This window comes from Mesoplodon densirostris, chromosome 11 (genome assembly GCF_025265405.1).
Source record: "Mesoplodon densirostris isolate mMesDen1 chromosome 11, mMesDen1 primary haplotype, whole genome shotgun sequence".
Taxonomy (NCBI): domain Eukaryota; kingdom Metazoa; phylum Chordata; class Mammalia; order Artiodactyla; family Ziphiidae; genus Mesoplodon; species Mesoplodon densirostris.
This window is the reverse complement of record NC_082671.1, coordinates 71,809,388-71,932,170: the sequence shown is the minus strand read 5'-3', so window position 1 is coordinate 71,932,170 and position 122,783 is coordinate 71,809,388. Positions and strand designations below refer to the sequence as shown.

The window sequence follows — 122,783 nt, the reverse complement described above, 5'->3', positions numbered from 1 at the left end:
TCCTTCTGAGAACTGTTTTGCTGTGTCCTTAGGTTTTGGATCATCGTGTTTTCACTTTCATTTGTCTCTAGGTATTTTTTGATTTCCTCTTTGATTTCCTCAATGATCCATTGGTTGTTTTATAGCATATTGTTTAGCTTCCAGATGTTTGTGTTTTTTGCAGTTTATTTCTTGTAGTTGATTTCTAATATCACAGCATTGTGATTGGAAAAGATGCTTGATATGGTTTCAGTTTTCTTAAATTTACCGAGGCTTGCTTTGTGACCCAGCATGTGATATCCTGGAGAAAGTTGCATGAACACCTGAAAAGAATGTGTATTCTGCTGCTTTCAGATGGAATGCTCTATAAATATCAGTTAAGTCCAACTGGTCTAATGTGTCATTTAAGGCCTGCGTTTCCTTATTAATTTTCTGTCAATGGATGATCTGTCCATTGGTGTAACTGGGGTGTCAAAGTCCCCCACTATTACTGTGTTACCGTCAATGTCTCCTTTTATGTCTGATAACATTTGCCTTACGTATTGAGGTGCTCCTTCTTGGGTGCATATAAATTTACCATTGTTATATCTTCTTCTTGCATTGATCCCTTGATCATATGTAATGTCCTTCTTTGTCTCTTGTAACAGTCTTTATTTTATTTTATTATTTTATTATTTTATTTTTTATTTTTTTGCTGTACGTGGGCCTCTCACTGCTGTGGTCTCTCCCGTTGCGGAGTACAGGCTCCAGACGCACAGGCCCAGTGGCCATGGCTCACGGGCCCAGCCGCTCCATGGCATGTGGGATCTTCCCGGACCGGGGCACGAATCTGCGTCCCCTGCATCGGCAGGCGGACTCTCAACCACTGCGCCACCAGGGAAGCCCTAACAGTCTTTATTTTAAAGTCTATTTTGGGACTTCCCTGGTGGTCCGGTGGTTAAGTATCTGCCTTCCAATGCAGGGGACGTGGGTTCGATCCCTGGTTGAGAAACTAAGATCCCACATGCCGCTGTGCAACTAAGCCCACATGCCACAACTAGAGAGAAGCCTGTGTGCCACAACGAAGAGCCCATGCACCACAATGAAAGATCCCACATGCCGCAATGAAGATCCCGTGTGCCACAACTAAAACCCGACACAGCCAATAAACAAAATTTAAAAAAATAAAATAAAGTCTATTTTGTCTGATATAAGTATTGCTACTCCAGCTTTCTTTTGATTTCCATTTGCATGGAATACCTTTTTCATCCCCTCACTTTCAGTCTGTATGTCTCTAGATCTGAAGTGGGTCTCTTGTAGACAGCATATATATGGGTCTTGTTTTTGTATCCATTTAGCCAGTCTATGTCTATTGGTTGGAGCAATTAATCTGTTTACATTTAAGGTAATTATCAATATGTATGTTCTTATTGCCATTTTGTTAATTGTTTTGGATTTGTTTTTATAGGTCTTTCTTTTCCTCTTTCCTCTTTTGTTCTCTTATGATTTGATAACTATCTTTTGTGTTGTGTTTGGATTCCTTTTTTGTGTGTATATCTATTATAGATTTTTGGTTTGTTGTTACCGTGAGGTTTTGGTATAGCATAAAATCATTTTAAGTTGCTGATCTCTTAATTTCAAATGCATTTTAAATATCCTGCATTTGTACTCTCCTCCTATCACGATTACTGGCTTTGATATCATATTTGTATGTGAATGATTTCCTACCTTTAATATATGTTTGCCTTTACTGGTGAGCTTTTCCATTCATAATTTTCTTGTTTCTAGCTGTGGCCTTTTCTCTTCTGTTAGAAAAGTTCCTTTAGTATTTGTTGTAAAGATGGATTGTTGGTGCTGAATTCTTTTAGCTTTTTCTTGTCTGTAAAGCTTTTTAGTTCTCCATCAAATCCAAACGAGAGTCTTGGAGTATTCTTGGTTGTAGGTTTTCCCCTTTCATCACTTTAAATATATTGTGCCACTCCCATCTGGCCTGCAGAGTTTCTGCTGAAAAATCAGCTGATAGTCTTATGAGGATTCCCTTGTATATTATTTGTTGCTTTTCCCTTGTTGCTTTTAATATTTTCTCTTTGTCATTTTTGTCAGTTTGATTACTACATGTCTCAGCGTGTTCCTCCTTGGCTTAATCCTGTATGGGACTCTATGCACTTCCTGAACTTGGGTGACTCTTTTCTTTCCCGTTAGGGAAGTTTTCAGCTATTATCTCGTCAAATATTTTCTGAGGCCCTTTCTCCCTCTTCTCCTTCTGGGACCCCTCTAATGCAAATGTTGGTGCATCTGACATTGTCCCAGAGGTCTCTTAAACTGTCCTCATTTCTTTTCATTCTTTTTTCTTTATTCTGTTCCACAGCAGTGATTTCTACCACTCTGTCTTCCAGATTACCAATTCATTCCTTTGCCTCATTTATTCTGCTATTGATTCCTTCTAGTATATTTTTCATTTCAGTTATTGTATTCTTCAACTGTTTGGTTTTTCTTTATCTTCCCTAAAAATTTCTTGTAACTTCTCACTCTGTTCATTCATTCTTTTCCCAAGTTCTTGGATCATCTTCACAATCATCACTCTGAACTCTTTCTCGGGTAGGTTGCCTATCTCCATGTCACTTAGTTCTTCTTCTGGGATTTTATCTTGTTCCTTCATGTGGAACATATTTCTTTGCTGTCTCATTTTGTTTAAATTTCTGTTTGTATTTTTATGTATGTAGTGGGTGAGTTACGCTTCTTGACCTTGGAGAAGTGGCCCTCTATAGGGGATGCCCTCTGTGTCCCAGCAGTATACTCCCCTCTCATCACCCAAGGGCCAGGAACCAGCTGGTCCTAGGGTAGGTTCCGAGTGTGTATGTGCACTCAGTTCCACAGGCTGCAGGATTGTAGTTTCTTGCTTCTGGTGTCTGCCCCCGGGTGGGTGAGGATGGTCTAGATCCTTGTGCAGGCTTCCTGGTGGGAGGGGTTGGTACCTGCCCACTGGTGAGTGGAGCTGGGTCTTGGCCCTCTGGTGAGCAGGGCTGTATCAAGGGGTGTGTCTAGAGATGGCTGTGGGCTCAGGAATTCCTTAGGTAGCCCGTCTAAAGACAAGGTGGCTCTGTATTCATGCTCTATTTGCTGTTTGGCCTAAGGCGTTCCAGCACTGGGGTAAGGCCAGGTCTCGGGGCCAAGGACCCAAGATGTCTGCCTCCAGCCACAGTTCAAGTACGTGAATACTCCCTGCTATGTCCGCCACCAGATTTTATGACCCCAGAGGGAACCACAGCTGCCCCCGCCTCCCCAGGAGACCCTCCAAGACCAGCAGGTAGGTCTGGTCCAGGCTCCTATGGAGTCACTGTCTTTGCCTTGAGTCCCAGTGCACGCTAGACCTTGTGGGCACCCTCCAAGAGTGGAGACTGTTTCCCTCAGTCCTGTGGAGCTCCTGCAATCAAGCCCCACTGGCCTTCAAAGCCAAACTATCTAGGGGCTCCTCCTCCCGATGACAGGTCCCTACGCTGGGGAGCCTGGCATGCGGCTCAGAGCTCTCGCTCCTGTGGGAGAACCTCTGCAATATAATTATTCTCCAGTTTGTGAGTCACGCACCCGGGTGAGATGGGATTTGATTATATCTCAAGTGCACCCCTTCTACTGTCTCATTGTGGTTTCTCCTTTATGTCTTTGGGTGTATAATATCTTTTTTTGGTAGATTCCAGTCTTTTTTATTGATAGTTGTTCAGTAGTTAGTTGTGATATTTGGTGTGCTCATGAGGGGAAGTGAGCTCAAGGTCGTTCTATTTCACCACCTTGTCTCCCTTCCATCGGTTCATCGATTTTTAATTATCCATATGCCCACCCTTTCATTTCCATTAGTAATCAAGATTTAACTGATAAACTAATTTTTAAAAACTGACTCTTCCGGGCTTCCCTGGTGGCGCAGTGGTTGAGAGTCCGCCTGCTGATGCGGGGGACACGGGTTCGTGCCCCGGTCCGGGAAGATCCAACATGCCGCGGAGCGCCTGGGCCCGTGAGCCATGGCCGCTGAGCCTGCACGTCTGGAGCCTGTGCTCCACAATGGGAGAGGCCACAACAGTGAGAGGCCTGCGTACTGCAAAAAAAAAACCCCAAAACAAAAAAAACCCTGACTCTTCCAATACCAAAAGTCACAGTGGTGTCACTGGCAAAGCCCACTCTGGTCCCCAGGAAAAATAAGATGGAATCTAGGTGATAAGTTCTACCCTCTTCTTTTGTGATTAGTCTAGTTTCACTTGCCTATAGATGGCCCTGTGCAGTGACCTGGCACTGACCACATTGGATTAACGTTCTCAGCACAGAACCACTGTGCCAGACACTTGCCGGCCATGTGCAGAAGCCAGCTTTTGTGTTCATAACCATAGTCTGGGTGGAAGATTTGGAATTGTTTGGAAAAATAAGCAACTGGTCAGAATTAGGGATGAGGAGGTCTCTAATGCTACCAGTCAAAGACCAGTGGGAAAGTCGACAACACAGTGGACGCAAGTGAAGAGGTGAGCACATGCTGGGACCAGGGTGAACGGTCCACCTCAGGGACCAGCAGTGTGGAGAGATGACCAAGAGTAATGAGAGAGAGGCTGGGAGGACGAGGGGCATTAGCAAGCTTTAGCCTCCACAGAGAGCACGTGAACAGCTGGACACAGAGCAAAGACCCCCTCCCTTCCACAGGGGACTTTGGAATCAGTAGCCCCTGGGCTCTCATGCTCATGCATGGTGGGTGGTCAGGCAACCCTGGTGACTGCACCCCCTTGGTGGGCAGAGGTTGGCACCTGGTCCAGTACTTCCCCTGCACAAGGTGAACAGTCAAGCCAGAGGACCTTAAGGGGGGGAGAACTGATATTTGTTGGGTCCTGTAGTGGGTTAAATGGATGCTCCCCCCCAAAAAACATGTATGTCCGTGACCTAATCTCTGCAACCTGTGAATGTGACCTTATGTGGGAAAGGGTGTTTGAAAATCCTTTAAGTTAAACATCTTGAGATGAACAATGATTACCTAAGTGGGCACTAAATCCAACAACTAGCATCCTTATAAGAGACACACAGAGAGACAACAGAGTAGGGGGAGAAGGCCACGAAAAGACGGAGGCAGAGATTGCAGTGATGCAGCCACAAGCCAAGGAAGGCTGAAGACACCCAAGCTGGGAGAGGCGAGGAAGAACCCCCGCCCAGAGCCTCTAAGGGAGTGGGGCCCTGCTGACAGGAAGCAGCACCCCAGGCTCCAGCGCTGGCGCCCACCCGCCTCTCCCAGCACCTCCTGCAGCTCCCTTCCCAGGGCCCGAAACTGCACCTGCTCGGAGGCTGGACGGGTCGGCTGCTGGAGGCCTGGTGGGTGCCCTGTCTAGGAGCCTGCAGCTCTCCTTAGCAATCCGGCCAGCCTCACAGTGGCCCCGAGGGCCCGCATGCAGACCTGCTGCCTGAGTCCACACCTTGAATCAAGTGGGCACCAAACCCCTTCTCTAAGGAGAGCCTTTTCCTGCCTCCCCTCCTGCCTGCAACTGCAGGGACATCTGTCTCCCCTGCCCCCGCACTCCCAGCGCCTGGCAAGGGGCCTGGACTATGCTCAGCCTTTGTTCAAAGAGTGAAGAAGGCAGGAACAAAGGCTGTGACAGTCCTGTGAAGAAGCCCTGCCCCAGCACCCACAGGCCTCGGCACCGGCTCCCTCGTTCCCCCTTCTATGGCACCTGGGTTGAATCTCCATAGGGTAGGCTTTGCATCGTCTGATGACTAAGAAAGCTTCTGGAAGTTAGCGCCTGGGCCTTGTATCTCTATCCCCCAGGCCAGCTCAGTGTCAATCACATAGTAGGTACTCAGTAATTGAAAGGAACCAAGATTTATGAGACACTCTTAGCATCCTTGGATCTGGCCAGCCTGCCTTTCTGCATGACTGTCACTGCCTACTGGAGCCTGTGCCCCAGTCGTGCTGCATTCCTGGAAGCTTCCAGAAATTGCACAAAGTAGGTGCCTACTGCAGAAGCAAAGCACAGTCCCTTCCAGGTGGCCCAAGTACAGTCCCTTCTAGGCCACCTGCTCCGGCGCAGAGACACCCCCAGACACATGGCTTATAGCACAAGGTTCTCTTTATTGTGATGCTCAGTGGAAAACATCTGTAAACCAGCTCACTGTAGTGGTGACGGCTGCAACCATGCTAAGGCACTTTCATTATATAAAAAAAGGGCAGGGGTGGGAGTTCTGTTCACTCCTTTGTGACAGCAACTGGGACCTGAATTCAGAGCTTTTTAGGCATATGTAGCTTTTATATATCTTCATGATTTCTCGAGAATTTGTTTCCTTAAAAAAAAAATGCCTTCTTTGCCATAAGTAAGTCTAGATGCAGCATATACAAAACAGTTAGGAATACAGGGAAATTCAGCCACCAGTGTAGACCAGTGTAGGACAAGCTACTCTCTTCTAGACGTGGTTCCAAAGGAAAGGCAGTGATAAAGACTTGGAATTTTATCATTTATTACAGTTAGAGGGAGAAAAGACAACTTTTTTTTTCTTTTAAAAATATCTGTGCAGATGGCAGAGTCTTGAATTATACTGAGTCAACGGTGCAGGTCACCTACCCTTGGGCCCCAGTCCTGGAGTAGGTTCAAGATCACCTGGCCCTTTCCACTGCTCTGGCTGTCAGGCTCGGGACAAGTCCCTTAACCATTAAATATATTTGGTCCCCAAGAGTGTTGGGAGAGGCCACTGCTGGCCTCTCCAGCTTGGCCCCTGGGCCCTGTCTTCTCAGCCCAGAAGCCCTGCTGCAGCAGGGGCGGGCTGCCCTCGGCAAAGGAGGGAAAGGGGTCATCATTGCACTTGAGACATTTCAGAATCAGGAAGGTGACAGTGGCGCCGCCCGACAGGGGTGGGGAGGAATGCCCCTCCCTCCCCGCGCCAGCTTCCCGTGCCCTGCACAGAAGTGGACCCCCTGGGCCTGCTCGTGCCAGACCACCCAGAGCCCACGGGAGTGGGGGGCCACTGGGGCAGAGGGTGTGAGGTCACCGCGTGTGATTGCCAACAGCAAAGAAGGGAGAGGGTGGCGGAGGCGGGGGAAGGTGACAACTCTTCTGGGGCGTCGGGCTAGCAAAACTCCTTAGTCTGAAGAAAAATAGATTCGTAAAAAACTCTCTTGCCCATCCCCGGAGGCCTGCCCTCCTCGCCTCACCATCTTGTGCTTTTCGGCAAGGAAAGGGGGTGGGGGGATACTGCTGGTCGCTCTGTTCCCGGGCCAGGGCCCGGGACCCTGACTCTTTGGTATTAGATTCCGGGGGGCGGAGGGGGGGGAAGGTGGGAGGGGAGCAGGCTGCAGCAGAGGAAGCCGGAAGCCCTTCAAGGAGGCCTGGGGGGATGGGCGGGGAGGTGAGGCCTGAGGTCCCCTGGCCTGTGGGGACAAGGTGGGGTCACGGTCACAGCAGTCCCAGGAGGGAGGAGGGGTGCTGCAGGGGCTGGGAAGGGGAAGCGGAGTCGGTGCTGTTGTCCGCCTCGGGCAGCAGGAGAAGAAGAGGCTGTTACTCGGCGGCTTTGGCCTCAGCCGCGTCGGCTTTGCCGTCCACCTCCTCATCCGAGCAGTCGCCGGCACCTTTCCGGGCCATTCGGCGGGGCACGACAAACGGCAGGTCCCCACGCCTGGGGGCAGAGGCAGCGGTCAGCGGGGCTGGCCAGGTGGCCGCAGTACAGCTCATGTGTTTCAAAGTGACCTTTAGAAGGACACTAGCTCCTGACATCCCACGGGGAGAAGCAACGGCTGGGGGGCCTCCGGGGACACAGCCTCCAGCGGGGACAGGAGGGCTGTCCCCTCCTGCCCCCCTCCAGCCTGAAGCTTCCCACTTCCACCCAAAACACTAGCAAAAACCCATCAGGTAATGGGGGCTGATTCAAAGGAGGGAGGCACAAGAGCAGATGAAGCTGCCTCTGCAAAATGCCACCCTCTGACCACACTGAGTACCAAAAGGGTGAAACCAAGAGACACACAGTGACTGTGTACAGCGCACAAAGACAGGCGTCTCCTTCCGGTCCCAGCTAAGGAAATCGATATCACACACCGACTAGACTGTCTGCTCTTGTTGCTTTTATGCTTTAAAAAAACGATCACTGGGGGCCTCCCTGGTGGCGCAGTGGTTGAGAGTCCGCCTGCCGATGCAGGGGATACGGGTTCGTGCCCCGGTCTGGGAGGATCCCATATGCCGCGGAGCGGCTGGGCCCGTGAGCCATGGCCGCTGGGCCTGCGCATCCGGAGCCTGCGCATCCGGAGCCTGTGCTCCGCAACGGCGGAGGCCACAACAGTGAGAGGCCCGCATACCACAAAAAAAAAAAAAAACAAAACGATCACTGGGAAAGGAGGTGAGCAGTGAGAATCTTGACCAAAAAGACCCCCTGCCTCGACCATTTCATGCTGCCTGAATGCGACACTCCTTGAGACTCGCCAAGCAGCCCTTTCCATTGGTTCAGAGTTAGAAGATGCCCGTATTCACCCAGCGCCTAAAGCTGTGCCAGGGACCGGCCGGGTTGCCTCCAGCAACTTCTGGTTGACAAAACCTGAAAACGTTCTCATCAGGTTTAGCGCTGCGACAGGAACAGACTCTTCAGGCAGGAGGGGAAGAAATCACCTGGAGAGTTTATTTAAAAGGCCGGGCTAGGACTTCCCTGGTGGCACAGTGGTTGAGAATCCACCTGCCAATGTAGGGGACACGGGTTCAATCCCTGGTCCGGGAAGATCCCACATGCCATGGAGCAACTAAGCCCGTGTGCCACAACTACTGAGCCCGTGTGCCACAACTATTGAGCCCATAAGCCTAGAGCTGTGCTCTACAACAAGAGAAGCCACCGCAATGAAAAGCCCACGCACCATAACTAGAGAAAGCCCGCGCGCAGCAACAAAGACCCGGCACAGCCATAAATAAATAAATAAATAAGTAAGTAAGTAAATTAAAAAAAAAAAAGAAGGCCGGGCTACAGTCCAGTAGGCAAGGAGAACGAGGAAGGGCTCTCTGAACAGCACTTTCTCGGCGTCATTAAGCACCTTGCTCACTGACATCTAGCTGAGAAAGGTGACCGAGTTTATAAGAGCCTCATTTTCCAAATTCTGCTCTTCAGGACAGACTAACTTTTTGAAGGAGAAAGGGTCCTGCGAAGGGGCGGGTGGGGCCGGCGGGGCTCACCTGAGCTTGTTCTTGAGGGAGCTGACCTCGCGGTTCATGGCATCCGCGGTCTCCGTGGCATCCTCCAGCTCGCGCTGCAGTTTCCGGCGGGAGGCGTTAGCCCGCTGGGCCTCTTCCTCGGCCTCCTCCAGCTGCCGCTTGAGCTGCTTCAGGCGGGTGGACGCCTTGTCCGCCTGCGGAGACGCGTGGCCAGGGGCCCCGGTCACAACCCCACATGCCTGTGGCCCACCCCGCCCTCAGCCGCCAAGGGGCAGGGCCCTGCTCCGCCGCCAACACACCTGGTCCTTATACTGCTCGGCGTTTCTCCGCTCATCATCCACCTGCAGCAACACATCCTTCAGCTTCTTCTCGGCCCGACGCACCTGCTTGCAAGCCGCCTGGCGCTCCCTGAAAGGCATGAACACAGAGGCTCGGGGGGCACCCTCTTTCGGAAGGTCTGGCCGACAAATCCACAGGCCGGGCCACCCATTCCTGGGCCTCACTGGTACTTCCCCTGATGCTAGGGTAGACCATCTTCACTGAACACTCTTATGAAGGCACTGGGATTAGCCCCATTTCACAGATAAGGAAACTGAGGTTAGGGGAAGGGAACTGACACATGTCAGAGAGCACATATAAAGCTACGAAAAAGAGGACTTCCCTGGCGATCCAGTGGTTAAAGACTCTGCGCTTCCAGTGCAGGGGGCGTGGGTTCAACCCCTGGTCAAGGGAACTAAGATCGCACATGCTGCTCAGTGCAGCCAAAGAAAAAGCTAGGAAAAAGGAAGATTGACCCCCATTACCCCCAAAGAAGTCTCAGTCTTGCTGAGCCCACAGATGGGCCCCACCTCTCTGATTCAGCCCTCAGAGAGTCATCAGGTTCCCCAACTTTAGAAGTGGGCTGTGGGTCCTATTCAAACTTCAAAAGCCCCAGCAAAAGGCCCTAAGGAAAGGGATGAGAGCCCTGTCAGGATGGGGGGAAACAGTCTCAGGGACGGGCACACAGAGGAGCCGGCAGACAGTGCCAGGCGACAGGCGAGGGGCACCCACTTGGTCTCGTTGTCCAGCTGCTCCTCCAGCTGTGCGATCTTGGCCTCGAGGGCGGTGATGGAGGCCTTGTACCTGGACTTGACAGTGCCCTCCATCTCCTGCAGCTTGACCTTGAGCTCCTTGTTCTGGCGCTCCAGCTGCTGCCGCGCGTTCTCGTTCTTCTGGGCATGACTGCGCTCCAGGTTCAGATCGGTGTTGATCTGGTCGATCTGTGGGAAGAAGGGCTGGTGACCTTGGGGAAGGCGGGGATCCCAGCTGGGGGCAGAGGAGGGGCAGCTGGACCCTGCAGGGGCCTCTGATCACTAGGCCTTCCCCCAAGAGGGAGCCGCCCAGCGTGAAGGATCCAGAAGCAGCTCAGCACCCGAGACAGAGGAACCAAGGAGCCAGTGCAGGCACCAGGACGTTATCCCCTAAGCGTCAGGGGGCGGCCGCCTCTGCCTCTGCCGCTGGGGAGGCCCACGCGCGTCACCGAGGGGCCCTGCCGCTCGCCTGCAGGTTGGCCTTCTTCAGCCTGTCGTTCACCAGCTCGGTGCTGCACTGCTCCTCCTCCAGCTCCTCCTCCAGCTGCGCGATGCGGGCCTCCAGGCGCCGCTTCTCCTCCAGCGCCAGGGCACTGGGGAGTGGGGAGGGGGGGAGGTGAGAGGGGCCGAACCAGAGCGGGGAACCCCGCACCCGCTCGCGCTCGCGCTCGCGCCGGCTCACCCTTTGCCGCTGCTGTTGGCCATCTCGTCGGCCAGCTCATCCCGCTCCTGCTGGGCCTGGCGCTTGGCGCGCTCGGCAGCTGCCAGCTCCTGCCGCGGGAACCGGAATGTGACCGGCCGGGGCCGCCCGCAGCCAACAGCCCTCCTCTGTTCCCGGCACTCTGAGCCCCTGGCCCCCTCTTCCCAAACCCCTTCCCAGGCCTGCCTCCTCCATGAAGCCCGTTCCCAGGAGCCCCTCTGAGGTCACAGCTTAGGCACCGTATGATTACACAGCCCCCATATCTAAGTGCTAAGAATTAAGCCAGGGCTTCCCTGGTGGCGCAGTGGTTAAGAATCCACCTGCCAGTGCAGGAGACATGGGTTTGAGCCCTGGTCCAGGAGGATCCCACATGCCGCAAAGCAGCTAAGCCCGTGCGCCACAGGTACTGAGCCTGCATTCAAGAGCCCGCGCACCGCAACTACTGAGCCCACGCGCCGCAACTACTGAGCCCGCGCGCCGCAACTACTGAAGCCCGCGCACCTAGAGCCCGTGCTCCGCAACGAGAAGCCACTGCAATGAGAAGCCCACGCACCACAACGAGGAGTAGCCCCGGCTCGCCGCAACTAGAGAAAAGCCTGCGCACAGCAACAAAGACCCAACACAGCCAAAAATAAATAAAAATAAATAAATAAATAAAATAAAAACTAAGCCAGGTGCCGGGGATGTTGCAATAAACAGGAAATCATCCTGGCCTGACAGGATGCTGGTCCCTCTACCTTCCAGGCAGACAGGAAGCAGGGGCGACAGGACAAAGACGTGAGTTAAGGCCACAGTGCGGGGCTCTGAAAGCCGGCGGGGGCAAGGGCTTCACCCTGAGGGTGAGGCGGCCTCACCAGAGACCCACGTGTGCACGAGGGTACAGCCACTCTGGTCAGGGTAGACAAGGAGAGCCTGGATGCCTGGCCCAGCTAGGAGCAACTGGGTAGCCAGCCTCCTCAAGGCAGAAGACTGCCTAGAGCCTGGGGAACGCTTTCACAACCTGCCTCATGTGAGGGACAAGGGCGCCGTAAGCCTCTGGGAGGGACCCCTCCTCCACAGGCAGCAAGTCACGGCATTCATGCGAGGGAGCCGACCCCAGGAGGTGACGATCACACACACGTTCTAATACACCAGGGAGCCTTGCTACTTCATGAAACCCCGAGGGGCACTTCTTTCAGAAAGCAAGAACCACACCGGCCCATTGCTGGAGCTTGGCCCGTTCTTCCAGGTCTGCCCGGGTGGCCCCGGCAGGTGGGTGGAGGCCCCGAGCGCCCTGCTTCGGCCCGGCCCACCTCCTGCAGCTGCATCATCTCGGCCTCCATGCTCTTCAGCTTCTTCTCGTTCTCCTTGGCCTGCGCCAGGATCTCCTCGCGGGAGGCGCGGGTGTCCTCCAGCTCCCGTACGCAGTCCTTCATCTGGGCCTGAGGGCAGGGAGGAGAGGCTTGGTGCCACCATCCCACCGCTCCCGTGTGCCCACACCCCCACACAGGGATGCCCCGCCAACGGGGACCGACGGCTGGGCCTCAGCCTGCAGCCACATTCAACCAAAAGAGTAAAGACAAAGCTTCCCTTTATTCTATACCATCTTTACACGCTTTTAACTGTTAGGATTTACAAAGCACACCTGCGGCAGCGTTAGTCCCTGGGTGGGTATTAGTCCAGCTATGTTTTTGTTTACTTTCTACCACCTCCTGTTGATTTGGATCCCGTGCTCTGGTGCCATCCCCACTGCTCCAGGTCAACGGCCACCTGCCAGGTTAGTCCCGGCAACATGGCGCGGTCATATGTCCTTTGTTCACTGGTGATTCATTTTAACTCTGAAGATCTTGGGAAATAGTTGTGTTTTTTTTCCTTTTGCAGATAAATCCCAAACTGGGATTCCCCAGGCCAAAGGATACAACCCTTGCTGGGCACGGCCAGGTGGCACCAGGTAGAGCGGCCACCGCAATGAGAGCACCTACGCCCTACGACCTCGCAAACACCAGCGTTTGCACTCGTTCTTATTGTTGCCGGTTTGCTGGATATGATGTGGCATCTCAGAGCTGGTTTTTTAAACTTATTATTCTTTCATTACTGATGAGGCCAAGTATGTGTTCTGTGCTCTGGGCTGCTTCTCTGAACCATCGGCTTGGAACCTTCCACCATTGTCCCTTAAGGCTGGGATGGGTCACGTCTGGTTTATTCAAGAAATCTGCCACTAAGTGACTCTAACGCCATTGCCTTTCTAGGTTTACACTTGCTTGTTTCTTTGTTTAAGGCACTCAAAGACAACAATCTTACTGCAGGTTTGCTTCTGGCTGGTTTGTTTCTGCTCAGCTTCTGGGTTTCCATCTGTGAGACGGAGCTAAAGGCGCCCAAGACCTCCCTCGGGGAGGGCGAGGTGGCACTTCCCAGCATCCATCGGCCACCCCGCTAGTGTCCCAGCCCCGTGCTGAGCCCAGCGCTGCCACGTGCAGCTGGATCTGGTTTGGTCCAGCCTGAGCTCACCTGCAGCTTCCTCAGCTGTTTGATGGCTTCGTCCCGGTTCTTGTTGGCCGAGTCGATGTGGGCCTCCAGGTCCTTCAGGTCCATCTCCAGCTTCTTCCGAGCAGCCACAGCCATTGAGCGCTGCTTCTTCTCGTCCTCCAGCTCAGCTTCCATCTCCCGCACCTGGGGAGATGCCGACGGCTCAGGAGGCCGGACGTACCCACAGACCCTGCCTCAGCTCACGGCCCAGGTGGGCTTGGTCCAGTCCCGTGGCGTCCATGGGGGCATCCAGGGACAGGGAGGATTTCTGACCATAAAACCCTAGTAGAGGGGGTCACTGACCCCCAGGCAGAGGACTGGAATGTGAGGACGTGGAGGGCATCATCAGGGGACTCCCACAGTCCCGGCGGAAGGAGAAAGGAGCCCCCAGAACCCGGGGCTCCCTGCACGCCTCTGCCCAGGGGAGCGGGAGGGCCGTCCGCACCTGTCTGACCAGCTGCTTCTTCTTCTCCTCGCTCTGCTCGTCACGGCCCTGCAGGTCCCGCTCGAACTGGGCCTTCATGGCCTGCAGGTTCACCTCCAGCCGCAGCTTGGCATCCTCGGTTGCCTGCAGCTCGTCCTCCAGCTCCTCGAGCTGGGTCTTCATCTCCTCCACCTGCTGCTCCAGGGCCCGCTTGGACTTCTCCAGCTCGTGGACCTGCCGCCGAGGGGATGCAGTCAGGAGCAGAGGGGCGCGAGGCCCCCAGGTCCCCAGCCTCAGTGTCCGTGAGCCCCTAATCCTTCGCGTCCTGAGGCCATCTCCCTCCCCCGCCACCCCCGCCCCAGTGCCGGCCGTGGGCTCGGGGACTTACGCTCTTGCCGACGTCGTCCTTGGAGCTCATGAGGTCCTCCATCTCCGCGCGGAACTGCTTGTTGAGCCGCTCCAGCTCTGCTTTCTGCTCCACAGCCTCCTCCAGAGCCCGGGCCAGAGACAGTGCCTTGGTCTCCTTCTCCCGGGCCTCGGCCTCCGCCCGGTCGCGCTCCTCCGCGTACTTGGCAGAGATGGTCTTCTCCTCGGCCAGGAGCTGCGAGACAGGCGGGCACCATGAGGCTCGAGCAACCGGCTCTCAGAAAGAGCTCAGGGCCTGCTGGCCTCTGGCAGGTAAAGCATCCGGGCCCGAACTCCCTGGGGAAGGAGGGTCCCAAGGGCCAGGTCTGGGGGGAGGGGGACCAAGGAGAGCAGCGAGCCGGCTGCTTCCGACTGTGACACGTGCTGTGCGGTGTGTCCTCATGAGCAGACGAAGGCAGAGATGGCCTCTGCCACAACCCATTAGAGTCTGTGTAACTTTTATCACTTAGTAACCAAGGTTCTTTACGACACTCAGTGTCCCTTCCAGGAAAGCCCACAGGAAGTAAATATTTCACCCCCAGGACCCGGAAAGCCCCTGGTTTTCCTGAATGACTGGTTGGCGTTTACCTTGAAAAGAATGTGAATCTGGCTGCTCGGAGGCGCGAATCCCTTGTGGCCCTCCTCCAAGGATGTGACGCATCTTTTCCCTGCGCTGGCCCACCCTGACCGTATCATCTTATTTTCCCCCCTTCCCCTTCCTTTTGCTTCAGCACCTCTTTATTCCATGGGCTTATTTCTTAAATGGGCCAGATGGGAAACGCTTTAGACTTTGCACGTGTGACTTCAGACTTTACGTAAACTGCTATGTTAGCACAAAAGCAGCTGTAGTGACAGCTGTGCTCAATACCTCTGTCCACAACAGGCAGTGGGTGCCCTTGGCCAGTTTGCCGACCCCTGCTTTATTCCATTTTTCTATCCCACCCCACTGTCTGCGTCTCGGTAAGCTGCCTCAGATCTCCTGGAGTAAACAAGAGTTATGAACGTATAAAGAAAAATTCTAATTAAAGAAGATTCTAAAAACAAAAAACCAAGAAAGGGGAGGGCTTCCCTGGTGGCGCAGTGGTTGAGAGTCTGCCTGCCGATGTAGGGGACGCAGGTTCGTGCCCCGGTCTGGGAAGATCCCACATGCCGCGGAGCGGCTGGGCCCGTGAGCCATGGCCGCTGAGCCTGCGCGTCCGGAGCCTGTGCTCCGCAATGGGAGAGGCCACAACGATGAGAGGCCCACGTACCACAAAAAAAGAAAGAAAAAAAGAAAGGGGAAAAGTTGCTCCCAAACCTATCGTGTGAAGACACCCAGTTCTGAGCGCTTTCTTTCCAGGCGCCTCAACGAGCTGGAATCCAGGAGGGCCCCCTGAGCGCCTGCCCCTCAGGGCCTCCTCTCGAGCTGGGTGACGGTGACCCCGGGCCGGGCTGACGGACAGAGGCCCCCGCCCTCTGCAGGGTGTCTGCGGAGGGGAGGACGTGAGGCGGTGGCAGCACCCACAACACCCACCTGGTCGAACTTCTTCTGCTTCTTCTCCAGGTTGGAGACGCTCTGCCGCTGGTGGTCCAGGTCCACGAGCAGGTCGTCCAGCTCCTGCTGCAGCCGCGTCTTGGTCTTCTCCAGCTTGTCATAAGCGGCCACCTTCTCCTCGTAGCGCTGGCTCAGCCCCTCCAGGTCCTTCTGGAGCTTCCTCTTGGCCTCCTCGGCCGTCTCCAGGCACCCCACACCATCCTCCATCTTCTTCCTCATGTCGGTGACCTGGGCGGGAGCAAGGGGTAAGGAGGCACCCAGCACGGCACCTGCTCGGGTAACATGGCCGCACCTGGGACAGCTGGGAGCTGGTCTGCCACCCGCCAGCGGAGGAATGGGGCGCCAACCCAGTTACGGAGACGGCTCCCCCAACCACTTCCCGCTCCCTCTGGGGCCAGGGAAATGGAGCTTCTGCAGAGGGCAGGTGCCTAGCGCATGGAGCCCAGGGGAGGCGGACACCACAGGTCAGCTTGGGAAGGCCTCTCAGTCGTGACCTGCACCAGCTGCTCGTACCAAGACGGAGGCCTACAGTGGGAAGCGTCCTGCCCTCCCCTCCCCTCCTCTCCTCTCTCCCAGGCAGCAGCCTGGTGCCCCCTGCCTGCAGGCATCCGTCTCGCAGTCCCCTCCTCGCATCTGGACACACAGCTGCCACCGTGCACACACTCCCTACCGCCACCCAGTTGTGGAACTGACCCTGCACCCTCCCCGACCTGGTGCAGATCTTCTGGCACGTTTAAGTCCTAAGACAGGATCCGGAAGAGGGGCCTTGGTCTATCTTTGGCCCCAGACCCTTTCAGAGTCTAGAGAAGACTATGACCTCCTTCTCATAATGAGGTTTTAACATGCATGAAGCAAAATAAGTAGGATTACCAAGAAACCAATATAGAAAAGTGCAGTTATTGGGTATTTTTTAAGACTGTGGTTCAGTAACCATCGTGCTGCTTTATCAGCACAGCAGATAGCAGGCTCCTGAGTAGCTAGGAGCACGATGACCTTCCCAAAGCCTGGCCTCAGTTCGGACACGATGACCAGTGGTTTCTACTGAACAGGCCACTGGCACTGCTAGGGCCACGGCTTGTTGCCTACATTCATAACAGAAGAAAATGCTGAAGGCCAGCTGGAGATGGGTGAAATGAAGATGTATGCCTCCTCCACCCAAGTTCATGGGTTCCTAAATTCTCCTTGGGGATCCCAGGCATGAGCCCTGGTCTGGGGAGGGCAGGAGCTCCCCCAAGGGAAGGTGTCCAGCTCGGGGAGGCCTGGGTGGACCCAGCGGCAGGGCTGTGCTCTGGAGTCCAGGTGGGCGCCCCGCCAGAAGCTCCCAGGCCTGCAGGTTCCAGCCCACAGTTCCCGGGGGTGTCTTGCAGGGAGCCAGCTCCGAACCTGGGCGTGGAGGGTGGCGATCTGCTTCTCGAGGTTCCGCTTGGCCTCCTCCTCCTCCTCCAGCTGCTCCTTTAAGGAGTTCTTCTCATCCTCCACCTGCTTCAGCTTGGTGCTCAGACTCAGCTTCTGCCGGTTCTCCTCCTGCAGGAGCTCCTACTCAGAGAACAAGGAGGGCAGGGGCTCAGGACCCGCAGCGTCAGGGCCTTGCGGTCCCCATACCCTTGGGGGAAGGCGGGAGCAGTCCCTCGGATTCAGGGGGCAGCCAGCAAAGACCTGGCAAGGAGCCGGGAGGATGCAGAGAGCCCATGGATGCAGGGGAGGATGCTCTGAAACAAAGACCCAGAAGCCTGGCAGCTAATGCCATGCGGGCACAGGGACCCGTCGCCGCCCTTACCTGCGTGTCCTGCAGCTGTGACTCCAGAGCGGAGAAGTCCTTGGTGAGCTTGCTGGACTTGCTGTCCGACTGGGTGAGAAGACCCGTCACATTGTCCAGCTCGACCTGCGCACGGACGGGAGACAAAGCCCTGTGAGATCGACCACGACTGCTTGGGCCCCACCTCGGCTCTCTCGGCCATGCTGGACCTGAGTCACAGGCTGAACCCCAGAGGCCTCGCAGATTGAGCCAGGTTGCGGAGACAGAGAGAGAGAGAGAGAGAGAGAGAGAGAGAGAGAGAGAGAAGAGCGGGAGCTCTGGCGATGTGGGCCAGGACCCAGGAGATCCGGCAGAGGCCTCACCTGCATCTTGGAGACCTTGTCGGCCAGCTCCGTGCGCACGCGCTCCCCCTCAGTGAACTTGACCTGCAGCTCCTGAAGCTGGGCCTCCACCTTCTTGCGCTTGTGCTCGGAGTCCCCCTTGCCCTGAAGCAGCACCTTCACCTCATTGGCCAGCTCCCCTCGCTCATTCTCCAGGGTCTGCTTGGCCTTCTCGAGGTTGGCTTTCACCTGGCAGCGGGGAGAAAAGCGAAGACGTGAAAGGGGGCACCTGTGACGTGAGGCTGGTCTTTCTAACATCGTCGAAGATCTGGCGGATCCAGAACCAGAATCGGCTGCCTTTGCAGCAAAAACGACACTGGGCAAGTCCAGGGGATGACGAGCTGGCAAGGGCCCCAGACTCGGAAGGCTCGGGCCTGATGTGAACTCAGCACCCAGCTGGGGCCGGACACCCGGCGCGTGGGCTCCCCCAGCTCTCAAACCATCCCTGCCCGGCCTCCTGCACGGGCTTCAGGGAGCATCCAAGGGCAAGATGTCATCACTGCTGATGTTAAGATTTTAGCTATTATTATAGGATGAAGGAAATTGTAATTGTTCGTAGTTAAGACTTCCAGGAAAGCCTCTTGAAAATTTGATGTTCAAAGTAGCACAGTAATGTTCTTCCAAACAACATAAAAGCCGAGTTTACAGAATAAACACAACAATCCCAATCTAGTCCGTACCGAGCCGGCCACGGCATCACGGGCAAGTTCAAGGGTAAACTGGACCCAGCGTGAACGCAAGGTCACTTTGGGTGAAAACAGCTAAAGGACCAGGCAAGGCTTCAACCTGCCCAGAACCAGGTGGAAATTGAAGGTAGACAGGTAGACAAGGCAGGTTTCTGAAAATATTGTACAGGTTGCCATGTGGAAGAGCCTCTGCCTTCTCAGGCTGCCACCAAGGGTGGCCGTGAGCTGGAAGCCACGGGATGCAGGACTGGTCTTGTTCAGGAACTGCCCGGCCACAGCTGCCTGGCCGAGAAACCATTTGGGGTCAACATCCCCAGGGTTCTCCCACGAAGACTCCAGCTGACCACCTGTTGGGGGTGTTCTAGAGAAGGGACGGGCTTCAGAAAAGAGGACCCCGATGGCCCTCTGAAACTCAGTTTTAGAGTCGCTCCAATTCCATGAAATTTTCTGGTCTGGCAGGTTGATGAACAAGATAATGATGATAATGAGAATAAATGATTCTTGAACAACTTACCGAGCCCTTACTACCTAAGTGCCTCACGTGTTACCAACTCCAACTCTCACATTAATTGTATGAGACGGGCTATCATCTGCCTCCCTTAGAGATGGGGAAACTGAGGAACAGAGGGACCTATAGCCCCAAGTCACACAGCCACGATGGGCTGGAGCCTAGACTCTGCAAGGGCCCCCTGACAGTGGCAGAGCCTCACGGAGCCAGTCCTGGGGAGGCCCACGCACCCGCTTCGTCTGCTCCAGCTGCTCCGCCAGTTCCTCCACGGCCTGCGAGTGCTTCTGTCTCATCTCCTGGATCTGGGCCTCGTGGGTCTTTGCCTCCTCCTCAAGGGTCTTCTTCAGGATGTTCACTTCCTGTTCACGTTTGGACCTGGACAGAGAAACGTCCTCAGGAGGGAGGCCAGGGATCCAGGAGCGATGCTGCCCTGGGGCTCTTCTGTGGCATCAGAGAGCACCCGGCAAGGGGCACTGGCCACCCCGGGCAGCTTTCTGCCCGCTGGCCTCTCTCCGCGGCCATCCATCCTACAGCCCAGGCTCACAGACACACATTTTTTTTTTTTAAATGTATTGTAGGCTTTTTATGTAAGGAATTGGATTTTATTCTAAATACGAGGAGCCAGGAGTGAGTTATAAGCAGATTAATTAAATTAATTAATTAATTAATTTGGCTGCACCATGCAGCATGCAGGATCTTCACCCCCCGACCAGGGATCGATCTCGTGCCCCCTGCAGTGGAAGCGCAGCGTCCTAGCCACCGGACTGCAAGGGAATTCCCCACAGACACTCTTTGTAGAGGCTTCTGTAGCCTTTCAGCTTTAAAGCCCACACTTGCCTCACCCCAACTCCAAGCCAAGTTCTTCTCCTCTAGGGAGAAGGTGCTGAGGAACCATCAGCTTCCGAGCTCTCTGCTCCGTGACAACAGGCCGCTGTGTGTATGCAGAGACTTGGGGTCCACCCCTCCCAGGCCACGGCCTCCCCTTCCCTGCACCACCACCCCATCCCTCAGTGACTGGGGCAGTCGGTCCCAAGACACACCTGAGCTCCTGCTGGGCAGCCGTGGAATCCAGAGTGTCCTCCAACTCTGTTTTCAGAGCCTCCAACTCTTCCCCAAGGTCCCGTTTCTGCTTCTCAGCTTTATTCCTAGCAGCACGCTCAGACTCCAGGTCTTCTTGGAGTTCAGAAATCTGAGATTCCAGCTCCCGGATCTTCTTTAGGGCCATGTTCTTCTGGGCGGCTTCCTCTTCCACTCTGCCAAAGAGAGCAACAACATCAGGATGAGGTCACGGTCACCTACGGAGAGCAGAGTCTGTAGAAAACGCTTTAGAGAAGTACAGCCAAAGCCACTTCTGGCAGTCATAATCATGGCCCTTAGGAGCTCTTCTCAGCAAAAACATCTGATGCATCCAGAAGACTTAGTGTTATTCCACTTTGAGAATTCAAAAACCTCACAGAAGAATCATTTCATTTTCCAAATTAAGATTAAGTCCTTTAGACATTAAAAAAAAATGAAGTGTTAACTGAAAAAAAAAAGGAAATAAAATGCTACAGTCCATGATTACAGCAACTAAGTAGAAATACAAATGTGCTCTGACTTTGGGTGATAATGATGTGTCAGTGAACTTTCATGAATTGTAACAAATGTATCACTGTTGTGGGGGAGGTTGCTAATGAGGGAGGCTGTTCACGTGGGGACTTGGGAATTCACTGTAACTTCTGTTCAATTTTGTTATGAATCTAAATATGCCTGGGAAAATAAAATCTATTCTTAAAAAGCATGCCTGTAGAGCCACGAAATTTTAAAAAGGAAAGGAAAGAATTGCTATGATTGGATGACTAGGGTTGTGGATGATTTTGGGGGGAATTACAAATGACAGAGAAACCTTAGACTGCACTTTTAGTGAACAGAAAATGTTTTGTCATTAATTAGCTTCCAAGACAACAGCGGAGCGCGTGCTCGCAGTTCACTGATGCACTGAGAACCACAGCAGGGAGCACGCTGAGAGTGCGGGCACTGGCTGATGCTCTGGCCCTCACCTGGCCAGGGCAGCCTGGAGCTCCTCCTCTTTCTTGGCCAGCTGCATCTTGAGCTCAGCAATCTGAGCCTGCAGCTCGGCGATCTGGTCGCTGAGGTCCGTGGAGTCTCCCTCGAGCTTCCGGCGGGTCTTCTCCAGCTCCTGGCGCTGCTTCTCCTCTCTTCGCAGGCGCTCTGAGAAGGAAGAATGGAGAGTTGCGAACAGACCCCTCAGTGCCTACAGATCTGTCTTTGTCTTCAAATCTTACATAAAATGCCAAATATTTATTACAAAACATCTGTGCTGTTTAAATGATCATGATTCACACTCATTCCCAACTCCTGGATGAAGGGAAAGAACGTCACCATAAGCTTCCAAGTCCTTGTCTCTCCAACCCCACCCACTGACCCTTCCCACCAAGGGAACTATTCCCCCGAAGTTCATGTTTACAGTTCCCTCGTTTCCCTTTGAGGCTCCACCATGTCTGCCTCCCTAAAAATTATAACGTTTAGTCTCGCATGAATCTGAACTTACATTAGGGATGTGTCCTATATGAATTCTATGGAGACGGTACAGCGGGGCCAGAGTCCAATGGGCTTTACAACTCCTGTTATGACGTCACCTAGGTGATGTCCTTACCTTTCTGTGCCTCATCTGAGTAGCGAGGCTATAAGATAAGCTACTTCCTTAGGCTGTTGGGAGGCTCAAATGTGTTGGTATCTGAAAGCACCTGGAACCGTGCCTGCCCACAGTGTGCACAGTAAGGGCTGGAGACTTTTATTCCTCATCTTACCTTTGTCGCTCAACATTAAAATCTTGAGATTTAGCAACTTAAGTGTCACTGTAATCGATCCATTTGGACTTCTGTCTGTGTATTTCACCATGTGAACACACCACAACTTATCTGTCTATCCTACAGCTGATGGGCACTTGTAGGATAGATGGGCACAGCCTCCAGCTGTGTGCCCTCCTGAGCCACGATGCTGGGAGCGTTCTTGCCCATGACTCCCAACATACATGGACAAGAGGGATGGGTTGCAGGCAAGGCTTCAACCTCACTAGGCACTGGCAGATTGTTCTCCGAAACTGTCTACCAATTTATACTCCCACTGGCAGTGTGTGTGTTCTGACTGTTCTACATCTTTGGCAACACTTGTTAGTGTCAAAATTTCATGTCTGCCAATCCAGCAGGCCTGCTGCTCCAAGACCTCCTGGATGATGGAGTCTTTCAGACTATTCCCAGGTGAAGAGATCTCGGTGTCAGGACGTCTCTTCCCCTTGATGGCCTGAACACCTTAACCCAGGAGGGGCCAAGAAACCAAGCTGGGAAAATTCTCCTAGAGACCAGCCCAGATGGTTTCAGCCCTACGTCCACTGGGCACTGACAACTGCCCTGCGCACCGGGCTGCCTCACGTCACCCCAGAGGGAGCAGTGGTTTCTGGCTGGAGCTCAGAGCCCCCCCGGTGGTCTGGGCTCCCCTTGCCCCCTGTTCCACTCCTCTCAAGGGGCAGGGGGACAAGGGGTCCCCAGACAGCACAGACCTGGGCTTGTGCCATCCTCCTAGCCACCACAGATCCCAGGGCACAGGGAGACGGAGGCATGATTTGTCTCCCTGCCCCACGTGAAGCAATGGCCTCTCGTGATACCTGCCCAGCATCTTACAACACACACAGCATGTCCATGCGCGTTACTCAGTTCAGTCCTCACACTCACCCTTTTACTGTGTCCCCTGAGAGGTAAGAGAAACTCACGCTCACGGAGATTAATAGGTACAAGATGACACAGCTAGTAAGTGGCAGAGCCGCAGTCAAACCTAGAAGCTCCTAGGAAGTCTCAGAAGCTTGTGAAACGCATGGTGTGCAACACGAGAGAAACGCCAGAACTCAATTCTCAACACTCGTCACTTGGGGGAGCGTCCCTCCCAACCAGTGTCTGGAGGTCCAGACTCCACAGGGAGCGGGCGCTGACCCCCATGTCTCGAGGGCAGCGGCCGGATACCAAAGACCCCAGCCTCGCCTGCACAGAGCAAGTGGGAGACCCGGCCGGCACTCCAGCTCCTGGCAGCGAGGCCCAGGCTGGGCCCCCGAGCAGGGGACACTCCAGAGATCCCAAGTCCGACCATTCCTGCCACCACCCCCTTACCCTCCAGGTCGGTGATCATTGCCTCGTGCTTGTTCTTGAGCTTGGCCAGGCTCTTAGATTTCTCCTCCTCTTCCATGAGGTTGGTGGTGAACTCGGCTATTCTGTCTTCCAGAAGCTTCTTCTCCTGGGGGGCGAGGGTGGGTCAGAGCTTAAAGTCAGTTGAGCGCAGAACACCTCAGCTCTCTTCAAGGCACGACTCGCCCAGACATTGAGGACTGAATGGCAGGGCAGGGCCTTAAACACCTGGTCAAGCTCATTAGGATTTCCTAGATCAAAGGAGTCATCGTGAAAGGTCACTAGCCCCCCTGCAATAGCTGGGTAAGCCTCCTTAGGACCCATAAAGGGGGTGCCCAAGCCCTTCCTGGGCCTGCGTCACCCCTTTCTGCTCAGGTGAGAAGAGCCGCCAGGTGACAGTGAGTGTCAGCGAGGGAATTCAGGGCAGGCAGGATGGCGTCACCTTCTCCATGCCTTCGACCTCCCCCTTGCTCACCCCCCAAAGTGCCCCTGCTCTTCTCACTTCCTGCTTTGTGTGGCCACCAGTGGAGTCCTAATCCCACAGCGGCGGCCACACAGCCAGCGTAACTCCCCACACATCACAGGGTCCCGGGCAGCCGTCCTGCCCTGTCAACCTGGTCACCCCCATCCTCTGGAGATGGAGGTCAGCATCCTGATCTTGTCCCTCCTTCTCCTCTAACTTGATTCCCAGCTGTTATCTGTCACCAGGCGGACGCTGACAGGGACCCCAGCCGCAGCCCTGAGCCTGGCCGCTGCCCCAGCCGCTTGCCCCCGTGCCCCGACTGCCGGGCTGCCGCCCCACCTTGGCCAGCTTGCAGTTCTGGTCCTCCAGGATGATCTGGTCCTCCTCCAGCTTCTTCAGCTTGGCCTCAGTGGTCACCTTCTCTAGCTGAAGCTTCTGCCGGGCGCCCTCCTCTTCCTCCAGCTGTTCCTCCAGCTCCTAACAGGAAGCCGGGGCGACGCCTGAGCAACTGGGATGCGGCCCAGCCCCCACGTGTGTGGTCATGTATTTAAAACCGGGGTGCGGGGACAAGAACCCCAGTCCAATCGCGGGGTCACGTGTTCCGAGGGGCCTCGTCCAGCAAGCATCCACCCTCTGCTCCTCAGACCAGCCAGAGCCAGGACGGAGGAGGGGAATTAAATTGGCTTCGATGCTCAGTGGGGCAGCGCTAACAGGCACCTGACATGTAAGTTTCAGAAATAACCACCCAGGGAATTCCCAGGTGCTCCAGTGGTTAAGACTCCGAGCGTTTACTGCCGACGGGCCCGGGTTCAATCCCCGGTCAGGGATTGAACAAGCTGCGCGGCACTGCCGTAAAAAAAAAAAAAAAAAAAAAAAAAAAAAGCCCCAAAGAGAACACGTCTCCAAGGCTGCTCCGGGACAAAGGCTGTCCTCCCATGGCACTCGTGGCGCCCCTGCTCCCCACGCAGCCCACCCCCGGCCCCATGCCTGGGGTCTGGCCCTGCCCCTCCTCCGGGTAGGGTACCTGGATGTTCTGCTGCATCTTCCTCTTCTCAGCCTGCAGGTGCTGGCAGCGGTCTTCCTCCTCCTCCACTCTGGCCTCCAGGTCATGGCAGATCTCTTCCAGCTCCTGCTTCTTGGCGGTCAGGCGGGCCCGGAGCTCCTCAGCCTCGGCACACAGTTCCGTTTCTGCCTGGAGCTGCTCCTGCAGCTGCAACTTCTCAGCCATGAGCTGCGAGAACACATGGGAAATGTGAGCTCTTACGGCTGCCTCAGGCCACTTGTACCCACGGGAGAACTGGTCTCCAGTGCAGGCTCCTGCAGGGAGAGCCCTGCTGATGAGAGCAGCTTCCATCTCAGGATGCTTAAGCTGCCTCGCACATTTAAACATCACGTCCACCGTCCCTCACCACCGCTCCGTGAGCTGTACATCAAGATCCCGAGGAAACAGACTCAGAGAGGGGCTGGGCCTTGAACCCAACACTCATGAGCTTTCCATCCCATGGGGTAGCCTTCCTCCATCACGAAACCCCGAACAGGGTCTGCAGAGAAATTAACCAGGCATGCCTCGCCTACTGGTTGCCAGCAGGTGGCAGCACTGCCTGGGCAGAGCCTGCAGACACCCACCTGGGACTGGAGGGTCTCCATCTCTGAGAGCCTGCTCTCAGCGGCCAGCTGCTTCTCCCGCACCTTCACCAGCTCCTCCTCCTTGGCCATCATCTCCTCCTCCTGCCGGCTCACCTGCAGCAGCGGCTTGACCTAGGAGAGGAGATTGAGGAGGAAACATGCTCAGGGGAAGATGCCTGTCCAGGCTGAGAGCCGTGGGGCTTTCCCCTCACCTGTGGAAGCGCAAGCTCATGAGAGTGAGGGGCAGGTAGGATGCAGGGCAGAGGAGGTGCAAATGGGTACAATTTTTCTGGAAATGAATTTGGTACACTGTGTGCCACAGGGCTCTGACCCACTAATTACATTTCGGGGAAACTACCCCTATGCGTGCATGAAGATGTTCAGGACAGCATTGTTTAACAGTGAAAATTTCAGAGAAAGGTAAACATCCAAAGCTGGAAAAATAGTCAGATAAATTATGAAACATCTCTAGGGAACAGTATGCTGACTTTTTAAAAATGATGCTCATGAAGGAATTCTATTTTTTTTTAATTTATTTATTTATTTTGCAGTACTCGGGCCTCTCACTGTTGTGGCCTCTCCTGTTGCGGAGCACAGGCTCCGGACGCACAGGCTCAGCAGCCATGGCTCAAGGGCCTAGCTGCTCCACGGCATGTGTGATTTTCCTGGACCGGGGCACGAACCCGCATCCCCTGCATCGGCAGGCTGACTCTCAACCGCTGCGCCACCAGGGAAGCCCTCATGAAGGAATTTTAAATGCAAAATGCAAAGTACATGACTGTTTATACAAGTCAAAGCTCAGCTACGTAAGAACGCGTGTGGTTTACACAGCAGAGATTTACCGGGAGTGAAAAAAATTTTTTTTAAAAGCAGACTAAATGTGGAAACATCTATTCAATATCGACGTTGGCACAAGGATGAAGGAATTATAGGTGAATTTTTATTTTCTTGTTTACCCTTTTGGTTAGTCTAACTTTTTGCAATTACCACAGATTACTTATCATAAACAAAAGCAGCCTGAACAACTTTAATAATTAACGAATTTTTTGTAAAGGCTAGGGAGGACCCATCCAGCTGGGTGCAGATTCTGACCTGCCCGTGGTTTCTGGGTGGGCAGCACTGTCGCCACGTGGAGCTGTGGTGGGCGGGCTGGGCCCTGACATCCCGGGAGCCGCCCTTGGAGCCGCCCTAGCCCAGCCTGATAGCACCGTGGCCGTCCACGCCACATACATGCCCCGGCTCACACCCCTCTAGACCCCATGGGCAGGATCACCCCAGGCTCCTGTGCTGGGCAAAGTGCCAGCCCCAGGGCCTGAGCCCTGCAGGACGCCAGCATGAGGCCTGCTCGGACCCCGCGTCACGCGGAGGCCCTTCCAGACCCACCTTGGTGAAGAGGCGCCACCACTGCCAGTTGCGCAGCTTGAGGTAGGCGGCACAGTTCCTCTGCAGGACCTTCATGGCCGTCAGCTGCTGCTGCCTCTTGGCGAAGGCCCTGTGGGGCGAGGGTCACGGTCAGCCCTCCAGGCGGGGGATGGCACGCCTCCCTCCCGACGGTCCTGACCTCACTCGTGGAGGCTTTTCCGGAGGGACCGACCCCTGCCGGGGGCACCACGGAACAGACGCGGCGGGAAGGAGGTCGGCTTCGGGTTGAATCCTGTGGGTGACCTCACAGAGGGTGCCTGGGGCCGAGGTCACTCAGGGGCGAGTGAGGTCACCACAGATCCGAGTCAAGTGTGAGCCCTGGTCATCAAGTCCATCTATGGACAGCAGCTCCCCACCCTGGTGCCACCCACAATCTTGTCGCTTTGGTTTAGAGGGAGAACGTCAGCAGCTGATGTCCTACACAGGTCCATTTGTCCAAACACCACAAACTCATGCTGCGTCCCCCCAGCGCTCAGATCTCAGGCTGGAACAGACACCCCTGAGCACAGACACGGAGGGCTCAGGGGACAGATGTGCAGCTGCCCCACCCACCTTCCTGCAGCAAGTCAGCCCCTGACCCCCACAGGAGCTGCTCGGGACTCAAGGATGGCCTCCTCCTCTGGGAGCACGGCATCCTCTGGGGACAGCCGGCTCTGGGTGTCATCCTTACATGAGGGACACAGGAAGGAATAGCGGTGGCAGGAGCTTTTGAGACGAGCAAATCCAAGCACAGTCACCCCTCCCACCAGCTCACTTTAAACCTCAGGCAGAAATCCAGGAAGCAGGGGGGCAGGGAAGGCCACAGGGGCCTCCCCGGGCGACACCTGACTGGCATGAGGGCGCCCAGGCCACCGCTTCCTCAGTGTCCTCCGCTACAGGAGAGCTGGGAGGGCCCGAGCGCGGGGCAGGCTGGGTCGGGTGGGCGTCCCAGGACTCACTTTCTGGCCAGGTATCCCCTGCAGCAGGCCTGGAAGCCGATGATGACGTCCGTGATCTTCAGGTCCCGTTCCTCCTCCAGGTGAGCCAGCACGCCGGCCCGGAAGAAGACCTTGCTCTGGCCGATGCGGTACAGGTTGCTGTCGAGCTCCAGGGCTTTGATCTAGACGGAGGAGAGTTGGCCACTTACCCCTTGCCACCCCTGCGGAGCCCTGAAGCAAGGCCAAGGACGGGGGAGGGGCCTGGAGCCTGGGTCAGTCCTGCTGCTCTGCGGGCAGCCTTCTCCTGGTGCAGAGAAAGCGGGGCTGGGGCACGCTGGGGAGCAGGCAGGTGGGGGCCGGCATGGGGCAGGTAACAAGTCAGACTTGCAGAGAAGCACAGAATCTCGGCCCTGAAGGGACCCTGGAGGTCTCCTCTTCCTTCTCTGTGCCGCCCCATACACTGCAGTCACGCTCTACAAATGCCCAGTCAGGTCTCCCTCCAGGCGGAGGTGGCCAAGCATCATTGTTTTGTCCAAGCCCAGCACAGACTCCAGCTCAGGCCAGGATCAAATACTAACTAGATGACCCTAGGCCTTAACCTCTGTGAGCCCATATTTCCTCAGCTGTAAAACAGGAATAATGGTTTCTTTAATTAAAAGAAAAGTTAACAAACAAAGCAAATAATAGCACCTCCTTTCTAGGAGAGCCGTGGGAGTCAAACAAGAGAATGCACAGAAAGCACTAAGCACAGGGTCAAGCGTGTGACCAGTGCCAAATGGGCTTTAGCCGTCATTACCATTACCGGGCTGTTTTGGTACAGTAACAAGGCTCTCTTACTAAGCCCACTGGCAAGGGTCTGTCTGTCCAACTGTCTGCCTGGGAGAGAAGAGATTTAGAACAAACTCCAAGAGGCAGAGGCTTGAATAGGGTAAGTGGGATCTGGGGGCCTTGGTGTCCACGAACGACCCGGCAGGCCCGGAAGAGGCCCTGTGAAAAGGGCAGACCAGGGCAGGTGGAGCCATCGTGGGCCTTCCCCGGCCATTCCTGCTGCCTCTTGGCGAAGGCCCTGTGGGGCGAGGGTCACAGTCAGTGCCTCACCTCCCTCCCGGCATGAAGAGCCCAAGCTACCCATCTTCCCTGCAGGGCTGGACGGAGGGGACCTGCTTATGCCAGAAGTGGGGACACCCCTCACTGGCCAGCAGCTAACTCAGCCTCCGGAGAAACAGCGGCCCAGACACGAGCTGGAGGCACACCCTCCATCCTTCACGCCTCCTCTCTGCCAGGTGACAAGCATCGGAGAGCAGGGAGCTGTGTCTTCTCCCTCCTTTTCTAGCCCCCACCTCCCTGTCCCTTAATGTGCTGCTTTGCACAGAGCAGGTGTTGAATTTTTCTTCCCTTTTCTCTTTCCTCCCCCACCCCGAAGCCCAGCCCATCCTCTGCTGACTCTTTGGAAAGAACGCGAAGTAAAGCAAGCAAGAGGTGCTGGCTACTGACTCTGGCTGGACACAGCCCAGCGGGACGCCTGCCTGCAAAGCAGAAAAATGACTGAGTGGGTACAGCCTCAGCGTGGCCACTGGGTCACCACAGGGCCTTCATTCACTATGAAGAATCCAGTGCCCACTGCCCATCAGGCACTGGTTCAGAGCTGGGGGAAAGAGAGGAAAGGTCCAGAAACTCAGACACCGGCGGCTTTGGGCTGGTCGTGGCGCCCTGGTAGCGAGCTGCCCCACCAACCACACTGCATGTGAAGATCGGAGGAGACGTGCGCAAGAAAGAACCAGAATGTGCCCAAAAGGAAGAGGCCATCTCACACCACAGCCTCGCCACGCTGCGGCTCTGGCCTCCCCCCCGCACCTGGCTCCCACACGCTGTCCTGACCCCACCAAGGGCTAAGGGGGCTGCCACTCAGGGCACCTGGCAGAGTCAGAACTGGCTTGTTGGAGGAACAAGAGAGCACGGTGCCACTGGATCCAAAGGACCCCGTCCAGTCACAGGGGCGCTGGCCACGTGGATGCCCAGCAGCCACAGGTCACCCAACACAGGAGGCGGGGACGGCAGCTCAACTCACCATGAGCACACACGCCTGCTTCCCATCCATGAAGCCCTTAGGAATGGAATTTGGTGTCAGGATCTCGTATCTGAGGAAGAAAAGGGCAGCCAGGTCAGGTTAGCCCTAGCTTGGATTCCACGTGGCCTGGAATATCCGTGAGAGATTAGGGTCGTCCCTGTGGTGTAGCAGACATAGAATTCTTTCCACAGAGTCTCCTAAGGAAAGGGGACATTCGGTGAATCCCGCCCTGCTCTTTCCTTAGGCTAAATGGCACAAGGAAGGCCTGGTGCTTTCCAGAAAGCGAATGGAAACTCACATCGGGCTGTTTCATTCACTCAAAGGTGAGTTTTGCAGTGGGCTTACTAACAGCTAATCACCCAGCATCCGCGTCTGTAACCCCAGAAGGCCACGCCTACCTCTTCACTGAGATGCTGCAGGGAACCACCAATCAACGGGGTGGTCCAAGAAATTAAACTCAGGGCTGCATCAAGACAGCAACTGGCACTAAACACAGTCATTAAGCAAAGAAGCCGGGGTCACTACTGTCCCCCTCTGCACACAAAGCAGACTTCCATTTCCATCAAGTTCTTTTAATACCCAAGGCTCCTTCTGATCCTCCTTTCATTTCTTTTCAGAGCTCCTCTAACTGTAGCAAACAGCACCAGGCTCCCAAAGTGACTAGGAGTGAAAGCCAACAAGATAACTTTTGTTTCAGAAACAAAACAGAGAAATCCCTCCTCACGTGGACGGTGGCACAGAGAACCGTGGGAGGAGCCGGCCGGAACTCAACTCAATGTGGACGAGGATACGGCTGCCCTACTGGAGGCCCCTCCTGGGAAGCAGCCGGCCCTGGGCCCTGCTCACCTCTGCCGGAACTCCTGGAAGACCACGCGGTTGGGGAAGCCCTGGCGGCAGATTCGGATGCCCTCGAGAACCCCGTTGCAGCGCAGCTGGTCCAGCACCAGATGGGGGTCCAGCTTGCCAGCCTAGGGAAGAAAATACATGCACCTGCTCTTACTTCTGTGCCCAGGAATTGATAGAGAGAGGGGTGGCCCCCTCTACATGAAACAGGGCAAAAGCCCCCAAGGGAGTTGGGAGTCGCTGCCGCCCACAGGTTTTGACGGCCCAGTTAATTACGTGATCCAGGTCCTGTAGAGGCAGAAACACAGGCTACGAGGGCAGCTTATCCCCTAAGGGTACCTGAGCCACCCCACCGGGGAACTTAACCGAGGCCGCTGTGTGCAGTGGGGGACAGAGTTTCTGCACAGGGAGACAGACAAGGGCGGAGTGGCCCGCACTTGTGCCCAGCCCGCGCCACGCCCCCGAGTGGCCGTGCCCCCAAGTGGCCGCGCCCCCGAGTGGCCGCACCTTCTTCTCGTGGTTGGGGATGATGCAGCGGACGAAGTTGGGGTTGGTGTTCCTCAGTGTGGCCATGAGCTTGGCCAGCTGCTCCTTGTACAGCTGTCCCACCGTGCGGAACATGCCCTTGCGTGTCTTGAAGGCCCCTGGCAGTGCCGTCTCCGACATGCCGGCCACCTGGTCCAGGCCAATAATGCGGTCCACTGCAGAGAGCACGCAGAAGCGCGTGAGGACCCAGCGGTCCAGGTGGGGGCGTAGGGGTGGGAAAGACAGACAGACAATCTGCACAGAAAGAGAGGAGACTACGGAACAGCAGACTGTTTCTACTTGGAGTCTACACAGCAGGCTAAAGTCATCTCCAAATGTTGAGCGAAGGTGGCCTTGTAAGCAAGGAGCAGAAAGCAGGAAAGGGTTTGGAAAGAGCGCAGAGCCACTGAGGGGAGCAGCGCGCCCGGGAAGGCTAACTCCACGTCCAAAGCACTTATCTCAGCCACGCTGGAAAGCTCCTAACCCAGAGACACGACAGAGCTGATACTGGGAGATTAGGATTGACGTTTATACACTGCCATGTGTAAAATAGATAGCTAGTGGGAACCTGCTATAAAGCACAGGAAGCTCAGCTCAGTACTCGGTGATGATCTAGATGGGGGGGATGTGTGTGTGTTGGGGGGGGATGGGGGTGGGAGGGAGGACATATAGGTGTACATACAGCTAATTCACTTCATTGTACAGCAGAAACTAACATAACATTGTACAGCAATTATACTCCAAAAAAAAAAAAAAAAAAAAAAAACCCAGAATCCCCTTTCACAGTAGCTGTGATTCAGATAAGTTGATAGGAGCTGTGTAGCCTTTTGGTGAGTGTCATGATGGCTGGTAAATAACAACCCTTTGCTATGAGAATAACTGGAAAAACAAACAAACAAACAAAAAAAACCAGACCTAATAATGCATTTTGGAGTGGCGAGCCAAGCTCGTCCACTTGCCTGGCTCTGAGGAGGTGTTCAACCTGACTTACAGGAATCCTGTAGTCCTCGGATCCCAGACGAAATGAAAAACTCAGCATCCTGAATTCACGTTGACCTTTACCCGAGAGCACTGGGCTAGGAGTCAGAAGGCAGGAGCTCTAAAGCTACTCTGCCATCGCCTGCAGGACTCTGGATGCGTCCCTCTCTGTCTGCAACGGCCCCACGCAGGGCTCTCTACATCAGGGACCTAGTGCAGCAGGAATGGTGTCGGAGCAGAGAGTTCCAGACAACCACTTCTGCCAGTGACTATCCCTTCTCCCTCTCGTCTGCCTTGGTCTCCAAGCTCAGGGGTCTTTATCATCTAAGCCCACCCTCCAAGGAAGAAGCCCTCATCACCGTGGCTCCCGCCCAGAACAATGAAATGAACTGCTTCCTCCCAGGCAAAAACAAAACAACGAACAAACCCAACCTAAGTGGCCGGTGATTTGAGGCCAGTCTTAAGCAAGAGCCAATGTTAAATTTGAAAGCTTCCCTTGCTGGCTGCAAAAGCTAAGAATTCCGTGACAAACTCGGTTTCCTATTCCTCTGTGGCCAGATCTCTTATTTTTTTGAAGGCAACACAAAGGACTGTTGCTCAAGAGGGAAGCCGGGAGTTCAAGAGGGAAGCTGGGAGTGAGGATGGACCCGATGAACCCCCTCAATTAAAACAGGAAGCATCTGGACCTCATGCAGCCACTGCAGGGCCCCCCTGGCCACCAAAGGTGTCCTGGGAGTGGGTGGCTTGTGAAGGCCACTCAGGTTGCCCAGTGTGAGGTCAAATACACCCCGTAACAACTCGCCGTTTCATGTGAGTGTGCCCTGCCCCCGGAAGGCCTGGCCCAGGAAGAGCAGGTGACTGCTGCGTACACACACAGGTGCACGCACGCACAGACACGCGAACACATAACAGCAGTGCGCACAGCGCCTCGTGCTGAGACATGGCAGCCATCCAATCAATGAGACGCCGCCTTCACGAGCAGGAGTTCTGAAGGGGATATAGATTGTAAAATGATTTTTTTTTTCCTTTTAAGATCTGACAAGAAGTGTCAATATCAAAACTCGGCCCTGATGTGCCTGGTTTTCCACCGGAGGCCTGGAGGTGATGGGGAGGGGGAAGGGGCCTCCCCACAAGCCCAGGGCCGAGACCAGGGAAGGGGCACAGTCAGGCAGGAGCAGCCATGGCAGAGAAAGCTCAGCAGAAGCGCTCGTCACGCAGCTCTGGATGCACCACACGGACGGATGCCGCACCGGGCAGCCAGTCACCTGGTTCTAGGAGGAGGAGGGCAGGAAAACGCTGGTAGAAATAGGCTCTTAGGGTGCTCTGAATCTCTGCAACAGAGAGGTTAAAGCAAAACCCAGGCAGAAGGGAGGAGGGACCAGCGGAGACAAGGAAAAGAACGACTTCCAGAGCTACCAGCTGCCGGGGAGAAGCAGGGAGGCAGTAGGGAGTGGGACGGGAACCTGGGCACCGGGCGCGGGGCCGTCACGTGACCCCCCCACGCTAGAAAGGGCTTGTCTGTGGCCGCGGAGCCTAGGGAAGCCTCTGCCCAAGAGCAAGTGGCTGCGTAGCATGTTCAAGGATGCTCGGGGCTCAAGGACAGGGTGACCGTAAGGGTTGGAGGAGCCCAGGCTCCCGGGTGCTAAGCGGCCACAAACCCACACCAGTCCATGTCCTGGGCTTGGCCCGCTGCCGTGGAGGGAAGAGGCCCAACCGGGGGCACCGGGAGGCGGGGTGAGGGCCAAGGGCGTACCATCCTTCCACAGCTCCGAGACGAACTTGTCGGAGGACTGGTGCAGCAGCGTGGCGATGTTGTCGTTCAGCGGGTCCATATTCTTCATCAGCCACTCGTCAGCTTTGTAATCCACCTGCAAGACGGGACCCCAGGTCACGGGCTGCTTGGGGGACATCAGCGCGCACAGCCTCTCCGATGACCAGCCGACCCCACAGGTGGAAACATTAAAAACCGTGAACCCTCGGCCCGGCATTTGCATCCCCAAGAAGGAAATGATGAGTGGCCAGGGCGGAAGCATCCGTGAGATGTTCTCTGCGGAGTCATGCAGAAGGCAAAAAATTTAAGCCATGCGAACCCCAAGCAAACGGTTATAGTTACACCACGGAATATTCTGTTTTTAATTTTTTTAAGGTAACATGAACAATAAAGAAAAAATCCTGAAAGGACGTTAACCAAAATGTGGTAATATTTCTTTTTAGTAACAGGCAAGTAATTTTTACTTTTTCTTTGTCATTTCAGGACACCCAGGTTTTCCTGGATATGCATTATTCTTCTCTCTTTTTTTAAAAATTTATTTATTTTATTTTTGGCCGAGTTGCGTCTTCGTTGCTGCACGCGGGCTTTCTCTAGTTGCAGCACGCCAGCTTCTTATTGCGGTGGCTTCTCTTGTTGCGAAGCATGGGCTCTAGGTACGTGGGCTTCAGTAGTTGCAGCACATGGGCTCAGTAGTTGTGGCTCCCAGGCTCTAGAGCACAGGCTCAGTAGTTGTGGCACACGGGCTTAGCTGCTCCGCGGCATGTGGGATCTTCCCAGACCAGGGCTCGAACCCATGTCCCCTGCATTGGCAGGAGGATTCTTAACCACTGTGCCACCAGGGAAGCCCTATATTCTTATCTTTTTTGAAATATGTCCTTAATAACAAGAGTAGTACAACATTATATATTCTAACAATACAAACAGAGCGGGAAGCCGCTGCAACCCCTGCCCTAAACCACACAGCAGTAACCGCCGCTCTCAGTCTGTGGTCCCCTCCTGGCCCCTTTCGACAGGTTTCCACACACACACTGTTATTGATGACAAGGTACAGGATGGTGGCTTCTTTCTCCCTAGGGGCAGAGTTACCTCCTGGGAGACGACAAACCTTGGAGCTGAGTGTCTTGGCCGTCTGTCTCCCTGGGCACAGGCAGCGTCCTTGTCCTTTTAGCTGCTGTAGTGCAGCCCAGGCGAGGATGCACACGGCCAGTTTCACCATTCAGGCCCCTCATGGGCTTTTGGGTGTACCCAATTTTTGCATCACAGACAACAGTGCAACAAAAGCCCTCCTGCATTTCTAACAGGGGTGGAAGTGGAAACGGGGCTTTAGGCGCCATTACCTTAGGTAACGAGAAAACAGAAGTTTTTTAAACAGGGAGTTTAAAAACTTCCCTGGCGGTTCAGTGGTTAGGACTCGGCACTTTCACTGCTGTGGGCCCGGGTTGGATCCCTGGTTGGAGAATTAAGATCTTGCAAGCCGCACGGCACAGCCCCCCAAAATAAATAAATAAATCTCATCACACACCCGAGTGTAACCAATAGTTAGATACTCCATGCAAGCAACACAATTTGCTGAGAAAACCCAGCTTTAGTCTAAGCACGGACCTCTGCAGACTCAGGACATCCCTGTTCAGTTAGGTTCAAGCCACAGGAACAAGCCAGCTGGAGGATGTGTGCCAGCTGGTGTGAAGGCAGCTCTGCCACTTACTGGCCGGTGGCCTTGGCAATAACAAAGCCATCATCTACGGGTGTGGCCCTCACCCAGGGGACTGTGCCACCTACATGTGGCAGATGTTCTGGGATGTCTGGAGACATTTCTGGTTTGGCAAGTAGGGAGGGCGCTGCTGACCTCTGGTGGGGAGAAGCTAGGGATGCTGCTAAACATCCTACAACACACAGCACGGGCCCCGACCACAGAGGCTGACCCGGCCCCTGAGTGGGCAGTGTGGAGGCTGAGAGGCCCTGCCCCAGAGCACTGACTGCCCACTCTGGGCTCACAGGCTCCTTTAATCCATGTTACCCAGTTCAGTGGTGGTCATCCCCACTTTCCATGTGAATCAACCAAGGCTCAGAGAAGTGAGGTAACCAGCCCAAAGTCACACAGGGGCAGAGGTCTAATACAGACTCCACGGCCTGCGCCTTTAGCACAAATCTCATTTCCGCACCTGGAAAATGCACTTAATAATAATACACAACAGGACACCAGCCTGAGCACCTTACAGGATTGCTGCAAGCTTCTAACAAAATGGAACATGTGATGGTGCTTGGCGAGGTGGGGGAGTCCCCTGAACGCTGACGGCACCAGGCACATTATCGGACGAGTCACGGGACAAGAGTACTGCGCCCCGCCCCACATCTCGGGGCTCCCGGTCTTAGAATCGCCTCTAAGTTTCCTACGAAGGTCCGGCCGACACCTTCCTGTGTGTGCGCTCCTCACCTTGCCAGCGTAGTGGATGATGCAGAAATCAGCTTTGTCCTTCAGCTGCTTGGGCTTCTGGAACTTGGGGTGGGTGCCCTGCTCCTGCACCACCTTCTCCACGAAACTCTTGTCCGTGGCTTTGGGGAACCAGCACTCCTCGTCCAGCAGGGCCAGGATGCCTGGGGGGCCTGCCTGGAGGGAGCACAGCATCGCACAGGTGAGCTCGACCTGGAAACCCACCCATTCCTGCCCTCGTAAGAAGCCAAAGCCCAGAATCTCTCCAGAAGGTAGGCAGTGCTTCCCCGCAGGGAGGAAAAAAAAAAAAAAACAGAAGAAGAAGAAGAAGCACTACCGAAAGCACTCAATTTAAGAGCTCTAGCTCAAAAGAAACTTCTGGGGTCTAGGCTACAGCTGACGCACCTTAATAAAATGATGCATCAGAAGGGTTCTCCAATGAGTGCACTGGAAATCCCTTGGCGGGCTTGATGGGCCAAGCAGACCCCCGGCCCACGTCCAGAGGCTGCCCCCAGCACATGCCCCGGCCCAACTCCCTCCGCATCCCCTCCCCTGCCCTCCATGTCCGCACAGCTACATGGTGACAGGTGACACTTAGGACAAGCCTCCCGAGGAAGAGGAAGCACCCCAGAGCCCCAAGAGCCTTCCGTACACTGAGTTTATAAAACGAGAGCAGACTCAGACATCGTGGGGACTGGCTGACAGGCCTGGGAGCCACATGGGTTCTTGTTTGTTAGAAAATGCAACTGATTAAAAAAAAACTCATTGCAAAAGCAAATTGTTTCATGTCAGAATTCTGGGTAGTTCCAGCCCCAGAAGGGCAGAGCGAAGAGGGTGGGGGTGAAGCCCCCCCGCAGGTGTGGCTCTTACTGGCTTCTCGATGAGGTCGATGCAGGGCTGCAGGTCGAGGCCGAAGTCGATGAAGTTCCACTCGATGCCCTCGCGCTGGTATTCCTCCTGCTCCAGGATGAACATGGTGTGGTTGAAGAGCTGCTGCAGCTTCTCGTTGGTGTAGTTGATGCAGAGCTGCTCGAAGGAGTTCAGCTGCAAGAGGGAGACAGGGTCACAGAGATGCCCACCCTCCCGCTACACGGCCTGCAAGTCCCTTGGCAAGGAAGGGGACGGGTGTTGGGGAAGAACCTCCTGGGGCCCCTCCATGCCGCCCCCCGTGGGCCTCCCTTCCTCACACCCAGCAGCAGGGGCTGCACTGCTGGGGCCCATGGACTTCACCAGCAGCCTGGTGAAGTCCCTTATATCAGGATAAAGTTTTTAAAGGCATAAAATAGATTCTAAAAGAAAGAAGTTATGTTGAAATGTAATTATCAAAATATTGTGACATAGGAATACACGGTGCTCCTTCATTAAAAAGCACAAGCCATGGGCTTAATAACTTCCAGAATTTTGAAGGAGAGATGAACGTTAATGATGTTATATCTCTTCAATGACTGTTGTGACGTGAAAATGTCTGATATCTAGTGGTGACAGATCCAACCACTGTTAATGCAACTGAGGTCTGCACACTCTGCTCAAGCCACAATTCAAAAAACTGCATCATTTCAATGAAAAGTTAGTAAAAATAAAGAGGTGATTTTTTTTCTCCACCCACGTTCGTGGTTCCTCTGAAATCTGCCATGGACCCCAGGTTAAGAACCTCTGCTGATCTACTTTATCAGTTTTTCCTGCCTGAAGTCTTTATGGGCAGGGACAATATCTTGTCACAACGCTAATAATATTTGAGAATACATAAACAATAAATCAACAGAAAGCCCTTGTCCGTGAGGCCTCCCAGAACCCCATCCAGAAGGTATCATTCTTGCCAGCATTTCTGGTTGGCAAAGGGCATCTTTTTTTTTTTTTTGAAGTTTTGAATTTTATTTTATTTATTTTTTCATGCAGCAGGTTCTTATTAGTTATCCACTTTATACATATTAGTGTATATATGTCAATCCCAATCTCCCAATTCACCCCACAGGGCATCTTGTTTAAGCTTAAAATACACCCAACCGGTGTCTTGTGTCTCCACACAAGCAAGGAGGTGGCCAGCTCGCATTGCTGTGGGGCTATGGGAGAAAGGATCCCAGCCCCAGGAGAAGGCAGCCCAGAGGCTCAGGAGGCGGGAGGGGGCAAAAGGGAGAAGCTCACATCGAAGATTTCGAAGCCGGCGATATCCAGGATCCCGATGAACGAGGCGCCCTGCCTCTTGGTCTTGTCCAGAGCCTTGTTGATGCGCAGGACCAGCCAGCGGAACATGCGCTCATAGGTGGCCTTGGCCAAGGCCTCAATGGCAAAGTCAGCCTGGTCGGGGGGACACCCGGGGGGGCAGGGAGTCAGATACAGGAAGCCTTTAAGTCCTCATTCCCTTTGCCCCAATAATGTCACCTGTGGGCCGCTCCCCCCAAAGAGAAACAGCCCTAAGGATGGAAAAAAAGCTTCATGCACAAATACGTTCACTGTGGTGTTATCTATAATGAAGGAAGCTGCAATAACCTAAATATCCAACAATACAGGCAGAGTGAACTTAGACATCTGCAAAGACCTTTTTAAAATAAATGGAGACGAACTGAAGTATCTACAGAAGAAATGACAAGATGTCTGAGATTTGCTTCAAGTTACACAATTAGGGGTGCAGGGTGACCAGATGAACCAGGAACCAAGCTTGGCCATGAGTCAGTGACTCCTGAAGACGCCTGTGTGATGGGCACATGGGCTCCCTGCGCTATTCTCCACTTTATTGTGCAAATGTTCAAGAAGTTCCGTAACGAAAAGCCAAGGTGACAACTACGTTTAAAAAAGAAAGAACAAAGGAAAAGGCCTTGCAGGAAGGAAAAAGCTGCCCAATAAGCGTCACTGGGTAGGACTGGGGCAATTTTTTTCCTTCTCTAGATTTTTTTTTTTTTTTTTTGCGGTACGTGAGCCCCTCACCGCAGTGGCTTCTCCCGTTGCGGAGCACAGGCTCCGGACGCACAGGCTCAGCGGCCATGGCTCACAGGCCCAGCCACTCCACGGCATGTGGGATTCTCCCGGACCGCAGCACGAACCCGTGTCCCCTGCATCAGCAGGCGGACTCCCAACCACTGCGCACCAGGGAAGCCCTAGACTTTTTTGATGTTTCTGAATCTTAAGTGTTCATGTAGTATTTTCATAATGAAAAAATTAAGCTTCTTTAATTATCAGGGAAATGAACAGTTGGTTATAATCATGCCCGCTGTCTTCTGAAAACAGCTTTGGAGGGAGGGCTTTGCCCAGAATCAGCTGTCAGCCACCAGTGGGAGGCCCGGTGGATGGCCCCCCTTTGGAAAAAGAACTAATCAACGTGAATTCAAAGTAATTTTGTGAGACGGGAGAAGCAGCAGCCCAAAACCACCCAGCGCCAGGGCCATGAGAGAAACTAGAAACCACCCACAGGGGCCCTGCGGGCAGGGACTCAGGTCCTGGGAGGCGGGCACGTGCGAGTGGCACAGACCCCGGCCCAGCTCTCGCCACGTGTGGCAGGACAGCCCGTGGGGGACAGACAGCCCTGAGGCCTGGGCTCCAAGAATGGCGGGTGCCGCTGCCCTGGCACCAGGAGAGTTGTGCTACAGAAACACTCTGGGCTTGCTTCGCTTTACCCTGGAACAGGATCCTGCCTCCTCGCCCACCAGTCAGCTCAACATGGCCTCCAGGGAAAAGGCACACGGCAGCCCAGAGTTCCCACCGAGGGTGGCCTTCCCTAGGCGGGGGCCTTGGCCATGTTCCTGGACCCTGGGCCCAGCTTCCTTGTGCTCTCGGTGGGGGTAACACCACCTGCTCTCCGCGGTGCTGTGAGGACCCAGTGAGGGACCCAGGTGACAGCACCGAACCCTGAGGACGCTGCAGCACAGGCCTCAACGTGGCCACTGCGGCGGCCTGACCCTGGCCAGAGGGCTCACCTGCTCCTTCGTCTGAGCCTTCTGGACGTAGTCCCGTCCCACCTTGATGCGAGGGGTGAGGATTCCTCTGGTGAAGTCGGTCACGTTGATACCCAACAGGTGGGACACCTTTTGGGCAGCTGATGTTTTTCAAAGAGTAAGGAGGGAAGGGGTAAAAGGCTTGAGTTCAACCCAAGGGCACGGGTCCCTCTGCTCAACCTGGGAAAGTTGTGGTTACTGAGCCATCGTTACCGGACAGCCAGCCCGGGCCCCGGCCCTTCCCCCACGGCACACGGAGCAGCCAGCTCTCCCCTCAGGCCGGCAGCGCGGGTCCTAACCGGGGGCCTGGCATCCGTACCTCCGCACACCCCTGGCCACATCCTGAGTGTGAAAGAGGGTCCTACCCACAAACAGGACTGACTCGAGGCAGCGCTGCCCAACACAGGGGACGGAACAGGGCCATCCACACGCGCATGGGTTAAAGGTTTTTAAGAGCCCCTAAGACGCGCGTGTTAAGGCTAACGTAAACGAGTCACCTGCAACGACCCAAGGGACTAGCAGTGACCAAGGAGCCGGGGTGACGACACTGTTTCATGTCCTCACGAGTTCACATGCAAGGCAAGTGACAGGAGAAGTGACTGTTTTACAGAGACAACCGGTCTGGTCTCAGAACAAATGAGGGGAAATGCTGGGCCATAGATCGTGGGTTTTCTAACTCATTCTGATGCTTACTCTGTGAAGAAGCAGCAGGGTCGCGTTCATGTGTGTTTCACAAAAAATACAGAGTGACGGGCAGCCACGAACACACACGCAACAAAAAAGACAGGAGCGTCTGGAATTTCTCCAAGACTCTTTCTCCTAAGTCAGCGCAAGCCCAGGCACCTGCCCCTCTACTTCAGGTGAGGGGCCCACAGGGTCACCTGTGTTGTCGGGCATGGATGCCTGGTCGGTGTTACGCTCCTTCTTGAAGACGATGTTGCCGAGCTGGAGGACCCCCGAGATGACCCGCAGCAAGCCTTCAGGTGCAATCAAAGGCAGGTCAGAACCAGGCGGGGGGTGGAATAAGCCCCTGAGTGGGGTGTCTCCCCGCTGAGGCCCTCAGGCAAGACGAGCCATGTGGGGGGCACCAGGCCTCGGCCTAAAGCGTGTCTCCAGGGCCTCTGGCCGACCTCAGCTTAGATACAAGCTCTGTTAACATTCCCAACATCTCCAAGTCCGGACCAAGGATGCACCTCTACCCAGGGGCACGTGGTCTATTTTTATAAAGTTTTATTGGAACACAGCCACGCCCGTCCATTCACATGCTATCTGTGGAGCAAAGGTGACTGACCCCAACGCTAGAGGATGGGGTGCAGTCTCTCCATCCCCCAATCTTCCTAAAATAAAGCCCTCAGCCCCTCCTCACCCTCCCTCTAGAGAAACGAGAAGACACAGGCAAGCTGCACACTGTATTCACTCTGAGCTTCACCAGCACAGAGACCCCAGCCAAGCCCCTTCCACACTCGCCCTGGACAAGGCAGGACTAATCCACTTTTAGCAAATGGCAAGAACACGAGGAGTGGACCCAGACCCTGGGCAGTTAGTAGCCTGTCCTTTGTTCCCCTGTGTCGCAAGGCAATACGACCGGGAAGAAATAATCCTGAGCCTCAAATCTGAGGGACCGCCTACCACACACTCAAGGCCTTCCTCCCGGCCATTACAGACTCCCTAAGGGCCAGCGCCAGCACGAAGTGCTCCCCAGGCTCCCCCAGGAGGACCGGCCCTCACCCATCTGCTCCTCCTCTGGGATGCCCATGATCCGCATGGCCTCCATGGTCTCGTGGAACATGTCCTTGTCCTGCTGCCCGGGGATGGTGACGTGCCCGTTGGACAGGAAGCGGTATTTGTTGTATGGCTCCAGCAGGAGATCAGCTGTGGGGGGCAGAGGGCAAGGTTTCGTGAAGGTCAGGAGGTGCTGGAACCAGAGGCTCCAGTCAACACCGTGACCTCAAAGGTGTGGGAGACCGGGGAGCACCCTGAAATACCCCAGAAACCGCGGAGTGGCCGGAAAGGCCGACTCTCCCCAGCGTGTGAGATGGGCACGCACATAGCCGCCCCCCCGAGAGCACTGGGGCCCCCGAGGTCCACAGCTGCACAGGGACCTGCCAGGCTTCCTGTGGCGTGGTCGGAAACAGAGGCCAAGCCCTCAGCCGGCCCAGGAACGGAAGTCACGCTCCTCTGGCCCACCCAAAGGCCGAGGTTTCATTTCCTAACTGTGGTGTGTGGCCCGACAGCAGGGGAGCCCCCGTGTCAGGCTGTGGGCCCACCACTCACTCTTGAGGTGCTCCCCAGCCCCAGACAGCAGGTAGTAGAAGATGTGGAAGGTCCGCTCTTCCTTGGCTTGGCGGATGGCACGAGATTTCTCCAGGAGGTCTTTGCAAACATTAAGGAATCGTGCTCGCTGGAGAGGAGGCAGCCAGACCTCCACATGCCCCCAGCCCTGTCCAAAGCCACGGAACTTCACCAGCAGAAAGTGGCAAAACAAAACAAAGGCCAACCACCTTGGCTCTACCCTTCACGAGTGTAACCTGTGCAAACAGCAGCCCTCACACTTGGGAGCCTTATCTGTTTAAAGGGCCCCCTTCTCATGAGAGAACAGAGCTCAGAACACTCTCACCAGCACAGGCTATAACACCAGGGAGAAACAAAGTAGCGTCCACCCAATTCCACCCTCTGGGACCCACACTGGATGATCTTCCATAGTTCCATCCCATTCTAAGCTGAACTTTTTCCCGCCCGTAAAGAAAAACCTGAGCTCTGAGCTGAGTTCTCAATGAGCTTAATCCTGGTCCTCTTCCGGGTGGCACAGACAAGGTGTCATAACAGGCCCGGAAAGGGGAAACTGCTGGAATCAGGAAGCAGCTTCTTCTCCATCAAGGTCACATCTCTCCCCCACAGACCCAGAACACTTGTTACAATTAACCACAAGGATACAAGTCTCGATGTTGGCTCCCACAATGTAGCCATTGACATCAAAGTTGATGCGAATGAATTTGCCCTAAGGAAAGATGGATGAAGAGATCAGAGGCCCCATCCTCCAGTCCCACCTCCAGTGGTACAGCCTGGAGGCAGAAAGCCAAGAGACTGAGCCTGTGTCCCCGGCTAGGGGGCCCGCACCCCAACTACATGGGTGCTCAGGACTCAGAAGGGCCACACGGCTAAGCCTGAGCCGGGCCCAGCTCCAGCGGTGCCCAAGTTCCGCCACAGAGCGGAAGAGGGGAGGAGGGAAGAAGTTATCTGGAGGTGTTCCTCCTGCCTGGTCTGGCTCTGCGTTCTAACTGGCTGCCGGTTACAGCAGGACAAGCAGGGGACTGGCGGGGACTCCCCACTGCCTCTCTGGCTTTGCCACCTGAGCCGAGGAAGCTCCTTATACAGGTGCATGACCCAGCCTACTGCACGCGACAGGCCGGGAAGCACCAAGTCCCACCCTTCTCTGCGTCTGGGGCGCGAGCAGCCGGTGGGAAGGCGCCCGTGAGCGCCGGCACTCACGAATCGAGAGGAGTTGTCGTTCTTGACGGTCTTGGCATTCCCGAAGGCCTCCAGGATGGGGTTGGCCTGCAGAAGCTGTCGCTCCAGCTCGCCCTGGAAAGGAACCCAGAAGGGCAGTGAGGGCCAGGCAGCGGCGTGGGCTGGCAGACCTGCCCCGCCAGGCGGAGGGGAGGTGGCAGAGCTGTGTCCACACGTCCGACGTGGCAGGGACGGGGGCTTCCGGATGGGCTCTGGCCACACCGGCCTTGGCAATCCCCGTGTCACTCCAGAGTGACCTTCCCGCCAGGCATCTGGAAACCCTGCTTGGTTTGAACTTACTTCCCTGGGCTAACCCACCAGTGATCGAAAAGGAAAGCAGGCAGCCCACCCAGCGAGCTCCGGGGACCTGACCCAGTGGCCTGGATCAACCTTGGAGGATGTGTTGCGAAGCAGCACGTGAGCCAGAAAGAGACAGGAAGGCGCCATTCCTTCCCCTGGACAGTTTCCTTCCCGGGTGTGCCAGCCTCCCTCTGTCTTCCTTGCCTCTAATCCCCGACAGACCACAAAAAAAATTTTTTTCCCCATAGGACAAGGAGAGAGGGAACCAGATCCACAGAAGACACCAGCTCGTCTCGTCCGTGTCCTAATAAACTCTGCATTCCCCCTGTTGGTCCCCTGTCCTCCACTCCCCCCGCCCCGAAACCTGCTCCCAGCAGGTCAGGTGTCTGAGCGTGGGATCAAAAAGGTCCACTCTGGGTTCTGAATTACTTATCAAGAACACCAATAAACCCTACTTGGGGTCTCATGACACCTGGTGGTTGACAGAATGCCCCCTTATTTATGCCTTCTTAACCCTGGATCCTCATGATACTTAGGGTAGGAAAGACAGAGTAGCCCCATTTCAGAGAAGAGAAAACAGAGGTTGAGGGAGGGGGAATGATTTGCCCAAGGTCATCCAGCCATCAACCAGCAAAGCAGGTCATCGAATTCAAGGCTTCTACCTCACACCTGTCAGTCACTGCCCTGTCTCCCCTGCACCCCCGGCCCCACTTGGGGGCTCTACCCTGTCAGGTGGGCAGGCCTTTCATCCTCCCAGCAGGCCGGGTAATAACTAACACTGCCTGAGGAAAATACGGCTGTTGTTCACCTTAATACCTGGGCACCCTCTAGGGAGAGAACATCACGCAAGGGCCAGGTAGGGTTTTATATTTATCAGCAGGGCTGGAGTCAAGCCAGGACTTTCCGGAAATAAAGGCTGCCTGTAATTTGTGATGAAGAGGAGAACGGGTAGTAGCAGGGGCTCCCGGGAGAGCCGTGAACTACAGCTCCCAGGCACACCTGCCGCAGACGAGACCTGTCGGCAGAGCACCGAGGACGCTCTGGGGTCGGGCCGAGCCCACCAGAGACCAGAAGGGGCCCCGGCAGACACTCGTCTTCCCACAGCCAGCCCCGGTCAGGGCTCCTCCCAGGGCTGGGGAGTCTTGTTTTCGGACGGCACAGATTAAGTGGAGGAGGGTTAGTGGAGCCACAGGCAGGCTCTACGGGGGTGCTTGGCACCAGCGGTCATAGGACACTGGGCCTCCATCCCCCGGGCTCAGGCGGGCCTGGGAAGGCGGCCAAGGCAGCCCATGCAGCCAGATCTGGATGAGCTCTGCTCACCCACCCACTACAACATCCTCTCAAAGCATAGGCCAGGCTGCCAAGCTGGCCGAGCCACTCCCGTTCCCGCAGTCAGATGGGAGCTTGGCCCCTACCGGAGCCTGCCGCCAGCCTGGATGCAAAGCTAAGGCCACTGTTGGGGACACAGGCTGCTACCGTGGAACGTGGGACCACCAGGCCAACCCAGGAGCGACCACCTCGGATTCCCAAGCTGAGCTCCCTGCTGACAACGGTGGCGGCTAACCTACGGGTTTCTCTTCATTGAGGACAGAAGAGACCTTTATCTTTCAATGAAATCTACATACTGTGAAATGACAAGGTAGGCAGTGCATGCTCATGGGGTTTGGAATTACCCACTCGGTTTCTGAAGGGCTTCACTGGGTGGAGTTTCTGCCCGGGGCTCTAACTAGTACCCAGAAAACAGAGCGAGGAAAAGGAAGAGCATGAAAGGCCACAGTTCAGCCTCTGCAAGCCCATCTGGAAAGTCCCTTCACCAAGCTCTGCTTTGCCAACCTGCCGTCTGGCCAAAGCCCGCTCCCCCACAAGGTAAGGTCTGGGGTGTCCCAACGGGCGGTCTTGGGATGCGCGCCTGGGTCACAGCGGGGAGCGCACTCCCCCAGGGTATGCTGCGACAGGCCCAGAACACAAGGGCGCAAACCAAGTTCAAGAGTGTCTCGTGGCCCAGCTGTGTGTGGGAAATCCCTATACAGCTTCAGGCAAGGAAATCAACCACATTGGTCAATGGCCTTTACAACTGAGGGCCTGAGCGGTCCTGGGAAGCCGGGGGCAGCCTATTCGATCACTTGAGTTGAACTTGGAGCCGGGGACAGGGTGCCCACCACACAAAGAGACCTGAGAAAGGGGACGTGACAAGCGTGTCTCTACATGTCACAGCCCTCACCTGCCGTCCTGAGTGCTGGGGGCCTGCCTTCCCCCCTGCAGCTGGAGCAGCCCCAGATGGAAGGCGCGCGGGTCCCCGTGCCTGCTCTCTAACTGTGGTACCGCCTCCCAGCCCGCAGGGCAGGGACTCCAAGGCCACCCTCCAGAGATCCAGGCACATACTCGGCATTCAATGAATAGTTGGGAAATGGATTTTACTGCAAATCCAGAGATGGAAAACCACAGCTAGAGAACTCCTAACCTCACAGCCCTGTTTTAAAAATAGGTCCCCTAAAAAGAATGGAAAATGGGGGAGGGAGGTGGGTAGAGAGAGGGAGCAAAAGAAAACTTCATTCGTTTCTAAATATAACTCTTGGAGAAAGATTCAGAATGCCTTGCGAAGTTGGACACATGAAAAGTTACTTTTGGTTCGATTCCAGCAGACTGTGCTCTAGGACATTCTGCAGGACACACCCCAGATCCACATGCAAAGAGACATACACCACTACTTACTTATACAAGCTGCGCACGGCGCCCCGGGAAGGCGGGCGGGGGGGGGGTGCCCAGATGGCCCAGTTCCCCCCTGACGGCTTGAGGGGACACCAGTAGCACTGAGATCTCACGGGAAGTGTAAGAGTGTGTGTGCCTGAGAGAAGGAGAGCGAGCGCCACACGGGCATGCTTCAGACTGATCGCACCTCACTCTGCGGAAGCCTTGTGCGCGGCCTTCCCGGCACTGCTTCGGGCTGGCACTGTGGTGGCAGGCAGGAGCCACCCATCTCCATCTGGTCCAGAACACTGAGCGTGTGAGGGTCCAGGAGGGCAGATGACCACTCTGCTGTGCCTCGGTCAGGGTTCTGCACGGGGGCCTTCCGTGCCGTGTGCCCGTGGGAACTCGGGGCCTGACCGGAGCGTCTGAGAACAGCTAGGTGGTGAGGCCTGTCCCCCTTCTGCGGGAGCTGTCATTTCAGAGTGCACGCGAGGTCACCGTGTGTCACAACCCAGCCCCTCCTCCCAAGACAGTCAGTGAGCCGAGCCTACGAGAAGAGGTCTAGACGCAGAGAGTGACAATGGTGTGGGGTGAAAAGCTGCTTAGAAAAAAAAATCGTAATTCAAGGGCACACGATGGATAGAACACGCATTCCTGGTGTAGAACGTGCAGTAAACGTGCAGCTCACCTAGCGAGGACACTGCTGGGTTCGACCACAATCCACCAAGAGGGAGAGGGGGAAAAAAAGGGAAGTGAGATGTCTTTCCAGCTGCCCGTTCTCTCTTCGCTGGGGACTGTCCACCCAGAGGTACTTCAACAGCAGGGGACAGAAGCAGGGGTTCCAGTGCAGGCCTGCCCGAGGTCCTTCACGTCTCCATCAACTTGAGAGCCAAGTTTTGGAATCTCTCTTCCGACCTCACAGGCGGGGGCCACGCAGCGTTAGCTGCGAACCTCGGGCGGTCTCCGGTTTCCATAGCGACTCAAAGTTAGCAGGTCAAGGGAGAAACGGGCGGGCTACCACCAGACCCACTCCCAGCCTCAGTGAAAGTAGGCCTGGCCTCTGCTTCAGTCCCCCAAACACTCTCACTTTGAGCCAAACCACGAATCATTAAGTTCTCTTCCTCGGGGAGGAAGGCCTGCACTCACCTGGTCCTTCTTGCTCTTGTGTGAGGATGCCACGTGAGCCAGGTACTGAATGACTTTCTTGGTGTTCTCCGTCTTGCCAGCTCCAGACTCGCCCCTGCCGGGAGAGCCAAGGAAGTTCTCAGGGGAGAGAGGTGGCCAAATCCTCGGCGTCTGCCCCTTTCCCACTACAAACTCTACTGTCTCCCATTCTGTGGGGTGCCAGTGAAGGACCCAACACCCAGTAGCAGGAAAGGGGACAGGCAAACAAATGCTAAGCTCTGAAATACTCACTCGGGCCATTTCCCATGGCCCTCCGCAGGCCTGACCAGAGTAAACTTCTGTCCACTGCCTGCCCTGGTCACTTGGCAGCCTTTGCTTCCAAATGCCTCAGGAGTCAGTTTTAGGCAGCTGTTGACTCAGGGGTCAAAGGCATTTATACATGTTCCCTCGAAACTTCACTCGAAGGAATGTTTCATACCATTAACTTCCTTGGCTACGGGTTAATTTATCAGCTCCTCGTTAGGTCCAGAGGACAGAGGTGAGAAGCCCAGATAAAGAAAGCCATGGTTCAGCACCAGAGTGAACGTGTCATGGGGGCCCAAGCAGCTCCCAACCCTGCCTTGTTGAGAAGACGCTTGCTTTTCCTCTCTGCACTGCCACCCTCATCCCCACCGCCTCCTTTGAGGAAGGAGATTAAATCTCTGGCCATGAAATCAAGCTCATCCATGCTGCAGGACTACCGAGGAGCAAGCATGAAGCCTGTCCCTTGGGGAAGCGGCAGGGGCTTGAATTGGGAATGGATCTCAGCGACCTAGGTTTTGGTAGGGGTCTTCAAGAGTGAGAACAGAACAGGGTGACACAGGACCTGCCACCCGGACAGAAACACTTACGTGCACAAAATGGACTGGTCCTCTCGGTCTGAAACAAAAGAGACATCAGGTTAACCTCCAGCAGACATGAAAAGCCTCCCGCTCTGGCTTCTGAAGAGCCGCCCATCGCCCTGCCCACTTCCCAGGAGCGTGAAGCCTGGAACGCTGGCCCTCCATGCCACCGTCACAGGGAGGAGGGACATTCCTGGGTGGCAGCGACATGGGACAGCTGCTCCCTCCTCCGGGAGCTCAAAATGCCCGCCCTGGCCGCCCACCTGGCCCCATGACACTGAAAGAGTTCTGTTGCGGGCTTCCCTGGTGGCGCAGTGGTTGAGAGTCCGCCTGCTGATGCAGGGGACACGGGTTCGTGCCCTGGTCCGGGAGGATCCCACATGCCGCGGAGCGGCTGGGCCCGTGAGCCATGGCCGCTGAGCCTGTGCGTCCGGAGCCTGTGCTCCGCAACGGGAGAGGCCACAACAGTGAGAGGCCGGCGTACCGCAAAAAAAAAAAAAAAAGAGTTCTGTTGCTCCCCCTCCGAGAAAGCCAACCTCTGGAAAGCTCCCCGGAAGTCTACTTTCCTACCCCGCGTGTTTCTAACTGGAGGTTGAGGCTGTTAGAAACAAGGCCTGCGGCAGGTGTTTTAAACACTGTCCCCATCCGGGTAAGAGGCACAGGTAAGACGTAGGGTGAGCGGTGAGGTCAAGGCTGGCTTTGCCGTGGGACAGCCCTAGGCTAAGATGCTGTCTCAGCACGGCCTTCCTGGAGCCCCGGGGGATGATGGTATACGTGGAAGTCACACACATGAAAGCACCAGTGTGGGGTCTGGCACGGGGAAAACTCTCAGTAACGGGAGTTTGGAGGCAGCTCGGAAAGAACAGAAGCTCATCAGAATCAGCTTCTGACCAGTTTCCGTGAGCCCTGTGGTCTCCAGGCCTGGGGGTCAGGAACTTTCAGCAACTCTCCCAGCTCTGTGAACCGGTCAGCAAGTATGGATATAAACAATGCACTCCCCTGGAAGGCAGGAGGAACAGCAATGCCAGGCTTTGAAAGCGAAGTTTCGCAGAAACGCTTTAAGATATTAGGGCTGACCTGGCTCAGGACCAAGTGTGCAATTTTAAGCAACAGCTGAAGATATAAACTCATTTTATCCCATCGCTTGGGAGACCCCCACCTCCTGGAGGTCAAATCAGCCTGAATCCAGGACCAGGCTACTGACCAACCCTGGGCTGCAGCGAGGTCTGTAATTCCCGAGTCTCGGTTTCCTTACCCATAAAGTAAACATGCTACTAACTCCCTGGCAGGATTAGTTTGAAAAACAGAAAGAACATGAAAAGGACCCAGCCTGGAACCCTGTAAATAGAATGAACTCCACAGGTGGCTGCTGTCTGTCCACTTCCCCAGCATGAAGTCGCTGTGATGGGTGGCGACGGCTTGGTCAGGGCAGCGGGAGAACTAGTTGAGAACTAACAAGGGTTCTGGGAGCCGTCAGCGGTGCCAGTGCTGGATAGACACCGATGTCGGTGATCTGGAAGGACACCCACACTGGCTCAACTGCCCAGCCAGGAACCTGCAGGGCATCGGGAGGGTGACTCAGGGCTGCCTGTGTGTGTGGCCTCGGGAGATGGAGTTAGCTGTTCAGCATCAGTAGAGACACCGTGCAGCGAGGCCACCTGCCTCCCCATGAAGGGAGCCTCCAGCGCGCTGATCCCAGAAGCCTGCACGGGTGGGCATTTATGACCACCTCTTCTCCTGTCTCGGGAGGGAGAGAGGGAGTCCGGCCAGGGAGAAGTAAAAAGAAACCACGCATCCAACACAAGCTGCAGCTGCCCCTGCCCTCCCTCCAGCCCCTAGAAATATCAACAGCGCGGGGGGGTGCGGAGGGAACCCCGGCCACTCAAAGACACAGCCCACACCCTGCCCCGCACTGGGCAAGGGCTCAGAGCAGACCCAGAGGGTGACCTTGCTGCCCCCTCTCAATTTTCCCACAGGACCAGGCCCTGCGAGGCTGCACAGCAGGGGATGAGATAGACCTGGCCGAGTCTCATAGACCCAGCTGGGTCTCATAAGGCAGCAGGGAAGGCAGGAGGGCGGGGCGGTGGGGGAGGCACAGCAGGAGCGGTGCTAAAGGCTGGGGAAGCCCTGGCAGCTTCCAGCACCCACCCAACCTTGATGAGTCTGGAACCAACACAGCTACGACGGGGCTGCACCTCCCCCACTGCATCTCGGCAGAGGCCCAGCGGCGGGCGTGTTCTGTCCCCGCTGGGAGAGTGGCAAGAATGTACCTGTACGGGCGGGCGGCTGCCACTACCATAAAAGGAAACGTTCCCATCCCTCCCAGAAAGAACTGCTTTCCCAGGGCTGCCTAGGCCTGGTCCCTGGGATGGCTGGAATTCCTCTAATTGTGTGAGAAGGAGTCGATGCTGAACTGCTGAACAACAGGAAGCAGAGCCCCAAACACACACGTGTGGGCACACACACACAGGCACACGTGTGCACACAGACCCACGCGCACACGCAGGGACGTGGACACGTGTGCACACAGTGCATGTACATGGACACAGGCGTGCTTAGACGTGTGTACAGACACGTGTATATGCACACAGGCACATGTACACACAGACACACACGCCTGTGGGTGCACACACAGGTGCACGGCATACAGAGATGCACACACACAAACATGCACATACACACAGGCCTGCACACACTTCAAATCCCAATTTCAGACCCAAACTCCTCATGTAACCTCCATCCACCCCACCATCTCCAGCTCTCCCTCCCCTCTGACCTTCCACCTCCAATTCCTGAAGCCAAGTGACCACTGTCAACACAGCGTAAAAGGAAACCCTCCAATCCTTGCATTTTACACTTTAAAGAAACCTTAATTTGCTTTGCCAGAACATTCATTTGGGCAAATGCTTTCACAGAGGAAAAGTGATGGGAGGCCTTTCTGATTTCCTCAACTCTGCCCCCACCAGCGGGTGCCCCCAAATCCACCTGCCCACCATGAATGACACTGTGGCCCCCAGCGTCGGTCTTCGCAGTTTTTACAGTGGGTTTGGGTCTGTAATCTCTTAGGAGGTAGGTGAGGCAGGCGCTGTCGCTGGTCTGCCCAAGCCTGTCTCACCACACTTCTGCTCGGTTGCTGAGCTCAGAAGCATCTCTTCTGGGTAGGGGGTGGAGGAAATCCTCAGCAGCCAGCCAGCTCTCCGCCTGGCTCAGTTTACTCTGCCAGAGCCCCGGTGCATTCCGGCCGGGACCCTCCTTAATACTTACTCCCCACGTGGTCAGCTCTCAGGACACGGACCCTCGAGGGTCCAGACCACTCCATTGTTCGCTCAAGTCCTTATTTGGGTCCACGTGGACCGAAGGCTTATTTGAAAACACCCTTCCTTCCTCCACAACAGAGGAGACAGACAGACAGACAGGAACCCAACAGCCCAGAACCAGGGGGGCCCACCAAAGACAGCCCTGTTCTGGGAAACAGGCTCCCCGCAGAATGAAGACATTAGCCTGACTTAGGCCCCTGAACCCCTCCTGCCCTGGTCCTGACTTGACAGGGATGGGGTAGAATCAGAATACGAATCTCTTCAGGGCTTTTCAACTCTTTAAAAAGCAGCAGCAGCCTTTCCTCAGGAAAAAATCTTCCTGAGTCCCTAATATGAAGAGCAGGAGATAAAAATCAGAGTTGCTTAGGCAGTGGAGATGGGGTTCCTGCGAGCACACTTTACAACCACCGGTCCATGTGTCTGGAGCAGCGGCGGAGAGAAGAAAGCCAGTGGCTGCGCGCCCTAGAGCCCGGGGCACGATCCTCGCTCTGCACGGCCCCTCGGGATGCCTGGCCCCTTGGCCTCTGGGGAATCAGAGGGCAGGGCCACTCCAAGGACCGAATGATGCGGATGCCTGAAGCACGAGGCACAGTGCAGGCGCTTGGAAACTGTCCTTAATGACCCCAGCCCTTTGCACCTCCCAGCTCTCCCCACTGCACAGCCTCCCCTGAACGACTACAGCGAGAAAGGTTTTAAGTTACATATTCGGTGATGAGGCCATTCCCTCCCCTGATTTTATTTTAAACCCCAAAAGCCCTGAGGGCCTTTGGAGCCGATTCCGATGTCCAAACAGACAGGTGTTTCCAGCCAGCTCGGAAGGCCCCGGCGCAGGTGGGCGGAGGGGAGCCCTGTCCGCAGGTATTTCGGCCCAGGTACGGGCTTATGCGAGGGGCCTTCTGGCTCACTTCCTCTGTGAGAGGAGCTGCCGATTCTTGTCCATAAAAGGCCACGAGGCTTGCTCAGCCGCGATGTGACATCAGCCCCGACAGGAAGTACAGGAGGAAGGGAACGGGCCCGGTTCACCAACAGCGGCTGCCCAGGGCTGACTCACTAGAGCGCTCGCTAAGATAACGCCTGCCGAGCTGCCGCGGGGCTGCTCTCTGGGGGCACCTGGAAGAGGGCCCTGCCCACGGGACCTGTCTCCAGGTCAGCCGGGTTTCTCGAGAACTGACAGCCATGCATACGGGCCAAGCAAAAACGAATGCAAGGGCAGCTACAGGTTGGACAACACGCCTGTGTGGGGTGAGAGACGGCGCAACCCGTGGCCAGTGGGCCTCAGACTGTCCACCACCAAGGGGGTTGTCTTGCGAAAACTGCACAGCAGACCCCTGTGGGACCCCGGCTCCGTGTCGCCTGGGATGGGAGCCCCGGGCTGCTGGGGCAAACTCCAGGGCAGCATTTTGGTCCCAGTGGGCCAAAATGCAAAGCACTTCGCCAGGTGTAAAACGTGGAGAGACCTGTGGGTTTGAGTTCAGACCCTGGAGGCTGGGAAGGCTCTAGAGAGCACGCAGTCCAGTCACCTGCATCTAAAGGTCAGGACACCAAGTCCCGAGAAACCCAATGACTTGGTCAAAGTCACGTAAGCTGGGCCAAGAACCCAGGCCTCCAGACGCCTGCCTAGTTCCCCACTTTGCTCCCACAGGGCAGGGCCCTCTGTGCCACCGGCAGCCCCGCCTCAGTGCTGCGTGGAACGGGCCATCCCCACTCACGAGGTGTCACACCAGCCTTGTAAGCTATCTGCCACTTTCTCCAAAGCCAGCCCAACTCACGAGCTTGGGTTACAAGCGCTTGGGAAGCAAACAGAGAGGTGACGAAAAGCAGGTGCAAAATAATGCTTCCCGCTAGCAGAGGCTGCGGGTTGGTGCCACGCCTCGGCGGCCTCGTGTCGCGGAGCCCTGGCAGCCTGTATGCCTGCCTGCACCGCAGTCAGCCAGCAAGGAGGAAAGGCTGCCAGTGGCTCCCAAGCACACGGCGTGGTCACCAGCAACGTTCTCGCCAGGTACAAGGGTGGGCCCGGACCAAGCAGACGCTCGATCAGCAGCTTCCAGGCCAGAAGCCAGCTGGCCCCAACCACTGCCTCCACCCACGTGCTCCCCCGGGTAGGGTCGGGGTTTGAACCCCAGGTACGGGAGACAGAGATCGGGCAGCCCTCCCCCACCAGCACCCCTGACAATTAGGAAGAAGCCCGAGGGACTGCTCTTTCATTCTGTTCGGGGGCAAGAGAGGCCCCCCGACAAGCCCTCTCTTGGCCAAAATGCACCCAGCGGCTCACACAGGTGGGCTCCCAGCGCACAGGCAAACCTGCCCAAACCACTGCTCGTTGTTTATCCACCTTCCTGCGGGCAGGGCCGGAAGCGAAAACTTCACGTGGGGTTGCTGCCGAGGATGAGCCTTCCAGGATGGAGGGAGATTCAAAAGCCACGTGTGAGTGTAGACGGCCCACTGCAAAGGCCACGAGGACACCGGGGGGACCTGACAACCCCCGAGGCCAGTTCTGCCCTGCTCTGAAACAATCCCTCGGGGAAAAGAAAAGACAGGCAGGAGGAGGCCCTGGCTGAGTCTGGTACCGAGAGCACTAAGCCACAGGTCACAGCTCTGCAGAGGGCTGGGCTCTCGGGGGAGGACAGGAAGGAAGAACAAAGGGACACAAGCAGGAAATGAGATGGACACCGCCAGGCAAAGCTCAGGACAAACTTGGCTCCAAGTTGGACCACAAACAGCCCTCCAAGGAGGACAGCAGGCTTTGCGAATGTCCCATTCCCAGGTTCGGTCAAACCTGGAGAACCAGGAACACAAATGCTAGGAGACGAACCACAGTGGCACTTGAAGATGCTCCCTGCAGAAGCCAGTGGCTCTGGTCGCCTTGAGAAGGTCACTCAAATGAAATAAAAGATGGGCTGGTAACTGTTGGGCCAGGTTTTGCTCCTGGAACAGGGCTTCTGTTCTTGGCTTTCAGCTTAGAGCTCTGCCCTATTGCGTTTGCGGTCCAGCTCGTGTTGGAGAGACCAGCTCTTCGACAAGAGTCAGGAAGCCCAGCTGGAATGGCACCCCGAGACCCAGTCAGCACTGTTTGCCAGAAGAACAGAATTTATTACAAAGGTCGACACTGGGCCATTAGCCTTGGTCAAGACTAAAGGGATTTTACAGAAGCCACTTACGTTAGCCTGACTTTTAGGCCTGCAGACTCTCAGCTCTCTTATCTCTTTAGTTTTAGGGAATTTACTTTGTTCTCCTCTGATAGCTTAATTCCAGAAGTCAGGCAGGGGAAGAAAGCAACCCTTTTCTCCAAATGCAGCAATGTTCAGCCCTGACATACCAGGACATGCTCTCCTGGGGTCTCAGGGCCAGAACTTGAGAAAACAGGAAAAACGAGCTGCTAGGCGGCGTTCAGCAGGTAGTGAGAGAGGAACTAGGCCAGGGAAGTTAAAAGCAAAAAGCAGCTCAGCCATTAGAGACTATGCAGGTGAGCTGTTTTTTTTTTTGCAGTACGCAGGCCTCTCACTGTTGTGGCCTCTCCCGTTGCGGAGCACAGGCTCTGGACGCGCAGGCTCAGCGGCCATGGCTCACGGGCCCAGCTGCTCCACGGCATGTGGGATCTTCCCGGACCGGGGCACGAACCCGTGTCCCCTGCATCGGCAGGTGGACTCTCAACCACTGCGCCACCAGGGAAGCCTGCAGGTGAGTTTTTGTTGTTTGTTTGTTTGTTGGGGGGAGGGGGGTTACAGTAACAGAGACATGGGCCCAAGTTCTCGACCACCGCCAAAGTTTCAGGTTCCGAGAGGTCACTTCTTTCTCCTCTCCCACTTCAGCCAGCCCAGAGCAAAGCAGAGCCGCCCCGTTGGGTTGGATTAAAAACAAACCAAAAAAAGCAAGCCGAAAGCTGAATCCTTGAAAAGGACCCATTAACCACAGATTCCTCTTCTAGAAAGACCGTTATATAGAAATGAGACTGACAGGCGTGACCACAATTAAGTAGCCTCATTCCGTGGGCCGACTTTCCTTCTGGGGGGGCCTGACCAAGCAGCCTCCTTGTCCGGGCTTCAGTGTTGGGGTAGGGGGCCAAGGGCTGCCTGTCATGACGCCCCTCTGGTGGCCCACCAGCACATCAACAGAGGACGACTCCAGCGCCACGGAGGAACCGTCTCTCGCGTGCACAGCCTTCTCCTGAAGACCCCCGAGGCCAGTCAACCCCAAGGCCTCGTGCTGCCAGCTGAGGCCCAAGGACCACATCAGACAAGCTAGAGGCTGCGTCTGCCACTGCACACCTGTGTATCACACGGTCACTGCAGGGAATCAGCTACAACCAGCCACTTCCTGTACGTGCTGGTACCCAGAGCCTGGCCTCTGGGAGGATGCTCACCGAGGAGATTAAGAAGCCACCTGAGGAAGCATTTGGTCGTCACCTTCATCACGCAAATGGGAGTGTGGATGGACGGGATACGCCATGTGCAGGTCTTGCGGAAGGCAGGGACTGTTCAGTCAAGACACTGCGTCTCCAGGTCCCACTGCTACCTTCTAATGGGCACCTGTCACAGGCCAGGAACCATACGCACGGTCCCTTGTTTGATCCTGACAGTAACCCTGCCAAGTACGTTTATCCGGCCAAGAGGCAGATGAGAAAATGAAGGCCCAAAGTGGACCCCAGTCGGTCGGGACGTGACAGAGCCAGACGCCGACTAGTCTGGACCCCGCGCTCTCTTTTCTGCACACTTCTTGGTCACAAGGCAAGCTTCTCCCTTAAGCTAAGGCCCAGAGAGACCCAGCAGACTCCTTCTGGTGACCTACTCCAGAAGCGCTGTGTCATTTGTCAAGGCGGCCCCCGAGATAGGTGGGCCCCCAGGTGCTGGACCCTCACTCTCCTGCTGCAGTGCACCTGCCTGCCTCCCAGGCCGCCCCCGCCCCCAGCAGGCCCCAGCGGGGCTGCGTCCAGCATGGCCGGCCGGCAGGGCTAACCGTGTGGCAGGGGTGACAGAGCGCAGCCCTCGGGGCGAGCTGCTGCCTCCAGGCCTCCCTCAGACAGCGCCAGCGGGGCCTTTGTGTGCCGCCGGCTGGCAGGGCTCCCTGGCAGGGCCTGAGCCTCCTGGCCGGCACATTCCTGCTTAAGTGGAATCATCACATCGCGGCTTCCTTGGCGGCCTGTCCCGGTGAGTCTGCTCAAGGCATGGTTTACTGGACCCTCGAAGCACTTCCTAGCACCTCCCCAACACGGAGCTTTTCCTCAGAAAGACCTTGGAGGGTAGACAGCTTCACGGGGGCAACAGGCGGCAGGGCCGGGAGAAGGCCAAGAGAGGGGCAGGAGGGCCCCTCCGGCCCTAACCAGCCAGCCGGACGGGAGCATCCCTGTAAACACCAGCCAGGGCGAAGGAGGACCAACGGTGCCCTGGACGATGGGCACCAGGGCGGGAGTCGGGAGACCGGGTTTCTGGGGCTGGCTCTCTGGGGGCCTTTGGGCAAAGTTAGTTAATGTTTCTGGGCCTGTCCCTTTACCTGTGATGCAGGAGGATCGTCCTCAGATGTGAAGAGAACGCTCAAATTCTGCCCTTCCTCGTTTACCCGAAAAGGTTAGTCAAGCACCAAGAGGCCTGTGGACACTCATCGGGCCCTTGGCGACCAACCACTCCTGGGGCAGCTTCCGCTGAGAAGCAGAGGTGGGATTAGTGCAGAGCGAAGGGTTAAATAGTTCTTGGATGAGTTTAGGTCTGGACTGAGAGCAAACCCTGCTGCCACTCCCCCAGAAATGCTGGGAGCTCATTAAAATACCATAAAGTCACCGAAAGTGAACCAAACCTGGCATTCTAACTAATTAACAAAGAAGAGGGTCTTTTTCTTCTATTCCTGGGGAGATAACTGAGCTCAAATTCTTCACCTGGCCAGTTCTCCTATGAGAACACACACACTCTTTCCCACTGAGGGTGGAAGCCAGAAGCGCCCTTTCCCCACCCAGCCGTGCGTCTGACAGACCACGTGCTGCTTCTCCTGAATTCCCCGGGCAGCCCTAGGTACCCTGTCCCTGCAGGGCGGACGTCTGCCTTCTGCTCGCTCTCATTTTCCCAGCCTTCTGCACTTTACAGAATCCTGAGGAACGGTTCAACCACAAGGTAGGAAGACCCAGTAATGCCCAGGACAACAAATTAACCAAACGGGAAAGCCAGGGTTGGGAGGGTGAACCTACCAGGTCACTGCAACTTTCATTAAACCCGAGGCTGAGGATTAAGACAAACAAGACTGGGCCGGGCACGTCTGGGCTGTGCTGCAACCATTTATTGACATATACCTGCCAGCCCTTCCACAGGAGCCGACCTCCACGGTGCCATTCCGACCACCCTAGGCCTCGGCGGCCACACCTTCCTCTGAATTCCCAAGACAGCCGACACCTGCCGCAGTCACGCTGGCACCAGGTGTAGGTGGCAGCTTGTCCTGTTATACAGCTTTGGCCACAGATCCCTGTGTACAAACATGACTGTCTCTCCACCTGGATTGCCATCGCCTCCAGTGCCAGAGTAATGTATTCAACCTCTTAGTATCCCGGCACTTTCCAATCTCCTACCTCCATGGCCTAATCCAGAATACAATATGCTGCCATGCCCCAACCTGTGCCCACGGCAGACAGCACTAATCTATCCCAGCATTCCTTGGCACTGAGTCTCAGATCCTTTGTCAACACAGGGTTAGGCAAGGCACTATTGATGGGAGCTGACACTTAGAATAAAACCAATCTGCAATGCTTAGTCCAGTGGTTTTCTGCAGTGGGGACAATTTTGTCCCCTAGGGAACATTTGGTAGCAGTGTCTAGGGGCCTTTTTGGCTGTCACAACTGCAGAGGGAGGGTGCTGCTGGCATCGAGTGCGTAGAGGCCCGGATGCTGTGAAGCATCCCATAATGCTCGGGACAAATTCCCCCCCCACCCCCCCTCAAAAAAAAAACAGTGAATGGATATCCAGCCCCAAACCGTCAATGGTGCCAAGTTTGAGAAACCCTGGCTTCATCCGACAAATAGGTAAAGTAACCATATAATTCATCATCCAAACTGGAGTGCTTCTGAAAGTGAGAGAGGGCAGTGTTAATACTAACTGCAAGACGGCAGGCATAAATCAGGACTTACAGGCAAACCAGAGCATTTAAGAGATGAAAGACGAGGGAGGTCCCTAGGAGACGTCAAAGAGATCATCTCATAAAAGTCTCCAGACAAAGCCACCAAGTCCCCTATTTGGCAGAATAAATGCTAGTATGTCATAAGCCACAGCCAGCTCAGGGAGGAAATCTTTTTCTAGTTCTTGTTTAAAGAAAAAGCAGAAAAGGAACTGTCTGGCTGTGGCTTTTAGGATGTAAGTGTCAGAGAACAGACCTGTGTGCCCCAAAGCCAGAGGGGCAGCATGTGCTAATAAGTAAGACACGTTCTCCAAAAGAGAGGCACTGATTCTAACAGCCTGCAGACCCCAAGGCTCCACTGTCCATACCTGGCTCAGGGCAGGCACCAAAGGCTCCGCTCGAGAACTTCCTTTACTGGTGAACCATCTTGTCCTAACAGGGGTAACTTCTGTTAATTAACTTCCTCCCTGTCCCGAGAACAAGAACTCTGTTGCTGATTGCTTTGCAGGTCAACCGTGTGCGACAAGAGGGAACTTGGAAACGTCCTCGGTCAACATGGGGGCTGAAGAGCTGCACCGAGTCCAACATGAAGCAGAAACGGGCAAAAACTTCTCAGATTGAGGTTTAGAAAGTACCCAGCACCTACACAGATAATTTTAAAAAAGCAACAAGACCTTAGGTTTCCTGTGCCTGCAGATGTCCAAAAGATGCAAACACCCACCCATTTACCCTCATAATTTGGGGTGGCTCCTCAGTTCCCATCAAGGCCATTCCATTATGGTCAAGACTTCCTGATCAACACAAAGGAAAGCTCCAGCCCTCTGCAAGTTCCCCCCTTTTTTTTTTCCCAATTATATCCAACTTATAGTGCTGACTTTTGCCCCTCAAAATTCTTTGTGGTTGTTGAACACATAATAATTGGGCGAATCTCTTTGGGAAGAAGTCCCACAGATTGTCAGAAAAAAGGCTGGCAGTTCAGTTCCAGAGACTCCGACTCCTGGCACCATGCTGTACATCACTACATTATTCTTATCATAATGGCTTGGCAAGAAGTGAAAAATCCCACTTGCAAGAAAACCTTTCAGGTCTGGGATCCAAGTGTGGGAACATGCCCTAACTCAGTCGTGCAGAGCTCAAGAATACTCCAGGGTGCACTTCCTGCATGAGGCCAATTATGACAGCAAGGAGAAAACTGACTCATAACCTCTAGAGACAGACTCAGGCTCTTCTGGAATCCCACAGAATGTTCTCCTACCAGACTGTTCTAGTTAGCACTCTGAAACAGACATCCTACTTTAAAACTAAAGGGCTGGCTTCTTCAACGAATTTTGATAGACGTGAACATGAGCCAAAGGGTAGGCCAAACTTGTACAACCTACATAATCCACCAAGCTTAGCAATGAAACACCTTCCACAGCACTATGTGGATGGTACAAGACAGACCCACATGTTGACATTTTAAACCACTAAACCAGGGACAAAGTTGTTAATAAAATAAGACTCATCACCACCACCACAGCCTAGATTGACTACAAAGTTTAAAGAAAAAAAAAAGGATGCCCATGTAATAGGACATGAAAAACCACTATCAATACAAGATATGAGAACATAGCCCTGTGCTAGGTAGTTGACTAAGCTCTGAGAATATAAAGGCAACATGGGCCCAGTCCACACCTAAGTCAAAGTATTACTAGGGCTAGCCCAGACATCCTCCCAGGCTGGCAGTAATGCTTCAGTCGTGTCTTTAACAAAAGACTAGAGGCTTGCCAGCTATTGCAGGGCAGATGGAACAGGCATGGTGGCTTCAAGCAGAGAGGCCTACTGGAGAAATGTAAGGAGTTCCATGTACCCAGCAAGTTGGAGAGGTAGGCAACAGGCCAATTACAAAGGGCACCGTATGCTGCTGGAGGGTTTAAGGGTTATCTTTGGGGCAATTGAGGAGACCTTTCAAGAGTTCAAATCAGGGGTTTGATCAGATTTGCATTCCAGAAAGACGACTCTCTGATAGAAGCACAGAGAGAGGGCTCTATTAAGAGCAAAGGTTAAGAGGTCACAGCAATAGTACAGGCGAAAAATTGTAGAGGCCTGAACTAAGGCCAGGGCCACAGAGACAAGAGGGGGAAGGAGGTCAGAAATGTTAAAAGAGATAAAATCTATAGAGCGCGCTGACTGGCGTGGAAAAAGGGGTGAGAGGGAAAGGGGACAGTGTAAGATGAGCCAGGTTCCAGGCTTGGGTGACTGGGTGGATGGAGAAATGGCAGCCGGGAGCAAGTGGCTGGCAGCAATCAGCTAACAGAGCCGGTCCTCAGCTGGAAAGTGATGGCGAAACTGCTCGAGTGGATGGGCCATGGTCCAGAGGATGAGACCTTAAGAAGCACCAGGTGTAGCGGGGGAGAAGCATGCAGATGGGCAAGGCAGAGACTAGGGGAACCAGAGAGTCACAGGAAGGAAGGGCTTTCAAAAGGAAGTGGGTAAGACTGTCCAATCCCGGGAGAGGTTAAGTAAGATAAGAGCTCAGAGCTCCACAGAAGGGAGGGTGGCCTTTGTCAGACAGAATGGGGGGCACGATGTGCAGGGCAAGGAGTGTGGCTGAGAAGTGTTGAACAGAGGTAGTAAGCATGGATACTTCCTCTAAAAAGCTCCACTATGACTGGGGAGAGAGAGAGCAGAGACAACCTACAGTAGGTCACAGGATCCAGGAGAGACTCTGTGTGTTTTTTTTTTTAAGGATGTGAAAACTCAAGCATGTTTCCAAACTGTGTAGAAGAGAAGAAGAGGTGAAAATAACGAAGGAAAGGAAGTAACTGGTAGAAGAGGGGGCCTGGAAGTCAGAGGACTGGCATAGGGCCTCCTGACAAGAATGAGAAATTGGGGAAATCATTAGGAAATGCATTTTTTAAAGCTTCTTGAACATTCTATCTACATACAAACATCTCCTTTGATAGCCACTGGTCTTGACTCTCACGCAATGGCTTACAGACCTCCACAATGCACGGCCCCCTCACCAGTGCCATCAACACCAATCCAGCCATAAGATCACCGTGAAGGAGCACCTGCAAAGGTGCCAACAAGGCTAGAGGTAAAGACTCAGCCCCTGGGAAGGCCACGGCACTCACCTTGCATCATACTCCTGTAGGCGGTGTCGGTGATGGCGTAGATGTGGGGAGGCATCTCATGCCTCTTCTTGCCCTTATACATTTCCACGATCTCTTCAGAGTAGATGGGCAGGTTCTTATAAGGGTTGATGACCACACAGAACAGGCCTGAGTAGGTCTAAAAAAAAAGAGCGGCAAACAGGAATGGGTTAGGAAGTTTGATTCTCAACGTCAAGCACATTTTGTGGCAAAATGCCTGCTGCCTCTAAGGACCCCGAGTCAGCCTGATGTGAAAGCCCCCACCGGAGCCCCTGGTTCTCCGGGCCCCACTTCGGCAGACCTGCCGAGGCGTTGGGGCACCAGCACCATCTCTGCTCTTTCAGTTGGGGGGAGCCTCCCTCGACTGCAAGACTGCTGCCAGCTGTGCATGTCGACAAGCGTGTGCATCGGGCGAGATCTGGGGCAAGCTTCGTGGACAGTAGGAGTCCAGTTACGAAACTCACTCAGATCCAAGGACGATAAAGATGTGTTTGGCATCGTGAGAGATGCACAAAGGGAAAAGGATTTGGCTGCAGCAAGCAAACTGTGTGGAAATACAAATTATTCTACCCTTAAGGACCCTCTGAGATATTCAAGCCTAAACTTTCCCAGCACTGGGAAAGACTCATGGCACTCCTCAACAACCTAGGATCCTTTGTGGGATAACAGATCACTGACAGATACCTCTCTCCCTGGAATCTTCCAGAGACACTCACATGAAAATCTCTGAAAAACTTAAAGACTGGGGCTTCCCTGGTGGTGCAGTGGTTAAGAATCCGCCTGTCAGTGCAGGGGACACGGGTTCAAGCCCTGGTCCGGGAAGATCCCACATGCCGCAGAGCAACTAAGCCCATGCGCCACAACTACTGAGCCTGTGCTCTAGAGCCCGCCTGCCGTAACTACTGAAGCCTGCGCACCTAGAGCCCATGCTCCACAAGAGAAGCCACTGCAATGAGAAGCCTGCACACTGCAACGAAGAGTAGCCCCCGCTCGCCGCAACCAGAGAAAGCCCGTGCGCGGCAACAAAGACCCAATGCAGCCAAAAATAAAAATAAATAAAATAAAAATAAATTGATTTAAAAAAAAACAAACTTAAAGACCACGTTCATGTCCCCTGTGAAACTTCTCCAAGACTCAGGTCTCCAATTTTTTTTTTTTTTTTTTTTTTTGCGGTACGTGGGCCTCTCACTGTTGTGGCCTCTCCCGTTGCGGAGCACAGGCTCCGGACGCGCAGGCTCAACGGCCATGGCTCACGGGCCCAGCCGCTCCGCGGCATGTGGGGTCTCCCCAGACCAGGGCACAAACCCGTGTCCCCTGCATCGGCAGGCAGACTCTCAACCACTGCGCCACCAGGGAAGCCCTCAGGTCTCCTCTTGAAGGGGAATCCAATTCGCCAACACTCCATGTGAGGCTCCCAAGAATATACCCGATACCCCAAGTCTGAGATGACCAGATTAAAATCAGACCCCAGAGTTAAATCTCAGCAAGGGCAAGTTTCTTAACCTCCCTCTCCCTCCATTTCTCAATCTGTAAAATGGGCACAGGCAGACTAGTGGATCCTCACTGAGTGGTTATGAGGATCACAGCACCCAGCACAGCCATGGAGAGAGGCTCAGAGTAGGTCAGGAAAGCAATTTCTGGTGGCAATGGTCTAGGCAGATCTGCCTTTCTTCAGTGTCCTCTTTTTCTAATAATTTTCCTGCTATTTTTTTCTTCCAAGATCCTTCTCCCCGACAAGAAAAAAAAGACAGACTCCTAATAGCTGGGCGAGACCCCCTGAGACCACCCAGGTGACGGGTGCTCATTGTGGGGGGACAGCTTTCTTTAGGTAGCTGGAGCAACCCAAGCACCTCCTCCCTAGGAAAACAGGCCACAGGCCCAGAAGACGCCAGGCGAAGCGAGGCCCGTAAGCCATGACTCACACCTGCAGCCCCGACTGTTAAGTGACGGCTGAAGGCCATGAGGCAGTTCCTGGCAGAGCTGGGAGCAGACCTAGGTTCCACAATGCCCCCAGTGCAGACCTCCTTGGTCATGGAAGCTGGTTCTCCGAACTCCTCACATCTTTTTGTTTCCCTCGCTACAAGTGGCCTCGACCCTCACTGTCCACAGTGTTGCCCCTCGATCCAACAGAAGCCAACATCTGAGGGGCTGGGTATGTGTCAATCCAGTCCCTTCCACCCTGCCCACTCCAGTCTCGCCAAAACTGAGGGTGGATCTTGTGGCTGAATCCAAAGACAGGGTCCACACAGGAGCCAGTCGGGAGCACAAAGGCCCTTCCCAGCACTGGCCAAGGGCTACAGGTCTTGGACTTTTCAAGCAGAAGTTAGGTTGAAAGCAGAACTCCGGAAGGACCCACCAACCACGCACAGGCCCCGTGCAAAAGAGCAGCTGAGCTTGGAAATGAACAAGTGTGCTTGACTGCCTCTTCTGCTTGGAGGAGGGGATGCAGGGCCCTGAAGTTCCTTCTTCCTGGGATAATCAGTCAATTGTTCTCCCTCCAACTACTCTCTTCAGGAGGTACCAGGAAAGCTCTGATGCAAAGAAGTCTGCACGAGGTGTCGGCAACCTGCAGCTCGGGTATTACGGGAAGACGGAAGACGGGAGCACAGCGGGAAACCTCTGGTTTTCCCTCCATGACTGTTGGGTGGGGCTGATAGCAGGCCAGGGGGCCACGAGGTCATCCCAGGAGATCAGAAACAAGTGAGCTTTGTTCCTGGGGTTTGAGAAAACCCACACTCTAGGAAATCCAGCCCGATGAAAGCGAAGGACATCGTGGTCACACATTTAGGGCATGCCACAGGGCCAGATGTTTGGAAACAGCTGGTGGTGACAGCAGAAGGGGCCTGGGTTTTACTAGGACAAGCCTTTCTGACAGCTGGGTGGGCAGATGGTCCCATGGGGCGGTTCAAGAGGACCTCAAAATTCTCTGGGCTAATCCCATCAAATCAGTGGATGATGAAACTAAGCCCCGAGGAATGAGCACTGCAGCTCAGGTGGGAGGAAGGGGCTGTACTGTGAGCTCATCCTGCTGGAGGCCCGTGGAGGCGCAGACACTGAACAAGGGGCTCTGCTCCCACATGGCCACACCAGGGAGCTGCTCCATTCACAGGCCACAGAAGCTCTTTGTGCCCGACTGCCCCCTGCCCCCGGGCCTCCCCCCACCAAAGAAACAGACAGAGCAGCTGTGGCGCAGAATTAGCCACGCTCCCCACAACGCCAGGCAGACACACCGCACAAAGGCTCCCGGGGTCGCAATTTGGAACAGCGTGTGCAGAGAGGGGGCCTGTGAATGAGGCAGCGCCCCCTGCCCAGGCAGCCCCACCGAGCGGCTCTGATCTCCCCGCAGCTCTGCACCTGCTGGGGGTCTCCATTAGGGCAACTGCACAGACAATCGACGTCCTTCTGGTGAGGATGCCAAGGAGGAGGCTGGACTGAGGATCTGCGCACGGGAGATGCCAGCAAAGAAGCAAAAACGGGAGTTAAGGCCTAACGCCTCCAGCTGAAGAGTTCTGGAGAAAAGGCTCAGGTCCTGCCCACGAGTTGTAGGCGCAGGTCCATGCCTGCCTAGAGTAAAACCCACACTCTGAGAGATGAAGCAACTAACGTCGAATGCACTTTCATAACTAATATTTCCGTTTGCAGCCAGCTGATAGGCAAATGCAGGCCACCGACTTGTTTCACACTCAGCAATGCTCTAACAGGACCCAAGCTGAACAGCAACACCCATAAAAGGCTGAGCAGAGGGTCGGAATTACCTTCACCTACGACAAAAGGTGGCAGCTACAGAGCCTCGGCTCTGCGCGAGCCCAGGGCTGGCTGGTGCTTTACAATGCTTTCACGAGTCCTCATAGATGAGGAAGTGAGGCCCCACGTAGCCATGTCAAATGGTCAGGAAGGGCCAAGACTGGAACCAGATCCTGGAGGCTCCAATTCCCATGACCTGAATCACTCTGCTTTACTGAGCAGGACCCATTTCTTAGAGCCAGCGGAGGGGTTCTAACGTAAGCAGTTGAGGATGCCAAGGGGGGAGAATTCCACTCCCAGACAACAGCACTTAGCTCCCATCTCCCCTCCACAGACAAGCAATGCTTCCTTTAAGGCTGTTTGTTTCTCTGCAGGTCACTAATTCTGAATTTAAGTGGTTAATACCCCGAGGGACAGGGACTTTAAATTTGGTCCATACAATATTTTCATCAAGACAGAGATACTGAAACCCGAGTTCCAGTCTCAGGCCTGCCAGCACCTGACTGTGTGACTCTGCATAAGTCCCTTGCCCTCTCTGGGCCTCAATCCTTCCCACCTGCCATATTAGAAGCCTGGGCGAAGCTGGTCTATAAAGGAGGACTTTTCCACTTAACACCAGTCAGTGTATCTCCTTCTCGGTAGGTCCTCCCTCCCGCCTACAGCCCCACTCACTTATGTAAATAAGCCCTGGAGCCTCCCTCCCGTGCAGAGCCCGCCCACTTTATGTAAATGAGCCCTGGAACCTCCCACCCGTGCAGAGCCCCGCCCAGGTGCAGAGCCCCACCCACTTACGTAGATGAGCCCTGAGTAGTAGCGCTCCTTGAGGTTGTGCAGCACCGAGGCTTCGTTGAGGCACGTGAGCTCCGCCATGTCCTCCACCTTGGAGAACTTGGGTGGGTTCATCTTCTGGATGTCATCCTTGTTCACCTTCACCTTCTTCCCATTCTCCACCAGCTCCACGATGGCCTCCTCGCCCATCTCCTCCTTGAGGCTGGCGGGCTCAAAGCCACTCTTGTCAGAAGGCACCCATACCAGCTTCTTGGCAGCCCAGTCGGCCTGGGCCAGCGGGTTATTGATGAAGTTTTTATCCACATAGAGATACTTATCGGCAGCTTGCTGCGCCATGGTGACTTACAGCCAGGACCTGAGGGAGAAAAAAAGGATACAACGTTAGCTACAACTATACCAGCCACAAAGAGACCGCTCACGTCATGTGTTTGCAAACTGTACAGCATTATAATAAGTAAAATTATACATAACCAGATTGTACAATTTGTCAAAATCTTCTCGCCCTCTACTTTTGGGAGAAAGATGTACATCACTGAAAAAACAAGTTGATATCAGAGATTCTGTAAGGAATTAATGGTAAGATGTATCCCAGGATCAATGCACAAACAAATCTATAAACAACGATTGTGCCAAATGATATGCATAATAAGAATCTCAGACAGATGTAATTAGAGTCACACTAAGCTACACCTGCTAAGGCAGGAAAGTGATCACACACTTTAAGAGGACTTCCAACAAGAACACATTTCTAGGTAACCCAAAAAAGGCAACTGACTACAAGTGCACAGAGTGGAAGTCTCCAGTTTAAAAAACTTTTTCTTATTTCATGGAGTCAACCAAGAGAAGAAAACACAACACCAATATGTTGCCAACAGATTTTAATTCCATCGCCCCAAGAAATAAGGCGAGAAGAAAAGAAGTCAGGCTCCAGGACACATCGTGGAGAGTAATGAGTACTTCCCTTCTGAGGCACTAATGTAAAAAGGCAACGCTCATAATTTATGGGCCAGGAGAACATAAGTCCATGTGTGTTTGCCTTTTTTGAAGCTGATTTGCAAAACAAAGATGATAAAATAATAATCCCTCTTATCTGAGTGGTTTTATAGTTTATGAAATACTATCACACACACTTCACTATCTCAGAAGATCCTCCTCCTAACAACTCTGTAAAGTGGGTAAAGTACGTGTTATCATCCCATTTTACAGATGAGGAAACAGAAGCTCTCTGGAGGTAAGGGGCTTAGTCCAGAGTTACCTAAGAAGGACTCCTACTCTCTGTGGTCTCCCATAGTCTAACCACAGTACTTATTCCTGCTCAGAGGCTCAGGCTGAGATCAGCTGGGAGGACAGCTGCTTTGAGTGAACCAAAAGCAGGACTAAGAAACCCTGGTCTAGGGACTTCCCTGGTGGCGCAGTGATTAAGAACCCACCTGCCAATGCAGGGGACACAGGTTCGAGCCCTGGTCTGGGAAGATCCCACATGCCGCAGAGCAACTAAGCCCGTGCACCACAACTACTGAGCCTGTGCTCTAGAGCCCACTAGCCATGACTACTGAGCCCGCGTGCCACAACTACTGAAGCCTGCTTGCCTAGAGCCCGTGCTCCACAACAAGAGAAGCCACCGTGATGGGAAGCCTGCGCGCCACAACAAAGAGTAGCCCCTGCTCGCTGCAACTAGGGAAAGCCTGCGCGCAGCAGCGAAGACCCAACGCAGCCAAAAACTAAAAAAAAAAAAAAAAATTAAACTAAATTAAATTAATAAAAGAAAAAGAAACCCTGGTCTAAGACAGAGCCAGCCCACAGCCACCAGAGGAACAACCCAGAAGCTCACTGACTAACTCATGACACAGGGAAGCTTTTCCGTTGTGAGATCAAGGCTCCCTCCCCAGGCCCAGGAAGCCAGGAGGACCCCAGATCCAAACCCAGAGTCTCACAGTCTTTCATGCTTCTGATCCCAACAGGAACTTGGATGCCAAGGAGGCTGAAGGCTTGGGAGGCAGAGAACAAAAGCAAAAGTCTGGGCTGCCCAGGCCTTCTTATCTGGGCTCATTAAATGGTTTCCAGATCAAGGCTGAGGGGCTCCCCTGGACTCACTCCAGGAGAGGCTGTTTTCCAGGAAATGTGCTATAGCTCCCACCCACCACAAGGGAAGGCAAATCCAAGGAGCAGAGCCTGGCAGCCTCCCCAGGAAGCTCAGCCAGTGCCTTTGTTTACATTCGCAGCACAAGCAAACCCTGGCAGCCCCTCTTGGGGGACCAAGGGGCACCATCCACCTGAAAGGACCACCCCCAGAAGAAGCAGGGAGGGCCCAGAGTTAGGCAGCAGCAAACAAGGCAGGAATGGGATGGCTGCAAACCACCTGGCCAGCCTCATCTTCCGTGTGGGTCTGGAGGCTAGACAGGCCCAAATCCAGCTGTCCTCACCTCCACACTGGCCAGTCCGTTCAAACAAATCAAAGGCTTCTCTCTGCCAGAGTAAATACCAGTTGTCTTCTGCCTCTCTGCCGTCCGTCTGACCATAGGCCAGTCGTCCTCTGCAAAGTCCTAGCACCCAGGGTCCCCAAACAATCTCCCCAGTCACGTCACCACCATGCTCGAGAACTCGCAACAATCACTGAGCACAGGGCCTCCCTGGCTGCTGGTTCTCAGCCTTTCTTCAGACCTCAAACCCGGAAAGGAGAGGACAATCTCCCATCAATATGCAAAAAGGGATTCACGTCAACCCTGTCCCCCAAAACCCCAAGTCCACTGCTCGTTAGGAGTTCCACCAACCCAGTCCAGTGAAGGCACCCTTTACAAGATCACTCCAAGAGAAGGGGGAAAGGGGCCAATCATTAAGTACCTACCTACCAACATCAAGTTTGGTTTATTCCCAAACTCACCTAACCATCAGTCACCCTGGGAAAAAAAGCTCTTATTTTCCCCAGTTTACAAATGAGGAAACAGTCCAAAGAGGCCAAGTCACTTGCCCAGAGTTGCCCAGCCCAGTTATGGGCTAACCCAGATCTGCCTGGTCCCCAGGCCTGGCTTCTTCCCAGCACACTTATGCCTGGGGTCTTGCAAAAGAAGTCAGGCCAACATTGGGGCTGGGCTGAAACCGTCAGTAAACTGAGGGGAGCACGGGCAGCACAGGGGAAGGCATCCCACAACATTCAGCAGAGATTTACTGGGCATTATCGGGCAGCCAGGGAGGCTGAGAATGAGTCTTCCTGGTATGGACCATGGGGCCTGTCAAAGAGCAGGGCAGGGTGAAATCCAACATTCTCACTCCCTCGGCCTGCGACTGTCAACAGTGAATGGTCCCTCGGTGATGGCAGAATGACTTCTGGCCCTCATCAAACTCCAGTTCACCCCAGCAACTCCAACCCTGGGGGAACCTAGAGCAAAGAGTATGCGGGCTACCTCCAGGTTGCAGGCCCTGGGCGTTTGGCCTTTGGCCTACCCTGGGAATCTGGGTGAACTGCCAGGCCCTTTCGTCAGTGAGCCTGCACTGGAGGCCATGAACATTGCAGCAGGTAGCAGGGGAAGACTCCACCCAACCCCCCACCTTCAGCTCCTGGTTCTACCCTACCTTCAGGCCTCAGTGGGAGGGCAGGGGGCAGGTACAGGCCAGCACTGTCTACCTCTGATAGCTATCTGAGATTTGCAGGCCAAGCCATACTTCCTATAAGAGTGAGGGGTACACCCCGCCCCCTCAGAGCTGAAACGGGCTGCGGCCCTCTGCCTCCAGCGAGGCCAAGCCGCCCCTGGACAGTGGGCTCGAGGAGTCCCCACTGGCCTCAGCACCTCTCTCTGAGCAGGACTTTTCATTAAACACGGCTGCTTGACCAGGCCAAGGACAGAGCCGTTTGGTTTCAGCGACTATGCTGGAATGATGTGGGTTAGCAGCAGTGCCCAGGTCAATACATGGGGCTAGACCGGTGGGGAGAGCTGCAGAGGTCACGATAAACAATGGAGTTTCTATTCAAGAGCCTTCTCACCAGGCCTGGACAGGAACATCCACATTCAAGGTTTTGGGGGCCACAGGGCTGCAGCTGAGCTCCTGTTTCCACCTGTGTCAGGTAGAGGCTCCTGGGCCCCAGTGGCTGCTGACTCTCGTGCGCCTGGCGGGGAAGCCAGCAGACAGGTTAACACTCACCTCTAAGGACGCAGGTGGAGCAAGCCGCCACCATCCAGAGCTGTGAGCAATGAAGGAAGGGGCTTTATAGAAAGGACACCAGGGAAACGACTGCCTGATTGCGGCAGCCAGCACACGCCACTTCTCCCCGCCCTGTCTTGGGACCATGCTAAACAGCCTCTGAAATTTTTTAAAAACTGCATGTAACAGAACAGTTTACAAGATGAAAGAAAAAGACCCCCCACCAAATTCCTGACACTCTCCCCACAAAAATTAGTTTTCTCTCTCTTTTTTTTAATGGTCCCTTCTAGTCCTGGCTCATAGAAACACTTGATTTTTAACTATCTCAGGCAGGGAGTTTCACATTTTGTATTTTCCCTCCTCACTCTGACCACTTCCCCACAGGGCCATAGTCTGCTTCTTGATGGTTTTTGTCCAAATGCTTCATTGTTACAGGGGACAATGCAGAGGCTCTGAGAGGAAAGTAACCTGTTGTTGACACAGCTGGGGGGGGATGAGGACTCGAACCCAGGACCCCTGACCCCAAAGCCTCATTAGTAATCACTTTTAATGGCTGCATGATATTCCAAAGTGATTTAAAAAAAACTACCGCTTACTAGTTGTTTTCCTCTCATCTAATGGACCACCTTGAGATAAGTTCTCAAGTGGAGTTATGGGAGCAAAGGAACATCTGTCCGGGTGTTTTTATGGCCCCCGAGGGTACACTGGTGTGCACGGCCACTTGCGCAGGGTACCCACGTGGCAGCAACCACACCAGCACTAAGAAAACTGTCTGCAGGAAAGAGCTCGTGGCTCAGATTAGGGAACCTCGGAAGTCCTGGGAAGTTGTGGGAATCAGCAGGCCAGCAACGGGTTAAGGAGAAAGGAGGCGGCTCTGGCCCATTGGAGATCAGATCAGGCCAGAGCCAGCCCTTTCCCTGCCGGCTTCCTGCGGGTGCCAGTCCAACTCCAAGAAACCCAAGTAGTTGCCTTTTTAGGCCATAATCGAGAGGACACAACCAGAGGCTAAATTAGGATTCTCAGGAAATGATGAAACTGCAAGTAAATAGATTGACCGAAAACCTCTGCTTTTAACACGAAATGTCATTCCTCGATTATTTGCCTTCTCCCCTTCCCCCCCAAAGATCCATTTGGATCTTTTACTCCTTCCTGTTTTCCGAAGGAATCCTCTCCCTCTCCCTCCCTCCTTCCTTCCCTCCCTTCCCCTTGGTTGGTTCTCTTTTGTACTTGCTTGTGTGCTTGTTTGGAAAAGAATCTGCCAGCCCCTTAAAGACATAATTTATTGTACTAGGACAAATCAGTGGTCCAGACACTGTGAGCTTTTCCATTCCTAGATGGTAGAATTTATGTAGCCTTCCACAGGCCAAGTTCTAGGCTTGGAGTTTTCAAAGCCATCACAACTCATCTTTTTTTTTTTTTTTTTGGCGGTACGCGGGCCTCTCACTACTGTGGCCTCTCCCATCCGGACGCGCAGGCTCAGCGGCCACGGCTCACGGGCCTAGCCGCTCCGCGGCATGTGGGATCTTCGGGGACCTGGGCACGAACCCGTGTCCCCTTCATCGGCAGGCGGAATCTCAACCACTGTGCCACCAGGGAAGCCCCATCACAACTCATCTTAAAGCTACCATCTTAACTCATCTTAAAGTACTGAGAGCCTGCTACTAAGCTCTCCATTTTCTCACTCAGTCCTCACAATCATTTCATAAGGGGTATGTCATCATATTCATATGACAGGTGGGGGAAATGAGGCTCAGACAAGTCACAAAAGCCAGGTTCAAACTCAGAGCCACTCGGCTGCAAGGCCCTGCTCAGTTTCCACTTAGACTGCCTTCCCGCGAGCCCTCCGCGGCCATGGGGAGGGCACAACCTTAGAACCCCGCTGGGTAAGCAAACCAGTGAAACGGACATTAATTATAATTATGCCAGCTCTAATTATGCCAGCTCGAGGCTGCAAACCCCACATCCCCTTGTGCTGGTTTGTACAAGGGACTCTTCACATTTCCACCTTAAATTGGCAGAGCTAAAAGTAAGGTGAGGGCCGTGACCTTGGGGGAGCCATTCAAGTTCTCTGAGCCAAGGTTCCAGTTCAGAGACCCAGGCAGCCTCAACCCAGACACCAGAGCCCTGTTCCAGCTTAGTCACTGATGTACGCAAGCAGGCCCCTTTAATTTTTTTTTTAATCCCCACCCCCGTCCCAGAGAGCACAGGTAAGCAGGCCCCTTCTCTTTCTCCTTATAGCCATTGCTTTTGAGTGAAATGAAACTATCGAGGTGTCTGAGTTCCATTGTTAAGGAAAAGAATTTTAAAAAGAATAGATACATGTATATGTATAACTGAATCATTTTGCTGTACACCTGAAACTAACACAACATTGTTAATCAACTATACTCCAATATAAAATAAAAAGTTAAAAAAAAAAAAGAGCTGGGCTTCCCTGGTGGCGCAGTAGATAAGAATCTGCCTACCAATGCAGGGGACACAGGTTCGATCCCTGGTCTGGGAAGATCCCACATGCCACGGAGCAACTAAGCCCGTGCACTGCAACTACTGAGCCTGCGCTCTAGAGACCGCAAGCCACAACTACTAAGCCCGTGTGCCATAACTACTTAAGTCCACGTGCCTAGAGCCCATGCTTGGCAACACAGAGAAGCCACTGCAATGAGAAGCCTGTGCACCGCAACGAAGAGTAACCCCTGCTTGCTACAACTAGAGAAAGCCCGCACGCAGGAGCAAAGACCAAAATAAATTAATTAATTAATTTTAAAAAACAAAAAGGCCCAGGTGATTAATGGAAGACAGAAAGCAGCCACGCTGAGGGCAGGGCAGGGGGGAGCGCGTCCATGGCTGGGCCAGCTCACCCCATCATAGTGCATCACGTGCAGCAACGAAGACCCAACACAGCCAAAAAATAAATAAATAAAATTAAAATAAAAATTTTAAATTAAAAAAAAAAGAGCCTATGAAAGCACCTGCTGAAGTAATATAGAAATTTTCAAACTCATAAGATTTACTTATTCAATCAACTAATACATACTGAGGCTCTACGTGCAAAAATACTGTGACAAAGGTGCAAAGGACCCAAGGAGCTTGTAATGTAGTGAGATGACAGGATAGACACGTACCACTAGTGACAGTGCCAATTTGGGACTTTATAGAGAGCACAGAGTGGACAGAAAGCAAGCTCCTTGGTTTCCTCTCCCTTTCACAGCTGCACCCAGTGCCAAATATGGTGGGGGCCCAACAGATAGGTTGGCTGTATGGATGAAGAAGAAGTACTGCTGGCCCTTCAAATCCGCAGATTCCACCAACCATGGATCAAGACTCCCTGAAGGAAAACAGAGGAACAAGCAACTTGCTTGCAGGAACAGAGAAAGGGGTGATTCAGTGGAAAACTTGGAAACTCAAGGGAGAGTTTCATGGAGGAGATGACATTTAAGCTGGGTCCCAGAAGATGGGTAGGATACTGATCGGGGAGGAGGAAGATGACCAAAAAGTATTCCAGGCGCTTCCCTGGTGGCGCAGTGGTTGAGAGTCCACCTGCCAATGCAGGGGACACGGGTTCGTGCCCCGGTCCGGGAAGATCCCACATGCCGCAGAGTGGCTGGGCCCATGAGCCATGGCCGCTGAGCCTGCACGTCCGGAGCCTGTGCTCCGCAACTGGAGAGGCCACAACGGTGAGAGGCCCGTGTACCGCAAAAAAAAAAAAGGTATTCCAGGCCAAGGGAGAAGATATAGTTTTTCATAAACTATGAAATTATGTGATCAGTTAAGGCAAGGTTTCTCAGCCTCAGCACTATGAACATTGGGGGCCAGATAATTCTTTGCTGTGGGGCCTGTCCTGTGCATTGGAAGATGTTTAGCAGCATCTCTGACCTCTATCCACTGGATGACAGAGGCACTTGGTCCCCGGTTTTGACAACCAAAATTGTCTCCAGACATTGCCAAAGGTGGGGAGTGGGGGGAAACTGCACTGAGTTGAGAACCACTGATTTAAGGGATTAGTATGAACAAATGTTGCATCAGGGACCCAGACCTCTCCTTAGTAAATTCTCTCCCAGCTCTCAAGGGCACAAGCCAACTCTCCTTAAAACAGAAGTCCTCAGAGCAAAGTCATTCCCAGGACCCAAACAATGACCATCATGGATGGTGCTGTCACCCAGGAAGGACTGTCCCTTGTAATACACTGTATTTTAAGGGATATGACCACTACTGGACTGTACTTAAAAGATTCCTAAATGCCCAGTTAAAAAGAATAAATCAGGGCCTCCCTGGTGGCGCAAGTGGTTGAGAGTCCGCCTGCCGATGCAGGGGATACGGGTTCGTGCCCCGGTCTGGGAGGATCCCATATGCCGCGGAGCGGCTGGGCCCATGAGCCATGGCCGCTGAGCCTGCGCGTCCGGAGCCTGCGCGTCCGGAGCCTGTGCTCCACAACGGGGGAGGCCACAACAGTGAGAGGCCCGCATACCGCAAAAAAAAAAAAAAAAAAAAAAAGAATAAATCAGGCAAAGGAGGCTGATGTACTTCCCCAGACAGGACATGAATCTCCCTCAGAGCCTCCAACACGGCAGCTCAGGCAGTGATTCGCCAGCATCAAGAGGCCCAGGTGAGGGGCTTCCCTGGTTGCGCAGTGGTTAAGAATCCGCCTGCCAATGCAGGAGACATGGGTTTGATCCCTGGTCCGGGAAGATCCCACATGCCGAGGAGCAACTAAGCCCGTGTGCCACAACTACTGAGCCCACGTGCTGCAACTACTGAAGCCTGCACACCTAGAGCCCGTGCTCCACAACAAGAGAAGCCAGCGCAATGTGAGGCCCGTGCACCGCAACGAAGAGTAGCCCCCGCTTGCTACAACTAGCGAAAGCCCGCGTGCAGCAGCAAAGACCAAAATAAATAAATTCATTAATTAAAAAAAAACAAAAAGAGGCCCTGATTAACGGAAGACAGAAAGCAGCCACATTGCGGGCAGGGCAGCGGGGAGCGCATTCATGGCTGGGCCAGCTCACCCCATAGTCCTGGGAAATCCATCAAAAGCTATTTACTGGATGGTTTTGGCAAATCAGAATTAGTCCCAGGGAGGGAATTCCCTGGCAGTTCAGTAGTTAGGACTCTGCATTCTCATTGCTGAGGGCACGGGTTCCATCCCCGGTCGGGGAACTAAGATCCTACAAGCCGAGCGGCATGGCCAAAAATTTTTTTTAAAAAGATAAAAAGAAAAAAGAAAAAGTATTAGTTCCAGGGATGATACCCAGGTGAATGTTTCCCACCTACCAGAGGGACGTCTCCACCTGGTGGACCCACAAGCATCATCACACCTGAACTCCCCCCACCCTCCTCTCCCCAAACCTGCACTCTCTTCTAGGTCTCCATCTCCGGCTAAGACACTGTCCTTCTGGTCACCCAAGACAGTCACTGTAAATTCCTCCCCGGTGGATTAGCAAGCCCTCCACCAACCTCATGGCCAGCACCCCTTCCATACCAGGCCTGCCTCCAGTCCTTTCTGGGCTGTTACAGCTGCTCCTGGCTGGCTCTTCTTCCCCTGCATCTTCCACCTCCTTCAAATCCAGCCTCCTCACTGCCTTCATGATGACTCAGCAGCTCCATTTCTAGGCCTGCTACTTTCTATTTTATTGATATTCCTAGCCCAACCAAAACAGTTCAAGGGCTCTGCGACTTCCCCAAAATAAAATAAAATCATCTCTGCACGGTAAGTAGGCCCTTTGTGACCCTACCCATTGATCTCCTCTGTGCTCCTAGCCCTCCCTCTCCCCCTGCCCTCCCTTTGTGGTGCTGCCTAAGCCTTTCCCAGCTCCCTGTAAACAATTCCTTCACATCCCACTCTGCTTACGCCTCCGGGCCTTCGAAGAAGAGGTGTCCTCTGCACCAGGAACCCTCTCTCAAATAGCTCCATGCTCAGTCCTCTGATTGCTGTGAAAAGACTTCCCTCACGTCCCTCCCCTCTGGGCTCTGTCCTGTATCCACTGCCGTAATCCAGCAGCTGGATAGTCATGATGTGCAGTTTTATCTGAGGACAGGGACCGGCTCTCATTCATCTTCAAACGTCTAGTGCAATGCCTGACTTGGAGCAGGTGCTCAGTTAAAGTTTCCTGAATGAATGAATAAGGAGCAAGACGAAGAGGAGGCAGGAGGAGTAATGGGGAAGGTTTTCGAAGCGCTATGCAAAGAGGCCAGAGAGTACAAGAGCTGAAGTGACAGGGGGAGCAGAGCTGAAAGCACACACCAGGGTCGCAGCCACCTTATCTGTCTTCTTTGTTACAAAACCTGAACCATTTGTGGACTAATTTTTATATCCCCCAAACAAAAAGGGAAAGAAAGCATATTGGGGCTTTCAACCCACAAAGAGAAATAGTACTAAAGGTAACTTACTGGACCCCAAGAAGCTCTGCATAAGGTTGAATAAACCATCTCAGTTTTCTGGAACCATCTAGCACTCCCTGATTAACCAAGATGGAGGTGCCTACCATCTACCACCAGACATAGCAGACAGGACCTCAGCTGGGGTGGCGTGGCCTCTGCCCTCATTGGGAGCCAGGAAAAGCCCTGGGCCACACTTCCTGCCTCTCCTGTCCTTGGTCTGCATCTGCTGAGCAAGTGCCACAGGCACATTCTCTGGTATCAATTCAGAGCAAAGAGACAGGACTTGGAGAAGCCACTGCCTCGTGGGGCACCGACTGCAGATCCCAAGATAAAATGTTTGTAATGCACCATGATGGAAAGGAATGGAATGGGCATGAATTTGGAGTCGGATGGCCCTGAGCTTGATCCCCAGCTCATGACTCCTGTGATCTTCAAGCTGGAAACACCTCAATTTCCTAGCTTTAGAAAGAGAAAAAAGTATGGACCGTCAACCATTGGAGGAGTTGTAACTCAACTTCCTAGCAAAGAATCTGACATTTACTAGGAACTGCCTCCCAACTCCTCTGTCTTGTCCTCCTGACCTGATTAATCCTAATCCTTCCTGGAATCATACCTGGGACTTACGAAAAAAGCTTCCAGAAGCTTGGTGACTCTTTCTCCAGGTTACGCTACTCCACAGAGAACAAGGTGGTGCAATCCGGTGACTCTTAGCCACCTTAGCCTCCTAAGTGATTTGCACGAGGGGAGAGGGTTTTCTGGCCAAGGAAGGTTGGAAATGCTGCATCCCATAGCCCTCCTGCTGAGCCGCAATGCACACAAAAGGTTCTGAGAAGCCTACAGTAAGGAAACCCACTTCATTTTGCCCACTCAGGCTTAACGCCCAGGAATATCCTTCAGTAAAATACTTCTTGATGCTGGCCTGGGAAATGCTGGACTGGTGGGATGTGTGCAGGAGGCCTGTGGCAGAGGAGGTGGGGTTGAGTCTGGCTTGGCACTGACCAGTTGGGTGACCCTTGCTGGGCAGCTGCTGTCAGGCTCAAACATGATAATGGACACAGAAGTCTTCGTGCATAAACACAGGGGCTGTTCAGCCACTCAGCCACCCAGGGCCAACCTCACAGCAGCCCCCCCACCCCGAGGTGCTCACTCTCCCCAGGCTATGAAGGGGGGAGGGGCCCCCCAGCTGCCCAGAGCCCAGAAGCTGCTGAGGAATGGGAGAATGGCGGATGGGCCCCTCCCCTCCCCACCTCAGGAATGTTGTTTGCTTACAGAAGAAGCTGGGACTTGTTTCCATTAGCAGTATTCCAACCCAAGCCTGTATCGATGCTTAGCAGATAAGAAAACCAGACCAGAGACAGGCCAGAGAGGAATTTAGCACCAGAGCCCCAGATCCCATCCCCTTCGCCCTTCCCTCCTCAGAGGCCATCTGGAGGGGCTTCCCAGGACTCCTGAGTTCCCCAGGGAACGCCGAGATACAGGGCCTGAACCCAAGGAACCCAGGCCATCAAAAGTGACACCAGACTTGAGTATGCAGATTTCCTCCTCCTAGTGAAGCATAGGGGGAGGGGCAGGGGGTGAGGACTAGGGGGCGGGGGCAGCGGGGGCGTGGGAGGGAGTAGCTGGAGACTGGGGGTGGAGGAGGAGGGGTGCACAGCTGCTCACCCAGTATCTTATCAGCCATGTTGAGGAATGTGGACTTTATTCTAGGGACAAGGGGAGGTGGGGGAGGGTGACATCACTGGATTTGTATTTTAGAGACCACCCTCCCTGACCTCAGTTTAAGAGGGCAACAAAAGAAGTCAGCAGCTGGAAAGTACCATGGACCAGCCAGGAGGGGGCTTCCAACCTGAGAGGAGAAAGAGTTCCTTGACAAGGCTGGGGAGAAAGAGATCACATGCCACACGAGGGGGGGCAAATGGAGGCAGACTTCACTCTCTGAGCTACCACTCCGAACAGCCCAGCTCAGGGAGAACCCAGGCAAGAAGAACCCTGGCAGTCCATGCCCACTGCGGTCACTTCCTCCTAAGTGAGAAGTGACCCAGCATCCCAGGAACTCTTTGGCCAGTGTTACCAAAGTGTCTTGGGCATATATCTCCTGCATCATGTGTCAGAGACCAAAGTGCCTGACTGAGTCTCCTCCACTAAGATACCATCCTGTCCTCAGGGCCACAAGGTACATTTTTAATGAATGAATCAAGCAACTAATCAGGGCAGGAAGCAGAGCTTGAAAACAGCTCTGCTATTTAAGAAATCCACCATTCAGAATGACGACCTTTCCCACCTAAAGAGAAAGATCTCTATGGCCTTTAGAGCCCAACCAATTCCCGCAACCAGTGCCTCCAACTACCTTATCAGCCCCATCTCTCCTGTCCCTTGCCAGACACTCTCATTCAAACACGACTCCCAGACTTCCCTGGTGGCGCAGTGGTTAAGACTCCACCTACCAATGTAGGGGACATGGGTTCGACCCCTGGTCCGGGAAGATCCCACATGCCACGGAGCAACTAAGCCCGTGGGCCACAATGACTCAGCCTGCGCTCTAGAGCCCGTGAGCCACAACTCCTGAGCCCGCGTGCCACAACTACTGAAGCCCACGCGCCTAGAGCCCGTGCACCTAGAGCTCCGCAACAAGGGAAGCCACCGCAATGAGAAGCCCGTGCACCACAACGAAGAGTAGGCCCCGCTCGCCGCAACTAGAGAAAGCCCGTGCATAGCAACGAAGATCCAACACTGCCAAAAATAAATAAATAAATAAATTTATAAAACAAACAAATAAAACATACAACTCCCCAGAAGACAGTCTTCGCTTCATCACAATTCTCCACTCACCCAGGCAGCCTTTCCTAACACCCGGTATATTATTCCTCTTTCTCTCTCCTCTCCCCAGGCCTGCTCCAGCACGGTCTGCCTTATACCAGAACAACCAGAACCTCTCTGCCTGTCCCCATCGTCCCTGGAACTCCTTCAGGTGCTGACTGAGCCCAGGGTTCAGAGAGAGGGTCCTCAGTCAGTCGGTGCCTGTGGACGTGAACTCGACTATTCAGAATGCTTGGGTTTACAGCTCACATTGTGTCTTCTGGAACCTGGCTGTCCAGCAGAATAACCATTCCCTCCTAACCCCTCCTGCCTGGTGTCAAAGGAGGGGACAGGCACATCAGCAGTGCAGCTCTCACTCAATGGTAAGAAGCTGGGCGACCAGCTGCCAGTAGATCTGCGGGTAAGTTGTCTGCACTGGATGTTGACTTTGCTTTTAACTGGTTCAATATTTGTGTAGTGAGATCACACATGTGCCTCACCTACTCGGTAATGAGCTTCCTTCCACTCGGCTGCCCAGGAGAAATTGCAGAGAAGCAAGTCGTTTCAGACGTGGTGGTGGGGTCCCCCGCAAAGAGCAAGGTGCATATTATCCTCCCAGATGCACCCCCGGGTTTGACAAGGTTGACAAAATAGCTTGGCTGACTTCTCATCAGGAACGGTGCACGGACACACCACCCTGTCCTCCCGCAGATAGAATCTCCTGAATCCTCAAGAGCTTCCCACACTCACACAGGGGCGACACAAACCTTCAGATTCCTGCAGTCAAGTTATTCCTTCCCTTTGGTTCTGCTGATAGGACGGTTTTTCTTTCCCCAAGCATGCATGCAAGCACAGTTTGCTGAAACCCAACACAGAAAAATAACCATACTGAGAAGATTTAATTATACGGCCGCAGTCTCAATGGGAAAGTGCAGCACGCTGGTTTCCTGAGTCCACATCAGGATGGCTGAGAAGCCCAACTTGAGGTCAGAAACGAAAGACAAGTTTGAAGACCACTCCATCCAGGACCCACCAGGTCTCTGGCAGCTTGTTATTCTGAGCGATATTCAAATGACAGAAAAAACAAAATCCCTGAATATCGTAGCCGCTTCCACCAATAGCCATCCTGATCCCATTCTGCTGGGCTGAGAGCTCTAGGGCCACGATGGATCCCAGTCACCACGAGGTCCCTGATGACAGACCTGCGTAGGTGCTGAGTAATCCCTAATGAACTTTAGAAATGGGGAAGGTTCCAGTCTCCCAAAAGGTCCCAAGGGCCAAGCTCAACCGATTCTCTGCCACCCATTCTTAAAGTGCCTGAGGATAAACCCAGTAACCCTGCATCTTATTTTCCAAACCTCAGTGATTCTCTTTAGTAGACAAGGCAGTAAAGGCCCAGAATGGGCTGAGCCTTCTCTGTGGCCATTCAGGATCATATCAGCGTCCTCATTCTTCTCCACCACCCTTCCAGCTAAATCTGATGTACACTAATCTCCGTTTTGTTTCTAACTGACACACGACTGGCTAGAGGTCAACAACATCTTCCTGAATTGATCAGGCAGTCTTTTAAGTCGGCCCTGAGAGGAGAGAGACCTTCCAAATGGTGATAACTTATTCATGACCTTTACGGAAGGCGTCTTAGAAAGAATCAGACTCAGGAGACAGACAAGACTAGCTGGGGGATTGCAGACCCGTCACTTTACTAACAGAACAAACTGGGCCAGGTTGACTGGGCCCCTAGGCCTCGGTTTCTCCATGCATCAACTGGAGATACTACCAGCTGCCCCCCCCCACTCCCCGGGACAGCTGGGAGGACAGGAGGGCGTGGAGCTGTGCAGCCCCCAGCGGAGAGCTGACAGCCCCATCTCTGCAATGCGGTCAGAGCACGGCTCAACTCACAGGACTGTTGTGGGAACCAAAATGAGCTAAGGGAGGAGCGGTGCTTGGTGGCGCCCCGGGCCCGCCGGTGCCCCTCCCGGACGGTCTTGCCTCTTCTCTCAAGGAGTTTGTGTCACCGCTGAGCTAGCTCATAATGAGTCAGTCACAAATGCCGCCTTCACAAAGCCCACTTCGAGGGGTTTGAAGTCACATCCTGCCTAGCCTCACTCAGCATGATTTATTCCACCCCAGGAATGTAGCTCACTTCCCAGAATTTTGTGAAGAACTTTAGTTAAAGAGTTTGATCCTGCAGGGAGCTCCATTTACAGGCTCAGCTGCAGTGGTGGAGGAGACCCAGCTCGGCTCAGACCTGTCGGCAGGAACCACACAAGTCAGGGCTGAAAGACCCCACCCCACCCAGCCCCCCGCAAGAAGCATCTCATCCTGGGGGCGCCAACACTTTTTTAAAACTCTCAAGTCGAAGTAGAAAAAAATTATTTAAAAGCTTTTTATGGCAAATACGCAAATGTGTCAAACAGAAGCTTCGCAAAATGATATGTGCACACTATGCACTCTGATATTTTCCACTCGAGTCTATTTAATTCCTAAAACTACTGGTTGCCACCAGTAATCTCACAACCCACCAGTGAGTCTCAACTGACAGCCTGAGAAACACCCATCGGACCTCAGCCTTCACTGGGTATGTGAGTCTCAGACTAGGCCAGCGACTTGCCCAAGATCACACAGAGTGAAGTTCACAAGCAAAAGTTAAGTCCAAAGCCAAAGCAAGGCTGGGGCGGGGGGGGGGGGGGGGGGCGCAGCGGTGGGAGGCGGTGTCAAACCTCCAGCACGTAAGATGGCAGCTGTAGCAGCCCAGTCACCTGACATGGGCTGGACTGTTCGTCCCCCGCTGCTCCCATCATTTGATCCCGACACCCTCAGTAAAGCCATGGCAGGTATCCTACGGCCCCTGTCCCATTCCCTGCTCCCCACTGTCCCCCTTAAAAAAGAGGGAGACCGATGCTCAGGGAGGTGAAGTGACCTGTCTGGATCTGGGGGCTTAGGAAACATCTTTTGAGGACCTGGAGCCCAGGTGGAAAATCACAAGGACAGAAAGAAAGCCCAGTTTCTCCTGTATGCAGAGTAAAAACAGATCAAATCCACTACTATCAAAACATCACCACTCAAAGCTCCAGGCCTAGCCCCACACTGAAGAGATGCCCAGAAGTGCTATATTAAAGGCTTAATACAGATGAGATAGGAGAGGAAAAGCCCACCACCCCAGGAAGGGTGCTCTCCACACATTTATATCCTTGGGACAATGTCACCTAACCCTATAATGAGCAGACCCTCCTGCCTGATATAGCCTGTGTGTGTGTGTCTGTGTGTGTCTCTGTGTGTCTGTGTATAAACAGATATGCCTCTGCACATCTGTTTATACACAGACACACACACACACACACTCTCTATAAACAGGAAACCCAAAGTCCCCATTTCTCTAGATCAGCGGTTTTTAACACTTCCAGCCATCAAAGACCCCTTTGAGAATTGGTTGGAGGCTGTGAACCCTCTGTGTACCACCTTAGGGGGTCACAGAGACCCTCAAGTACAGTCCACGGACTTTTAGGAGCCCCCTGGTTACCAGCTCAAAGGCAAAGGGGCACTGGAGTGGCCTCCTTCTCCACCAAGGCAACGTGAACTGACTTCAGAGGGTTTTCTTCCTTCATCATCCTCCAGAGGGTTAAGCATCCAGAGGATCTCACAAAATGGGTCCAAGGGAGCAGGGCTGCGGTCGGATGGCCCAATAGTGAGAGTTTGCATGGGAAGCAGAGGACCTGGGATGGTGAGAGCAGGAGGCCACGTCCCCTGGGCTGCTCTGATCACTCTGGACAGCAGAAACAAAAAATCCAAAGCTGGACGGCAAACTGTCTCTCTTTCGTTTCCATCCCTTGGGCCTGTTCACCACTGAGCCAGCACGGAGCCAGGCCTGGGCACACACGCTGGAGGGCGGGCAGAGCCAAGCTCTCCAGAGAAGCCAGGCTGGACAAGCAGCATCCCAGAGCCTTCACCCTCCCGGGAGAAAATGACCCAAATACGAGCCACGCACGGGGTGAAGATAAAACCCACTTATTTCACACTTTACAAAAAAATTAAATGACAGCTCCTAGAGCATAGTGTGGTAGCACCCGTGTCTGAAAGGTTGGCCAGCCCAGCTGTCCTTGAGCAGGGAGCCTGGACGCAGGGATGACCTCACTACATCTGTCACCAGAAACCTGGCCGCTGCTTATTTAACCACCCGCTGAGAATCATTCCTTTGCCCGGGCCACAGGCTGGTCCCAGAGGGGCCAAGGCTGAAGCTGCGTGAGAGAAGCGGTGGTGGCCCCTGCCTTAGGGAGCGGCCAGATGCGGCCACACCAGCCTGCCCTGGGCGGAGCCTCCCCTCCCCCACACACAGACGTGCACACGCAGACGTGTGCATACACACCCCACAGAGGCTGTGGGATCAGCGCAGGATGGGACACATCCGGCCAACCTGGATGTGGGCACTGGAGTCTCCGTTCACTGGCTGAGGATTCTGGGAACATAATTTTTTTTTTTAATTTATTTTTGGCTATGTTGGGTCTTCGTTGCTGCACGCAGGCTTTCTCTAGTTGCGGTGAGCAGAGGTTACTCTTCGTTGTGGTGCGCGGGCTTCTCATGCAGTGGCTTCTCTTCTTGCAGGTCACAGGCTCTAGGCGCGTGGGCTTCAGTAATTGTGGCACGTGGGCTCAGTAGCTGTGGTTTGCAGGCTCTAGAGCGCAGGCTCTGTAGTTGTGGCACACGGGCTTAGTTGCTCCGCGGCACGTGGGATCTTCCCGGACCAGGGCTCGAACCCCTGTCCCCTGCTCTGGCAGGTGGATTCTTAACCACTGCACCATGAGGAAAGTCCTGGGAACATAATTTAACCATTCTGCACCTCCTTTTCTTCATCTGTACAGGAATCACAAAGCCCAGAGTACAGGACCATGCTGACACTTAGTTCTGGGTGCTTCTCACGTGAGACCTCACTACTGCACACGACAACGCAGACGTAGGTTCTGTTAGTGTCCTGCTTTGCAGATGAGGAAACCAAAGCCCAGGGTGCTTCGGTGACTTGCTCCAGGGCGCAAGTAGTAGCTGCCGTTGCCTGTACCGTGGGGTCTGCGCCTACCCAGCAGGCTCTAAACATGCAGAGAGGCAGCGAAGGCACAGAGCAGTAGGTAAGGCTGGTGAGAAGACCTGGTGAGCGGCCGTCAGCAATGGGTCAGGAAGGGGACGGCCCACAGCCTTCCCTGCCACCCAGCACCCAAGCGGCCGACGCAAGCCCCCCTCGCATCAGGCAAATTTCACCTGCAAACTCCTTTAATCCGATTTCTCTAAGATGAGCTTGTCAGAAGGGGGAGGTTTCCCTCCCCGCCCCTCCCAGCTGTCCACTGCGGATCCCACTGAGGAGGCAAGAATTTAACAGGCCTGTGGTTCACACTCCCGACCACAACCAGTTTGGAATGTCCAGGTCCAGGAGCACAAAGGCGGCAGGCTAAAGTCCCCTGAAGGGCCTAGAATCCTGCCCCAGCCCCTGATCATGCTCAGGTCCTCAATGGAGTATCACATTCTTCAGATTCTTGTCTGAAAGCCACAAGGGGAAGGGGGCTTGGCTATTTCAACCTAAGGATACCTAAAGCCTGAGACTTGTCTTAAAGGGGAAGAGAGCCATCCTTTTTCAGCCTCTGTCGCACTGGTCTGCCCTAGGTGTGTAGACTGTGAAGATCTGCACACGGGGGTTTGCAACCCGGAAGAGCCCTCGGCCCAGTGTCCCCAGCGTGTCCGCAATTTGAGGACAACCGGGCTCCAGGGCACCTGGCTGGTAAGAGGCTGGGAGGGACGTTGCCGTGCTGCATCTTCAGTCTCGGCCTTGGAGGCCACTGTCTGTTCCTTCCTCCCTGATGTGAGGTTTCAAGTGCCAGCCAGCAAGTGGGCAGAACCAGCTCCAGGTAGGTTTGGAGGGAGGTGAGAAGCCACAGTGAGGACGGGGCCTTGGGAATTCCACCGGGCTCGGCGGCCCGTGATTAATCCCGTGATGAGGCATTTTTCATGAGCGCTCGGTGCAACACAGCCACTTCCTCCACACCCTGGCAGGCGCAGGAGATGGTTGGCGGGCAGCGGGCCCAGCTCTGGGCAGAAGGCAGGCTGGTGGGCTAGGAGGCGGCCAGGAGGCAGCTAGGAGGCAGGAGCAGTGCTGGAAGGCTGAGGGGGAACAGCTAAGATTCCCTGCAGGAGCCAAGCTGAGCCCATCTCACACACCTGGCCGCCCACCCGCACCTGCCGCCCACGGATGTGTGTCTCCAGTGGAGCAGGGAAGGCTGTATTTCACACCTGGCACCATAAGCCAGGGAGGCACCGGGCCAACAACCAGTGCATTAAGGTTGTGTACAAAAGCGTGAAAGTCTACAAGCCCCCAGCTTAACCACTTAAAGGGTTAAGTGGGATGAGAGGGCAGGAGAGGCAATGGAAGCAGATATGGAAAATCACTGGCCTGAAAATTAGAGGAGCGGGGAGAGGACCTGAGACCTCTCCCGTGCTACCTGGGGTGAGGCACTTAGGCTCTTTGAACCTCAATTTTCCCAGCTCTAAAATGGGAACATCGATACCGCCACCCTCGTGGGATTGGGAGACTTCAACAGCAGTAAACTGAGAGTGACTTCAAACTTCACAGTGATAGAAAAAGTACATGAAGATCGGTTTGTTAAAAATGGATAAAATAGATATATTTATAATAGACAGCCTGGCACTACGCTGGAGAAACTGTATGTAAATAAAACAAATGAACAATAAAGCTAAACTTCATTGAGCACCAAAACGCTCATGGTAGTTATTTTCCCCGTTCCACAGACAAGGAAACACATGCACAGAAACGATGCATGACTCCTCCAAGGTCCAAGAGCTGGCACAGGGAAGAATCCGAATTAGGACAGAGGGTCTGACTCCAAGTCCCCTGCCTATTTACACAAGTACCAGACAGAACCATGGCACAGTGGTTAAACCTCAGACCCCAAAGAAATAAAGCCATCTACCCAAGGTCCCACAGAGCTAAGTGACAGCGCTCATGCTGAACCAGGTCTGTTTGTCTCACGCTCCGGGATGAATATATTCACCCCTCTCTGAAGCATGTATTAAGTGCTCACAGTGGGCCACATACAGTGCAAGGGTTCCAGTGACAACTCCTCTAATAGGGCAGGGACACCAGCAAGTAGGGTCGAGAAGGGCTAAGACAGAAACCAGTGGGGGGGCGTAGGTGCTGACAGAGCAAGGGAAGCTCTCCCTGGCAGGCAGCCACCCAACACTTCGGCCAGCAACTGGGATTTTCTAGTCCTGCACGAGTTTTCTGCAAGCGTTTCCTCTTGCTCACGTAAAAGCAGTGTTTATGGCTCCTCAGAGGGGACAAGTCATCTCCAAGAACACTTGCTCCGCAAGAATGGGCAGGGGATGCCATCACCCCGGTGAGGAAGGCAGAGCGACCTAAGAACTGTCCATCCCTGGTCCACTCTGGGGGCCTGGTTACTGCGGCACTTTGAGGTCCACGAGTGGAACTCAGGAGCAGAGAGGATGAAAGAAGACAGAAGGAAAAGGCGCTCTGTGAACCAAGGGCAGGCGGGGGGCAGGAGAGGGTATGGGGACACATTTACTGGGGGTCCCCCATGAACCAGACAGTGCACGGAGTGACTTCCACACTTTAGCTGCCCAAAGGACACCAAGAGGTGGGTTTTATTAACCAGATTTTACAGGTGAGCAAACTGGGGCTCGAAGCAGTTAAAGGAACAACTGGTGAAGTAGAGAGAAGTCCTAGAGGGACCGATAGAGTGTCCCTGGGTTAGAGAGGCCTCCTCTGACACTGACACATACCCACTCCCCTCTCCCCTCTTATGGTCTGCACTCTGCCCCCCAAATTCACATACTGCAGCCTTCACCCCCAGAACCTCAGAATGTGATTGTATTTGGAGAGAGGGTCTTTAAAGAGGTATTTAGGTGAAAATGAGACCATGAGGGTGGGCCCTAATCCAATCTGACTGGTGTCCTAGTAAGAGGAGGGGGGTTGGACACAGGGACACAGCAGGGATGTGTGCAAAGAGGGAAGACTGAGAGAAGAGGCTGCAAGAGGGCGGCCACCTGCAAGCCAAGGAGAGAGACCTCAGCAGAAACCAATCCTGCAGACACTGTGATCTTGGACTTCCAGCCTCCAGAACTGTGAGAAATAAATTTCTGTTGTTTAAGCAGCCCCGTCTGTGCTGCTCTGTACATGCCTTCACCTGACCATCATTCTCTACAGCATGACCACCACCCTGACCTGCCACGGTGAGCCTGTTTGGCTGGCTGCTGTCTGCTTCTCCCCACTGGAATGTCAACCGCAGACTTTGGTTACTTTTATCCAGTCATGTATCCCCAGCACTGAAACAGTCTCTAGCACACAGCCAGCATTTGATACATATTTAATGAATAAATAAACTGAGTGAAAATGGGATTTAAACCCAGCTGCCACTTCTAGAGTCGCCCACTCCCTTCCCCACGCCCCGCTGCCTCCTCCTTCTGCTTTATCTAATTCTCTATTCCTCCAATATAAAAGCTGGTAAATAATTTTAAATAGTATAAATTCAAAGATAACCTCTAGTCTATAATCACCGCCAAACAGTAGTGTAAATAAGGTGACAGGAGATTTAAAAAAGATACACACTGGACCTCACCTTGACCACCAGGGAACATTAATCTACTAAGTGCTGAAATCCCCAGTAAATGGTTTATTCTCATTACTAATTTAAAGTCAATATGTAAAAAATAAGGTTAGGTGAGGTTTAGGGTTTGTTTTTGGGTTTTTTTTTTTTTTTTTTTTTTTGGTGGTACACGGGCCTCTCACTGTTGTGGCCTCTCCCGTTGCGGAACACAGGCTCCTCCGGACGCGCAGGCTCAGTGGCCATGGCTCACGGGCCCAGCCGCTCCGCGGCATGTGGGATCTTCCCAGACCGGGGCACGAACCCGTGTCCCCTGCATCGGCAGGCGGACTCCCAACCACTGCGCCACCAGGGAAGCCCTGTTTTTGGTTTTTTGAGTGTGTATTTGATGGAGGGGGGGAGCACACTGAGGACCACGACAGAGTTCTCCTACTCAAACCTCAACCCTGCGGACCTGGTACTGATCCAAACCGCCGCTGCAGCCTGGAGAGGGGACCCGATGAGGTCGGCAAAACCTGAAACAGACAGAACCACGGCGGTGTCCCAGTGACCACGTCCCGCCCTGGCCCTCTCATTCCCTCTCACTCCCTCGGTGCGCGGGTACGGGGATGGGGCTGGCTTCTCTCCTGTGCTCTAGGAAGACTGCAGCATTCAGGCCAGGCTGCCTTGAGCCAGAAGCTGGGGCTGGGGGACAGGGGCAGTGGGCAGCTGGAAAGAGGGAAGAAGCCTTGGCAAGGAAGCCATTAATCTGGAATGAAGGAAAACACCAGAGCAAAGACACTGTAGCCCAGTTTCTAGGCCCTTGACCACCTGCCTTCTCCCCTCACACCCAGCCCTGCCCCGCCCCCCAAAACTCCTTTACTGTTGTAAAGATCTGTCTGCTCAAAAGCAGCCACTAGGATTCTGCAACTTCCTCTTTACAACAAAACTACACTGTTGCAATTTGTTGCTACAGTTGGTTCCTTCCCCAGAGGCAGGAGCCACAGCACAGCCCAAGGGGCCTGCCTGGCTTTGGACGGTTCTCAGACGTCCCCACCGCACACCCCTGCTGTCCCCACCCTTGGCCGCCTCCCACCGTGGTCACCAAGGGGCCTCCCTCAGGAGGGCCAGGACCCCCCACCTCCCCACTGACATGGTCCCTCCGAGCCGCTGTCCCTCACTACCGCCCACCGCCACCCCACCCCGGGCATTTTCTGGTCCAGACCTGCATGAACCAACCACTCGGGGAGGGAGGGCATAAAGATCTTCCTCCAGTGAGCCCAAAAAGATCTCCCAGGTCCATGTTCCTGTGCTTTCTCACCACTGATGACAAAGTGGTTTTACCTGTTTTCCATCAACTCTACCAGGGCGTCTAAGCTGCCACTTTCTCCAGGGCTCACCACCATCACAACCCACGACACCCAAGTGAAGTGATTCTTCCCTCGGTATAGACTGTGAGTCCCCTGAGGGCAGGATCTGGGATGTCTCATTCATCTACATCCTAACCACCCAGCAGTTTCTGTATTTGCTGCATGAATGAATTTCCAAAAGACTCAATAAAACCCATGGAACTTTCTGGCAAAGTCAATAATGGTTCTTTCCCACTGTGGACCATAACATAGCCATTAAAATAATAACTGTGGAAACTGCTGCAACATAGGAAACTTTATATTACAGCACTGAGTAGTCAGAACACACGACGGTATCTAATTTAATATTTAATTTTAGCTTTAATTTTGTAAAATATGCAAGTATATGGACAGGAAACCCAGAAAAATGCAAACAGTGGATGGAATGAAGGGCAAATTTGCTTCTTGCCAGGTTTGTTATTATATTGTTTGTGCTATAAACAAACCTCCCCTCCCCGCTTTTCTTTTACTTTAAAAAGGGAAACTAGGGGCTTCCCTGGTGGTGCAGTAGTTAAGAATCCGCCTGCCCACGCAGGGGACACAAGTTCGAGCCCTGGTCCGGGAAGATCCCACATGCCGCGGAGCAACTAAGCCCGTGCGCCACGACCACTGAGCCTGCGCTCTGGAGCCCGCGAGCCACAACTACTGAAGCCCGCGCGCCTAGAGCCTGTGCTCTGCAACAAGAGAAGCCACAAGAATGAGAAGCCTGCGCACTGCAACGAAGAGTAGCCCCGCTCGCCGCAACTAGAGAAAGCCCGCACACGGCAACGAAGACCCAACGCAGCCAAAAATAAATTAATTTTTTAAAAACAGGGAACCTATTCCAGGAACAATTGTCTTTCTCAACACTCCATGAAAAATCTCAGCCCAAATCCTTCAGCTGGGAACAGTGTGCTTGCTGACCACATAACCAGAGGGCACAGGCAGAATTCCCAGCAGCCACCCAGAGGTTAAGGGCCTGGGAGTGGAATCCCATACTGCCACAGTTCCCAGGAAACGGCACAGGGAAGCAGACCTTAATGGGCCATTTGGGCTGCTTAAGGGGCTTTGAGATGGAGCCAGGGCCTGGAGCCACTAAGGAGGAGAAGAAATCTTTTACTAGCCCAGGGTGACTCAGAGGGCCTTGGCCACCTGCATCACCCTTACAAAGCTCCAGCGAAGTCTGAGTGAATGAACAAGGTCCCAGCCCTGTTCCCTGGACGTGCTGTGCCACGTCCCTACCTTGCAATCAGCTCAGATGCTGCCTCCTCCAGGAAGCCTTCTCAGATCCCCCTGGGCCCCCAGCACTCTGGTGGGACACCAACAGCTCCTGGAAACAAGGGCCCCTGATTCCTTCCCCTCCTTATTCCCAGCACCCAGGCAAGCACCCAGCATTTACTGTAAAGCTCTGAGGAGTGGTTACTGAATGATGATAGACAGATGGACAAATGAAGCAGGAAGGAATGCAAGTCTGCAAGTGGGCTGATGTCAAGAAGAGCCCACTGTGGAGACGGTGGCGGGCCCTCTGGCTCCCAGTGAGGACCAGCCAGGGCCCCGCCAACAGCAGGCAGGCACGGCAGCCGGGATTTACGCTGCCCTCCCTTAGGACAAAACACACACACATTTGAAAAATGGTCGGTTGAGGTTAAAGGTGAAGTCAGTAGCCAAGGCAACACTATCGAACTGGTAACCTCGCTCCAAACAGCCAACCGCACTAGGGATGAGGAGCCCCATTCTGCCCCGGCCCAAAGCTCTACTCTTTTCATTAATTCTCGGCCACTGGCGAGGAAGGAGGACTCAGGGACCAGCCCAACCCCTCACTGCCAAGTGAGCACAGGCAAGCCCAGGAGAGAAGGGCATCTGTAAGGACACACAGGGGTCAGAGCGCCTGAGTCTGAATCCCTCCTCAGTCTCCTCATCTGTAAAATGGGGATTAACTTCCTACCTCCTGGGAATGAATTAAATGAGAGAATTCATGTAAAAGCACTAGCACAGCACCTGGTACCTAGCAAGTGGTCAGTAAAATTTAACTCTTATTGTTATTACTATTACGGGCAGAGCTGGGACTTCAACCTAGATATCCTGATTACCAGGCCAGTGTCCCTCCACCAGAGCCTCTTCCTTCCTTCCTCGCCCACCTTCCTCATCTTCCCTCCTCCTCCCAGGTGATCCTAGCCTCCAGGAAGCTGGCTCGAGATGCCCAGAAATCCCTGCTCACTCAGGGTGGCACGGGCTGCCTCATGTCCCAAGTCTCTGTCCCAGTGTCCCAACTCCCTAATAAAGGGTAAGGCTCCTGAGGCCAGGGATGGGCTCTCTGCCTTCGTCCCCACTGAAGCCCCAGCAGGCCCAGCACAGGGCAGGCCGCACAGCAGGAGCCCAAGGCATCTTTGATGACTGACTTGGCCAAGAAATTTGGGATCAATACCCAACAGTTGGCTCTTCAATATTAAAAAATAGACAAAAACTTTAAAATAGCTCCGTGCCACCAACTGTCTTACCCCAGAGATTTCCAGACAAGTACCGAGCATCCGCTTTTTATGAAATGGAGAGATCACTAACTGGCAATCTAGAGCTTTGGCTGCCTGGGCCTCCGCGTCCCCAGGCTTACGGGCACAGGTACCAGTGAGACCTGAACTCCACTCGTGCAACAAAGATGAGAGGTCAAGTTTATGCCCGGCGCTGGCGAGAAACTGGGGATGGAGAGATGAAAAAAGACCCCGCCTCTGACCTCTCAGTTCAGTGGGGTCTAAAACCTTCTCCTCCATTCCAGCCCAGTTAGATTAAGTCACCCAAATGGTTCCAAATGCCTCGTCTTTATGTTTATCAGACAGGAAGCTGCCTTCTCCAGCCCTGTGACTTAATGCAAAACACAGGAAATGTGGCGGCTTTTGAACATAGACAACTCGAAAAAAAGGTGCCCTGGCAGCTTTATAATTGCTTTTTTAAAATGCTTAAACCGACTCAGATCAGTCACCAGTTGAACTGTATGGTCTGGGGAAAAGAATGCAAAGGCTGCAGGCCTGGAAAACCTCAGCCTCCAAGCCCAGGGAATCTTTTCGTAGGTTCCTCAGTCATCTCACCGCACCTTGCCATCAAGGGACGGGCTTGTTGCGCAAATTCAAAATCTTTAAAACCTGAACATACATCTCTAAACACCGGAGAACAGAGGATGTTGGTGACGACCTGCAAAAGGGAGGAAGAGGAGGAGGACAAGAACTGGCCCACTTGGCATATATTTATATGTAAATTACAACAAGCCTACAAAAGCGACATCTCCACGTGGCCGATGAGGAAACTGAGGCTCCAGCCTAACAGTGGGAGGTGGTCTTAGCTCCACCAGATCCCAAAGCCCTGGTTTGGTTCCCTCTACATGGGTTTTGTATCAAAGATACAACACAGCGATCACCCAAGACGTTAAGTGACTTAAAATTACTAGAAACCAGGACTGGCTGAAGGACCGTGGAAAGCTAGAGTGGCTCTCTGAGTGGCCCACCCGCTCGCTGCCTGGCGCTGCCCCATGTGAAATATTGATTTTTGAGCTGCAGGAACTTCCAGCCCAAGTGGAACTGTCCAACTGGAAGAAGTTCAGAGAAACCCGAAACACTTCCCACCCCATTTCTTAACCCTTGGGCCCCTCCCCCCCAACCCCAAAAAAGAAAAAGATTAAGGGTGTGGAAAAACAGACTCTTGAGGGAAGATTAAAGGAGCTAAGTACGTGTTGCTGGGCTAAACAGTGCATAAAGTTGAGGAAAGGCATGATAACAGCTCAAAAACACTTTTAAGCGAGGCCACATGATTTTGAGAGAAAGGCACTGGGGTTGAGGGAAACCAGGGGCCAGAGATTTCTTCTACCAACTCACAGAATGAGCTTGGGCGACTCACTCCTCTAATTGCGGGGGGAGGCGGCAAAAATTACGCTATCCCCAAGACCCCTTCCAGCTCAGACATTCTATAATCCTAAGCAAATTCAGTAGGGAGGACTGTCCTGTCGCTGTTGATTTTCCTTTTAAGAGGGGCATCATTCAGTATTAGAGTTAAATGAAAGGAAAAGAAAACCTGAGATGGAAGTTCCCAAAATAACGTCCACGGAGGTGAGAGAGGGAGAGAGGGACCTCCCCTGGAGGACTCCTGGTCCTCTGGGCAACACGGTAAGGACCATAAGGACCAAGGAACTCTGAGAGGCCCCAAGGAAGTGACCTGCAGGCGGGGGGAGGGTCAGTTGCACCTTCAACTTCCCTGCAGGCCACAGCCCAACCTGCCCAGGAAGGAAGCCATACCCTTCAGTGGCAACTTCCAGAAGGCCCTGCAAGGTTCCCTCCAGCCACAGCAGGAGGCTTCCCCACCAGGCTAGAGATGAAGACAGCTGCTGAAGGCACGGCTGTGAGAACCTGAGAAACGCTGTGAGAACCTGAGAGTCAGGCTGAGGAGAAACTCCCCACACGGCCTCGCCCTCAGCCAAAGGTCGGCCAGGAGCCTTCTCTGGGCCCACCTGCCCAGGCCAGGGTGTGCTGTGTCCCATCCTGGGTGCTGAATCACCTCAGGCTGGAGAAACCAGTCAGCAGAATGGGGGCCTGAGAAATTCCAACAGCAGCCTGCCTGCCTGCCTGCCTGCCTCAGTTACTTTTTAAAGAGACCCGCATCAGACGCAAGGGGGCAGCTCCCCAAATATCTGGTGCCCTCAAAGCCTGAGGGGCAGGTGCAGGCAGAGGGGGCAGATACAGGTTGGCATCCAGACTTCAAACCGCCCGCCCATGGGGTGGCAGGCCCATTTTAGACGCAGGCTCATTTTGGGTACTCATGTGTGACTCACACCATCTTTCCAGGAGGCCTACAGGCTGCCTGGGAGAGACACAGCCCTGCCCGAGACCCTGAAGGGGTCTTCCACCGGCTGAAAGCACCAACGCGGTGGTGAGCAGAGCCTACATCTTCTCCGGGGCCCACATCATGCAAGACTAAGGCAGTCCTCCTTGAGAGGGGGATCGGGGCCGTCCAATTCAAAACACCCCTCTGATCACATTTTCTCAAGAATTGGGGCTTTTCCAATGTTACTAATACATAAAAACCACAGGCCAGATGTGTGAGGGACAACCAGAGACGGGGTGGGGTGCAATGACCCCAAGTTTCCAAATGAGGAGGACCCAAGGGAATAAAGGTCTGGTCTTCTGGTCAGGATGGTCTCCCCAGGCAAGGACAAGAGGACCGTTTGGAGCCAGGGGGATTGTGGGAAAGCTGGCAAAGGGGCATCCTGAAATACTTTCCAGACACATCTTGCAAGCTTCCTTTTCTCATACTGCAGAGAAAAAGCAATCATCTACCATTTTCCAGAACACGAGGGAGTGGATCAGAGTAGACATTTGTTTAAAGGGGTTACTCTGGTGATAATATGACATCATGGAGAAGAAAACAGGCCCGAAAATGTTCCAACCACAGAGCAATTCAGCCCATTTTTAAGACTCTTCCTCCTTCCCTGCATACAATAGGCACTCAGTGTGCAATCTGGGATCCTGAGCAAAATGCATTTTAAAGAGGAGACCTCTAAGACTGGCCAGCCAACCACTTATTTGTATAGATAATAAAACTAAGGAAATTTTGAATTTTTGACTATTTAAGGGTAACGCATGTGAAAAGGCATTTAGTGAAAAAAGTAATGCTCACCCCGGACTTCAGCTTCCTGGGCCCTATCTAGAGACAACCACTATTACCCGGGTTTCTGTAGCTTTCCGTGAATAGAGCCCAGGCGACATACCCTGTTTCACCCAAAAGGGAGCAACATGTATCCTACTTTGCTTCTAGTTTTATCCACTTACAATATATCTTGAAGAGTATGGCCTATCGGTACCTATAGGTCAGCCTCATTTTTTTAAGGGCTGCAAGGATTCCCACTGTACAGCTGTGCCATGATTTATCTGACCCTCTTAATGGACAGTTGGCTTGTTTCCTGTCTTTTTTTATGACGATGCTGCAACGAATATCCTCGGACATTTCCTTTTGCACGTTTATCTGCCGGGTGAGTTCCTAGAAATCAGCCAGAAAGATAATGCTTTGACAGATATTGCCAAACTACCTCCTAAAAAGAGAGTTGTTACAACTTAGACTCCCACCAACAGGGCATGAGAGGGCCTAAGAAACTGGGGCATCTTGGAGAAATTAAAATTAATCTTGGAGAAATTAAAGTGCGTGTTTCAGTTTCCCAAGCCCTCTCAGGTATAACTGGTGGACACATAAACTGGTATGATGCCTTTACGGAGCGATATGGCACCTTCTACCAAAATCAAATGTTCCCCAAACCAGAGCCAGAGCCGGAAGCCAGGCCTCCAGACACTAAGTCCAGTGCTCTTTCCATGTCACCCCTTGGCTCTCTCCTAGATCACGGAAACCGTGTTTGAGAACTAAAATCACAGTGAGTTTGTGTACCTTCTGCCTGGGCCAGGGCCCTGCAACAAGGCTAGTGAGCACAAGCGCATCACCAAGAGCATCCAAAAGCATCAGCAGATGGGACCCGGAAGCACCTGTGTTTTTACCACTCAGGCGTGGTCAATGAGCACTGCACACACACAAGCACACCATTTTTAGAAGTACAAAGAGCACTGCGCTAAGAGCCGGGAAATCCATCTACCCCGCCTCCCGTTTCCTCACCTGACAACCCAGGAGTTAAGTTAAAAACGTACATAGTCACTATATATCAGGCCCTTTATATACTTTATTTCTTTTAGTTCTTACATCTAACCCTGCAGGATAAGTGCCATGATTCCCATATTACAGATGAGGACACTGAGGCTCAGGGAGGTGACATGACTTGCCTACAGTCATATAAGTGGCAGGGTCGGGAGCTGAACTCTGTCTAGTACCAAAGCTCACGACCCCACTCTTCCCAGCTCTAAAGAACGGGATTCCATAAGTCACAGGCTCACTGCTTCCCAGGGGGCAGCCAGGGTTCCATGCCATTGTCACCAGAGGGCTTAAGCCCAGGGGCTCAGCACACCAAGGGTTAAAGCCGAGAGGCAGTGACTCTCTGAGGCTGCACAAAGGGAAAATGCACTTCCTGCCCCTGCGGGCAGAGATGCTGTTTTATGCTCAGCAAATTAGGACATTTGTTTAATTAAGAAGACACACAGATTTTGTTATTCTAAATATTTTTGGAACATGATGCTTGGGAGGAAGCTGTCAAGGCATGGATTTTTTTTTTCTTTTTCCCCTTTGCCTTGGGTTTCTCTTTCTCCCCCTCCAAGAGAAGGGTAGGGCCAGGCTCAAAGGAAAACAACAGCCAAGCCCTCCTCTCCTTTTGAAATAAAGATGTCAAGCTGGTAAGGGCTGTCTTAAGTACTTTATGGAAGGATTAGCTGGAAGAGGAAGTGAAGAAAGCACAGCTAGCCTGGCTTCTAGCAATACCCTCCACCAGGCAACACAACAATGCAGCATTTTTTGAGTGTGCTTTTCTCCCTTTAAAAAGCCGTAACAGATCCCTGTTTTGTTTTTTTCTGGAGCAAAAACGGGCAAGAGGCAGGCTGTGATTAACATGCGTCCTTCATCCTGTAAGAGGGAAGTTGTCCCATCTCCAACCCCTTAGGTTAAAAAGTTTAAAAATAAAAAATAAAACCCAAAAAGCCCTGCCCCTCTCTCTCCTCTACCCTCATGTGCCCTTCAGACTAGGAGCCCCACAGATGCACCTCTTGGATTGCCCTTCCCCAAACAGAGCCTGCCAATCCCAGCACCTGGATCTGCCCACGGGCACTGCCGGGACTTGCTGAATGTGAAGAGTAGAGCTTTTCAGTGTCACCCTGCAGCCATCTGGGGGCACAGCGGCTCTCAAATTACATGGAGCAATCTCTTGATGTTTTTAATTACCCCTCAATTATCCACTAAATGAGTCCTCACTTTCCCGACACTGAATGCTTGCCTCGGTTTGCCAAACCTGCAACGTCCTCCTTCCTGGGGGCGGCTTCCCTCCTCATCCCAGACAGTAGTGGCCCCCTCTCAGAATTCCTCGAGTCCTTTGTCTGCGGCCTGCTTGGGACACTCATTACAGGCTGCTTTTGTATTTCAGTCACTGGGCCACTATTTCCCCTTAAGGACTGTCAACTGCCCCTGGGCAGAGGCCTCTGGGTTCCCCCGCAGATAGGCTGGCTCCTTTCTCCCAATCCCCATGACTCACAGCACCCTTCTGTGGTCTCTGTCATCTTCGCCTCACATTAGAGTCATCTGCAGATTTGTTTCAGCTCTCCCCTAGATGCCCCAGGGCAGGGGCCAGGTCTTGCTCAACCTCACACCCCTACCACCTGGCAGAGTCCCTGGCACAGAGAAGCCAGTTAAATATTTGCTCAATTACACATCTGTGTACCCTCCCCCACCCCTAGCAGCCTTGTACATAAATTGACTAATATTAATCAAGTGACTGTCTAAATAGGCCTTAAGGCAGCCTCCCTCCTTACCAAAAAGGGAATAAAGCACTCGGTGAGGTTACAGGCTTAGATAGTCAGAAATGGCCACAGTGTTGCAGGAAGGCGCTAAGCCTCTTCCCCTTCGACAGTTACTCAACAGTTACTTTGCAATCCTGTTAAACCAGGAAAGGGTGCACTGAACCGAGAAGCGACTGGGCCTCTCAAGTGCCCAGCGGAGAGAACCGCCGGTCCCCAGGACCTGGGACTTCCCGGGAACCTTCTCCCCACACCGGCTGGGTGGGGCCGCAGACAGCAGCCCCGACGCTCGCCCTGCCCCCTCCTCAAAACAGCCGGCAACCTGGTCCAGGAGGGTACTCGGCCTGTTTGAGACACCGGGGTTCTCGGGAGGCATGCGATGGGGGGATTCAGTCCCGCCCTCGGCGTGGCCCCAGGATAGCATGGGGTGAGGACCCTGCACAGGGACAAATGGGGCGGGGTGGGGGTGGGAGGTAAGTAGAAAACCCCGGATCTGGCCCAAACGGGAACGATGCAATAGCCCAAGCCGGATCCTGGAGGAGCAGGGCCCAGCTTTCCCCGCCCCCGCCCTGCTGGGGCGGCCCACAGGTGCGCTGGAATCAGGTGCGCGCCGGGCCCGCGGACATTGGTGCGGACCTTCCTCTCCCGGGGAGCAGAAGTCAAAAGTCAACGGATGAGGATCTGTGGGGGAGGAGGGGAGTCTTTCCTGCCTCGAGCCGCGGTCTCCGCCGGGTACCCCTTCCCATGCACCCACCCGCACCTCTCCCGGTTCCCCTCCTTCGCCCAGACGATCGCAGCCGGCCGAATGAGGAAGTCCGGAGCGGAGGGGTGAAACAGCAGAGCGCAATGTCTGCAGCAGGACTGTCCGATTCTGACTCAGGAGGACGCCCTGACAGCTGCCAAACGGTCCCCGCCTACCCGTTACCTCCGTTTCGAAAACGCCCGGCAACTTCAAAAGGAGCCCCCGCCCCGAGCCTCCCACCTTACCCTCACCCGTGCGGCTAGGTCCAAGGGACAGAGGCTCCCCAGAAGGGGTTAAAAAGTTTGCCCAACTTGGGCACTGGGCGAGGCGAGGGCGGGGCGCGTGCCCCGACAGCAGGGGGAGGTCGAGGCTCCCGGGTGCCCGGCTGGCGGAGTGCGCCAGCGGGAGGGGGCGGGGGGAACGAAGGGTTTCCGGGGAGCGCTCGGCCCCGAAGCCTTCCTCTGCTCCCCAAGGCCTCGCTTCCATCGGCGCCTTCCCCGAGCGTCCGCGCAGAGGTCCCGGAGACCCTCCCGGAGCGAAGGATGCGGTGCCCCGGACCGGCCCCTCAGCGTTCGCGCCCGCCCGCGCCGGTCGCCGGCCGCGCGGAGGCCAAGAACCACACGTCGGCCCGCTTGCCTCAGACGCCGCGCGTCCCGTAGCCGCCCGCCTGCTTGGGGCGGGACCCGCCGGTGGGGCTCGCTCACCTGAACCTGGATCTGTCCCGGGGAACAAGCGCTGCTTCTCCCAAGAGGTCTTTCTCGAGCGCTCGGGCGACTACGGGGTGGGGCGAGCGCCTGAGGGGGGAACTGCAGCAGGTCAGCCTCGCTCAGCCTTCGGTGCCCTGCTCAGGAACCGCGGTGATATGCGCGCCTCACCGCACCCTGCTCGGCTCCTCGCCTCCTTCCCGCCCCGCCCTCTCCGCGCGGGCCCATTCCGAGCGGGGCGCCGGCTGCGGGGCGGAGCCTGGCGGGACGAATCCGCCTCCCGAGTTGTCTCACCCACTCCAGCCCGCTTCTGGTCATGATGGACGGACATCTTGACCTGTGGGAGGGCAGCGGGCGGAGCCTATGGGGCCAGAGGGGTGGGAATTCATTCTCCCCATTCGCCCCCACCTCCACCCTCTCCACCTTCCCCCGCGCTTCCTAGGCGGGAGCCCCGCCCCCTAGGGCGGGCCCAACAAACAGCCAGGTTCCAGGAGGAGGATTGACACAGAGCGAGTCCAATCAGGAGGATTAGACTCGCAGAGGCCTCCCGGCCGGGATTTTGGCGCATTGCCTGACCCAGGGCGAGGCCAGGCGGGAGCAGACTGGGGAAGTCCGGGTTTCTGACACCCCGCCCGGCGAGCTGTTTTCCCTGACCCATGTCATTCTACCAGAACAGACATTAAGTACCATATATGGGAAAAGTGCTATTTTACAATTAAGAAGGCATGTGGGGGCGGACCTAGACTCAGCCCCGGATCCGTTTTGTGCGCCCTAAGTTCGATTTCTGACGCTCTCTTTACAGTGGGCATGCTACCGTCTTTCAGCCTCCAGACCTTTGCACGAACGGGTTCCCTGAGCCTGGAGTGCCCTTCCGAGCCTCTCCTTACCTCCACGTGGTTAACTCGCACACTTCCTTTCGGGTATTTGTTGCAAAATGTTTTCTTGGGGTTTTTTAGGTAGGCAAAGCACATTTTTTTTTTTCTTGGTTACTGCCCACAACAAGAGGATTAATTTTGTTTTTTTAAGATTTTTTTACATTTTTAATCCATCTGGAATTCATTTAAATTCTGGAGTGGGAAAGAAATCGAATATAATTTTTGTAATAGCCAGCTATCCACACACCACCATCACCTACCGAACTCATATATTCTTGGATCTGTTTCTGAGTTGTATCCAGTGACCTTTCTGTGTGTTCCTGTGCCAGTTCCACAATACTTTAAGGATGGTAGCTTTATAATACATTTTATATCTAAAGGGCAAATTTCTCATTACTCTTTCCTTTTGGAATGTTCTTCCTATCATGACTATTCTCCCAAATGAGCTTCAAAAAAAGTATGATCTAAAGGCAAGAGGAAACTGGAAAAAAGATTTTGCAACTCTGTAACAAAGAATTATTATCAACAATATGTAAAGAGCTCTTCTGCTTCCATAAAAAAAAAAACCCAATACTCCAAAATAAAAATAGCCAAAAAAGGAAGAGGCTATTAAAAGAGAAGAAATATAAATGGCCCGTAATTATGAAAAAATTAGTCATCTGAAATGCAAACAAAACTACACGGGATGCCATTTTTCACCTATCAAATTACAAAAAAAAAGAATAAAAATGTCCATTGTTAGCCAGGTTTAGAGATACAGGTGGGAAAGTAAATTGATCAATTTTCTCTGATAATTAATCATAAAATAATAATTGGAAAAGTGCACCAAGATGGGTTTAAAAGTTCTTTACAACACTGTTTATAGTCATTAAATATTAGAAATAAATGTACAATGTAAGAGGTTGAATAAATTTTGATATATCCACATGTTGAATAGTACCCAGAAAGTCATCAAAAATTGTATGTAGATTTGTATTTACTGACTTAAAATATACTAAGTGAGGAAGAGCAAATTATAGAATGCTATGATAGCAGGATTTCATTTATTTTTTCATAATGTTTGTGTTATGTGTGTACATATGTGTTATGTCTCAGAGAAAGAACGAGGTTTAAAAGGCATTATATCAAAGTGTAAGTAGGAGTTATGTCTTGACAGAAGGACTGTGACTGATTTTTTTCTTTTTCTTATCTGTATTTCTAACATATATATCACTTGCATAATTTTTTAAAAACTGGGAGAAAAAGACTCACCCCCACGTCATCTTTATTTTTAATTAATTTATTTTTATTTATTTATTTTTGGCTGCGTTGAGTCTTCATTGCTGCGCACCGGCTTTCTCTAGTTGCAGCGAGTGGCAGCTACTCTGCGCTGCAGTGGGCGGGCTTCTCATGCAGCCCGCGTGCGGCAATGAAGACCCAACACAGCCAACAATAAATAAAATAAAAATAAATAAATTTAAATAAATAAATAAAATGGATGTACTCACAGGGGCTTGCCCAGCCCGCAGGACTGTTGGGAGGAACACAGAAGCAGGCCTATAAGTGTTTTATAAACCGCTAAGCAATGTGTACTTACAACACAACATTATGGATAATGATCATTTCCACTTTCCACACCCTCAGCCTCCTACACCACCCTTTCCAGGAAACTGAGGTCACTCAGAAGATAACCTGTCAGCCAAACTCTGAATTCTCTCCTCCCCATCTACTAGCCTGGATCCTTCCCTAAATCAGGAAGCCCTCCTACTCACTGTCCAACCTAACCCTTCCTCTGTCTCCCAGAACCTGCACCCTCAATGGTGCCTACCCTTGTAATATTTTAGAAAAATACTTTATCTCTTTTGTCTGAGTATTAAAATAGTATTACGGTTGGTGTAGAAAAATACCAAAAAGAAGACAAATCAGGGCCTCCCTGGTGGCGCAGTGGTTGAGAGTCCGCCTGCCGATGCAGGGGATACGGGTTCGTGCCCCGATCTGGGAGGATCCCATATGCCGCGGAGCGGCTGGGCCCGTGAGCCATGGCCTCTGGGCCTGCGCATCCGGAGCCTGTGCTCCGCAACGGGAGAGGCCACAACAGTGAGAGGCCCGCATACTGCAAAAAGAAAAAAAAAAAAAAGAAGACAAATCAAAATTACCCACAACCTTACCACCACACTGTAGCAACTGTTAACAAATCTTATTTCCTTCAAATCTTTATACACACACATATTTAAAATAAAGTTGAGAGATCCACATATATATGGTCATCTGATTTATTACAAAGGTGCCACTGCAAAATAAGTTGGGAAAAGATGGTCTTTTTAATAAATGGTGCTAGGTCAATCGCCTATCTGCACATGGAAACATGAATCTTTACCCCTTGTCTTATACCTTTGAGGTAAATAGTTTAGGATGAATCCAAGACCTAAATGTGAAAATTAAACAATTAAACTTCTAGAAGAAAGCTCTTCATGACCTTGAAGTAGGCAAAAAAAATTTTAAGACACAAAAATTATAAACCATAGGAACCATAGGAAAAATTGATAAATAGAACTTCATTAAAATTAAGAGCTTTCATTCATCAAAAGATACATTTAAGAGAGTGAAAAATCAGACCACAGACTAGGAGAAAATATTTACAGTACATTATATATAACCAAGGGTGTGTATCCAGAATTTATCAAGAACATCTATGTTAAGAAAAAGACAGACAACTCAATTTTTTTTAATGGGCAGACTTGAATGAGTACTATATAAAAAAGATAACTAGCCAGTAAGCAAATGAAAAGGTGCTAAACATCATTAGTTATCATAAAATACAAGTTAAAACCACAATGAGTTAGCACTACCCCAACAATAATGGCTGAAATTAACATACCAAGTGTTGGCAAAGATGAGGAGCTCCTGAAACCCTCATAAATTCTTGGTGGGAGTGTAAGTTTCTACAACCACTTTGGGAAAGTGTTTGGCTGTATCCACTAAAGTTGAATATACTTGTATAACCTATGATCAGCAATTCCACTCAACTATATACCCAACAGAAATGAGTGCCCAGGCCCAACAAAGGCAAGTACAAAAATGTTCAGAACAGGGACTTCCCTGGTGGCGCGGTGGTTAAGAATCCGCCTGCCAATGCAGGGGACATGGGTTCGAGCCCTGGTCGGGCAAGATCCCACATGCCGCGGAGCAACTAAGCCTGTGTGCCACAAGTACTGAGCCTGTGCTCTAGAGCCCATGCTCTGCAACAAGAGAAACCACCGCAATGAGAAACCTGCGCACTGCTCACCACAAATAGAGAAAGCTCGCGTGCAGCAGCGAAGACCCAACGCAGCCAAAAATAAATAAATAAATAAATAAAATTAAAAAGAAGGAAATGTTCATAGCAGCTTAACACAGCCAAAAACTAGGAAGAGAAAAGCCTATCAACAGTACAATGGGCTTTTCGGATCCGCCATCTACGGTGGCACCGCCACCAAGATGCAGATTTTCGTGAAGACCCTGACGGGGAAGACCATCACTCTCGAGGTCGAACCCTCGGATACAATAGAAAACGTAAAGGCCAAGATCCAGGACAAGGAAGGAATTCCTCCTGACCAGCAAAGACTGATCTTTGCTGGCAAGCAACTGGAAGATGGACGTACTTTGTCTGACTACAACATTCAAAAGGAGTCCACTCTTCATCTTGTGTTGAGACTTCGTGGTGGTGCTAAGAAAAGGAAGAAGAAGTCTTACACCACTCCCAAGAAGAACAAGCATAAGAGAAAGAAGGTTAAGCTGGCTGTCCTGAAATACTATAAGGTGGATGAGAATGGCAAAATCAGTCGCCTTCGTCGGGAGTGCCCTTCAGATGAATGTGGTGCTGGAGTTTTTATGGCCAGCCACTTTGACAGACATTATTGTGGCAAATGTTGTCTGACCTATTGTTTCAACAAACCAGAAGAGAAGTGATTGTATATTGGTTAATAAAAGACATGAACTAAAAAAAAAACAAAAACAAAAAAAAAACAGTACAATGGGGCTTCCCTGGTGGTGCAGTGGTTAAGAATCCACCTGCCAATGCAGGGTACACGGGTTCGAGCCCTGGTCGGGGAAGACCCCACGTGCTCCGCAGCTAAGCCTGTGTGCCACAACTACTGAGCTTGCGCTCTAGAGCCCGCGAGCCACAACTACTGAGCCCGAGTGCCACAACTACTGAAGCCCGCGTGCCTAGAGCCTGTGCTCTGCAACAAGAGAAGCCACCCAATGAGAAGCCCGCGCACCGCAACGAAGAGTAGCCCCCGCTCGCCGTAACTAGAGAAAAGCCCGCAAGCAGCAACAAAGACCCAAGGCAGCCAGAAATAAAATAAATAAATATATTTATAAAAAAACAACAACAAGAGTACAATGTTCATACAATGGACAACTATACAGAAATAAAAAAGAACAAATTAGTGTTATGTGTAAAAAACACAGTAACACTAATAACACAACATATCCATGAACTGATGAGTAGATAAACAGAACTGTGGCATATTTCTACAATGGCATATTACTCAGCAATATAAAGGAATGAAGTACTAACACATGCTACAACATAGATATCCCTTAAAAACATTATGCTAAGTAAAAGGAGCCAGCCACAAAAGACCACATAGTGTATAATCTCTTGCGTCTGAAATGTCTAAAACAGGCAAATCTTTGGAGATAGAAAATAGATTAGTGGTTGCCAGAGACTGGGGCAAGGAAAGAATAGAAATTTACTGCTAATGGGTATGAGCGAGTTTTTTTTTGAGACAATGAAAATGTTCTGAAATTAGATAGTGGGAGATGGTTGCACAGCTCTGTGACATGCTAAAAAAACAAACAAACAACAAAACTGAATTGTTTACTTTAAAAGGATGAACTTTATGGTATGTGACATATCTTAATTAAGCTTTTTTTTTTTTTACTGAATCTCAGAGACATACCATTGAGTGAAAGAGTTCAGATTTTTAAAAAAAGTAGATATTGTATGATTCCATTTTTGTGAAGTTCTAAAGCAGACAAAATCAACCTCTAGTGAGAGAAGCCAGGAGTTTCCCTTTGAAGAGAGTTAGTGAATGGGAGAGGACCCAAGGGAAGCTTCTGGAATACTGGAATGTTCTATATCTTGGTCTGGTTGGTGGTTACACTGGGTATTCACATGTAAAATTCATTGATCTGTACACTTAAGACTTGTGTGCTGTACTGATTGTAAATTGTACTTCAATTAAAAAAAGGAAAATAAAATCAACTTTGAGCAAAATGTAAACAATGGGCAAAGACTGGTAAAAGGTATATAGGAGGGCTTCCCTGGTGGCTCAGTGGTTGAGCATCTGCCTGCCAATGCAGGGGACACAGGTTCGTGCCCGGTCCAGGAAGATCTTACATGCCACGGAGCGGCTAGGCCCATGAGCCATGGCAGCTGAGCCTGTGCATCCAGAGCCTGTGCTCCGCAACGGGAGAGGCCGCAAAAGTGAGAGGCTCACGTACGGCAAAAAAAAAAAAAAAAAAAAAGAATAAAGGTATATAGGAGTCCTTTGTACTATTCTTGCAATTTTCTTTAAGTTTGTAATTATATAAAATTAAAAGTTACAGGTAACACAAAGAAATAAAATTCAAATATACAGTATATATAGTTTTGTGTTCCTGCTAATTCTTTTTCTCTTCAGCATCGTGGCAGCTCATCTACCTATAAACATACCTGGAGATTTCTCTGTCTTAAAAATAAACCAGAAAAAGGACTGTTATCCAAAATATTCAAAGAATTCTTAAAACCCAACAATAAGAAAATAAACAACATGATTAAAAAACAAGACAGGGGGCTTCCCTGGTGGCGCAGTTGTTGAGAGTCCGCCTGCCGATGCAGGGGACACGGTTTCGTGCCCTGGTCTGGGAAGATCCCACATGCCGCAGAGCGGCTGGGCCCGTGAGCCATGGCCGCTGAGCCAGCACATCCGGAGCCTGTGCTCCGCAACAGGAGAGGCCACAACAGTGAGAGGCCCGCGTACCGCAAAACAAACAAACAAACAAAAAACAAGACAGGGCTTCCCTGGTGGCACAGTGGTTGAGAGTCCGCCTGCCGATGCAGGGGACATGGGTTCGTGCCCCGGTCCGGGAAGATCCCACGTGCCGCGGAGCGGCTGGGCCCGTGAGCCATGGCCGCTGAGCCTGCGCGTCCGGAGCCTGTGCTCTGCAACGGGAGAGGCCATAACAGTGAGAGGCCCAAGTACTGCAAGAAAAAAAAAAAACAAGACAAAGACCTTAACAGAAAAAATATACAGAGGGCAGATAAGCATATGAAAAGATGCTCCACATCATGTAATGCAAATTGAAACAACAATGAGCCACTGATACACACCCATTAGAATGGCCAAAATCCAAAACATACAACACCAAATGCTGGTGAAGATGTGGAGCAACTGGAACGCTCGTTGATTGCTGGTGGGCATGCAAAGCCACTTTGGAAGCCGGGGTGGTGGTTTCTTACAAAACTAAATGTACTCTTACCTATGATCTAGCAATTGTGCTCCTTGGTGTTTACTCAGAGGAGTTGAAAACTTACATTTACCCCAAATTCTGCACACAGATGATTATAGTAGCTTTATTCATAATTGCCCAAGCTTGGAAGCAACCAGGATGTCCTTCTGTAGGTGAATGGTTAAATAAACTGTTGTACATCCAGACAATGAAATATTTGCACTAAAAATAAATGAACTCTGGAGGAAGTGGAGGAAGCTTAAACACGTATTATTAAGTGAAAGACACCAATATGAAAAAAACTGCCCGCTATATGATTCCAACTACATGACATTCTGAAAAAGGCAAAGCTATGGAGAAAATGAAAAGATCAGTGGTTGTCGAGGGGTTGTGGGAAGAGGGAGGACCCAACAGGGCACAGCACAGAGATTTTTAGGGCAGTGAAAATACTCTAATGGGGGATACATTCCTCGTTCTCCCCTCCTTCTCATCAGCAGACTTCTCCAGAAAGTGAGTCTTAAATCACAGCATCTGCATGAGGTTCCCGGATACCTCACCTTGCTCTCACTCACCTTGGGCCCCTCCCTCTCTCCGAAAACTGCCCCTCCGTGGTCCACAAGCCCAATGCCTCACTCAGGTCTTGCCTTCCTGGATGGAATTTGAAACTGCTCAACATCCCCTCCTCCCAGCACAGACTTTCTAGAAACTCCCCAGAAGGACTGGTCACCTTCCCTTTTCTCTCTTCCATGATTGCTGGAATGCACAGGTTTGGGCTGCATCTGTTTTTTGAAGGCGGTGTTTCTTCCAACTGGTTGGTACCTGGGTTGTAGCTGTCCTTAAATACTTTTAATAGTGCCTCTGCCAGAGGCTGACATTTATTGAGTGATTTACCATGTGACAGGCACGGTGCTAAATGCCTTGTTTAAATATCATCTCATTTAATCCTCACAAGGATACTGTGAGATTAGAGATGAATATTATCTCCATTTTACAGATGAGGAAGAGGAGGCTCAGAGAACTTAAGTGACTTGCCAAGTTCACACAGTGGTGGGGTCAGAGTTCGGCCCATGTCAGTGGAGCTTCAGAGCATATGTGCTACGTACTATACTGAGGTGACCACTATTTCCAGCTCTCTTCTCCCCTCTTCTCCTCCATCCTAGATCTGGGCTTCTAACCCACTCTCCCACTTTTAAATATTATAGCCATGTGAATGACTTGCAAACCTGTATCTCCAACACCAGCCTCTTCCTGATGTTCAGTCTCTTTTCGGCCTCTCCCATTGCGGAGCACAGTCTCCGGATGCACAGGCTCAGAGGCCATGGCTCACGGGCCCAGCCACTCCGCGGCACGTGGGATCTTCCCGGACCGGGGCACGAACCCATGTCCCCTGAATCGGCAGGCGGACTCTCAACCACTGCGCCACCAGGGAAGCCCCAGTCTCTTTTTTTTTTTTTTTTTGCGGTTCGCGGGCCTCTCACTGTTGTGGCCTCTCCCGTTGCGGAGCACAGGCTCCGGACACTCAGGCTCAGGGGCCATGACTCACGGGCCCAGCCGCTCTGCGGCATGTGGGATCTTCGCCGACCGGGGCACGAACCCGTGTCCCTGGCATTGGCAGACGGACTCTCAACCACTGCGCCACCAGGGAAGGCCCCCAGTCTCTTTTTTTTAATTTGTTTTTATTGTGGTTAAAATACATACATAACGTAAAATTTACCATCTTAATCAGGTTTAAGTGTACAGTTCCGTGGCATTAAGGACACTTGTATTGTTGTGAAACCATCACCACTATCCTGCTCCAAAACTCTTCTCATCTTGCAAAACTGAAACCCTATAGCCAGTAACTAATAACTCCCCATCCTCCTCTCCTGCTCTGCCCCCACCTCCTGGGAAACCACTGTTCTACTTTCTGTCCCTATGAGTTTGACTCTAGGTCTGTCACTCCTGCTAAGTGGAATCAACAGTATTTGCCTTTTTGTGACTGGCTTATTTCACGTAGCATAATGTCCTCAACTTTCATCCATGTTGTAGCATATGTCAGAATTCCTTCTTTTTTAATGCTGAGTAATATTCTACTGTATGTACATACCATATTTTGCTTATCCTTTTATTCATTGATGGATACTTGGGTAGCTTCCACATTTTAGCTATTGTGACTAATACTGCTATGAACATGGATGCACAGATATCTCTTCTGTTTTCAGTTCTTTGGTATATGCTCAGAAGTAGAATTGCTGGATCATGTGGTAATTCTATTTTTAATTTTTTTAGGAATACCATACTGTTTTTCACAGCAGCTATATATTTTACCTTCCTACCAAGAGTGCACAAGGATTCCAATTTGTCCACATCCTCACTTCTGCTTATTTTCTTTAATAATAAATTTTTTTAAAAGTACTGTCAACAAAGACGATATATTCAACAGGAAAATAGGTGAAAAATTTTTTTCTTGATAGTAGCCATTTTAATGGGTGTGAGATAGTATCTCATTGTGGTTTTGATTTGCATTTCCCTGATGATTAGCGATGTTGAGCATCTTTTCATGTGCTTATTGGCCATTTGTATATCTTCTTTGGAGAAATGTCTATTCAAGTCTTTTTTGTTGATGAATTTTAGGAGTTCTCTGTATATTCTGGATATTAATCCCTTATCAGATATATAATTTGCAAGTATTTCCTCCTAATCTCTGGCTTGCCTTTTTACTTTGTTGATACTGTTTGGTTTTGTTGGTTTTTTTTTTTGACTGCATTGGGTCTTCGTTGCTGCACGCGGGCTTTCTCCAGTTGCGGAGAGCAGGGGATACTCTTCGTTGCGGTGTGTGGGCTTCTCATTGCGGTGGCTTGTCTTCTTGTGGAGTACAGGCTCTAGGCGTGCAGGCTTCAGTAGTTGTGGCACACGGGCTTAGTTGCTCTGCGGCATGTGGAATCTTCCCGGACCAGGACTCGAACCCATGTCCCCTTCATTGGCAGGTGGATTCTTAACCACTGCACCACCAGGGAAGCCCTCTGTTGATAGTGTTTTCTGATGCACAGAATTTTTTTTCATGAAGTTCAATTTGCCTATTTTTTTCTTTTGTTGCATGTGCCCTTCAGTCTTTTTTAATCCACATAATGTTTTATGCTAAGATAATACATCTTGGACTAAGCATAGAATATCTTTGGAAGGATATACAAGAAGTAACACTGGCTGTTCTTAGAAGAACTGGCTGATGGGGAAACAGGAGTAGGAGAATTTTCACTGAAAAAAACCTTTCTCTCTCTTAAATTGAGACTCATTTGAATGCATTATCTATTTAAATAAATCAAATTTAAATATAAAAAGATATGCTACAAATTAAAATATAGGTATAAAATAATACATTCTCATTTTTTAAACCTAGAAAAAAATTTTATGCATAAAGAAAAACATCTAAATCACCTACTGTTTTATTACCCAAGATTCTTGGTGCGGTTCCCTATTGTTCAGTTGTGTAATGATGTGGTTCTTGCCAAACCTGTCTGCACACCTGACTCCCAGCTCTGCTCATGTTGCCAGCCTCTCCATACCAACCAGACCCAAGCCCAGAGGGCTCTCTCACTCCCCTGTCCTTTCTCTTCCCTGATTCCCTGACTTCACTCCTCACTCCCCTTACCCCCACCTCACCCAGCCTTCCTTTCCTTCTCCCCAGCATCTCCTTGCTCTCTGGCACTTGCCCTCCCCTCCTCCCCTCCAGACCGTGACCTGAGCTTCCCAGCAGGGCTCTCCCCCACTGTCTCTTCCCATTTCCACTGGTATTTTCCACATCCCAAGATTGATGTCCTGAAGCCCAGCTATGAGCATCAGCTCAGCACAGACTTACTGAACTTTTACTATGTGTCAGGCATGGAGCTAAGCACTTGTCACATCCATTGCCTTATTACATCCTCATCTCAGTCTTTTGATGTGGGTACTTTTTTTAAAATAAATTTATTTTATTATTTATTTATTTATTTATGGCTGCATTGGGTCTTTGTTGCTGTGTGTGGGCTTTCTCTAGTTGCGGTGAGCTGGGGGCTACTCTTTGTTGTGGTGCACGGGCTTCTCGTTACAGTGGTTTCACTTGTTGCAGAGCACGGGCTCTAGGCGCACGGGCTTCAGTAGTTGTGGCACGCAGGCTCATTAGTTGTGGTTTGCGGGCTCTAGAGTGCAGGCTCAGTAGTTGTGGTGCACGAGCTTAGTTGCTCCGCCGCATGTGGGATCTTCCCGGACCAGGGCTCAAACCTGTGTTCCCTGCATTGGCAGGCGGGTCCTTAACCACTGCGCCACCAGGGAAGTCCCGATGTGGGTACTATTATTCTCCCCCATTTCACAGATGAGGAAACCGAGGCTCAGAGGAGTTAAGTAATTTGTCCAAGATTATACTAGATCGCTCACGTTCTGATAACAACTTTACGATTATTATTGGTTCATTACTCCCAACAACCCAATCATCATGACTTTTTCTCCTCATTTTACAGAGAAGTAAATAAGCACAGAAAGTTAAGTAACTTGATCAAGGTTGTTCAGCTAATAGGTGGTGAGGCTGAGATTTGAACCCGGCTGTGCTCACTGCACAAAATCCAAAACCTCTCATTTTGATGCTGTCTTCGTAGACTCTGCTCTGGCCCTCAAAGAGCCTAGATTACATTCTGCCCTTCTCCGGCCAAAAACCTTTGCAGTGCTTTCCTTGTGAAGCCCAAACTCCTAGCCTGGTATCCTGGGCTGCATACAATTATCTCCAATCTCCTGATAAGACCTGTCACCTCCTGGTCCTCTGCAGGGACTTACCCCCCAGGCAGCAGCAGCTCACTGAACCTGCCCATTCTACGAATTGGCCACTGTCCCACCACTGCTTTCATACCTTCTCTGGCGATTCTGCCCACTGGCCCCAACCCATCCGTCCAGACCCCAATCCCCCTCTAGAAAGCGACCTCTCCCTCCTCCTGACATATAGCATCCTCTGACCACACATTTCCCCTTCCATCGTGTCCTGTCTTTTGCCTCCTGGGTCACAATTCAGACTCTACTACCTACTGTGCCTCAGTATCCTCATTTGGAAAATGGGAATGATGATACTCCTTACAAAACTGGGTTGTTGGGTTTCCCTGGTGGCGCAGTGGTTGAGAGTCCGCCTGCCGATGCAGGGGACACGGGTTCGTGCCCCGGTCCGGGAAGATCCCACATGCCGCGGAGCAGCTGGGCCCGTGAGCCGTGGATGCTGAGCCTGCGTGTCCGGAGCCTGTGCTCCGCAACGGGAGAGGCCACAACAGTGAGAGGCCCGCGTACCGCAAAAAAAAAAAAAAAAAAAAAAAAACCACTGGGCTTAATCAGGTGACCTGTGGTCCTACTGAGGAGCTTCCACTCCAGTGGACGTTGGAATCTCTGGGGAGATTTGCATTCAATCAGTATCCGAGGTGGTGGGTCCTGAGGATCCTTATTTTATAAAGTTGTTATTCATTCAACAAATGATTACTGGGACTTCCCTGGCGGTCCAGTGGTTAATACTCCATGCTTCCACTGCAGGGGGCGCGGGTTCAATCCCTGGTCAGGGAACTAAGATCCCGCATGCCGCACGGCGCAGCCAAAAAAAAAAAAAAATTTTAATTAATAAAATAAAATATGTCACATCTTAAAAAAAAAAAAGGATTACTGAGTACAGGACCACGCCTTCTCTTTTCCTGGAGGGCCTCTCTCTTAGCATACACTCAACAAACATCATGCCAGGAATCTGGTGCATGGGCTCCCAAGCCCAATTTACCTTTTTCTGTCTAGGGCCCACCCTGGTCTCCCTGCCATCACTCAAAGATGCACACACACTTCCCCCACTTCCTCTTGAGCCTTTGAGTGGGGTGACTCCTTCAGGAGGCCTCTCACATCTTCCTACCTGGTACGGAGGTCCTCTTCCCATAGCACCCTGGGCTTGTTTCTGTCATAGCATCCTTGTACTATCAGCCTGCCTGCTTCCGAACAAGGAGCCAGGAGCTTTCTATGCACAGATCACTGCTTTGTTTGTACCTGTATCCCCATGACCTGGCACAGTTAAATGTTTGTAAAGTGAATGAACAAATAAATAAGCTAATAAAAATTAAAATAGACACACTACCATATAGGGGGTAGATAACCAACAAGGAACTACTGTTGGGAACTATATTCAATATCTTATAATAACCTATAATGGAAAAGAATCTAAAAAAAGAATACATATATATATGTATGTATAACTGAATCACTTTGCTGTACACCTGAAACTAACACAACATTGTTAATCAACTATATTTCAATAAAAAATTTTTTAAAAAGAATAGATGTGAAAGCACGACATCAATGCTAGATAACACAATTATTCATTTGTGTTTGTTGCATGGTGTCTTTCCACAGATGGGTGCTGGAGAGTAAATAACCATGTCTCTATTTTTCTTAAGAACTTTTTTGAAATGTAATTCACATACCTTTCACCCATGTAAAGTGTACAATTCAGTGATTTTGAGTATAGTCATGGAGTTGTGCTACCATGACCACTATTTAATTCCAGAACATTTTCATCACTCCAAAGAAACCCCATATCTATTAGCAGTCATTCCCCATTTCCCCTCAACCTCCTCCCCCTGCCCTAGGCAACCACCAATCTACTGCCTGTCTCTATAGATGTGCCTATTCTGGACAGCTTATGTAAATGGAATCATACAATATATGGTCCTTGGTGTCTGGCTTCTTTCACTTAGCATGAGTGTTCCAGGTTCATTTATGCAGGAACATGTATCGGTACTTCATTCCTTCTATTGCTGAAAGATATTCCATTGTATGGATACACCACATTTTACTTATCCACTCATCAGATGACAATAACCAACTTTCATGCAGGTTTACAGCATTTAGCTTTTGCAACTGCATTCTCACGCTGCCTCGCTTCATCTTGACATTTACTGTTTGAGGAAGCTTGTGTTTATCCCCATTTTGCAGGTGAGTAAACTGAAGCTAGAATGAGCAGTTTTGACTTGCCAGCGATCACAGGCTATTAAACAGCAGAGTCATAATCTGAAGCCCTTTTCTCTGTGCCATTCTGCCTCCCTCCCCAATCCAGTTTATGTCACATCTCCCTTTTCCCTTTATAAATCCACTTTTCATGGTGTCCACAGTGCCCTATGGCTACCAGGCCTTGGATACACAGAGGTTTGGATGTATGCTCAGGAAGGGTGTTGAGCCTTTATCTGATCTGGATTTATAAGCCAAAGGTCTGCCCTCTTTCCAGCCTCAGTGTAGACAGACCACTTCTGGCTCCTGGATGGGGGCGGCGGAGGGAGAGGGGGTGTTAGCCAAGAGGAGACCGAGTTCTGGGAGTATGTTACCCCACCATCCACCCTGTAGAAAGCAGCCTCCCCCACCGGCCCCAGCGCCACCCAGACCTTCCTGTGGTCACTGCTCCTGCCTGCCATGCCCCTTCCTTTCCAGTCACAGAGAACTTTAAACATGCCTCTTGATAGCCCTGGTCACACTGTCACACAGTTCTTTGTTTATTTGTCTGGTCCCCCGAACCTGTGAGTGCAGACCTGAAAATCACCTTAATATCACAGCAACTGACACTTAATAGGATCTGGGTCAATTCTAGTGGGATGAATGGGTCTTCCGTGTTTTAGTAATGGTGCCTATCAGGAATTCCCTGGTGGTCAAGTGCTTAGGACTCGGCGCTTTCACCGCCATGGTCTTGGTTCAGTCCCTGGTTGGGGTAAGATCCTGCAAGCCGTGTGGTGTGGCCAAAAACAATTAATTAATTAATTTAAAAATAGTGTCTATCATCTACTGCATGCTGACCACAAGACGTTTTATCCTGACAACAACCCTGGGATGTGGTGTCTAATCTCCTTTTCACAGAAGAAGAATTGGCAAGTCAGAAAGGTAAAGTTTACAAGCCCGAGGCCTCCTAGACTGTAAGAGACAAAGTGGGGATTTAAATCTAGACCCATTTGTCTTCCAATATGCTGCTCTTTACCACCAGTGGGTCCCTCTTAGGGCAAGGGTGAATTTAGAATCAGGCCTTTGGAAGTAGATGATTTTTTTTTAAAAAAAAGGATAGGTTTCAACATTGTAAATCAAGTATACTTCAATTAAAAATGAAATAAAATATTCAAGTGATATTTAAAAAACATAAATATAAATAAATAAGTAAAGCACAAGGTTGCCCAAAGCTTCTCAAACTCTACTTACCTGTCATCTCTACTATTAGATCCCACTTCCGGTCTCAAGAGAGAAAATCAGCTCAGAGAGGTTAAGTGACTATCAAAAACACACAGCTCAGTGGGAGGACCAGCCCTCAAGGCCAAGCCTGCTTGTTTCCAAGGGTAAACTTGTTTCAGCACAGCACAGTTGCTGGGTGTTTATTCCACATTGCATTGCCCAAGTGAAAGTCTCAGTTCCCACTGAGAAGCTTTACAAGGAAATGAATAAATCCAAATATCAGAGAATTGGAACCCTGATGCATCACTGGTATTGTAAAATGGTACAGTCACTTTGGAAAACAGTGTGGCAGTGCCTCAAAGTACTAAAATGAAGTTACCATCTGACCTAGAAATTCCACCCCTAGGTATGCACCTAAGAAAAATGAAGCATATGTTCACACAAAAAACTTGTACACGAATGTGCATTCATGTTGATAGCAGCATTATTCATAACAGCCAAGGAAAGGAAGCAACTCAGATGTCCATGGACTGAGAAATGGATAAATAAAATGTGGCATTCCATACAATGGGGTGTTATCTGACAATAAAACAGAATGAGGTTCTGGTACATGTTACAACATGGATAAACCTTGGAAATGTGATGCTCAGTGAAAGAATCCAGACACAAAAGGTCACATATTGTATGATTCTATTTCTATGAAATGTCCAGAATAGGCAGATCTATGGAGTTGGAAAGTAGATTAGTGGTTGCCGGGGCCTGAGGGGAAGAGGAAAAGAGGAGTTACTGCTCACGGGTATGGGGTTTCTTCGGGGATGACGAAAATGTTCTGGAATTAGATAGTGGTGATGGTTGCACAACTCTGTGACTACAGTAAAAACCACTGAATCGTACACTTTAAAAGGGTGGATTTTATGGTATGTGAATTATATATCAATAAAGCTGGTATAAAAGGAAAAAAGAATAAAAATGATCTCTGCCTTTTCCAGTCCCATGGAAGCAGGTATTTGAAGGTGCCCTGGTCCCCTGCCCATGCTGTGACAGAGCATGGCGTCCACTCACTGGGCCCAGCACGGCACCCACAGCCAAGCGTGGCCTCTCTGATTTGGTGTGGGAGTGTCTCTTAGCCTCTCTTCCCTTTGAGGGTGCATTCTTAACATTGGGCCTTCTGTGTGGCAAAGGACTTTACGGTCATAACGTATCCCTTGCTGGGAGGTCAGGCCATGTGGTGTGAAGTCCATTCCCAGATGGGGAAGCTGTGGTAGGTAGCCGCCCAGCCCAGCTGGGTGATGATGGAGTCAGGTGATGTCATAGCGTGTCAGCGATCTGGAGCCAACGATTTGACCCCCAGTGTGAAGCAGCTGGGATATAAAGGCAGGCACCCTGGATCGGGCACCTGAATGTCTGGGTTTGAATCTCAGCTCTACGACCTGCTAGCTGGGTGGTCCAGAGCAGTCTCTTAACCACCTGGAGCCAACATTTGCTCACCTGAAAGAATGAGGGGGGTGACCCCTAGGTCTGAGGACACTGAGAGGACCCCAGCTATTCAAATTGTAAGTCCACTTAACCCAGCAGCTTCAGTATCCCCTGGGAGCTTGTCAGAAATGCGGAATCTCAGGCCCCACCCCTGACCTGTTAGATCAGAATCTTCATCTAAACATCACGGCCAGGGCATTCGGATACACGGTAAAGTTTGAGAAGCACTGGTGAGAATTAACTGAGATTATGCAGGTAAAAACCTGCCACCGTGCCTGGCACACCATAGGTGTTACACACATGGATTATGGTGGTTTATTGTTACATAGAAAAGAGGGCTGGTCCCAACTCTGCCACCTCCTCCCTGTGTGACCTTAAGCTAGTCACTTGACTATACTGGGCCTCAGTGTTTCCATGCCACGTCTATCTAACAAGATTGTTTGCATGAGGCTCGTCTGATAAAATATGTGGAAAAGTGCTTTACAAACTCGAGAGGCCTAAGTGCGGACATGGTTGTCTTGGCCAAAGTGGAGACAGGGTGACTTGCAAGATTCTGGAGATAAGAGAGGGTTTGGAGCAAGGCTGAGGCAGCCAGGGCCAAAGACCCTGGCAAGCAGAGAAGAGCGATTGAGGAAGCACTGCTCTTGCCCAAGAGAGGCCTCTGCACCTCAAAGACATGTAACCAAAGGAAATAGAGACAAAGCCACAAAGTGCTTGGGCAAGACAGGGAGATGCCATCGAAGGCACGTGAGGTGGAGGATCACAGCTGGTGCCTCCTGGTAAACAGGGGGCAAAGTTTTCGAGCTACTGGAAGCACCCGTGCAGGGGGCAGGTGCTGTGAATGGCAGTGTCTGGCTTTAAGGTGGTCTCCAGGGGGCTGGAAATTACCTCCTCTGCTTGTAGTCCCTCCATCGGTGGCTTCCCATGGCCTTTAAGAGGACAGTAACAGGTGATGTTTATACGTGCCAGGCGCTTTCTGAGAACATTTCTTATGTGCCCTCCTGTGATCCTTGCAACAGCGCTATGAGGTAGGTCTCTTTACATTCCGCACGTTACAAATGAGGCCACTGAAGCACAGCAAGATTGAGTAACTTGCTCAGTTTCACAGAGCTAATAGTGATGGAGCCAGACTTCCAGCCCAGGATGCCTGACTCCAGGGGCCCAGTTCTTAGCAACCCTTCTCCTGCCTTTTTTTTTTTTTTTTTTTTTTTTTGCGGTACGTGGGCCTCTCGCTGTTGTGGCCTCTCCCGTTACGGAGCACAGGCTCCGGACGCGCAGGCTCAGCGGCCATGGCTCACGGGCCCAGCCACTCCGCGGCATGTAGGATCCTCCCGGACCGGGGCAGAACCCATGTATCCTGCATCGGCAGGCGGACTCTCAAACACTGCTCCACCAGGGAAGCCCTCCTGCCCTTTTTTAAACTGACTTTATTTTTAAAAAATTTTAATACATTTACTTATTTACTTTTGGCTGCATTGGGTCTTCGTTGCTGCGCACGGGCTTTCTCTAGTTGCGGCGAGCGGGGGCTACTCTTCCTTGCGGTCTGTAGGCTTCTCATTGTGGTCTTCTCCTGTTGCGGAGCACAGGCTCTAGGTGTGCAGGCTTCAGTATTTGTGGCGCACGGGCTTAGTTGCTCTGGGGCATGTGGGATCTTCCTGGACCAGGGCTCGAAGCCATGTCCGCTGAATTGGCAGGTGGATTCTTAACCACTGTGCCACCAGGGAAGTCCCGACTTTATTTTTTAGAGCACGATTAAGTTCACAGAAAAATTGAGGGGAAGGTACAGAGATTTCCCGTAAACCCTTTGCCTCCATATATGCATAGCCTCCCCGTTATCAGTGTCCCCCACCAGAGTGGCTGAGACATTGTGGTTTACAAGAAACATGTATCTGGTCATTCCGATAACCAAAATATATTTTTTCATATATATATATTTGGCCTTCATCCACAGTTCCTGGCTCACAGCTCTTAGAACCCTTGGAATTTCCTAAGTGAAGAGAGCAAAAAAGGTGTCTTTTGTCGTGACTTTTGGACCCCACTTAAGGATGGGACTGGTTGTCAGGGGAGCCATCCTTGTGTCAGGGTTGGAACTTTCTCTCCCAGCCCCCTGACCTCCAGGGAGAGGAGAGGGGCTGGAGGTTGAATCAGGCCACCAATGGCCAGTGAGTTAATCAAGCAAGGCTTTGTAATGAAGCCTCCATAAAAACCCAAAAAGGACAGGGTTCAGAGAGCTTCCAGGCTGGGAGACATGTGGACGGTGGTGCACTCAGAGAAAGCATGGGAGTTACGCCCCCTCTCCCCATATCCAGCCCTATGCAGCTCTTCCATCTGGCCGTTCCTGACTTACATCCTTTCATAACCAATCAGTGGTCTAGTGAGTAAATGGGTTTCCTGAGTTCAAAATTAATTGAACCCAGTGAGGAAGTCATTGGAAGCTCTGATCTATAGCCAGTTGGTCAGAAGCACAGGTGACAGCCTGGAGTTGTGATTGGCATCTAAAGTGGGGGAATGGTCTTGTAAGACTGAGCCCTTAACCTGTGGGATCTGACACCATCTCCAGGTAAATAGTGCCAGAATTGAGTTGAATTGTAGGGCACCCAGCTGGTATCCAGAGCAGTGCTTCTTGGTGTGGGGAAAAACACACACACACACACACACAGAGGAATTGATAACTAGAACCCTTTTTGGTGGTACATTTGTTACAACTGATGAACCCACACTGATACATCATAATCACCAAATCCACAGTTCACATCAGGGTTTACTCTTGGTGGTGTACTTTCTGTGGCTTTAGACAAATGTATGATGACATGTATCCTTCATTAGAGTATCATATAGTTTTTTCACTGCTCTAAAAATCCCCTGTGCTCCACCAATTCATCCCTCTCCCCCCCAACTTTCCCCAAATCCTGGCAACCACTGAACTTTCTACTGTCCCCATAGTTTGCTTTTCCCAGAATGTCATATAGCTGGCATCATACAGAATGTAGCCTTTTCAGATTGGCTTCTTTCACTTAGTAATAATTCATTTAATGTTCCTCCATGACTGCTCATGGCTTGATAGCTCTTTTTTTTTTTAGTGCTGAATAATATTCCATTGCCTGGAGGTACCACAGTTTATTTATCTGTTCACCTACTGAAGAACTTCGTGGTTGCTTCCAAGTGTTGGCAATTATGAATAAAGCTGCTGTAAACATCCATGTGCAGGTTTTTCTGTGAACATAATTTTCACTTCTACTTCTTTTTAGTGTGGAGATGGAGACAGTGGGTAGAGGCTGGCCTGAGAGTCCCCAGCAGAGAGATCAGGCTGGGTATGGTCTTCTAGGACCTTCATCATCATCATCATCCTCATCATGCAGGTGTAATAAGAACTATGAATCCAGCAGTCCTGCTGTTAGCATCGGTCCAGCATGGAGGTCCTAGGACCCAGGGTCACTGAGCAATTCCAGGTGTGCTGCCTAACTCATTACATTCCCATAGCAACCCTGCATGTAGCAAATCCTACATGCCAAATGCTACAGCAGGCATTTTACCCAAGGCTGGTTTTAGAGTTTTCGTTTTTTACCCCCAACCCACTATAAGAAATATATTTTGTAAAACAAATACTCTTACATAAATGAAACAGGTATCCCCCCAGTACTCTGATATTTTCTAATCCATTTCATTTTTGAAAATACTAGTCATGACATTACCTTCGTGGCACATCAATGGAATCCTGTTGCAGATTTTGGCAAGTTACTGGAATGTTGTGAGTAGTAAGTGAGATAAGGTATGGGAACCGTTTAACACAGGACCTAGTTCATGGTTAGGGATGAAGAAATGGTCCCTATGTCAGCAAGATGGGTGTTATCACCCTACAGATAGGGTAGAAAATGAGGCTTAAGGAGATTAAGTGGCTCCTAAGGTCACATAGACAAGGGCCAAAACCAGGACTGAGCCGAGAATCAGGCTCTCTTTCCAGCAGTTCCACACTGCCTTCCTAGAGAAGTTTAACTTGTTTGGTGTGGCTTCCAAAGGTTGTGCTACTGGTTACAGCTCAGTCACTTGGGTAGAGACCAAGTTCGCCTCTCCTGGAGAATATAAGAAGCTGACCCTACTCTCTCCTGGGTCTGTGACTGTCTTCTCTCCCCCTACACCATTGTCCAGTTTAATTCAATGTCTATTTGCTGGGCACTGACTGGACACATGGCCATTCCCTCTCTCAGCCTGGAACACTACTGATGCTGCCCTCCCTACCTCATTCAGGTCGCCCCTAAAATGTCACCTCCATACAACCACCCTTAAACCCCTAATCTGAATGAGAACCAACACACCCTGTCCAGGGCAGCCCCTTTCTCCCGCTTTAGCTTTTTTTATGAGTGTGTTTCAGCCTGACAAATTATACAGTGCCTTGGTTTATGTATTAACACTTATTTTCACTAAAACATAAACTCCAGGAGAGCAGGAACTTATAGGGCTGGTTCTCTGCTCTATTCTCAGTGCTTAGAACAGTGGCTGGCACAGAGGAGGTGCTCAATAAATGTTTGTTGAATCAATCAATGACACTGGGCCCAGACTGCGGCGCTGGGCTAATGAACCAGTGGGGACCATGGCGAGCCATTCTGGTGGACATTCTAACAAGTACAAACCAAGTGCCCTCAGATCACAGAGGAAGCAGAGATCAATTGTGACTGTGGGTCAAGGAGGAGGAGGCCTCTGAGTGATCCCTGGAGCTGGGTGGAACTTCAAAGATGGAGCTGTAAGTAGAGAGAGAGCATCCCATGTGGAGGGAGAGGCAAGGGCAAAGATGCAGGGGCAGAAAGGTGGATCGGGCACACAGAACGATCCACGGGCTGTAGCTTTGTGCTCAGGTTTGATGGGCAGGTGAGAAGATGGCTAGGGTGGGTTGCAGAGGGCTTTGAATGCCAGGCTAAGAAGTTTGGAGCTTATAAGTCTCTGGTAGTGTCTTAAGATGATCTATTCATCTATTATCTATTATCTATATCTACAGGCATATCGATTTCTAACTGCACACACGTATGTGGAACACATATACACAAACACCATGGGAGCCTAATAACATAAATTTAAAAAATATATATATATATTTAAAATAAAATTAAATATAAAATTAAAATTATACATACAAAAATTACACATACACACATGTATTTTTGTTTTTGATTTTTGCAGTACACGGGCCTCTCACTGTTGTGGCCTCTCCCGTTGCGGAGCACGCGCAGGCTCAGCGGCCATGGCTCACGGGCCCAGCTGCTCCGCAGCATATGGGATCTTCCCGGACCGGGGCACGAACCCGTGTCCCCTGCATCGGCAGGCGGACTCTCAACCGCTGCGCCACCAGGGAAGTCCTGTTACTGTGTTTTGTGTCTTGCCCCAGCAGATTCACATTTACAGCGAGGCCGCACTTGCGGAGCGGCTGTAAGCCGGGTGCAGGCGGTTGGCACCTCTGACCCACAAACACCGCCGGGCCTGTTTCACCAGGCGGGGTGGTCCTTCCACCCCTCCTGCCCGGAAGTCCTGCGCCCTTCACCCTCTGCCAGGTGGATTGATTGAGCCTGCCTACTTCTGTCGCATGAACCAATGAGCACGTTTATGTAAACCGAGATCAATTCTCCGCCCCGCCCCCACCCCCACCCCACGACAACCAATGGTTGCCGAGGTGCAACAGTTCCGCCAGGTTCCCATTCTGACCGAGCTCGGAGTGGTCTGTAAAATTTCTGCCAAGGGTAAAAGGAGTTTAGAAACTTCGGGAGCTGGAGAAATGAGGACTGGGGCATAAATGGAATGCCGAGGTGAGACTGACGGCACTGAATCACAGAAACTGAGGCTTGAAGGGTTGCTAGAGGTCATTTCGTCTGACCTCTGGACTGACCCT

At 52.4% G+C, this 122,783-nt stretch overlaps 2 protein-coding genes across 2 annotated transcripts; one reads left to right on the top strand and one right to left on the bottom strand.

The window, feature by feature from the left end:
* Nucleotides 1-6,029: 6,029 nt before the first annotated feature.
* MYH9 (myosin heavy chain 9) lies at nucleotides 6,030-100,143 on the bottom strand. The gene is made up of 41 exons (XM_060111699.1): nucleotides 99,936-100,143; nucleotides 66,786-67,137; nucleotides 62,232-62,388; nucleotides 48,719-48,746; nucleotides 47,850-47,943; nucleotides 43,698-43,790; nucleotides 43,143-43,206; nucleotides 42,483-42,581; nucleotides 41,937-42,080; nucleotides 41,090-41,185; nucleotides 40,191-40,309; nucleotides 38,425-38,577; nucleotides 37,153-37,326; nucleotides 36,286-36,459; nucleotides 33,834-33,948; nucleotides 31,085-31,278; nucleotides 30,581-30,702; nucleotides 29,735-29,804; nucleotides 27,688-27,848; nucleotides 26,711-26,819; nucleotides 25,328-25,459; nucleotides 24,726-24,932; nucleotides 24,041-24,178; nucleotides 23,224-23,347; nucleotides 21,103-21,274; nucleotides 20,104-20,316; nucleotides 19,294-19,438; nucleotides 17,852-18,058; nucleotides 17,511-17,615; nucleotides 17,117-17,269; nucleotides 15,713-15,961; nucleotides 14,183-14,395; nucleotides 13,816-14,028; nucleotides 13,353-13,514; nucleotides 12,158-12,286; nucleotides 10,848-10,936; nucleotides 10,635-10,758; nucleotides 10,146-10,354; nucleotides 9,395-9,503; nucleotides 9,117-9,289; nucleotides 6,030-7,584 (listed from the first exon to the last, which is right to left on the bottom strand). The coding sequence occupies exons 2-41, from the start codon at nucleotides 67,116-67,118 to the stop codon at nucleotides 7,467-7,469; spliced, it is 5,883 nt and encodes a 1,960-aa protein (XP_059967682.1). The 5' UTR covers nucleotides 67,119-67,137; nucleotides 99,936-100,143; the 3' UTR covers nucleotides 6,030-7,466.
* Nucleotides 100,144-104,233: 4,090 nt separating this feature from the next.
* On the top strand, nucleotides 104,234-104,774 carry LOC132498817 (ubiquitin-ribosomal protein eS31 fusion protein-like). Its single transcript, XM_060112953.1, has one exon. It carries the CDS (start codon nucleotides 104,267-104,269, stop codon nucleotides 104,735-104,737), a length of 471 nt encoding a protein of 156 aa, XP_059968936.1. The 5' UTR covers nucleotides 104,234-104,266; the 3' UTR covers nucleotides 104,738-104,774.
* Nucleotides 104,775-122,783: the final 18,009 nt, after the last annotated feature.

What these genes read in the sequence shown, in the direction of transcription:
- MYH9 (XM_060111699.1), bottom strand. Translation starts at nt 67,118, where the DNA reads ATGGCGCAGCAAGCTGCCGATAAGTATCTCTATGTGGATAAAAACTTC. An exon ending in AGCTGGAGCAGACGAAGCGG is followed by an intron (nt 18,059 to 19,293) that starts GTGCGTGGGCCT and finishes CCCCGCTGCCAG; the next exon opens with GTGAAAGCCAACCTCGAGAA. An exon ending in CCGAGCAGTATAAGGACCAG is followed by an intron (nt 9,290 to 9,394) that starts GTGTGTTGGCGG and finishes GCGTCTCCGCAG; the next exon opens with GCGGACAAGGCGTCCACCCG.
- LOC132498817 (XM_060112953.1), top strand. Translation starts at nt 104,267, where the DNA reads ATGCAGATTTTCGTGAAGACCCTGACGGGGAAGACCATCACTCTCGAG.